Source organism: Coenobita brevimanus, chromosome 33 (genome assembly GCF_032717465.1).
Source record: "Coenobita brevimanus isolate Jiangsu-jjx chromosome 33, ASM3271746v2, whole genome shotgun sequence".
NCBI classification, from domain to species: Eukaryota; Metazoa; Arthropoda; class Malacostraca; order Decapoda; family Coenobitidae; genus Coenobita; species Coenobita brevimanus.
The window spans coordinates 36,413,201-36,557,379 of record NC_136986.1 but is presented as its reverse complement, the minus strand read 5'-3'; the positions used below and the strand labels follow the sequence as shown (position 1 = coordinate 36,557,379).

The window sequence follows — 144,179 nt, the reverse complement described above, 5'->3', positions numbered from 1 at the left end:
CTTACCCGATGTACTATAGGTATACCTTACGTGCCTCTAACCTTAGTGACAAGCAAAGTGACTTCTTTTTAATAAGAAAACATTTACTACACTTAGTGATAACCATAAAATCAAACCCACGTGTTTCCTACGTGTGAGGTAGATATAAATTGGATTAGAGGAAGGTTAGTGACCCATCATATACAAAAATATATATAGAAATATAATGAAGTTAAATAAATCGTCGAGACTTGTTTTTGGACTGACCAACAGTCAGTGAAAATGAACAGGGAAAAGGACATTCTGAGGATGGCGTCATACAGTGTCAAAAGTGCAACTGATGACGTGAAGGGAGATAGATTTTTGCAGCTGCCTGTGTATCCAGAAGTGGATATATATATATATATATATATATATATATATATATATATATATATATATATATATATATATATATATATATATATATATATATATATCAAGGAGAGCATCCTACTGTTACCTTGCGCGTCCTCTGGTGGTGGATAGGGGAACGCCTCATACATATGCTGGGTACAATCTTCGGTGACATGGACCATGGGATCCCCGTTAAATTGATAGGGCTCCACTGAATATACAAAATAGGATGGCACAAAAATTTCTTCTCACCGCATATTATGTGGCAGGGAGGTGATATTATTTGCCACAATCCCCCAACCAAACATAAATTCTACCGATAATGATTAACAGGCTTTCCTGTTGGATCATTGTCGATTAGAGGTCCCAGCCGCACTGCCATGTGCTTGCAGGAAGTGTGCCACAGAAAGTGAATAAGCACTGTCTAGGCAAATGTGAGACTGGGACATTAAACAAACTGATATCCATGAAAATCTACACGTACAGTGTCATACACCTCTCGAGAGATTACAAATTTGTTACCTTAATGACTGAATAGGAAAACAGTAGTTGGGATATTATAAGTATGAGCTGGTTTTACAGAAAAGATCGAAATTTAATTCAACTCCAGGACAGCAGAATGGAGCGGCTGGTGGTGTAGAACATCAAATTAACAAAAATCCAACAGAAAACATTACTAAGTTCAGTAGTGTGTGTGGCAGAATAGATGGATTGTAATTAGACTGCAAAAGATACACCCTGAAAGTAACACAAGTCTATGCACCCAATTTTCAAACCACAGATGATGACACAAAAATGTTTTATGACAATATGTCCCAGATTAAGTAAATAGAAAACACCAGATACATATACTCATGGGAGACTTCAAATGGCAAACCGAAAATTGGAGAAGCATGTTTGGGAAAGTTAGCAGTAGGAGAGACGAATGACAGAGGTGAAATGATGGTAAATTTTAGTGAAATGTATAACATGAAAAAAAAAATGAATACATCCTTTTACAAAAGAACAAGAAGAAAATGGATCTGGAGAAGCCCAAAATGGAGAAATAAAGAGTGAAATCGACTTTTTTATTATAAATTTAGAACAAAATGATCACAAATGTCACTGTTATCAGCAAAGTAAATACAGGAATTGACCACAGAATGGTGGGTTGGTCAGCCAGAATCAATTTTAGAAGTGAAAGAAAGAAACTGATTACAAATAACAAGATAATCCCAATAAACGTAAACGAAAACAAAGTTGCCTTTCATTTAGAAATAAACAACAGACTTCAGGCTATAAGTATGCTGAGCGTGACACTGATGAGCTAAATAACAGACTAAGGAAAGTGTTAAGGGAATCAGCGGAGTTAGTTGGGAAAGCTAATACAACCAAACACAACAAGTATTCAAAATGACCCTGATGTTCATGAAAGGAAGAAAGGGTAGGCGGGTTTCAAGAATACTCCCCAGTATCCCTGCTTGTCGTAAAAGGCGACTAAAAGGGTTGGCGGAGGGTTAGTGCCCCTCCCCGGAAAACAACTAACTAAAGAAACAAACAAGAAGCCTCGGACAAGGACTGACCAAACGTTGACGACCCAGGACCGGACAAAGGACTTGGTAATGTGTACATGGAATGTAAGAGAGCGAATGATGAGGTGAAAGAGAGAGATTGTCCAGGTGCTTGAGGGTGCGAAAGTGGATGTATGTGGAATAACTGAAACAAAATGGAGAGGAGAAAGTGTGAGAGAATGGGAGTATGGATGGGGGTATATGTGCAGGAGTAGATGAGAATGAGAGGGCAAAGGAAGGAGTGTGTATAGTTGTGAGTAAAAGATGGAAGAAGAGCATAAGACAGTATGGATCAGTTGGGTCAAGGATTGTGTGGGTAAAGTTGAAAGTTGGAATACAAATGTGGGGGATTGTGTGTGTGTATGCGCCAACGCAAGATCGTGCTAGAAGAGTGAGAGAAGAGTTCTGGACAAATGTGGAAGTGTGCATGGAAAAGTTTGGAAGGAATGAGAGAGTGTTTTTGATTGGTGATATGAATGGTAAAGTTGGTAATGTGAAGGTGGATGGAATAGTTGGTGAGTGGGGTGTGCCTGCTGAGATAGATGAGAATGGGAGTGCGTTAGTGGACATTTGTGCTGGGAGGGGGTTGGTGATAGCCAATACCCTCTTCAGGCATAAAATGATCCACAGGTATACATGGCGAGTGATGAGAAGGGTGGGTGGTGAACTGAGTGAAAGGAAGGCAATGATTGATTATGTGTGTCCCGATGAAAGGACGCGAAGATGTGTAAAGGATGCAAGAGTGTATAGAGGTTGGGGGAGTGGACTTTCTGACCACTACTTGGTGGTGGCCAGAATCAATGTCCAATTAGAATGGAGGAATAGAAGAAGGGAAAGACGAGAGGAAGGAGTAGTTGCAAGGAGAGTGGAAAGGTTACAAGAGGATGAGAAAAAGGCAGAGTATAAGAGAGAGAAGTGGAGGAACGATTGGGCAAATATGAACTGGAGCAGATGGGAGACATGGAAGGTGTGTGTAAGATATTTACAGAAGAAATATGTGCAGCATGTGATGTGGTGTGTGGAAGGAAGAGAAGACGGAGGGGGGGTGCAAGGAACAGCGTGGTGGACAGAAGAGGTGAAACAGGCTGTGGCACAAAAGAAGAAAGCATACAATGAATGGTTGAGAAATAGGGGCGTGGAAGAAGTTGAGAGGCGGAAGAGAGAGTTATATGTGGAAAGGAAGAGAGAGGTGAAGATATTAGTAAGAGAGAGTAAGAAGAGAGTGGATGAGGAATTTGGAAGGAATTTGAGTGTAAAGTGGAGGGACTGTAAGAAAATGTTCTGGAGAGAAGTGAAAAGAGTAAGACAGGGTGGAAATGAAGTTAGCAGGGGAGTGAAAGATAAAAATGGTAGATTACTAGTGGAGAAGGGAGAAAAAGTGAGCAGATGGAGAGAACACTTTAAGGAATTGTTGAACGTAGAGGATGGAAGTAATGCGAGTATAAGTGGCTGGGGGAATGGCTGGGAGAAGGAGGGAGGTGAGAAGACAGGAAGAAATTAGTAGGATAGAAGTTGTGGAAGCAATGAAGAAAGTTAAATCGGGGAAAGCCCCAGGAAATTGATGGAGTGTGTGGTGAAATGCTGAAGCATGGGGGAGAGATAGTAGTAGAATGGATGTGGAAGATGTGCAGATTGGCCTGGGAGGAAGGTAGAGTCCCGGAGGATTGGAAGTCAGGTATAATTATTCCCTTGTACAAAGGAAAAGGGGAAAAAGAAGTGTGTGGTAACCATAGGGGCATTTGTCTTCTTAGTATAATAGGAAAAGTGTATGGTAGGATACTTATAGACAGAGTAAGAGAAAGAACAGAGAAATTAGTTGGAGAAGAACGGAGAGGCTTTAGGAAGGGAAGAGGTTGTGTAGATCAGATATTCATTCTTAGATCTTTAGTGGAAAAGTTTCTAGAGAAGGGAAAGAAGTTGTATGCGGCTTTCATGGATTTGGAGAAAGCATATGACAGGGTGGATAGACAAGGATTGTGGAAAGTGTTAAGAATATATGGAGTAGATGGGAAGTTGTTGAATGCTGTGAAGAGTATGTACGATGGTGCGAAGGCTGCAGTGCGTGTGGATGGTGAACTAAGTGAATTTTTCTCTTTGAAAGTTGGTTTGAAACAGGATGTGTCATGTCTCCATGGTTGTTCAATCTGTACATGGATGGGGTAATAAAAGAGGTACAAGGTAGGGTAGTGGATGTTGGAGTGGCCCTGGTGAGAGAGGATAGTGTTTGGAAACTCCCTGTACTGTTGTTTGCAGATGATACTGTGTTGTTGAGTGAAGACGAAGGGGAGCTGCAAGGCTTGGTGGATGAGTTTGAGAGAGTGTGTAAGAAACGGAACCTAAAGGTGAATGTAGGGAAGAGTAAAGTGATGGTCTTTGAGAGAGGTGAAGTCAGTGAATGTACAGCGAGGTTGGATGGTGAGGAATTGGAAAATGTGAGTACGTTTAAGTATTTGGGTAGTGTGATGAGTAAGGATGGAGGTTTGGAGGGTGAAGTGCTTGAAAGGGTACAGCAGGGAAGAAAGGTTGCTGGTTCCTTGAAAGCAGTGATAGGAAACAGGGAAGTGAGCATGGAAGTAAAAAAGTTACTACATGACAGTATTGTGATACCAACTCTAACGTACGGAAGTGAAGCTTGGACATTGTTGGAAGGACACAAGTCAAGAGTGAGAGCAGTGGAAATGAGTTATTTAAGAGGAGCCTGTGGAGTCACGTGGAGAGACAGGCTGACGAATGAGGATATAAAGGAACGTTGTGGTGTGGATGTGGATGTGATAGGAAGCGTTGTGAGGAACACACTGTGGTGGTTTGGCCTTGTGGAGTGGATGGAGGGTGAAAGACTGACAAAGAGAGTGTATGTGAGTGTGGTGGAGGGTGGAAGAGGGAGGGGGAGACCGAGGATGAGATGGAGGGATGGGGTGGAGAGGTATATGAGAGAGGGGGGTGTGAGTTGGGAGCAGGGCAGTGAAATGGCGGGGGACAGGGCGACTTGGAGGCGATTTGTTTGTGGCCACCCCAAACGGGATTGAGGCGTCAGGCAATAGATAGATAGATAGAATTTAATAAGCATATTAATAAGCGACAAAGAAGAAAAACGAAAGAGAAACATGGATCAGATCAAAGAAACCATCAAAAAGTTTAAAGTCTGAGACAGGACCGAAGCAAAATGGCACTAGGAAAGCAACAAATTATATCACTGAAAAGCAAAAACGGTGACGTGATTCAATGCAGATAGAAGATGGTGAAGAGAGATGAAGAATTTTAAAAGAGTACTGTATGCACCAAAGACAATAGTATTGATAGTTAACTTTTCAGCTGACACAAGTGAAATATCAGATGTAATGCCAGATAAATAAGTTGTTCACTTAACAATATGAAAAAGGAAAGGTTCCAGGAGAAGATGGAATAACAGCAGATTTACTATCGGCTGCAGGAGCAGAATTTCAAAACAAGCTCATGCACTTCTTTACTCGATGTGTGGAGAAGATGCAAATTCCCAAACATGGCGTAATGCATTATTTATATTGCTTTACATGGAAGGCGACTCAAAAGATCTTAGTGATTATCGACCTATTATCTTATTATCTGTTATTTACAAACTCTTTACTAAAGTTCTTACGAACAGAACAACAACAAATTAGAAAGAAAACCAACTTCGTGAGCAGGCAATGATTCCGAAGCGGGTGTTCGACTAGTGATCAATGAATCAGCTAACTGAGAAAGTACAGAATATAATAAACCAGAGCTTTGGTTTTGTCGATTACGAAAAGAGTTTAGACTCAGTGGAGCAAACAGCAACTGTAAATTCGTTGTGGGAAGAAGGAGTAAACGAAAGGATTGAAACTACTCGAAAACATTTACAGAGAGGGTACTGCTACAGTGAGGCTACATAAAGACTCAAAAAAATCAAGACAGAAAGGCCTAGATCAGTGAGACACAATTTCACCAAAATTAATTACAGCATGTCTCGAACGTACTTTCAGAAAGCTAGAATGGGAGAACAAAGGAGTAAACATAGAAGGAGAAAACTTAAACAAATTAAGATTTGGAGATGACATTGTCCTAATATTAGACGCAACAGAGACATTGCAAGAAATGTTAAATTACCTTAGTAGAACAAGTCTCAGAGTGGGACTAAAGATGAACGAAAATAGAACTATTGTTTAACCCAAATGCACCAAAAAGTCTATCATCAAAATAAATAGAACTTCTTGAAGAAGTAAAAAGTACAATTCCTTGGACTAACGAAAGACCGTGAAAAACCATGCAAACGAAATAAAGGACACATTACAAGTGGATAGAAAACTCTCGGTAATCATGGACAGATCGTAAGAAGTAGCTTGCCAGCGTGCATGAAACGAAAAGTATATAAAGAGTGTTTAGTCCCAGCTATGGCGTAGGGTTGTGAGACCTGGAAATTGACAAAATCGTTGGAAAACCAAGTAATCCGTTCTCTGCAATGGAAAAGTCAGTGTTGGGAGTATATTTGAGAGACAGGAAGAGATCACTTGGGTGAGGGATAAAACTGAAGTCAAAAACACTGTACGAGTTTGTATATAAAAGAACAGCCAGAGGTGGGCAGGTCATGTAGCAAGAATAAGGGATAACCATTGGAGCAAGAGGTTGACTGACTGGACTCCAAGAGATTGCAAGCTTATCAGCTAAAAGCCAGGCAGGAGGTGGAGAGATGAGACAGAGAAGTTTGCAAGCAATCCTGGCAGAGATTGGCTCAGTCAAGGAATTCCTGGAGAAGGTTGGAGAAGTGGATGAGAATAAGAGGGCAAAGGTGGTGTATACATTAGCAACTCGGTAACACTTTGCCACACGGGCGCTGCAATTACGACTGTCTTCTTACAATGTTACGACCTGCAGGAAAGTAATTTTATCAAAATATGCAACACAGATAGTTATTTGGTCATTTTGGACTATAAGAAATTTAGAGAAAAAATCAGTAATATCTATTTGGGGGCATTTAAGAAAGCCTCCAGACAGCCAGCAGCCCCTGTTTACCGACTAAAGGCGTTGGTTATCGGCAGTCTCGCTCAAGGTACTTGTCGATGCATCAAGCATTCAAATCTATAGGAAACCTTACGATACAGCACATCCTAAACTATTCCAGCCTAGCTTATCCTAACTGAGAGGTTTCGCCTCCAAGACCCCCTTGCTTTAACCATCTACGACTGCCACTTAACCTAACCTAGTGAGCCCCAAAATACCCATCAGGCCAAATCCCAATCTGTCCTAACTTCCTAGACCTAATCTAATCTAATCTATCAAAACCTGACCTATTCTAACCTAACCTATCCCATCCTAACTCAACCTAACCTGTTCAGACTTAATCAACTGAAATAACCCAAACCAATCATATTGGTAGTAGAGAATCTGAAATGTAAAACTTGCGTTTGGAGAAGTTTTCAGCAGGTTTTGTTCCTGGTGGTAACTTCGTCGAGGTGACGGTTTGTGTGACATAAACAAGTCTACGTATTTCACAGGAAAAAAAAAAAATCGTTGTCTGTGGTAGCCCTACTCCGCAAAGCATAACAAGTAACCTGTGAAAGACCAGTTTCAATAGGAAATACCGAAGGGACGCGCCCGTGTGGCAAAAGTTTGAATGAGAAGGAAGGAGAGCATATGGGTATATGTATTAGCTGGATCAAGGATTGTATGGGTAAGAATATAAGTATGAATACCAGAGGTTGATATATGTACAAGTATATGCTCCGTCAGTAGACAGAACGGTTAGAGAGAAAGTGGTGTTTTGTGCCCGTAGATACTAAATTTTAAGGCTGGATGAACAGTGAGGCGTACCCTCTAAAGTGTATGGATATAGTAAAGTCCTGTTGGACGTTTTTTAGGCACAAGATAATCCACAGATATGTATTTCGAGTGATAAGGATGGAAAGAGAATGATTGGACAAATGGCAGTGAGTAGTTATATGTAAGTATATGATTGAATGAAAAGGATTGTGATTGACACTAGAGGGTATAGAGGCTGGCGTGTGAATCATCTCATCACTTCGTTTAATGGAATATAGTAGTTGTTAAATATGAGCATTACAGCTAGTCAGTTGAACCTGTACACATGATCTCTGCATTTTTCAGTTGTGCAGACTAAGCTGGCTACCTGTAATATTCTTATCTATCTTTTATTGGATTATAATAGTCGTAGATATAATGCAGTATGATAGTTGTAAAACAGATAAGAACATACACCGTAGTTTCAAGCATAGCAGAGGTGCAAAAGATGTGATGAGCAGGGGTAGCGGAGGACAGGAGGAAACAGTTGCTACAGAGAAAACATAAGGGTACAGGGAGAAGGAAAGAGGCGTTATACAAGGGAGAAGTGGAGGAGCGACTGGGAAGATATGGCGTAGAGCAGATCTAGGAGGTGGAAGTTATGTGGAAGGTATTCACAAAAGAAATTTGTGCAGTATGTGAGGTAGCGTGAGGGGTAAAGAGAAGACGCTGTTGGTCGGAAGAAATACTGTGGTGGAGAGAGGAGGTGAAACGAGCTGCGAGGAGACGATAGCAGATAGTGACAGGACGGGAAATAGAGGAATAGAGGATGTGCAGAGACGGAAAACAGTTGTATGCTGAGAGAAGGAGAGGTACGAAGACTGGTAAGAAAAACTAAGAAAAGAGGAATGAGGAATCTGAAAAAAAATCTGAGTGTAAACTAAGTAGAATGTAAGAAACCGTTTGGGATCGAGGTCACGAAAATAAGGTAGGGTGATTAAGAAGAAGCAGAGGAAAAACAAAAACTGCATATTTCCTGGTGGAGAAGAGAAAGTGAGCAGATGGAAAGAACATTTTAAGGTCTCGAGCTGTTGAATATAGAGAAAACGGCTAGTGCAAGAACAAATGGTTGGGGAATGGATGGGAGAAGTAAGACGACGATAACAGACAGAGATCAGTAGGACTGATAGTATTTAAGGTACTGAACAATGTCAACATGGTGAAAGCCCTAGGAATTTACGGAGTGTGTGAGGAAATGCTGAAAATCAGGAGAGACAGTAACTGAACTGATATGAATATTTCCTGATTGGCCTGCGTGGAAAATTGAGTTTCAAAGAATTGGAGGCCGGATATAGTTATGATGGTTCTCCTAAACCAGAGGTCCTCAGAGTGGTCAATATCGGCCCCCAAGGGTCGATGAGATTATCCAAGGGATCGATAAATGGCTGAGGCGTCAAAAGGAGGTCTAATTTGCTGGTGGTCGATAGCCGGTCGAAGAACGATGTAAAGTCGACTGAGTATCAGTCAGTCTACTGGGATCGAAAACTGAAATTTAATTAAAGTACATACAACATCATGCAATAAATTACGAACTCTTGCTACATGATTTACTTATAATTAGATTTCATCATATATTTTCTATTTGTTTTGTTGGAACAAAATATCTTGATTTATCTATCATCACTTGACATGACCACATCATTATAATGTCTTTTTCACGTGGATAGATTATTTAGATTTTCTTCCGTCAAATGCAATATTTTTACTAATACGATAAACATATTAAAAGTCTTTACTGTACACATGAGATCTTCACAACTCTTGTCCCGTCCACTTCCTGTATATCTGTCAGGCTTGGGTTCGAGTACATTTTTTCTGTACTCGAGTTCAAGTACGATTACATTACGGTACCACGAATCCAAGTACAAGTACAAGTACTCCGTTTTATAGCTGAACTCGAGTCCAAGTACGAGTATAGTTGTGCTGTACTCGAATCCAAGTACGAGTACATTTTACTGATTTAACCTCAGTTGCTTTCAGCAGTATATATATATATATATATATATATATATATATATATATATATATATATATATATATATATATATATACTGAATGCTATGTAGTACTGTGGAGACCTAGAGAGTGACCAGTCTCTCACCCCTACCCCCACCATACTTTTCACCACCCTGTCAGGGTCATAATCCTAATCTCATAATGACTTGTTCTAGGGCTCGGGCCCAAGCACATGCCACCACCTAAACATAAAATTATAGTACTTTCAGATGTCATTACAGTACATCGCGCACAGCACTGGAATTATAGTACATGTAAAAAGATAATTTTCGAACAATTTCTATCCCTGCGTCCTGACTTGGCCTGGTTTTGATTATCGCCTTCCCTCCCCCTCCATCAGGGTAACAGCGACCATAAAGGTCATAATGATTCCGGAGTTGAACTGAATGTTCGACTTTATTCACGAGGAGTTTGGGGCGAATCTCCCTTGATAGGCTTGGGTCGCTCTGCCTCTCAGTGACACAGCATGCTGTCCAGGCAGCTGTTTTTCACTCCTTACAATCAGTACCAAGGTGCTAACATATTAAAAGCAGCTTATCAGGAGTTAGTGGGCGTGGCTGTACACCACTTGACCTCAGTGACTCACCAACCCAGGCCACCTGGCCTCTCCAAGGACACACCATTGTTACCCACACTATTTTTATATATCATGGTTGTACTCGAAAGTACTCTTAAAATTGTCGAGTACTTTGAGTCCGAGTACAAGTACAAGTAGAAGTACTATGGAAATTTTAAACCCGAGTACAAGTACAAGTACAAGTACATTATATTGTGTACTTAAGTACAAGTACGAGTACGAGTCCATGTACTCGGACCCAAGCCTGATATCTGTACCCCGCCCCTAGTACCTCCCACCCTCCCTCATGTCTCTCATCTGCCCTGTCTCAGGAAGGATATAGGTTACACTATGATAGTCTCTATTCTCCTTTCACACTTTCCTGTAAAATGTCCACGCCAGTTTTTCTATACGGCGTGGTGTTCTTTCTGACTTTTTCCTGCCGGCTTCGGCTGGAGGGTTTGGAGGGCGGGGGAGAGCCTTCTTCTTTGCTATCCTTATCTCATTCTAGTAGTTCAGTTACTCTTCTAGGAGCTGCCTAGCATGGGCCAACCGGTCTACTGCAGTTATCCTCTCTTCTTATGTTCTTATGTTCTTATGTATGTAGCGCTCCTGTACACTTCCCGAACTAAGCTTACTCCCCCCACCACATACCAACCCAGACTCTGGACTCTGGAGAGCCAGTACGTTTCAGCACCCATAGCGATAGTAGTGGTGTCAATGAAGTCACTGCTGTGTCTTTACTAACAAAAATAATGGCACTTGCTGATACCTAGAGGAAGTGCCGACAGTATTCACAAGAATATTTGAAATTTGTATTTTGGTACCTACATAATTCATCTTATGGTCTGAACAATTTTAGTATATTGTTCCTGCTCATGCCATCAAATTTTCCCCTTCCAAGTGTCACAAGAGTCTGATAGTGATAATATTTATACTAATAACCCCTTACTGCACTGCGCAACTATAGTATTTTCTTCCATTTAACGCCAGACGATTATATTTATCTGAGCGAATCACAAGAGCCTGTAAGTATCGTCACAATTCTCGCCAGACGATTATAGATATCAAAGCGAGTTACAACAGCCTAAGAGTATTGGCACAGTTCTAATTGCTGCAATATCCTATCTTGTTCTGTCTACTGGAACAACATAAGTGAATTATCATTAGGCAAATGGAAAGTGGGGGAAGAATTAGCTTGTGACGAGAGAAAGTTTGACGGGGAAACTTTGTGAACTCTTGTTTGATGAGTTGAGAGAGAGAGAGAGAGAGAGAGAGAGAGTTTAAAGTTGCCTTCCTGCTAGAGATGTTATACTAGAGGTGGCCGGACCAAGGAAGCGAGTAATCCATTCGGTATGATGACACTGTTATGCTGTGACAAAACATAAAACCGATTTAAAAACTGTCCAGCCTTTTAATCTGATACTTGAGTGTCTGCTAGATTGTTACATTTATTGCTTAACTTTGCTTTCAAATTCTCTTGCACGGTATTCCAATGTGCTGTCTATATAAATCAGAACAAAATTACAGACACTGCCATGAAATAATGAAGAATATTCACTGACTTCGTGTTGAAAGTGTGGAGAAAAATAACCAATAGATGTCTGTATAAGGAGGCATTATTTCTGCCAGGACAGAAATAAAAAAAAATAAGGAAATGGTATTTATGGAATTGTTCGCACCCATATTTGACAAAAATTTGGGAGATCTTTGATTTGTATATTTTTTCTTTGATGCCACCAATAGCTTTTACACACTGTAGTATGAAATAGTAAATACATGAACAGAAATAGTAAATAAATAGATACTTTTTTTTCTCTCTCTCTCTCTTTTCTGACCTACTTCCTCAGAGAAGAACGAAACAATTGACAGTATTGCAAGAACCGCAAAAGGGTGTTTGTTTTGAACCAACAGATCGTTGTCAGGGACTTGTGATTTATAACATTTGCTTTCCACATAAGAGCGACAGGCCAACTAACAAGGCCACCTCATCGACTCCTATGGATTCCAGCAACAGTTTGCTGTCACTTGCACCCATAGTTACCCCTATTGTAGACCTTAGACCCTTCAATAGGTTCGTTACAGGGAAAGGCCCCTCTGCATTCTCCCTAGATGACAGTGTAGAGTACCTCCTGGGGAAGACGAAGAAAAAGACACCCAGAAGTTATTCTGAAACCGACACGACAGACACAAACACTGCCCACCGTGTAATTGGTGTATAACAGAACCAGGACCCTCGTGTGCCTCCTTATGCCATAACAAGTGCCATTCCCGAAGACACAAGCCCACTTCTTACAGAAGGCATAGTAGAAGATGATTCTACCTGGTCCTCTTGTCACATACACGAAAATCTCCCGCGCCACAGGCTCCTACCAAACCAGAGATGCTAAGGAGGCTGAGCGCTGCATGGTCTTGCCTTTGGCGGAAGCCCTCACAGCTGCCGTGCTCTTTTGTATGGAAGAGATGACTGAGTCCCAGGACATAAAGTGCTTGAGGGAGTGTATGTTCAAGTTAATGCACAGCTTATTCCATTGAAAAAAAAAAAAAAATTAGAGGAGTACAAGACATCGACAAAAGACTAACGTCAAGGGACCTGGGATTATTATTTCGAGAGTTACTGAGTGACAAGTTAAGACGGAGACACTGTGGTAGCCGGGCTGTGTCTGGGAATGTTAAAGCTATATATAACGTCCTCAGGTCTACGAGTATACACCCTGTTGTTATTGTTGTTATGCTACCCCATTCTGTCTGATCGAGCAGACTCATCAACCGCAGGCAAGCAACCGCCCGTACTGCCCCGATGTCCGCTTGTGGCTGACAACTCCTCCCCACAGCGAGGTTTGATTCCTGGGTGGACGCCGCATTTGCGTCTCGCCACCTAGTTCTCAGGGGCATCATTGTACGCTCCTACTTCACCCCGTTATGCGGCTATATAGTTAACACCCAACGATGTAAATGGCTTCCTGAGTTACAGGAAACCATAAGGTTTGCCACTCATTGTGGAGCCACCCGATGTGCAAAGAAGAGTAATACAAATTGACAGGAAGGATGGGATAAATAGGAAGAGAGGGGGCAATACACAGAAAATGAATGATTGACATGAAGGAAGAAGTAGGCAGCATTACATCAAGTGAGTGGATGATGGGCTCCCCACCTACCACCATAAACACCTCTGTACAGAGCTGTACTGAAGGACTGTAGAGCGATAGCCTCGTCTGCCTTCACTGTCATATGCTGGAATGGAGGCGCCCTCAGTGGCATTCCTGTGGCAGTGGAAAATGAGTGTGATAAGACACCGTCCATACCCACAACCACACTATTGTACTCTAGTGTAAAGTGAACCGACGCTTAGCCTGTACCTTGCCATGGCATTAAGTGTGGCACACAAGTAAGTTCTAAGCATATTATATATTACATCTAAGGCCAGGTTTGAGGGCTTTCACTGAGAAGAGACCTTTTGCTACACTTGTTTATAATGACACTTAAGCTAAACATTTAGAATTTTATAAACATATAAAGGCATTATATATAATTTAAGGTCACTTTCCCTGCTAATTTTTTCATCATTAATACTTGTTTATTTCTTCTAGTAACTACATTTTTCAAGTGATCTTCCTGGCGTATGTATTTAATTGTATTTTTATTTACTTCTGTGTTTTACTCACTTCGCTCATTCTTCTTCATTACAGCTATTTTTTTTATTTCTTTCGGCTCACCTCTATTTTCTTCAGCATGTCCTTAATTTACGTTGTCCTTCGAAACTTTCCCATCATCTCACATTTTCTTTTTTCCTCCTTTCATAGATTTCCTCCTTCTCTTCCCATCTCCCTAATCATCATAATTATCGTTAGCCCTACCAAAAGAGAAGGTGACGTAGGACCTGGAGCAATTATCATACATACGCCCTTAAATAATGAATGATCATATTCCTAAAGCTTGTTCTTCGTCTGCCTCCTCCTCTCTGAAGTACGCTACTCTCAAATACCCTTCTCCAAGTACTCACTCACTTTTTTCTGGTACTTTGATCTTTCTCTGTCTCTTCTTCTTAGCACATCACTCTCATACACTGCCCCTTAAATATTCCTACATCTCTTACCAGTATAATAATCTTGGTCGACATATTCTTTCATCTCCAGACACCTCACTCAAACACTCTGCTCCTTAACTACTTTCGCATTTTACTTATCAATTTCGTTCTTGTTCTGCCTCTTCTTTCTACCTCCCCTACATAGTCTTCTCTTTACACCCTCACCCATGTCCCTGGTCTGCGTCTTCGACTTCGTACCAACCGACATTTACGCACCATCCCCTTGTACTTCCTTTGTCCCTTTCTTTGGTTCTTGGCCTGGTTAACCTTTTACTTCCAATCATCCCACTCTTACACCCTTTTCTCATACACATCTTCACTTATACCTCCACCTCGTGCTCGGTCTGCCTCTCGTTCTCCTTACAGTCACTGCAATGTCCAACACGCTCCTTCCAATTCGTTTTTAGTTTACCCCTCCATCTCATTCCAAAGGTATACCACTTTTATTCCCCTCTCACCAGTGTTGTAATGGCAAAATTTTTCTAGACCATAAGCAGTGTGGTAGCGTACTCTTCCTCTCTAATTCCTAAATGAAAGGGGGCCTGCTTAACCAGGATTATTTATGTTGCAATGTGTAATCTTTTGTGAGTACTGTATCCGGTTATGTTAAGTCTAGAGATCTAGACTGGGTGTCTAGAGGGAGGAATGCGCAGCTTTTGTTCGCACATAAGCTATGTGGTCTACGGTGGTATGGTACTGCTGAATGACTCCGTGCGAGAGCTCATGTACCGAACGCAAACGCTCCCAGAACCCTTCCAGAAGTATAGCATATCATACAAGTCTGCAATTTGGCGTGGAGAAATTCTGTACGGTGCTGCCAGACGGATTACAGTTTACAACGTTTGAGAACATGCTGTTTCCTCCAATTAAGTGAATTGTGTGGAACAAGGAATACACAGTCTACCCCCTTATTACTTTGTAGCTGCATATACTCTAATAATTTTTCTTGATCATACGGCAAAAACGAGTGAATGCCGCATGGCCGCGTATACTTCCCATTGCAGCGCTGCCTCCTACGTAATTCCAGTCAATCTCGCTCACTTAATGAGCCTTGAAGTGGAAGCAATTGGACGTGAAAAGTGGATGATTTAATGACGAGAGAGATCAAGTGGGTCCTGGGGCTGATTATGGGATTTAGAATGCTAATGGAGAGAGAGAGAGAGAGAGAGAGAGAGAGAGAGAGAGAGAGAGAGAGAGAGAGAGAGAGAGAGAGAGAGAGAGAGAGAGAGAGAGAGAGAGAGAAGAGAGAGAGAGAGAAAACAGACAGGCAGACAGACAGAGACAGACACACAGAGAATGTACTTACACCTAATTTCACAACTTTTATAAAATCATATATTTCCTTTTAAATCTCTACACCACCTTAGGAACACTAAATTTGTTTTCTGCTTTTCATAAACCTGCACCAATAAATATTTTGTCGTTGTGGACTTTCCTGCTGTCCCTGGGGTGCGTAGTGGCCTCGACTGCATCAAGGGTTATCATAAGGTCAGGGTTGGCCAGGCCCCACTCCAGCGTGGCATGGCAGGTCACGTACTGTTCACCGGGACTGTGAAATCAAAAGGTTAGGAAACTTAATGGAAGAATTATATAGACATGTTGCTTATTTCAATAGACATTTTCAAATGTGGTTATATAGCTTCTGTTTGAACAATTCATCGCACTGTGAAGTCAAGACATAATTTTAAAAATATATCGTTAGTGATATTCATATGTTCTTACTAAGTAAAGCAATTGATGAAATATACCAGCAGGTAAGGTATGCATATGCAGGTGAGCTGTTCTCAGCAAATCTGACATCTAAAAACGAAATGAAGAGTACTGTAAAGCTCACTCTTTGGTGGCCACTAGGAATATGCTTCTCTTATATAGGTATAAGATGATATATACTGTACAGTACGTGTAATATCACTGTAATGTCCCATCTTTATTCTGATTAGCACAGAGAATTTTAAGTGAGAAGTCTTTGCTTAACTATTAAGGAAGTTAAAGGATCCTTCATCAAACCCATCTAAGTACCTAACCTACCTGTAAAATATCTTTAAGACAACGTATTTCACTAAGCATATTTCATGTACAGAGTGCACTTTGCTATATTTATGAAAAAAATGTCGATGTATTTACTCATCCTATCATTAATCAATCCTTAATCATGACAGTCTTTAGGAAAGTAGGAGTTCAGTGCCAGTCGCGGCCGTCCCTTCTTGCCCGGACTAACATGGCGGGCAGCGCCCAGGCCTGGCTTCACCGCTCTCTCAGTAACCGCGTGCTCACTTTCCCTCCACCCTATTAAACCTCAATGGCATCATCCTCTTCTACCTCCCTCCCCCGTCCCAATGACCTCATCCCTCTCCATTACCATCCTATGATCCGTAAATCCCACTATCGCTCCGTCCAGTTGTCCTTCACCCCGCCCCCTCCTCTCCTTCTGTCCTCTCGTCTAGCCCTCTGTCCTCTTCTCTTCTGTTCTGTGATATCCTGTCATGTCCTCTTTTCTTCCTTAAGCTCTCATTTCTTCTCCCCTTCTTTTACATCTACTTTCTCCTCTCCTCGTCTCCTATTTTTTTCACCTCTGCTATTCAGTTTCGTGGTGTCCTATCTTGTCTTCTCCTCTCCTCTCCTCTCTCCTTTTCTTTCCTATCGAATCCTATTCTCTCTTCTTTTATTTATCACGTTTTCTCTCCTCTCACATCTCACCTTTCCTCTCCTCTCCTCTTATTTTCTCCTTTTGTCTCATATCGTCTTCTGTTTAGTATCTTATTAACCTTTATCTCATTCCTATCTTACTTTAGAAAACGCGTCCGAACGTGACATGTAGTTATCTCTTTCTGTAGTAAGAAGTTTAGTCATCACCTCTCCATCATCGGCCAATCAACAATGCCTGTCAGCCATGGGTTTGATCCAGTCGCCTTACCCCACCACTGACCACCAATCCAGTTCGTCTTATCCAGTCCGGTTCATCATTTCACTCACTTTCGTCCTTAGGCTTCGGACTTTTTATAGATATCTCTGGCTTCAACTTTCTCATCACCACCACTGCCTTTCATACAATGCCTGTGCTTGTAGCGTGTAATTCCCCGCCTTGCTTCATCACCCACTACCATCTCAATCTATCCTGCACACTGCTCTTTGCTCAACACCCATATTTTTTTACCCAACAACCTCTGCATCACTCTCTATCAGCCAACCTGCACTGCTCATCTTCACATTGCAGTCTTCTCCGTTTATGCCCCAACATCCATCCCCATTCTAACCCTTCTTGTCAAATTCTCTTCGTCTTACCCAGTCCAGAACTGAAAGATTTGAACTGCCATATCTCGAAACCATTACACCAATAGAACGCATGAATACGATCTTAATTCTGTTGACAAGAAATGGCCTGAAAGACATGGATGGGATCTGGAAAGAAAAAAATCCAAAGCTATTGTGTTTTGAATGTCTTTGTATTGAGAGGAAAAATTACAGATATATGCCTTCGTACACATGACCTGAATTTACACTGACTGGCCTCCATAATCTAGATGTGCAAGTACCTGAAAAGACCTAATGTGACATAAGCTGAGTGAAATATGGCTTGACTGAGTTTCTAACCTGAACTTGACTAAAATGAACTTGAGTGATTAGAGTAACAGTTCAGTGAGCTGGGTGGATGTAAATGGATGCTTACTTACTTGCATGAAACTGAACCTGCCTGAGTGAAAGTAAATAAATGTAACCTGGTATAACTGAACCTGAACTTACTTGAATGGACCCGATTTTATTTTCCTGAACTCGAGTGAATGTGAAGGACCTGACTGGACCTGATTGGACCTGAGTGAATGCAAAGGGACCTGAATAGTCTTGAATTTACCTTGATGATCCGTAACTGACCTGGGTGACCTGAAGAGGCATAAATTAGTTTGACTTACTCTGACTGGAACTTAACTGACTCGGGATAGCCTAGGTAAATACCAGAGACTTGATAAACTTGCTGTGGTTTAAATTAACTGGATGACTGATTTGTTCCTTATTATGTTGTCTGTCAATTATTGTGGCTAACAGTTTTGAAAAAAAAAAAAAAAAAAAACGCTCATTTTACTCTTGTTTCCGTCACACAATTTTTTTTAGCGTTTGTGAGACCTTTCATAATAATGGAAGTAGAATCATTGTACTATAAGGTCAGTGTTCATTACCGTTTCAGTACGATTATTGTTTTATTATTCCTACGTTAAGTGTTGACTTAATGTTTAGGGAAGACACACTAAAGGGATCAGAAACAATCTTCATGAAATAAAATCCGCTAGCCTCGTCTTTATATTGGCGCTTTTATAGACTTTTTTTTTATTTATTATATATTTTTTTGCTACAGCCATACAAATATATTTTGCGTACGAATAGCCTTGTAGTGAATGGATTGACCTATTTAGCATGCACTTCATTTGGACATCCTCGTTCTTGAACAACTCTGCAACTTCCGGGCATCCTTTCTCCATATACAGCCCTGTTCTTGTTAATATAGGGGACTTTGTAGTACATACACACAACAACTTCTTTTGCTTGATGCACCTTGATACATACTTCATTGTACTGTATGCTCCTGATGTAAACTAGGTCGATATTATGGCAGGTCTAGTGCACTCCAGCTGACACTAAACGATTTTATTTAGCTGTGAGCGAGTCTTAAGAGTCTGGCGGTACTAACAGTGGTATTATTAACCCTCATAACACGGTTGTCTCTTGTCTCCCATTTTATTTCAGCTGAAACCAAGCGTTCTATTCAGCTGAGCATGAGCTGGAAAACGTGAATATCGTCTGCGATTTACATTTATAAACTATGTCTATAAACAAAGACATAAATACTGTACAAAAGAGTGTTAAGATGTAATAAAGATACTAAATCGCAAAGGAAGAGGAGCCACAAAGTCTCCTATGTCAAAGGGAACAATGCCTAATGTTTTTCTCATATATATTCCCCTACCAACTTGTCTGTCTTCCACGTTCTTGGTATATGGCTCCTTCCTCCAACACACTTGTTTCACGTCAGTTTCTTACGTCTTTCCATCCTTCCTTAAAGGCTTCGTCTCTCTTCCTTCTTTCCTGCTTTCAAAATGCCTTCCGCTTCTCTTACGTCCCGTCTTTCTATTTTCTTTCCTTTCTTCCTTCCTTTCCTCCTTCACTCCTTTCTAAGTTTTTGGCTTCTTTCATTAATCTTTCCTCTTCTGTCTTTCGTCCATCCTAATTTTTTTAAAAGCTTCTCCTTTCCCTATCCTGTTGTCTCCCTACCAAGAACGAGTATTTTCTCTCTCACCTCCATCTGTCTTTCTGTCAAGCTGTCTTCTTCCTTCTTTCCTTCATTCTTGCCAAACATGTATTTCACTCTTCCAACCTCCCTCCCTTCCTTTCATCCTTCGTTCGTTCTTTCCTCCTCTAAATGAAAGTCAGTCTGTCTCTTTCAGTCCATCATTCTATCTTTCAGTTTGTCTTTCAGTCCATCATTCTATCTGTCGATCTGTCTGTCTGTCTATCTATCTATCTATCTGTCTGTCTGCCTGGACGGATTTATCATTCCATCCTTCTATCGATCTATCTACCTTTGTATTTGTCAGTCAGTCTGGCTATCTTTGAATTTATCTATTTCTCTGTTTCGTTATTTCAGTCTACTGTCTGATGCAGCATCGTATAAGGAGTGACCTAAGTAAGATGAACCTCCAGGCGATGACATCCCTACTCATTAACGATCCGATATCCCACATTATACTGCCTTCTGCACATTCTCTCCTCTTTCCACCTTAACCTCGGCCTTCCTTACCTATGCAGTTCGTTCTTACAAATTTCTTTCCTCCCATAATCCTCTTCGTTCCCAATATTTTTTCGACGTTTGATCTTTCTCAATCTGTTTCAATATATTTCCAAGCTTTCTCGCCTTCCTGCCATACCCATACATCAATTCCCTTCAAGTATTCTATTTTTCGTTTCCTACTCCCTTTCATCCTCTCTTTTCTCTGCCGTTATTTCTTTTCTTTTCTTCTCTCAAAATTTCATCTCTTTCTGCTCGCCCCCAGTCCAAGCCTCGCTTCTTTCTTACGTTTCTTCTTTTTCGTCTTCTTTCTTCCATGTCTTCTTTACTTTCGTCCTTCTTTCTTATTTTCCAATTATTTAAAATATTTTTCTTCCCTCCTACCTTCTTGCTATCAAAACATTTTATATATATTGATTCTCTCTCTCTCTCTCTCTCTCTCTCTCTCTCTCTCTCTCTCTCTCTCTCTCTCTCTCTCTCTCACGCTGATATTTTTTCTTTCACTCCTCCTTTCCATAATTCACGTATTATTCCATTCTTCTTCTTTCCTTCCCTCAACCATTTCCTTCCTCCTTTCTTTCCAAACGTCTTTCCTATTCCTTACATTTCCTATACTAACAACTTCTCTACCTTCCTTCTTTCTCTCCTTTCTTCTCTTCTTCCTTCCTGCCTTCTCTCATTCTTTCATTCCTAACAATGGCTTTTCTTAATCATTTCCTCATTCTTCCCTCCAGATTTTTTTTCGTCTTTCTTCTTTCCCTCCGCCCTACCTGCCAAGCGTCTCTCTTCTTTCCTTCCTTCTTTCCTTGTCGTGCTCGTGGGTCTTGGTCGTCTGCATTCACTGGGGTTTATTACAGCTAAAAATGCCATAAACTGTGGTCTGAGGGCTATATGAGAGAGAGAGAGAGAGAGAGAGAGAGAGAGAGAGAGAGAGAGAGAGAGAGAGAGGAGAGAGAGAGAGAGAGAGAGAGAGAGAGAGAGAGAGAGAGAGAGAGAGAGACAGACAGACAGACAGACAGACAGACAGACAGACAACAGACAGACAGACAGACAGACAGACACAGACAGACAGAGACAGAGACAGAGACAGACAGACAGACAGTTAAAGAGAGAAGAGAATTGCCGTGTGTGTGTGTGTGTGTGTATGTGTGTGTGTGTGTTTGTGTGTGTGTGTGTGTGTTATCATATAACTGGCATTCAAGTGTCACGGCATTCAAGCATGATAAACAAAAGTCAAAACATTCGCCCACCAATGCGTATCGCCCCCCGTCACTAAAACGCTAGATCAGTAAACCTCTAGCAATCGGAGGCATATCATCACAGCTTATTCAATATCGAAAAAAAAGTCTTAGAATCCCCTTGTTTACTCCTAAGTTAATTATCATGTTAGCATTTATAAGTCTGCAGACAGGGGTATTATATATGTGAAAAGCTTTGAGTATAACAGGCCTTTGAAGAATTTATAATACCCACCCTTTACGTAGCCGTTCTATTCATTGAAGGTACGACAGAAATTAGTTAATAATAGCAAGCTAAAAGAAAAAGTTAGAGGTTATTATTTCTTGCAAAACCCTGTGGTAATCGGAGACATAACATCGAAGCTTCGCCAAAACTGTTAATGAACAAGCGATATATCCCAGCATACTGCCCAGAAAGTTTGGATATGATTTGCCTATTTGATTTTAAGATATTTTGGGAACACACACACACACACACACACACACACACACACACAATTACATTATTGCCTCACTAGGCTGACGATAATGACATTTAATTTTTACCTGAATTTAGTTCATTTTATATGTCTAAAAACAAACTAGTATCACCATCAGCAGCAGCACCACCAACTCCACCACCACCAGCAACAGCACTACATCACACCTAAAAAGTCATCTATGTACCAACTCCACTGCCATAACTACTACCACCTTCATCACTATTCCCAAAATAAGTACTATTATCATAACAAGTCCCATAACTAGTACCATTCATAATACTTTTATCACAGCATTATTAACATGAATACTATTACTGGTAGTAGTGCTGGTACTACCACTACAACAACACACACCATCCCTAAGAAAACCAAAACTGCTTCATTTACCATTATCACTACCCGCTCTGGGGATAGGGAGGTTTATCAAGAATACTCCCCCCGTATCCCTACTTGTCGTATGAGACAACTAAAAGGGTTGGCGGAGGGTTAGTGCCCCTGCCCGGAAAACAACTAACTAAAAAGACGAACAAGAAGCCTCGGACAAGGAATGACCAAAAGATCATGACCAAGGACCAGACAAAGGACATCGTACGGATCACAACATGGCATGAAAGGGGTGCGAATGATGAGGTGAAAGAGAGAAAGATGGTCCAGGTGCTTGAGAGTGCGAAAGTGGATGTATGTGGAGTAACTGAAGCTAAATGGAAGGTGAGAATGTGAGAGAATGGGAGTATGGATGGGGTATATGTGCAGGAGTAGGTGAGAATGAAAGGGCAAAAGAAGGAGTGTGTATTGTTGTGAGTAAAAGATGGAAGAAGAATATAAGAGCGCATGGATCAGTTGGGTCAAGGATTGTGTGGGTAAGATTGAAAGTTGGAATACATATGTGGGCGATTGTGTGCGTGTATGCACCAACACAAGATCGTGCAAGCAGAGTGAAAGAAGAGTTCTGGACAAATGTGGAAGTGTGCATGGAAAAGTTTGGAAAGAATGATAGAGTGTTTTTGATGGTGATATGAATGGTAAACTAGTGAATGTAAAGGTGGATGGAATAGTTGGTGAGTGGGGTGTGCCTGCTGAGATAGATGAGAATAGCAGTGTGTTAGTGGACAATTGTGCCTGGAGGGGGTTGGTGATAGCCAATACCCTCTTCAGGCACAAAATGATCCACAGGTATACATGGTGAGCGATGAGAAGGGTGGGTGGTGAACTGGATGAACGGAAGGCAATGATTGATTATGTGTGTGTGGATGAAAGGATGCGAAGATGTGTAATGGATGCAAGAGCTTATAGAGGTTGGGGGAGTGGACTTTCTGACCACTACTTGGTGGTGGCCAGAATCAAGATCCAAGTAAGATGGAGAAATAGAAGAAGGGAAGGACGGAAGAAGGAGTAGTTGCAAGGAGAGTAGAAAGGTTACAAGAGGATGAGAAAAAGGCAGAATATAAGAGAGAAGTGGAGGAACGATTGGGTAAATATGAATTGGAGCAGATGGGGGACATGGAAGGTGTGTGTAGGATATTTACAGAAGAAATATGTGCAGCATGTGATGTGGTGTGTGGGATGAAGAGATGACGGAGGAGGGTACAAGGGACAGTGTAGTGGAATGAAGAGGTGAGACAGGCTGTGGCACAAAAGAAGACAGCATATAGTGAGTGGATGAGAAGCAGTGGTGTGGAAGAAGTTGAGAGGCAGAAGAGAGAGTTAGATGTAGAAAGGAAGTGAGAGGTGAAAACATTATAAGAGAGAGTAAGAAGAGAGTGGATGAGGAATTTGGAAGGAATTTGGGTGTAAAGTGGAGAGACTGTAAGAAAATGTTCTGCAAAGAGGTGATGAGAGTAAGACAGGGTGGCAGTGAAGTTAGCAGGGGAGTGAAAAATAAAAATGGTAGATTACTATGGTGGTACCACTCTAAACTGGCGGTTTGGATGGGTGGCACGAACCTCTGTACAGTGTTGCCACGTTTTTCATACCTGCGATGCCTCTCTCTCTCTTTCTCTCTCTCTCTCTCTCTCTCTCTCTCTCTCTCTCTCTCCTGGGGGGAGATGTGCGTCACCCTGGGGAATTTTGTTTCTTTTATGAGTGACTGTTATAAACTTGTTCTTTCATTTATGTATTTTGTTTTAGTATATCTAATCATATTTAAAGAAAATTGTTTTACATATGGCACCAGATGACCTCGCTGTAGCGGCGCCATGCTTTGTTTTCATTCTATCATTCTCTCCCACCTGCCTTTCCTCCTTGGCCGGGTTAGACTGGGTCTGTGTGAGTGTTGCCGCTCATGAGGGTTTAATGCATTATTTTTTTTTACTAAGAAATTGGCATATTTTTACTTATATTCCTGCACATTATCTTATAATCATAATTGTGACATTATTACCCACCCAAGAAATAGGGTAAAAGCCAATAAGTGACTACATTTTTTTTTTTAGCAACACTCTAAAATATTTATGCCACGTTTCTGTATTGACGTATAAATATTTTATGCATAATAAGTTTACTGTTCTATCATATTATTATAATACACACATTAACCTTGTATTCATGTGTGTTTATCTTATTTGTGATGCCTTTTACGTATATAAGAGCCGTTTCACATCGCAGGTTTGGGAAACATAGCATCACTGTACCGCCAGTTTAGAGTGGTACCACCATAGTGGAGAAGGGAGAAAGAGTGAGCAGATGGAGAGAACACTTAAAGGAATTGTTGAACATAGAGGATGGAAGTAATGTGAGTCTAAGTGGCTGGAGAATGGCTGGGAGAAGGAGGGAGGTGAGAGGACAGGAAGAAAACAGTAGGATAGAAGTTGTGGAAGCAATGAAGAAAGCCAAATTGGGGAAAGCCCCAGGAATTGATGGAGTGTGTGGTGAAATGCTGAAGCATGGGGGAGAGGTAGTAGTAGAATGGATGTGGAAGATGTGCAGATTGGCCTGGGAGGAAGGTAGAGTCCCGGAGGATTAGAAGTCAGGTATAATTATTCCCTTGTACAAAGGAAAAAGGGAAAAAAAAGTATGTAGTAATCATAGGGGCATTTGTCTTCTTAGTGTAATAGGAAAAGTGTATGGTAGGATACTGATTGACAGAGTTAGGGAAAGAACAGAGGAATTAGTTCGAGAAGAACAGGGAGGCTTTAGGAAGGGAAGAGATTGTGTAGATCAGATATTCATTCTTAGATCTTTAGTGGAAAAGTTGCTAAAGAAGGGAAAGAAGTTGTATGCGGCTTTCATGGATTTGGAGAAAGCATATGAGAGGGTGGATAGACAAGGATTGTGGAAAGTATTAAGAATATATGGAGTAGATGGGAAGTTGTTGAATGCTGTGAAGAGTATGTATGAGGGTGTTAAGGCTGCAGTACACGTGGATGGTGAACTGAGTGAATTTTCTCCTTGAAGGTTGGGTTGAAACAAGGATGTGACATGTCTCCATGGTTGTTCAGTCTGTACATGGATGGGGTAATAAAAGAGGTACAAGGTAGGGTAGTGAATGTTGGAGTGGCCCTGGTGAGAAAAGGGTAGTGTTTGGAAACTCCCTGTGCTGGTGTTTGCAGATGATAATGTGTTGTTGAGCGAAGAGGAAGGGGAGCTGCAAAGCTTGGTGGATGAGTTTGGGAGAGTGTGTATGAAACGGAATCTAAAGGTGAATGTGGGGAAGAGTAAGGTGATGGTCTCTCAGAGAGGTGAAGTCAGTGAATGTACAGTGAGTTGTATGGTGAGGACTTGGAAAATGTGAGTACGTTTTAGTACTTGGGTAGTGTGATGAGTAAGGATGGAGGTTTGGAGGGTGAAGTGCTTGAAAGGGTACAGCAGGGAAGAAAGGTTGCTGGTTCCTTGAAAGCAGTGATAAGAAACAGGGAAGTGAGCATGGAAGTGAAAAAGTTACTACATGACAGTATTGTGGTACAAACTCTAACGTATGGAAGTGAAGCTTGGACGTTGTTGGAAGGACACAAGTCAAGAGTGAGAGCAGTGGAAATGAGTTATTTAAGAGGAGCTTGTGGAGTCACATGGAGAGACAGGCTGACAAATGAGGATATAAAGGAGAGTTTAGGTGTGGATGTGGATGTGATAGGAAGTGTTATGAGGAACACACTGAGGTAGTTTGGCCATGTGGAGAGGATGGAGGGTGAGAGACTGACTAGGAGAGTGTATATGAGTGAGGTGGAGGGAGGGAGAGGGAGGGGGAGGCCGAGGATGAGATGGAGGGATGGGGTGGAGAGGTATATGTGAGAGTGGGGTGTGAGTTGGGAGCAGGGCATTGAAATGGTGGGAGACAGGGCGACGTGGAGGCAATTTGTTTGTGGCCACCCCATACGGGATTGAGGCGTCTGGCAATAGATAGATAGATAGACAGATAGACTACCATAATTATCTGTATCATCATCTGCTACAATGTTACTATCTACCTGTTTATCTACAGCCAGATGCATTAATCCACGAGCTGTCCCCTCCTCAAAAAAAAAAAAAAAAAAAAAAGAAAGTCATTGTGTCCTTTATCATCATGTTGCTCTACCTCCAACCCACATCTCCTTGATTCACATTCCTCTCCAACACATCCCTCCACCTCAGCTTTGGCATTCCCCTCCTGTTCTTTGCTGCCGCCTCAAATATGAGAGGTACAAATGGATCATAATCAAAATTTTAAGATAATGGCTGAGTAAGTAGATAACTCCTTCTGTAGGACCAATGAGTAAGTTAGAAGAATATGGCTGGGTTGTAATTACACAGAGAGCATTATGAGTTGATACTTCATCCCTCTGATTATGATGGCTGGGAGGGGAAAATAAGCAGCTGATGTGGAATGACCAATGCTGTTTGGATTCAATGCTAGGGCTCCTTTCCTATGCCTGCGGGGTAAGTGTGCGGAGTCCTTTCAGGCTACGATGGACTTGGTGCAGTCCAAGCTCAAGACACCTCTACCCCCCCCACCCCAGGTGCGCATCCGCCTGCCCCCACCACCCTGCCTTTCCTAATCCCTACCCTGCCTCAACCCTCCCTGCGGCCAACTACTGCCTCACAGCAACCGCTCCCCCCAAGACAACATCCCAGGTGGAAGGGCATTCCCTCCCTCTCCCCCAGGAGGCCAAGCTCTCCCCTCTCCCCCCATCTCACTCCCCACTCCTCCCCTCCGAATCTTGCAGTACTGCTAGGTGCATGGAGCAAACTTCCCCACCTCATAGAGATGGCTCTCAGAAAGGATGTGCATGTCTTCCTCCTGTAAGAAATGTTTCTTCCCAAGGACTCCACTTCTAGGCTTGGAGGCTTCAGGGGTCACTTTCTTCCCCGAATCCAGGGTGCTACCAAGGGATGTGCCATCCATGTGAGGGAACACATCCCTCACAGGGAAATCATCCCCCCCATACACTGTGGTAAGGGAGTCGAAGTGCATGGCATTGTCCTGCAACTTGTGGGCTCCCCTCTCAACATCTTCAACCTGTATGGGAATCAAGAAAGCACGCTTGACTTGGATGAGATCTTGACTCTTGCCGCCGCTAAACTGACATTTGTGGGTGGCGACCTGAACGCCAACCATCCTATCCCCTCCTCACCCCACCCTGCCAACGAAGCTGGGCGGCACCTTGCTGTTGTCCTTGAGGATAAAGCCGGTGTGTTTGTACTAAATGATCTGTCAGAGCCGACTCACGTCAGTGGCAGCAGACTTGATCTCTCCTTCATTACCTCTACTTTTGCCAGGAAGGCTATGTGGTTCCTGTATTCGTTTCTCACCAGTGACCACTTTGGCTTGGTGACAGAATTAAAAATTGCTGCAATCCCCCCTCCTCCACCACCCCCTCCGTGCTGGAACTTACGTAAGGCATGCTGGTCAGAGTACGAGAGAGCATTGGAGGCCTTTTAGAACACAACACCCCTCCGCCACTCCTCGAGGATCATGCCAAGGCCATCACTCATGCCTTCAGGAGCGCCACTGCAGGCAGTATTCCCCTCTCCAAGCCCCCGACCTCCCTCGCCAGGGACCACTGATTATATGATGAGAGAGTGCAGGAGCTAAATTGTAGGTTCAACACAGCTCGCAGAGCCTTCAGGAGAGGACTTTCTGATACCACCAGGCAATACTTGGCTGCAGTGGTGCGACATGTTATGTAGGAAAAGTGACGCCTGAGGGACGAGGCCTGGATAGGGTGGTGCAGATCTCTTGATTCACACTCCTTCCTCAAGGAGATGTTGACAAAGATTAGACATGTCACCCACAATGTTCCACTGAAACCCCCCTCTCATCCTGACCCTGCAAATGAGGCAAACCGTCTTGCAGCTCAATTTGCCAACCGCACCTCCCCAGCCAACCTTCCCCAGCCCGACAAGGATGCGCAGGTGCGCCTTGAGGGCCCCAGAAGGGAATCCATAAACGCCACCTGCACACTCCCTGATGACACAGGCCACAGCTACACTATGGAAGAGATGGAGAGTTCCCTTCGTGGTAGGAAAGACATCGCCCCTGGCTCAGATGGGTTGACCTACTCTCTCCTTGCAAGATCAGGATAGAGGGGTAGATCTTCACTGCTTAACTTTATCAATCATTCGTGGGAGGAAGGACGCCTTCCCATATCTTGGAAGAGTGCCAAAATTCATCCCATTACCAGACCGCAAGACCCTTCAGCCATGCAGCCTATGTCCCTTCTCAGCTGTATTGCCAAAACCGCTGAGAGACTCATCCTACCCCGTGTCTCCTGGAAACTAGGCTCATCGCATCCACGACTTTTTCCCTACCTCCTAGGCAAGAGTGCCCCGCAGTGCCTTGCCTCATTTCTGGGAGAGCTGAGGAGTGGATGAGGAATGGCAGTCTTCCTTGATCTGGAGAAGGCCTTTGAGCTAGCCAACCCTGAAGTCGTCCTGGCAGCATTAGTTGAGAGAGGAGTTCATGGCAAACTCCTCTCCTGGATATGAGATTTCTTCATAGGCCATGCTGCCTGTGTCGGCTTTCAGGGTAGGCTCTCCCCTTCCTTCCCACACGTCAATGGCACACAACAAGGGAGTGTCCTCATTCCTCTCCTTTTTAACATGTTAACTGTGAGCTTACTGGCAATTGACTTCGGCCGGGGAATAACACTGCTCTGCTATGCTAACGATCTGGCTCTAGTGTTCTCCTGCAGGTCCTGCTACAAGCAGGCCCCAACTGCTCTAACCTGTCTCCACGGTCAATACTGAGAACTAGGTCTGAAAATCAACTACAAAAAGACCAAGGTCATGCCTTTTGGCCTCTGTCCTCCTGAACGCCCTTTTTATCTCGGAGGACATCAGCTCGACTTCGTTCGCAGACATCAATACCTGGGGATGTGGTCTGACAGTCAGTTGACCTTCACCACTCATGCACGTTACCTGCAGGAGCGTGCTGCTGCCAGTCTCTTAGCACTAAAAGCCCTCTCACGCCACAGTTTAGGTGCCTTGAGCTGTGTCCTCACTACCTTTTACACCCACGCCATGAGCTCTTTAGTTGACTACAGCGCCATGTGTCTTCTAGGATTCTCAGAGGCGCAATCAAGTTCCCTCAAAGTCCTGGAAAACTCTACGGTCTGAATCATACTAAGGGCTCCTCCATGGATGCAGCTCGAGAACCTCAGAGCTGAGAGTGGCTTTCCCTCTTTCCAGCATAGAATCTGGGGTCGATCGTCAGTAACCGCAGCTCAGATTTGCCGACTTAGTCCTCAACTTCTCATTGCCACTCTCCTCCGCACCATCCTTTCCCGACTTCCACATCCGCATCCCAGGAAGGTCTGGGCACTCTCCCTTACTTCCACCATAAGACAACTAGGGTTGGCTAAGGCCTTCCTAGAAGACCCTGACCGTCCCTAGCCCAGACTTTTCTCCTCCCCCACCCTGGAACCACCTGCCTTCAGATGCCTCACCCCTGCCAATGATTGCCCCACGCATCATTGACCACTCTCCTCCGTCAGGATGGCCTGGAGAGAATTTCATGCCTCCATAACCCTGGTTCAGCCACTTAATTCACTGATGGATCCGTCACACCCCTCGATTCTGGCTGTGGCAAACTCCATCATGCAGGAAGGGGGTGAAATTCTCCTCCCCTGGCTTCCTAGTCACGCTGGCATAGCGGGCAATGAACGAGCTGATCATGTTGCTCTGTTGCCACCACCCTACCGGACGTCAGCTTTCCCTTCCCAATCAGCCTATCATGCATGAAGTGCAAAGTCAAACAATTCACCCATGACATGACCAAAATTGACCACGAAAACCGAGTGGCTGAGAGTTTACTCTCAGCCATCTGGTTTGCCAGGGCTACGGCCCTCTCCAAATGGCCGCAATCACCCCTAATTCACTCTTAGTCCCCCTGTGCAGGCTCAGGCTGGGCTATCCCTGCCTTTCCCAGATCACGGGAACTGACCCCATCCCTTGCCAACACTGCCACCAATCTGATGAACATCCCCACTTACACTACCTTCTTGATTGTCCTGCCACCGCCTCATTTCGCTCCTCCCTTGGATCCAGCCTCATCAGTCATCCATCACGAGCATTCCTAGTTGTTGAAATAGTCCTCCTCACTCCCACATCTACTTTGCTTCAAGCCGTTTCCACCTACCCCCCTCCCCAAATAGCCCACTTCACGTATAATCACACGCCACTACTCTGATGGGCTTCACTTGCCCGTTTCCACTCTGACCTACAGGTGGATAAATCTATAACAACAACAACAACAGCCATCCACTTCTGTTGCCTTTCCTTATTGGCTGGAAACCGGCAGAAGTTTACCCCACTTGCACTTTTCTGCCATGTCATACAGCCGAAGGCACAACAGTGGAATATCATTGTGGAATCTGCAATTCTCTCTCTCTAGATGTCCGACAATTTGCTGTCCAGTATGGCGTCATAAACAAATGTCACATGACCCGTGACATCACGTGGGAAAGATCTATACTTCGGTATACCTGCCAACTATTTCATCCTGTTGTAAAGTGTTACGTGACTAATCCATAAAAGTAGGACCTTGTGTTTCAAGGACATCTGGCTGTTATCGTTAACACAGGTTATGTGTGGTTTGGGGCATCCATTAAATCATATTAACGTGGCAATTTAAGCCTTATTTTATAAACACATAAGGTTTATGTTCCTGCCATTATTGCATTAACCCTAGAATGCTTACGTCGGGTTAATTTCCCTGTTCGGCGATTTATTTATTTTCTATTTTGTTATGATAAGAGCTTTGGAGCTGTCCTTCCCTATACCTTCAATCCACCCTACCCCCTACCTACATAGGTAGTGGTGTGGTTTCATCTCGCATTTATCACCATGATATTTGGGTTTAAAGTGTTTTTTACCCGACAAAAGCATTTGTGTTACATTTTTTTTATTTTTGTGTTTTCCTTTTTTTTCAGGTGTATAATTAGTTTCTGATTAAATCAAAGAGACTAAAGGGTGAAAACAATCTAAAAGAGTCTAAACTGATAAAAAAGGTGTTTCACAGGTATAATGTGGATTAAGTGTTTTTTACCCGACAAAAGCATTTGCGTTACATTTTTTTTTATTTTTTTTTTTTCAGGTGTATAATTAGTGTATGATTATATCAAAGAGACTAAAGTGTACAGAGACTAAAATAGACTAAACTGAAAGAAAATGTTGAAAAAAAAAAAGATTATCCCGGCGAAAGCAGTACTGTGAGGATAATAACGTAAGCAATCTAGGGTTAACCAAACGACTCAGGGATCGGCTCTGACGAACCACAAACTCTACTTTAACGAATATATTCTGACCTTTTGTTACAACAGTGACATAATATCACTATGTACACGACTGAATGGGGGTTAATTGTATTCATAATGATATTGTGTCACTGTTGTGACAGGAGATCGAAATATTTTCGTTAAAGCAGAGTTTGTGGTTCATCAGAGCCGATCCCTGATTCGTTTGTATAATGCAATTATGACAGGAACATAAACCTTACGGTTTATAATATAGGGCTTAAATTGCCACAGTAATATGAATTAATGGATGCCCAATACCACACATAACCTGTGTTAACGATGAACAATCGTATGTTCTTGTAACACAATATCCAACTTGTAGTGCGTAAGTCACGTAACAGCTTGCAACAGGATGAAATAGTTGGCAGGCATAGCTAAGTATTGTATGTTATTGATTTGTTGGTGCTTAATACAGAGGTGTATGATAATATAATATGATTAATACCTGACTGATCATTTCATCATTATCTTTGTGTATGCTGGTTAACGAATGGCGGGAGTGGGTGACGAGAGGGTAAGGAAGGCGTTTGGTGGAGAAAGGAACCCAGAGAGAAGGGTGGTGGAGGTGACAGCGAGAATGGATGAGAAAAGACATGATATCTTTACACAGATATTTTTTCACTACACTATACTTATTTGTAACATTATATGACATCAGTGTATGGAAATTGGAAATTATACACAATACATTGTGGGTCTTCTTTAATTTTTGTACCTTTCTCATATGTTGTGGATAACAGTGCAGTTTTACACATTAAATATCTTTGTATACTTACCCCTACTGGTTCTGATTGTATAAGCAGTCATGACACATTGTAACATCACCAGCTTTGGCCGTTCTACATCTCTCCAGCAACGTTTACACTGGGGCTGGGGTAGGGACGGTGGGTGTAGGGTGTTCGATTGCCCGGTAGTCACTGGCCAGTGGCCACGACTCCAGCTGTCGGGTGTGGCGGGGGGGGGGAGGGGGAATTAGTGCTTTCGAGTGTACAGTGGAACAAAACCAGGTGTGAGGACGGAAAGTGTGTTGAGTGAAAGTTTTGGCGTAAATCTGGATTGAAGCAGGACTGGGTCGTCACCATGGATGTTTTGTGTGTATCCAGATGGAATAATGTAAATGGAAGTGCGAATACACTTGGAAAAAGTGGGGGAGAGGGAGTTCAGAACAGATGACGCAATTAATGGCAGGCGGTCTTACTTGTGCATACAGATGTTACAATGCTGACAGAATTTTCTTTTATGCATTCGACGCTGCACATAGCTGTTTACTCCATTCCCAAGCCCACCATTCCTTATTTTCATTGTGCACCAACGGTGGAACTACTTTGCACCTCCCTATGCCACAATTTAGATACTTCTATCCCAAAGCACTTCTTAAGTCTGGGAAAGTCCATGCATTACGATGTTCTACTAATAGCAAGGATATTTCCATTGCATGTTGGTGGGTTGTGGAAGAATACTGAAACTTTTACCATCACTTACCAGTATCACATCACAGTATCTCCCTCAGAAACAGTGGGATTCGGATTTGTATTAAAATTATAATATAATAATAATTGGTCCTGGAGATAAGAGCAAAGCAATGGTGCTTGAAAGGGCCACAGGTTTTAGCGTGTGACATAATAATACAGGAATGGAGAATTTGAAGGTGTTTGTGAATAACGATGGAAGAAGAGTAAACGATGTTGAAGTGGTGTAAGTTCAGAGGGAGAGCCTTCGATGTAAAGTACTTTAAAATTGCATGGTCTGTGACAAGATATTGTTAATGTGTCCAACTCAGGCCATAGACTTGATAGACAGTTCCCCAAAGCCCAGAAAGTCTCCTACGTACCGAACACCTTCGCGTGTCACCATTTTGGCGCTAATGTCCTCCATCCATATTAAATGAGTACAAGTGCTGTCTCATTTAAGACTGGTGCAGGAATATTTTCAGGGATAAATTAATGGCGTGTTGGTCAATCTTGTGGAAGATCAGGAAAGACTGTTACATCGAAATTCAAATCATCTGATGTCCCTGTTCTAGACTGAGACCGAATTTTTGTCCCGTCACATAGCAGATCACGCTGTCGTGGAAAATGTTGAGTGGATATGAACGTGCTGTGAAAAACTAAGACAACATTGAGAACATCTGACCATGTGTAGGGCACAGAGAGTGAGAGACTGACGAAGAGACCATGAGAGTGAGATGTATGAGAAAAAACTCAGAAGTAAAACAGGAACAAGACGAACTAAGAAGATTATGAGGGAGTGTGGCGTGTGTTAGCAGGTGGAAAAATTAATAAGAACGGGCTGAAGTACTCGTATCCGAAGATATGTATTACCAAGACCATTCCACACATAGGCAGAAGTCAAGCAATACATAGTGTATTTAGTGAGATGGATAGATATTGTAGGTAGATACAGACAGATAGATGGAGGGGTAGGTAAGTAGACAGCTAGACAGAAAATGATAATGACGATGAAAAAATAATAACCACAGTAATTAATGCAATGACGCCGATAATGTTGATAGCGGTAGAGGAAAATAATAATAATAATGACGATAACGAGGATGATGATGGCGTACTTCTCCAAGGCAGGCATCCTCTGGAATGTGTGTGTGTGTGTGTGTGTGTGTGTGTGTCAGACGGAAGGTTTATGCAGATGAAAGAGCAAGAGTCTGGCCCAGAGAACAAGGTCAGCGTCGCCAAATAACTCCTTTAGGGTGGCTCCACTCACGATTTGCATTTTTTTTTTTTTGGGGGGGAGGGGGGTGGCAGGTAAATATTGAGGAAAAGGAAGGAAAGAATGAAGATATAAAGGTAGCGAGCTGGAAAATGGAAGTGCTGAATACGTCGAGGGATTCTGAGGGATGGGAGGGAGTGGAAGAGGTAAACATGAACCTAAAGGGGCAAGAGAGAGTACACAGAGATAACAAGACTCTGGGAGGTAATATAAGGAGGCAAGGAGGGCAGAGATGGAGGAGAGAACTAGTGAGAGAAGCTGGGAGGGAGAAGAATTACATTCATTCATTCATTGCCAGACGCCATGTATCCCAGATGGGGTGGCCAATGGCTTAGAGTTAATTGTTTTACAGGGAGGGGCACTAATCCTCCACCAACCCCACTTGGCATGAAGCTGGGAGGGAGAAGAATTACGCATATGAAAATATCAAAAAGTGGCAAAGGGAAGGGAGAGAAGTAGTGATGGTGGAATGGAAAGAGACGAACGATTATATGGAGATGGAAAGCCAATTCTGTGAAGCAGTAAGAAGTACTCAATAGTTGCAGGACTAAATGGAACTTCAGCAATATCAAGTACAATATGGTGTTTCGCTTTGAAGAACCTTGCGTATGACAGTTCCTTGACAGCCAAAGCGAAGCAACATGGGGAACTTCGCTAGAGTGAGTCACCTCTGTATGAAAATCCTTAGGCGATTCTGACTGACCCTGCCACTCTCAGAGACGCTCCGATATCGCAGAACGAGGGCGGAGTAGGGATGGGAGACTATGGGAATGTGGGGGTGTGGAGGAGCGGGGTAGGGGAGGGGAGGGGGGTAAAAATGAAAAATAGGAAGACAGAGAGAATATATGGAGGCAGGATATGAAGAACTTGAAATATACTGTAAGGTCGGGGGAGGAAGAGACAAATAATTGAAGCAAGGTGGGAAAGGAAGGCAAGGGGATTGAAAAGGTAAGAAACAGGAAGGGCAGAAATCAAAGGGTTGAAAGTAAGGAGGGAAGGAAGAGACTGAGGGAAGGAAGGCCATGGAGGGAGGAGAGGGGAGATAAGGGAGGTAAAGAGCTATGTAGAAAAGAGGAAGGAGAGGAATGAAAACATGGAGGGTGCTGTGTGATGAATGTGATGGTCTTGAAAGAAAAATGGTAGGATGGGTATAGATGTAGGGAAAGAAATTGTACACAAACAGATATTTAAAAAAAAGGAAGGAGGATAACCAGGGAAGGTAAAGATGAAAGGAGGGGAAGGAAGGAAGGAAGGAGAGGAGTTACGGACGGGTGATTTGCAGTGTGACGAATATTGGTCTGTGATGGAGGGAAGAGGAGGAGTCAGGGAGAAAGAGATGGGAGGAAATGAAAGCAAGGAAAAATACAAAAGAAAGGTGGAAAAGAAAGAGGATTAGAATTTGAGGAAATGTAGGGAAACAGAAAGAAGGATGCCAACCAGGAGGATATAGTGGTTAGTTATCCTGTATAGTACACACAACGTGCAGGGAATGGGTAGGAACGGGAAGGTATACAGGAAAGAGAGGAAGAAAGTAGAAATGGGAAAAACAGAAGAAAGATAGAACAGGAAGTACCGGTATGGAATGAAAGGCAGAGAAGATGGTGTAGATGGAAAATAATACAAAGGGAGTATGACAAGAACTGGAATAGGGGAAAACATACGTAGATAAGAAAGAAAGAAGTGGAAGAAAAGAAGGGAAAGGGAGAGGACAGGAAAGAGGTGTATGGAGGGTAGAGGTGAAAAAGAGGAAGAAGAGTGAAGGGAAAAGAGAGTTTGGAGAGTAGAAATGACAGGAGAGAGAGAGAGAGAGAGAGAGAGAATGGAGGGAAAATATAAATGCGGGGAGAGGAGAGAGGTAAGAGAGAAAGAGCAGAAGGAGAAAGCTGAACGAGAAGCAAGGAGAGGATATTGGAGTGGGGAGACGCGGGGGGTAAAAAATATAGAATTGGAAGAAAAAGGGGGGGGGGGAAGGAAGGGAGTAGAGGGAAAAAAGAGGCAAGATATTGGAGAGAGAGAGAGGGGGGGGGGAGAAGAACGGAAAGGAAAGAAAGGGGAAGGGAACGAGGTAAACAGAAAACATATGGACCAACTTAGGGATAGTAGTGGAGCATGGTGGAGTGACAGAGTGTAGATGGGGAAGGGAAGGGAAGGGAGGGGAGGGGAGGAGAGAGAGAGCTAATGACGTTGAAGAAACTATTATAAAGTAATGGAATGGAGGGAAGGAGAGAGGAAGGAGGGTAGGAGACAGATAAAGGGAAATGGAAGAACAGGCAACAAGAAGATATGGATGTAAGAAGGTGTGGAAGGTGAGGTGTGTAGGAAGGATATAAACGGAGGAGTGGAAGGAAAGGAAGAGGAGGAGAGAGAAAGGAAAAAAGAGTAGGGGAAAGAAAGTAAAGGAAGTGATAGATAGAATGAAAGGAAAGAGCAGGAAAGAAGAATATATGGAGGTATGAAGGTGCAGGAAGTAGGGAGGGTAGAAGTAGAGAAACGTAAAGGAAGGAAGGGAGGCTGAGGGACAAGATATGGGGAAGTGTCCAATGTTTCTAATGACCTGAAGGCTGATGTGGTTGGGGGGAGGAAATGGGTTAGAGAATGGAAAGGAGGGGAGGGGAGAAGGAATGATACGGTGTGATGTCTTGCTAAACCATTTTAAGAAGTGGAAAGAGGAGAGTGACAGAAACCGGAGTAGAAATAAAGGAAACGTAGGAAAAGACTAAATATAATAACGGAATCGAGAGGCGACAGGTGCCTTGTGAATAATGTGAAAAAACTCAGTGTTGTGGAAGCAGGGATGGGAAAAGGTGGAAGAAACAAGGGTAGAGACACCAGAAATGAAGAGAGCAAAGAGAAGGTAGACCAGCGAGTGAAGGAAAAACAAAAGAAGTGAAGAAAGAGAAAATGAGGTTATGACAGGTTAAGAGGGAGAGAAGATAAGAGAGTGGAAATGGAGGGAATAAAGGGATATAAGGAGGTAATACAATTATTTTCTCAAGAGATTAGAAATGGAAGGCAAGAAGTGAAGAAATATAGAAAGGGAGAGAAACTGAAATAGACTGAACTGAAAGAAACTAGGGGAAAAGGGATTTAAAGAACGCACATGGATATTCTTAAAATGAGAGATGGAGAGGAGAAAGATAACATGTGAAATTCGGAGTAAGAGGGAAACTAAAGGTACAGGGGTAGAAATAAAGGGAAGAGGGAGAACTAAGGAGGGAACCATTAAAGGTCAGATAACATGGAGAGACATGAGGGAGAGAAGGAAGGAAGAAAATCCGAGAAAAAAGACAGATGAAAATATGGAAGAAAAAGGAGGAGCGGAGAAAATAGAAATGGTGAAAAAAAAAAAAAGAGACAGGAAAGGCTGAAGCAGTAGGAATGAAAGTTCAGGTGATGACGAACGTATATATATATTGTCACCCTCATAAAGAAACTGCCTAAGTCATTTTTCGGCGATTTCTGTTTTTTTGCCTAAATCAATCCTTCATCACGTGGCGCACCTATTGGTATAGCTGCCTTTGCCAGGTCTAGGGTGTGAGTGGTCTAAAATGCGCCTCAAGTTTCTGCCTAAGTCACTGAAAGTTAAGAAAGGGAGACTGGTTTTTCTCGATTTCCCGAAAAGTAGAGAAAATGACAGTTTATTTATGAGGGTGACGATATATATATATATATATATATATATATATATATATATATATATATATATATATATAAAGAGAGAGAGAGAGAGAAAGAAAGAGAGAGAGAGAGAGAGTGTGTGTGTGTGTGTGTATGTGTGTGTACAAAGTACAAAGGAGTACAGAGGAAAGCAAACAGCAACAGACCTTTTGGTCCTCTCGTAGGGAAGGTTATAACTAACAAAACTAACTTATCAGATAAATACAAGGAAAGAAGAGCAGGAAGGTTCCACCCCTGGCCACCAAACTTTCCAGCTGCAGCCGGCAGGAAATAGTGCGAAGGACCACCACGCACCATAGTAAACCTGTCGTGGGAATTTCATAGGAGGGAGGGAAATGAAAAATTATTCAACAGTGTCTACCTAAAAGTATGGATAACATTAAGTCACCAGTGCTCATCGATGTTGTTCTGCGATCGCATCTGCCAGGCTCTGAAAAGGAAGAAGAAAAAAAAACATACACAATAATGTGTTATTCAGGAGTCAACATACTTAGCTGGGAGTTAGATGACATATACTTATCCAAACGATTTTCAAAGGTTAGTACTGCATCACAGTTTACTACATTTGAGGGCAGTTTGTTCCATATATGTACAGTTCAGTTCTATCAAGGGAAAAATACTTAGCTTCATGTGACTAAAATCGTTTGCCAATAATTTTATGCCCATTACATCTAGTATAGTTTGAGCAAGCAGCTGTGAAGTATTAATCAATGGCCATATTATCGTGTCTTTTGAATATTTTTAATACTTGAATTAAACCTCCTTGTAACCTCCGTTTAGTTAAAGAGATTCTGGGCATCGCTCCTCGTATGGTTTAGTTCTCAGTCTAGGTATGATCTTTGTCACTCTTTGCTGTACTCTCTCAAGTTTCTCCATATCTATATCTACATTATAATGATCCGATTTCTGTTTGTTTGTTGGTTTGTTTGTTACCGTAACACAGCAAAACGGGGGCAACGTAGCACATTTTTTGTTAGAGCAAGGTACTGTTAAAATGCTTTAACTTGAAGAATAAAACAATTTCCAATCCAATCGGGTCACCGGTTCCCCAGTTATGACTCATTTCTGGCCTTTTGACATAGAGCAGAGGTCGCCAAAGGCAATAATTAAGCAAATACTACTAAAATTCCCATTCTGTTAACCTTTTCGTCCGTTTGTACCCTCAGATTAGACGAAACGGTGCATTACAGCGCAAGAAATTTAGAATCAACGTACCTAAAATGCGCCAACTTAAATAATGCGTTAGGAAACCGGGTGCAATCGGCCTCCGGTTATAAAAATGTTGTAAATTAACACACGTCCATATCGTATATGACACTAAATGCTGTGGTGCATTTCCGTGGAGTTTCATATCTGCAGAGAGAGAGAGAGAGAGAGAGAGAGAGAGAGAGAGAGAGAGTTTGTCTGCCTGTCTGTCTGTCCTCTATGGAAATCAAGGGGGATGCATATAGAACTCTTTCAACAACTCTGACTGGTGTCACTTCTCACAACGAATTTAAACGTTATAAACGTGTACAGTACATTACTTAAGCTAAAGTGGCTCCTCTGATGGCCAAGATTATAATTAATCAGAAATACCCAAGTAAACACGGTGGAAAGATGGTAGCCAATCACCGTAGAATTTTGTTACTTCTATAGCCATGTTATTTGCTGCAGCAGGGCTGATGGGTAGATGGAATGGTGGGATGGGTGGGCAGGGTTGGTGGGTGGTGGGAATATAGGTCCACGGTAGGAATAGGTCCATGGCGAATATAATCCTGGGGAAAAGGGTCCAAGGATAAAATGGGAACCTGAGGGTCTTCTCCCACAAGGAGTGGCCATCTAGGGTCATAGGTAATACACGATCATAGGGTTTTACCAAGGCAACGCTGGGTACCCCTTCTACTTTTTTTTCATCATACAGTGATCAGAAATGAATTCAATACTCCAAATATGGGCTTAATAAGGAATTATAGCCTGCAAAGCAAGGACGATTTTTTCAGATTTATATTCAAATGCTCTACCTATAATCCAGTCAGTTAACTGGGTTTTTAAACAACTTCTGTACATTGCATGCTTGGTTTCCAATTATTTGTTATTATAAGTCATAAGGCTTTTTCATGGTTTACCCCAACAAGTAGGACATAATTCACATTATAACTGGCCCTTACGTTTTTACTGCTTGTGTTTAGCATTATACATTTGTCAATACTGAAATCCATTTACCATGTTTGGGCCCAATTAAACAGTTAATCAAGATCTCTCTGGACTGCCTGCCCCTGCAGCGCTGTATCTGCCCTGTTAACAACTTTAGTATCATCTGCAAATTTTGAAATCTTACAAAATAATCCTTCATCAATATCATTAATTTATGTTAAAAAAAGAATAAGACCTAACTCTGAACCCTGTGGCACTCCAACTGTAATGTTTATCCAGTCTGATTGTTTTCCATTCATAACAGCTCTTTGCTTTCACCCTGTGAGCAAATTTTCGTTCCACCTGAGCACACTGCCACTGAAATCACATGCCTATAACTTCTGAAGGAGTCATTTGTGTGGAACTCTGCCAGAAGCCTTTAGAAAATTGAGGCAGACTACGTCAACAGATTTAGTCCCGCGTTCATGTTCAATGTATCGTTCAAAAAGTCCAACAGATTCGCGAGGCAAGAGCGATTATTCCGAGAACTATGTTACAAATCTTTGATGAGATTTTTTGTTTCTAAGTGTCTCACAAACTTGTATCTGATAATAGTTTCAAGCAAATTGCAAACCAGTATTCTGGCTGTGCTTTGTTACCCTTTTTGAATATCAGGGTTATGTTTGCAAGCTTCCATTCCTGTGACACCTTACTGCTCTTTAGTGTTAAGATAAAAAGTTCCGATAAAACTTTGATAACCCCTCAATACTCAAAGATATATTTTGTCCGGTCCCGATGTTTTATTCTACTTTAATTTGCTAATTACAGGTAGTACATTGCAATCACTAACTGTAATACAATTGATTATGTTGCCCTATACTATAAGAACTGGGGAAACTGCGGGAACCATATGTTTATTTTTTATTGCAAATACTGACGTGAAGAAAGTATTAAGAATGTTCACCAACTTAGTTTCATCATCACTGTGCTCTCTCTTATCTGTGATTGAGGGTCCGCTTGTTGCCGTTTTCTTTTTTCTTATATAACTGAAAAATTCTTTGATATTTGATATACTGATACTGCAATTATAAGCCTCAAGGTTTTTCTTACTGATTTATTTAATTATTTAGCTTTCCACTGAAGAGCATTATATTTGTTTTACTCGTTTTGACTCTGTGGTATTATAATTATTGTATGCAAGATTTTTTTTTGCTATCAGACAATGTGTAATATTGGAGTTCCACCATCTGGGTTTAGAATTTTGGGCAGGCCTTCTGTTGCACACTCCAATACATAACTTTGCTTTGTTGAGAGTTTCTGTTAAAAATTTTTATGCATTATTGATATCTAATGTTTCGACAGTGCGATAACATTCACGCACACCTACAACTGCCTTTAATTGGTTAAAATTAACCCTCTTATATTTGGCCACTTTCTAGCAATTAGTGTTGACATTGTCTTCACTGAATTTAATGTTGCATGTAACTATGCTATGATCACTTGTACTTAATTCTTCTCCCACAATAATGTTATGCACTAAATTTTCTGATGTGACTAAGACAAGATCTAGGATTTGAGGTCCACGTGTCAGGTAATTTACAAACTGATGCATTGAACTTTCCTGCAAGTTTGTGTATAGATCTAACCCTGTGTGCGAGGATAGGGCTTCTCCCCATTTCAGAATTGGTATTTTAAAATTACCAATATTACGGAGCTTTGCATTAAGAGATTTCGGCGATTTGACTGTAGATTTCATTGTCAACGTTGAGTTACTGACCAGGTGGACAATAAATTAATGCAAGTGTGATATTATGACAAGATTCATTTCTAAGCCGAATTAGTGTCAAAGAGTGAGTTTTATGCCAGGTACCCCTTTTTTGGATAAGGGCTATGGCGTTGCCCCTGGGTAGAGGACTTTGGTTTGGAGCGTGTAGCATTTTATGACCGGATGCCCTTCCTGATGTCTACCAATGACCCTTGGGTGGATTCGATCCTCCGACCCTTCGGTCAGAACGGAGCGCTCTAACCCACTGAGCCACGGTTGCTACCAATATTTTCAATACATGGCATGATAACTGCAGCTGGATGAAATCCTGATTTAATATATAACAACCCACTGCTCCCTGCTCTACTCTTCCCTTCACTACCGAAAATGTGATAGCCTGGTAAATTAAGCTCCGCTAGAAAATAGCTTTGCTCAGTATTTAGTCACAATTCTGTTATACCAATTACATCATAAGCTTCATTAAAGACAAGAGCATCTAAACCAGAAACTTTAAATAGGCATACAACAAATATTTACAAGACGAACTTCAATGTGTTTCCTTTCTGATGTGGGGAGCTTCCATTACCTATTGATTTATCAGATAGTCTGATATCTACGTTCGCCTCACGTGAAGACTGCCTTTTCTCCAGCTAAAGCGTACTGCATCACTAAGTAAACGACCGAGACGGGCAGAGAAGACGGCGTTCAAATATAGTCCATCATTCGCAAATAGCGTTTGCTGCTCGTAAAAGTGGTTCTATGTATCGATGAACTTCACGCAAGCAAAGTGATTTGACCTTTGTTATGTATACTGCCCACGCTACTGAAGATGACATTTGCTGCATCAGTCCTTGAGAGTATGCCTGAAATTTAAATGTTCTTAGTTTCCTCCTTGTATAGCCGGATCATCTTCCTGTATTTCTCCATCAGCTTCTCCGATTGGGTTTGCACAACATCATTAGTACCTGTATGAATATAAACAAGGCTGTCATTTTCTGCATTCTCAAAAACGTCATCCGCAGCCTCTGTTACGCCATCTTCTCCTGCACTGGGAATATAAAATCACTTTCGTTTAGAGCAGTGGTTCCCATCCTTTTTCTGATTGAGTACCACCTGGAGGTCCCATACAGTCGCCTCGTACCACCTGGTTCCAGAAAAACTCAAATCGATAAGATATCAATTTATTCATATGTAGAACACACAAATAAACTAAAAACAAAGTACACAATTTAATGCGAGGGTTGCATCTGTTTCTTCTCCACCAGCTGGTTGATGCGGGGCATAACTTTGCTCACAGCACATCGGAAATCATGCCCGGGCGCAGCAAGACGGTTCCGGCTCTTTGATTTAATGGTCATCATGGCTGAGAACCCCTGCTCTCACTCCCACGTAGAGTGGAAAATCAGTAGCTGGGGAACTGCATGACGAGCTAGTGTGGGGTATGAGGAGGCCATGCTTACCCAAAAGTTCATAGGAGAGCATTCCTTGTGCTTCATCTTTGCTGTCTCATCAGCCTGGATATTTATGACCTCCTCTTGTTCCCCGGTCCCGACAGGCAGATCGGCTGGATCAACGGAGAACGGATGGGTGATGTAGGCACAACATGTCACGTCCGGGAAGTAATACATCAACTCAGTCTTGAGCAGTGAGAGGTGATGGACGATTTCTTGGGAAAATTGATCATTGGGCTCGCTCTCAAGGGTAGTCAGGAGTTTGAACATTCTGTAGCGTTTCCTCTCCTCGTTCTTGATCCAGAGGTCCAACTTCCGGACAAATGCTCCTAGCTTCAAGATGAAATCTGAGACAGAGCAGTTGGGCCCTTGGAATGACAGGTTTAAGTGGTTGAGGGCCCCAAAAATGTCTGAAAGGTAGGCCAACCTTGAGATAAACTCCTCGTCCTCCAGATCTTTTTGAAAATCGTGTTTTTACTCCATGAAGAATACGAGGAGTTCATCCCTCAGTTCAAAGAGACGTCTCGTTGTATTCCCCCGGGAGAGCCAGCGAACCTCAGTGTGGTAGAGGAGACAGATGTGGTCGAAGCCGAAATCTTCACAGAGCAGTTTGAACAGCCGAGTATTCAGGGCGGATGTTTTGACGAAATTCACGATTTTGATAACGCGGTTGAAGCATGATAATAACTTCAGAGGGAGCACCTTAGCGCAAAGGGCGAATCTGTGTATGAAACAATGGACAGTGGTGGCGTTTGGTGACACAGCTTTCACATGGGCCTGAAACCCTGACTTTCGACCGAGCATAGACGGAGCCCCATCTGTCGTGCATCCGACTAACTTTCCCCAATCCAGTTCATTCTGCTTGAAGAAATTGTCCAAAATGTTGAAAATATCCTTTCCTTTTGTTGTACTGGACAGTTCTTGGCTCAGCAGTAGCTCAGTCTTCACAGTATTATTCTGTGTGAAGCAGACATAGACAAGTAGTTGACAGCATTTGGCGACGTCTGTCGATTCATTGAGTTGAATGGCAAACCCAAACTTTGAGGCTCTCACTCCCGCAATCACTTGGTCAGCAATGTCGCTTCACATTTCCTCGATATGGCGCTGTACAGTGTTGTTTGAGAGGGAAACACTCTCCAACTTCACCACCGCCTCCTCTCCAATCACGTGTTTGACCAAGATCTTTGCTGCTGGCGTGACAAGAGATTGTGCAATGGTATGCGCCTTCATGTTTTTGGCAGCGACTTCATAGGATGCTTTGACAATCCCTGCCCCTTTCTGGTACTTCTGGCCAGTCTTGTCCAGGCGCTGCCGCTTCACGTTCTCGCCAAGTCGCTGGAAGTAGGTCTGATCTCGGTCCTCCTTGTCCGCGTGGTTCGTCTCAAGATGACGTTTGAGCAGGCTGAGTTTCATGGACTCACTGGAAAGAGTCTTCATGCAGACCACACACTGTGGAAGAGATTCTCCTCCACGTTTGATTGCTATGAAACTATACTTTATGTATGTCGGGTCATACTTTCGCTTCGGCATGTTACCAAATCTTGTGGAAAAGAAAAAAAAATATGAAAAATAATTAATCAAGAAATAAATATAGAAATAGAAAAAATAAATAAAGATACAATATAACAACAAATGAAGGGAAATACAGACGAGGGCTTCTTGGTTACTTACTTTACTAAGTGATAAGACATACACGTTCACAGTATGGAGGCAGCGGGATAACTGCCAGCTCCAGACACCAGTGGACCGTTACGTGACGTTATAATAGTTGCCAAGTGCCGACAACTAACTATTGCATATGACCCCGAAAGTGCTCTCGTACCATCTGGAAGGCCCTTGCGTACCACTAGTGGTACGCGTACCACAGGTTGGGAACCACTGGTTTAGAGGGTGCCTGACACAAAATTCCGCCAACTGACCACGGATGATTGAGTCCTCCACAACCAGTGCTTCATGGGGCTCTTATTTTACTTCTCCAGTAATCTGAAATTTATTGTATGTAGTTACTGCAATGATGCTCCTTTTTCTCGGAAACCTTGCACCATTCCACACTGGCTGGAGCTCAGTCTGTATGGTGGATGGGGAAGTAAATACAGAGAGGAAAAGGAAGGAAATGAAGAGGAAAGTCAAGGAGGGAAGGAAGATGCACGATACAGGGTTGTGAAAAAGGAAGAGAGAGAGAGAGAGAGAGAGAGAGAGAGAGAGAATTACTTGGTAAAGAAGTAGCTCTAAAGAACTTACGGTCCATACTTAAAGGAACTATGAAGATGCCAGCTCTCCTAATGAAAGAAACATAAGGTTAAGACTGAAAGCTTCCTCCATTGACATTTCCCACTTACAGAGCAACCAAAGATAAGGAAGTGCATTTAACCACAGGGAAAATAGTCGGACTAAAAAATTTACATTAATGAAAGTAATATTCAGCCTATACCCCTGGGGGTAGGGGGGTTTGTCAAGAATACTCCCCCAGTATCCCTGCTTGTCGTAAAAGGCGACTAAAAGGGTTGGCGGAGGGTTAGTGCCCCTCCCCGGAAAACAACTAACTAAAAAAACAAACAATAAGCCTCGGACAAGGACTGACCAAACGTTGACGACCAAGGACCGGACAAAGGACATTGCAATTGGAAAGTGGAATGTAAGGGGAGCAAATGATGAGGTGAAAGAGAGAGAGATTGTCCAGGTGCTTGAGGATGCGAAAGTGGATGTATGTGGAATAACTGAAACAAAATGGGGAGGAGAAAATGTGAGAGAATGGGAGTATGGATGGGGTATATGTGCAGGAGTAGGTGAGAATGAGAGGGCAAAGGAAGGAGAATGTATAGTTGTGAGTAAAAGATGGAAGAGGAGCATAAGACAGTATGGATCAGTTGGATCAAGGATTGTGTGGGTAAAGTTGAAAGTTGGAATACAAATGTGGGCGATTGTGTGTGTGTATGCGCCAACGCAAGATCGTGCTAGAAGAGTGAGAGAAGAGTTCTGGACAAATGTAGAAGTGTGCATGGAAAAGTTTGGAAGGAATGATAGAGTGTTTTTGATTGGTGATATGAATGGTAAAGTTGGGAATGTGAAGGTGGATGGAATAGTTGGTGAGTGGGGTGTGCCTGCTGAGATAGATGAGAATGGGAGTGCGTTAGTGGACATTTGTGCTGGGAGGGTTGGTGATAGCCAATACCCTCTTCAGGCATAAAATGATCCACAGGTATACATGGCGAGTGATGAGAAGGGTGGGTGGTGAATTGAGTGAAAGGAAGGCAATGATTGATTATGTGTGTGTGGAGGAAAGGATGCGAAGATGTATATTGGATGCAAGAGTTTATAGAGGTTGGGGGAGTGGACTTTCTGACCACTACTTGGTGGTGGCCAGAGTTAAAGTTCAAGTAAGATGGAGGAATAGAAGAAGGGAAAGACGAGAGGAAGGAGTAGTTGCAAGGAGAGTGGAAAGGTTACAAGAGGATGAGAAAAAGGCAGAGTATAAGAGAGAAGTGGAGGAACGATTGGGCAAATATGAGTTGGAGCAGATGGGGGACGTGGAAGGTGTGTGTAGAATATTTACAGAAGAAATATGTGGAGCATGTGATGTGGTGTGTGGAAGGAAGAGAAGACGGAGGGGGGTGCAAGGAACAGCGTTGTGGACTGAAGAGGTGAAACGGGCTGTGGCACAAAAGAAGAAAGCATACAATGAATGGATGAGAAATAGGGGCGTGGAAGAAGTTGAGAGGCGGAAGAGAGAGTTATATGTAGAAAGAAAGAGAGAGGTGAAAAGATTAGTAAGAGAGAGTAAGAAGAGAGTGGATGAGGAATTTGGAAGGAATTTGAGTGTAAAGTGGAGGGACTGTAAGAAAATGTTCTGGAAAGAGGTGAAAAGAGTAAGACAGGGTGGAAGTGGAGTTAGCAGGGGAGTGAAAGATAAAAATGGTAGATTACTAGTGGAGAAGGGAGAAAAAGTGAGCAGATGGAGAGAACACTTTAAGGAATTGTTGAACGTGGAGGATGGAAGTAATGCGAGTATAAGTGGCTGGGGAATGGCTGGAAGAAGGAGGGAGGTGAGAAGACAGGAAGAAATCAGTAGGATAGAAGTTGTGGAAGCAATGAAGAAAGTTAAATCAGGGAAAGCCCCAGGAATTGATGGAGTGTGTGGTGAAATGCTGAAGCATGGGGGAGAGATAGTAGTAGAATGGATGTGGAAGATGTGCAGATTGGCCTGGGAGGAAGGTAGAGTCCCGGAGGATTTGAAGTCAGGTATAATTATTCCCTTGTACAAAGGAAAAGGGGAAAAAGAAGTGTGTGGTAATCATAGGGGCATTTGTCTTCTTAGTATAATAGGAAAAGTATATGGTAGGATACTTATTGACAGAGTTAGAGAAAGAACAGAGAAATTAGTTGGAGAAGAACAGGGAGGCTTTAGGAAGGGAAGAGGTTGTGTAGATCAGATATTCATTCTCAGATCTTTAGTGGAAAAGTTTCTAGAGAAGGGAAAGAAGTTGTATGCGGCTTTCATGGATTTGGAGAAAGCATATGACAGGGTGGATAGACTAGGATTGTGGAAAGTGTTAAGAATATATGGAATAGATGGGAAGTTGTTGAATGCTGTGAAGAGTATGTACGATGGTGCGAAGGCTGCAGTGCGTGTGGATGGTGAACTAAGTGAATTTTTCTCTTTGAAAGTTGGGTTGAAACAGGGATGTGTCATGTCTCCATGGTTGTTCAATCTGTACATGGATGGGGTAATAAAAGAGGTACAAGGTAGGGTAGTGGATGTTGGAGTGGCCCTGGTGAGAGAGGATAGTGTTTGGAAACTCCCTGTACTGTTGTTTGCAGATGATACCGTGTTGTTGAGTGAAGACGAAGGGGAGCTGCAAGGCTTGGTGGATGAGTTTGAGAGAGTGTGTAAGAAACGGAATCTAAAGGTGAATGTAGGGAAGAGTAAAGTGATGGTCTTTGAGAGAGGTGAAGTCAGTGAATGTACAGCGAGGTTGGATGGTGAGGAATTGGAAAATGTGAGTGCGTTTAAGTACTTGGGTAGTGTGATGAGTAAGGATGGAGGTTTGGAGGGTGAAGTGCTTGAAAGGGTACAGCAGGGAAGAAAGGTTGCTGGTTCTTTGAAAGCAGTGATAAGAAACAGGGAAGTGAGGATGGAAGTGAAAAAGTTACTACATGACAGTATTGTGATACCAACTCTAACGTACGGAAGTGAAGCTTGGACGTTGTTGGAAAGACACAAGTCAAGAGTGAGAGCCGTGGAAATGAGTTATTTAAGAGGAGCCTGTGGAGTCACATGGAGAGACAGGCTGACGAATGAGGATATAAAGGAGCTTTGTGGTGTTGATGTGGATGTGATAGGAAGCGTTATGAGGAACACACTGAGGTGGTTTGGCCATGTGGAGAGGATGGAGGGTCAAAGACTGACGAAGAGAGCGTATGTGAGTGAGGTGGAGGGGGAAAGAGGGATGGGGAGGCCGAGGATGAGATGGAGAGATGGGGTGGAGAGGTATATGAGAGAGGGGGGTGTGAGTTGGGAGCAGGGGAGTGAAATGGCGGGGGACAGGGCGACTTGGAGGCGATTTGTTTGTGGCCACCCCAAACGGGATTGAGGCGTCTGGCAATAGATAGATAGATAGATAGACCTACGTTAGGCCTAAAACGGAGTAGACTGTAGCACCAGCCAAGCAGGGTGGTACTCCCAAGGCGAATGGGAAGCTGATGACAGGGAGGGCTGGAGCTCTCGTTTCATCAACTCTCGGGACTTGCTCCTGACCATCCCACTTTGCTGAACTTTTCAGTGTTTCAGTAACACAGAGTAGGCCAGCCTGCTCTCCAATACAAGTTTCTCCGTCAACACCAAACTACGTAAACATTACACACTTCACTTCCTATTGAACATCTAAAAAAAACACAAATAATAAATAAATAAATGCCATCAACAAACCAAGCCTCGGAGTCCCAAAGGTGGGGGGGATGACCATCAAAACCCCACCACCTGCCCCTCTCCCGGTGACGACCCAGCAAAATGCCTGAAACACTGTCTGATTCACTTCTTCATTTCTGCAACATTCACGGGCTTTCCTATACCTTTCCCTCTGTTGAACACCACCTCTCCTCCTCTAAACCTCACCTTCTCTTCCTAACTGAGACTCAGCTGTCTGAAGCGACTGTCAGCAAACCCTCTCTGTATCCTCCTACTTTCTCTTCGCTCATTTCAAAGCCAAAGGTGGTTGTTGTGTATACTGTTTGTACGCAATGACATATCTTGTTCTCGTGTTCCTGAACTTGATTCTTCTGAAATTTCTACTCTCTGGCTTCGGCTTTCCTGTCATTCTGTGACTAAATATATCTGTGGTGTATACGTATCTCCTAATTCTACGAACTATGAACAATTCTTTGACTATCTTACTTCTAGGATGGAACACATCCTATCTATTTCTCCTTTCTCTGAAATCTCCATTCTAGGAGAATTCAATGTTCACCACCAACTTTGGCTCTCCTCTCCTTTCACTGATCCACCTGGTGAACAGGCCTTCATCTTTCTATCCTCAGTGGCCTAGAGTAGCTTTTTCTACAGTACCCTACATATATCCCTGACTGACTTGGAGATTTCCAACATACTTGACCTCTTACTTACAACCAATCCCTCTATGGTTAGCTCCTCCAATCACGGCCTTATCACCTTAACCTGTCCTATTGCTCAAGTAAGGCCTGTGGACCCTTTTAAGAAGGAACAGCTGTGACACTTTGGAGCTGCTGATTGGGAGGCCCTCAGACAGTACTTCTTTGATTTTCCCTGGAATCATTATTGCTTCCATGACCGAGAGCCAGAGTGTGTCCTGCATAATATAGAGGTTATTCTCTCAGGCAAGGAAGCATACATTGCTTTCTGTTATCCTGTGACTTATGCAAAAAAAAAACTTGGTTTTATCTGGCTTGTTCAAATGCTGTCCACAAAAAAGGAGAGGGCCTACAAAATGAACCATGGCCAACCCTGCCCTATATCTCATCTCATTTTTGTCTCTGCCCGGAATTTTGCTAAGTCTGTAGTTCGCTCTGCTAAAAATAATTTTATTTGTACTAAAAGCTCTGAAATCTCCAATTCAAATTCTTCCTGTTCTTTGCCAGAAACTCTTCCAATAGCTTTAGTTCATCATCCTTCCCTCCTCTTTTCTACTCTAATGGCTCTGTAACTGTTTCTTCTAATGATAAAGTAGAACTCTTTGCTCAGACTTTCTCTGATTCTACCTTAGATGATTCTGGTGCTGTTTCTCCATCATAACCCCCTCTGACTACCCTATGGGTGACATTAAATTGTCATCAGTTGATGTAATTTTTGTCATCACTGGCCTCAATACTAACAAAGCATATGGGCTTTATGGGGTCCCTCCTGTCCTCAAGAACTGTGCTTCTCTGCTTACACCCTGCCTAGATAAACTATTTCGCCTTCGGCAACTTGTACCTTTCCTTCTTGCTGGAAGTTTGCTCTCGTTCAGCCTGTCCCAAAGAAAAGTGACGATTCCCAGCCCTCTAGCTATCGCCCAGTTGCTTTAACATTCTGTATTTCAAAACTTTTTGAATCTATTCTTAACAAAAAAAAAATTAACCCTTCCTATCACAACCTTCCTTCCAGTCGTTAGTATGGGTTCCGCCAGGGAAATTCCACTGGCGATCTTCTCACCTACCTTTCAGACTCCTGGTCATCCTCCTTTCTGGACTTTGGTGAAAGCTTTGCCATGTACTTGACATCTCCAAGGCTTTCGATGGAGTGTGATATAAATCTTTAATTTTCAAGCTGGCTTCTTACGGTTTCTATCCTTCTGTCTGTGCCGTTATCTTTAGTTCCCTTTCTTGTAGTTCTGTAGTTGCTGTTGTAGACGGCCATCAGTCTTTTAGAGCCATCAGTAGTGGTGTGCCTCAGGGTTATGTCCTATCACCAACTCCCTTCACTCTATTGATCAACGACCTTCTAAACTGTACATCTAACCCTATCCTCTCATACGCTGATGACTTCACTCTTTACCTTTCCATTCGCTTCCTGTAGCGTCCATCTCAGCAGTTACTTCAACAAACAAGGGATGAGGCTAATGGACACCTAATGTCTGACGTGGCTTATGTATCTGATTGGGGGTAAAGTAATCTTGGTGTTTTTAATGCTTCAGAAATTCAGTTCTTACATCTTTCTGCCATCAAAATCTCCCACAGGAATATCCACAAATTTTTAACAATGTCCAACCAAATCCTGCATCATCTTGAAACACGTGGGCTTTCATTCTCTTGGAATTTATCTTGGAGAGATCATATTATCTCTCCATTAAAATCTACGTCCAAGCTATTGAGTGTGCTAAGCCAACTGCATGCTTTCTTTACCTCTAAAGAGCTATTGACATTATACATGGCTATTATTTGCCCTCGTGTAGAGATCAACTCTCATACGTGGGGAGAAGTTCTTCTCATCAAGGTGGAACCAAAGGCTTTTCGTCTCATTAATTCTCCCCCTCTTACTGGCATCCTTCAACCTTTGTCTCCTCTCCACGCTGTTGCATCTTTAGCTCTTTTCTATCGCTACTTCAGTGATCACTGCTCTTCCGAACTGTCTGCTTGCATCATTCCACCACTACGGCGGGCGCATAGCACCCATCTTCTAGGAACACACTGTCATCCCTTTCCTGTCCCATTCTCTATTGCAGAAGTTAACCATTTCTCCCACTCCTTCATTTATGCAACAGGTCAGTTCTGCAATTGTCTCCCTCTGTCAGCATTTCCCATTGCCTATGACCTCCAGTCTTTCAAATGCAGTGTGTCCAGGCATCTCGAAATGAACAGATCTTGAATTTGGCTCTCTGTTACCTTGTTTTTGTTTTTTCTTGGCAGGAACAATCTTGCTGGTTTCTGGCCTTTGGTTCCTTCTTCCTTGCATTAAAAAGGGGGAAGGCAGGGTACGCTAAGGAAAGGTAAGGCATGGCAGAGCTATACTTGCCTACCCTTTACTGCCCAAGTGGACGAATAATAATAATAATAATAATAATAATAATAATAATATTTATAATAATCATCATCATCATCATCATCATCATCATCATCCGGACCTCCTTTCCTACCCAAGGGCAGGGTGAAGAGTAGCAAAGTCCAGACAGCACAAACTTGCCCAATCCAAATAGGCCACACTTCCATTCACTCATCATTCAAGCTCCCGGAATCCTGGCTCTACCGGATACGCAAAAAAACATTCACCACATTCTGCAGCTTCACACAAACGTATCCGATTGAGTCAATCCGGACGCTGCCATGCTCACAAGGGGTGCCAAAATCCCTGATCATGCATTTCTCACAACATTCATCCAGCCAGCTCGATTTCTTGTCAGTTCCCTAGCCTCAGCGACTTCCAAACCTCTCTTCCTCACACACTCATCCACCATATCTCTCCACCTTCTCCTTGGCCTACCTCGCCTCCTCCCTCCTTCAAATCCGCTCAGGTATACCTTTTTCACCAGTCTATTGTTTTCCATTCTTTCCACATGACCATACCATCTCAGGGCATTCTCTTCGGTTCTGGTGTCCACCGACTTCCTCACTCCACACCTTTCACGAATCACATTATTTCGTATCCTATCCACCCTCTGTACTCCACATACTTTCCTCAGCAGTCCCATCTCCACTGCTCTTACTCTTGACTTTTCATTTTCATGCCACACCATAGTCTTACACCCATATATTAGAGTTGGCACTAACACTCCCTCATGCAAGCCTCGTGCAGCTGCAACACTCAAGCCTCTGTGTCTTATCAAGGCCTTCATTGCACCAGCTACTTTTCTTCCTTGTGTCACTCTACTTGCAACTTCTTTTGCACATTTTCCTCCCTTTTCTATCACTGTGCCCAAGTATTTGAACTCTCTCACCAATTCCAGTCTCTCTCCATTCACTGCAACATTATACTGGGAGTCACTTTCTCTCTCAGTAACCATCACTTTACTCTTTTCTACATTTACTCTCAAGGCACGACGCTCACAGACATCAGCAAAACTCTGCACTAGCCTACCAAGTTCTTGTCCGGTACTTGCAAGCAGTACTGCATCATCAGCATACAACAAATTTGAGATATTCCATCTATCACCATTCATTACCAACGCCATCCCTCTCTCCATTACTCGTGTTTTTACTTCTCTCATCACCCTATCCATATATATAAATATTGAACAGCCATGAGGACATCACACAACTTTGTCGCACACCCACACTGATCATGAACCATTCACTTAGATGCCCATTAACCCTTACACATGCTTCACTACCATCATAAAAACTCTTGACAGCACCTAGCAGCTTACCATCTACACCATACATGCGCAAAAATTTCCACAATCCCTCACTGTCTACTTTGTCGTATGCTTTTCCAGATCCATTAATGCCATAAACACCTAATGGTCCTTCTCACAATCCTTCTCTGCTATCTGTCTCACTGCAAATACTTGATCCACACATCCTCTGCCACTCTAAAGCCACCCTGCTCATCACTCACAAGGACTTCTGATATCTCTCTTACTATCTCTATAATAATTCTTCCAATACCTTCCCTACCATACTCAATAAACTTATGCCACGATAATTCTTGCACTCACTTCGCTCACCTTTATTTTTGTACAGGGGTACAATCACAGCCTTTTTCCACTCTGCCGGCACAGCTTCACTCATCCATGCCTTCTTACATATCTCCAACAAGCACTTCATTCCACTCTTTCCACTACACTTAAGCATCTCTGCATACACCTCATCAACCCCAGCTGCTTTCCCATTTTTCAGCCGCTTCACAGCGCTCCTCACCTGTGCGAGTGTCACGTCTCCTGGCACTGCATTCCTTCTCTGCACACCCCCAAAACCAATCATGCTTACAGCCACTCTGCTCTCTCTATTCCCATTCATCAGGCTTTCAAAATACTCTTTCCATCTGGTCCTTACTTCATCTCCATGGGTTAGTAACCTACCACCTGCATCCTTCACACTATCATATTTCTTCCCACTTTCACTTCTACATTTCCACACTTCTTTCCAGAATAACTTCCTATTTTCAGAGAGTTCGCATTCATTTTTCTTCCTAGGTCATCATTTACCTCCTTTGTTTTCTCTTCACTAGTCTCTTTACGTGATTCTTGCTCTCGATATACTCAGTTTTTATTTCAACTGAACCCCTATCCTGTAACCACTTTAGCAATTTCTTCCTCTTTTCCTCCACCGTTCTCTTAACCTCCTCATCCCACCATGCCGTACCCTTCTTTTTTGTTAATACTCTTGCCACACCACACACCTCTTTAGCATTCCTAACTTAGCAGTCCCTATATGCATTCCACAGGCTGTCCAGATCCCACTCATTCCAGTTCACTGATTCTAACTCGTCCTCTACTTTGGTCCAGTACTCATCTGCCACTTCTTTGATCCTCAGCTTCTCAACTTTCAGACATTCACCCTGACCGCTCCTCTCTCTCTTGATGCACCTCACTCCTCTCAGCTTGATCTTGCATACCACAAGCATATGATCTGACAGACCTCCACATCGTCCTCTTACAGCCCTCGTATCAGCAACCATTCCCATCATCGACCTCTCTACGAGCGCGTAATCAATCAGGCTTCTTTCAACACGATCCCCGTTTCCTCTATACCATGTATATTTATGTCCATCTTTGTTTTTGAAATACGAATTACAAATGCACAACCTCCTCTCCTGACACATATCCTTTAGTTGATTCCCATTATCATTTTCTCCTGGTACTCCATAACGACCCATTATGTCATCCTCTGGACCAGTGCCTACTCTTCCGTTCATATCCCCCATCACGATCATTTTATAGCTCCTGGGCATTTCTCCCACTACTTCACCCAGCTCATCCCAAAACCTGTCTTTCTCTCTTTCACTCCTGTCCTCACATGGTGCATACGCTACAATAACTGCCACTTTCACCTTCTCAAACTTGAACCTGACATACATACACCTCGAGCTGACACATTTGTGGTCTCTCATTCCACTCTGCCACACCTCATTGATCAACAAAGCAACTCTTTACTTACATCTTCCTCTCCCATTCATTCCCAGTCTTACACATTTCACACCCTCCCACTCCTAGACTTCGCAGCCTTTCATTTTCGTTTCACACAGTGCCATCACGACATATCTCGCACTCTTGGACACATTCACTACTTCCACCCTCTTGCTCTCCTCATTCACACCTCTCACATTCCACATGGCCACGCCAGTCTGCCCATTTGGTTGGGGCCCTGAGCAGGTATTGGGCCCTCCGAGGCTGTCTGAAACGACTGCCATGATTAAATGATTTTGGATAGGGGAATCTGGGGGACACTTAACCCTGCCAGAAACCTCGGTTATATGGTTACCACCCAGCGTAGTAAATGGTTTCCTGGGTACAGGAAACCATTTGGCTTGTCACTCAGTGTAGAGCTCATATGGCATCACTCTACATTAAGTGAGTGGATGATGGATAATCTCATTTGGCTTTTCTTTCAGTGAGCCATTTTTGTTTTTTTCACAGTTTTTTCGAAGACTTTGTTCTATGGCAGAGGACATCAGAAACTACATCATGCTAATGTACAAGTGGTAGTGCTTGATAAAGTAGAGAGTGACTTGGAATCTGATTAGGATCCAGATGATCCAGGTTCTCAGCCAGAAAGTCTTACAGAAGGTTGTGCTGAAGATGGTAGGTTTATGTCCGTGTATCCTTCTTGCAGCCGTAGAACCGGCAGAGAAACAAATGATTATTTATAGGTATCATAAATGAATGATTCTTCATGCATTGTTGTGTATTTTCATACTGCAGTACTGTTGTCACCATACACTTCTAATCTCAACTTTGTGTTTTTCCACAGACACCAAAGTTGATGCAATACTCTTCAGTGACACATCCACTCTTGATGAAGTAGCTGTGAATATTTCACGGTCCTTTGATGAGTGACTTTGTTGTGCTTCAAGTTGATGCTATTCAGATAGGGATGAAAGTACGTCTTAAGCGTCTTCAAGGACATCTTGGGCTGCATCAAGGAGGACTGTATCAGCATAGCTAAATGTTGACACTGATTATGCTACAACAATCCACGAATATCTTGGTCCTCAACTTTGTTTTACAGATAATTTGCATCAGTCAGTTGAATATGTACGTAGGTTCCTTGATAATGGCCTCCTAGATGTTATTGTGGCACAGACAGATCTTTGTTGTTCTGATCAATCCCAAACAACCTATGAACTTATATCGTAGTGCATTGGAACGGTGGCTAGGTTTATGCATTAATTTTTCCATTAGTAAGTTGCCTAATGTTAGGATGCATTGGTCTAGGGAGTTAAGTCCCCTTAGAGATGTTGTAGCCGATGTGATGAGCCGTAACTGCTGGGAAGAGATCAAGACCAAGCTTCATATGGTAGATAACACCAGACTTGATACAAACCCTGGCGGTAACACTGATAAGCTTTTCAAAGTGCGTTCAGTGGTGGATCACGTTGCTAAGTATCAACCAATTCCTGTGATACAAAATTTATTCATTAATGAACAAATGGTACCCTTCAAAGGGCACAGTTCTCTGAAGTATTATGTCCCAAGTAAGCCACACAAACGGAGCTATAAGTTGCTTGTATTAGCAGAGAGTGAGGATATGACTTAAGATTTTATGCCCTATACAGGAAAGATTGATCATGTAGATGATCCTGCATTACCAGACCTCAAGACAAGTTCTAACTGTGTACTACATTTATCCCAAGTAATTCCCTCACACTTTAACTATTTATTATTTTCTGATAATTGGTTTAACTCCTTGCCTTTGATAACATACCTTGTGAGCAGAGGTAGTTGGTGCTGTGGGACAGTACTTTTACTGTGCACTTACCTGGCATAAGGAAAGGGGTAGATGCAGAAAAAGAGCTAATGAAAAAGGGCAGGGGCTTATGTGCAGCAGTAAAAACAATATTTTCTGATGCTATGTCGAATGGTATGACAACAGAATTGTCAATCTGGTGTCAACATTTGACAGTTTCTAGGTATGACAGCAAGCTCTATCATAAGATTGAAGTTCAATGTCCAGACGTTATCAGCCGGTACAACAGCTCAATGGGAGGTGTTATTCGGCAGATTGTCTAATAGCTCTGTACAGAATAAACATAAGGTCAAAGAAAAATTACCATCGGCTGATATTCCACTATGGTAGATATGCTTATAGTGAACAGATGGCTCTTGTATAGAGGAGATGCAGGTAACCTTCGGTTGCCAAGATCAGAAGTCCCACCACTGGCGTCCTTATAACTCAAAGTTTCATTTCTGTTCATAAAAGAAGGAAAATCTTCAGACTCAAAAGAGGGGGGCCATCCCTTTCAGAGAGCAGAAGCAAGAATCCCAAAGTAGGAAAGCCAAGCAAACCCTGCCCGATAAACCCATTCGATGTGATCAGGTTGGTCACTGGCCTTCTGAGGGAGAAATAAGAAGGATGAGCAAAAGGCCAGGGTGCAGGGATACAACAAAAATCATGTGTATAAAGTGCAAAGTAAACTTATACCTCAATAAAAAGAGCAATTGTTCTGTCACTTTCCACATTTCTTAGGTGAAGTAGTCTACTACAGTATGTTACATTTACATAATTTTTGTAACAAATTTTTTGGTATTACACTAGCAATAATTATTCAAAACTTTTGGGTGTATGAAAATAAGAAAGACTGAGCTGAGTTTTTTTCACTGGTTTCGAAAAAGAATAGTTGTTCCTTTTTGTCAAGGAATAGTATATTTTATCTTGAAATATTTTGTAAGGAAGGCAGAGTTATGTTGAAAGTCCCATGTATGGGATGGTTTGGCTTATTTTAGTTACCTTATGAGATCAGCGGGCAGCTTACAAAAGAAGGAAATGTAAACAATAAAGTTGAGGACAAATTGAATAAAGTTTAATTTCGTTTTCCAATATTTATGCTGAACACCTGGGGGAAAAGAACATGGTGCGGCCAACCTCTCTCACGCCCAAATGGATAAATTAGTCCTCAAGTTGTATCTTTTATGTAAAAATGAAAATTACCTAAATACCCCAATAGTCACTCATATAGACATTTGTTGCCAAATACAAGTAGATATATTTTTTAAGCAACTCAGTAATGCGCCACGTGAGCATATTTGTAATTGTGGTGACAGAAATCGATTTCCTTTTACTTTTAGCAGTTTCTAAATAAAACATCACTTATTATCTCTTTCTACTACAGTGTCACTTATAATGTAGTGAAGTAACATAATTATGCTGAGATGCCGCATGATAGAAAATAATGGAACTCTTAACACCCAAGTAGTCATTTATTTACTTAGTTTCTACCACCAGTTAACAACATAGGATATTTTCTTTCTCTATCCTATAGCAAACCAGAAGAGTTTCGTACTGAGCGTCACATATCATTTGCTAGTGTGTAGCGCACTGCTATGTCACTTGCCATTGTCTCCAACAGGGTCTTTATACGTATTTACTTTATCTCGTGAAGCATTCGCGTGTGCTTTGTATGAAAAAGACAGTAGTGGGATGCGTGAAGTCAAGGCATAGCAGGGGAAGCCATGGAAGGGTAAGGAAACATAGAGCAAGGCAGGAAAAGGCAATGTAGTATAGGGAAAGGCAGGATAGAGTAAGGAAATCTAGGGTAGGGTAGGGAAAGGCAGGATAGAATAGGGATATGCAGTGCCGGGTAAGAAGACGCAGGGATGGATAGGGAAAGCCAAAGCATGACAGGGAAGGGGAGGGGAGGGTATGCTAGGGAAAAGAAGGGTGGGGTATGGTTGGGAAAGGTAATGTGAAGTAGGGAGATGCAGGGTAGACTAGTGAAAGACAGGGTAGGCTAGAGTAAAGCAGGGTAGGGTAGGGAATGGCAGGGTAGGATAGAGTAAGGCAGGGTAGGGTAGGGAAAGGCACGATAATGTGAGGAAATGCAGGATAGGCTAGGGAAAGGCGGACTATGGTACAGAAAGGCAGGGTAGAGTAGGGAGATGCAGGGTAGGGAAAGGGAGGGAAATGCAGGGTAGGGTAAGAAGAAAGAGGGTAGAGTAGGGAAAGAAAATGCATGGCAAGGAAAGGCAGGGTAAGGTTGGGGAAATCAAGGCAGGGTCCATAGTGGCAGGAGGATGTGATCCAATTATTGCAGTTTTCTCCTCACTGCTACCTCCCTTTTGGCAAATGTTGTCAGAGTTGTCACTAGAGGGTATGTGCCACCACTCAGGCAGCTAGGCTTGCTTCCTACCGTGTTAGGTGGTGGTGGAAGTGGGATGGGTGTTTGAGAGAGGCATGGCTCTATCCTTACCCTGTGAAGGACACTGACACTCTGACTGGCGCAATGCAATACCTTATGCAGCCCGGGAGGGATCCATGCGACCACTTCAGCGAGCGTAACAAGAGATAGGCATAGAAAATCTTGTAAAAAATTCAAAATTTCCCACCATCTTCCAGAAGGTCCATCACAGTTGCACACAACGACCTTCCAGAAGGTATATTGGATCTAAGGGTTAATTTGGAATCACACCACACTAACAGAGACTGAAAAAAAAAAAAATCACTATTTATTATATGCCATTTTAAGCAAATGCACTTTCAACTACTTAATGAATGAATGAATGTGTGTGTGTGTGTGTGTGTGTGTGTGTGTGTGTGTGTGTGTGTGTGTGTATGTGTGTGTATTGGGGATTTTAAATAACAGGGTTAAGGCTGGCTGACTTGCATTCATGATTGTCTTGCATTTTTTATCTAGTAGTTTTCTTCTTTTTTTTTAATGAGAGGAAGAAGGAACCAAAGGCCGTGGGCCCGCTATTGTTGTTCCTTCCAAGAAGAAAAACAAAATACAAGACAGAGCCAAATTCAAGATCCGATCATTTCGAGATGCCTGGACACACTGAGTTTGAAAGACTGGAGATCATAGGAAGCAGGAAATACAGACAAAGGGAGACAGTTCCAGAGTTCACCTGTCTCATAAATGAAGGACTGGGAGTAACGGTTAACTCTTGCATCAGAGAATTGGACAGAAAAGGGATGAGAGTTTGCTGCTAGACGGGTGCTACGCGCCCGTCGTAGGAGTGGAGGAATGCATGAAGACAGTTCCGAGGAGCAGTGACCATTGAAGTAGTGATAGAAAAAAGATAAAGATGTAACAGTGACGCAAAGAGACAAAGGTTGAAGGGAGTCAGTAAGACGAGGAAAGTTAATGGGACAAAAAGCCTTTGACTCCACCCTATTAAGAAGAGCTGTATATGGGGAGACTCCCCACACATGAGAGTTGTACTCCACACAGGGGCACTATAGAGTCAACAATTGTGCAGGGATAAAGAAGGAACGGAGTCGGCTTAGCACACCTAATCTCTTGGAAGCAGATTTTACAAGAGATGTAAAATGATCTTTTCAAGATAAGTCCTGAGTAAATGAAACCCCAAGCATGTTCAAGGATGATGCAGGATTAAGCTGAATATTATTAAACGTTAGTAGGTATACCTGTGGAAGATTTTGTCAGGTTGATAGGTGTAAGAACTGAGTCTTTGATGCATTAAAAACAACCGTATTATTTTTACCCCAGTCAGAGATACGAGCCAAGTCAGACATTAGGTGTGCCATAGACTCATCCCTTGTTTGTTGAAGTAACTCCTAAGATGGACGTTGCGGGAACCGAATGGAAGGTGAAGGGTGGAGTCATCAGCGTATAAGTGGATAGGGTTAGATGTACAGCTTTGAAGGTCATTGATAAATAAAAGGAAGAGAGTTGGTGATAGGACAGAGCCTTGAGGAACACCACTGTTGATAGATCTAGGAGAAGAACGATGGCCGTCTACAACAGCGGCTATAGAACGACCAGAAAGGAAGCTAGAGATGAAGACACAGATAGAAGGATGGAAACTTTAAGAGGGCAGTTTAGAAATTAAAGATTTATGCCAGACTCGATCGAAAGCCTTAGAGATGTCAAGTGCAATGGCAAAGCTTTCGCCAAAGTCCCGAATGGAGGAAGACCAGGAGTCTGAAAGGTAGGTGAGAAAATCGCCAGTGGAGCATCCCTGATGGAACCCATACTGACGATCAGAAAGAAGGTTGTGATAGGAAAGATACTTTAACATTTTTCTGTTAAGAATTAACTCGAAAACTTTTGAGATACAGGATGTTAAAGCAATTGGAGGACAGAGGGTTGGGAATGGTCACCCTTGTTTGGGACTTGCTGAATGAGAACAAACTTCCATCAAGAAGGAAAGATACAAGTTGATAGACAAACGCGAAAGAGTTTGCCTAGGCAGGGTGTAAGCACAGAAGCACAGTTATTGAGACAACAGGAGGGACTCCATCAGGCCCATATGCCTTATTAGTACTGAGGCCTGTGATGACAGAAAATACATCAGCTAAAGAAATTTAAATGTCAGCCATGAGGAAATCAGAGGGGGGAAGTGATGGAGGAACAGCACCGGAATCATCTAAGGTGAAATTGGAGGAGAAAGTCTGAGCAAAAAGGTCTGCTTTATCAGTAGAAGAAAATTAGCTACAGAGCCATCAGAGTAGAAAAGAGGAGGGAAGGATGATGAGATAAAATTGTTAGAAAGGTTTTTGGCAAGGTGCCAGAAGGAACAGGAAGAATTCGAGTTGGATAGTTGACAGCATTTAGTACGGATGAAATTATTTTTAGCAGAGCGAAGAACAGACTTAGCACGATTCCGGGCAGAAAAGTATAAAAGATGTGATTCAGGGGTGGGTTGGCTCTGGTATCATTTTCAGGCCCTCTCCTTGTTGCGGACAGCATTAGAACAAGCGTGATTAAACCAAGGTTTTCTTGCATTACTCAAAGGAAATGAGAAAGGAATGTATGCTTCCATGCCCGAGAGAATAACCTCCATAATGTGCAGGGCACACTCAGATGCTTCCCAGCCATGGAAACAAAAATCATTCCAGGGAAATTCAAAGAAGTACTGCCTGAGGGCCTCCCAATCTGCAGCTCCAAAATGCCACAGACGACGCTTCTTTGGAGGGTCCACAGGCCTTACTGGAGAGATAGGAAAGGTTAAGGTGATAAGGTTGTGATCGGAGGAGCCCAACAGAGAAAAAAGATTAACAGTGTAAGCAGATGGATTAGTTGTAAAGGTGAGGTCAAGTACGTTGGAGCTCTCTCCAAGGTGGTCAGGGATATGGGTAAGGTGCTGTACAAGCTGCTCTAGGTCATTAAGGATAGAAAAGGTGTAGGCTTGTTCACCAGGTGGATCAGTGAAAGAAGAGGAGAAGAGGAGAGCCAAAGGTGGTGAACATTGAAATCTCCTAGAATGGAGATTTCAGAGAAACGAGAAATGGATAGAATGTGTTCCTTCGTAGAAGTAAGATAAACAAAAGATGGAAATACCTAATACCTGGGTAAAAAAAAAAATAATAATAATGCTCAAATGCAGCTAATTTTACCATGGAATGTTCCATGTTGGAGCATGCAAATCCATGCTCAAATATACTGAACTGGGCCTACCATTCATTCAGTGCTCATGCATGTGTCACAGAAAGTTGATAGCATAAAATACAACCTTTAGTAATCCATCCAGAATGAAAGAAAAGCTTTCGGGAGCCGAAAGGTAATCGCCCTCCAGAATATGCTGTTGGTCAGTCCAAGATTTAGGCCATATTTTGATACCCTGAATGTTTCATGTGATAGCTCAAGCCGTTCATGAGATATAATGGCGTTAAATGCAGGCGATAAAAACTAGCTGACCTTTGACAGCCATTTTGGTGGCCTTGACTTTGACCCCAAGTGCCCATTTTCGAACTCGTCCAAGATTTTGGCCGTATCTTGATACCCTGAAGGTTTCATGTTGATAGCTCAAGCCGTTCATGAGATATAATGGGAACAGATACACACACACACACACACACACACACACACACACACACACACACACACACACACACAGAGGCAAGCAAAAACATCATCGTTCCGCCTTCTAAAGGCGGTCGATAATATGAATTAAACAAAGAAAACTAAGGAGTATAAACACAGGGTCAAGGATGGCTCTTGATTACTTCTTAGGGTATCGAAATAGGCATTCACATGGTATTACAGTAAGGTAAGTCTGCTTAATAGTCGTCAAAATATCAACTCAGTCAGATGACACAAATAAGGTTTGACCAAGGCATGCTACATTTTCGAATGTGGAATACTGAAACAGGTCAAAATATAAATAGGTGATTTACAATTATGAACAATTGAAAAAATTTCCTTGAAAACTGAGAAAGACAATTTTATATCATTCACTAGGGCTTTCCTATGGGCTAGTTCCACCTGAAATTATGTTGCATTCTGCAAGATTTATATTAAAGGCTTATATATGCCTGTGATAGGAAATATTTTGAATCAATCGTGTGAACACATGAAGCTAGCGTAGACCTACCCCAGACTTTCTAAATATTCTTTCAGGAGCAGCACATGGCCTAAAGAGTTATAATAATGCGTTACGTGACCCACCTATTTTTTATATAATCCCAGCCCCTCTTCACCTGTTGTGCTGTCTTCGGGTGGGCAGCGGGAAAAAGCAGTACTGAACTGCGCTGCAATTTGTTCCCAAGATGTTTTCTTTGAGAGACTGGCATTGCCCGTTTCTAAAACTAAAATATCTTTATTTTCCTTGGTTTTAGGTGTACTAAACACAGCTTTTGCTCATATAACAGTGGCATGACTTTGATGGTGATGATACCATTGTTTTAATTTGCAGTGTCTAGACAATTGTTCTTCACTTCCGAATGCTACACGTGCTTGTTGTAGACTGATGTTATTGTTTTGGAGGCACAGAGCTTCCACCAGAACTACCAACCCCGCTGCATGACAAGTATATAATCAAAAAAAACTTATGGGATTAAAATTTCACGTCATTAGTTCGGCATCCAAGAACTGGGGAAGAATCTCCGATTGACACGAAAGAAGCAGGGCTCCCTAACACATGTGAGCCACTAAGTCCTGGACTGGCAAACAAATCTGTGATCAGTTTCCTCTCGTAACGAAGAACTGTTTTCGCAGGAAGGGCGAGGAAAAGGATGTGCGGAATCTCCCCTTTGCTCTTGTCCCTACTGCAAAAACAAATCTTAGCTGCGAGAGGGAACTAATTTTAGGTTTCCTTGCGAATCTTGGTTCAGTATTGTATAAATAATATCAGGTAGTATCATCAGCATTCAGAATGAGAATTAATTGTATAAGCTTGGGTTATCAAATTTACCTAGGCTCTCTGTCGGTTTGGGAGGCTTTTCTAGCACCTCTTCCTATGATTCCATGTTTAACTGATTAGTTATGAATCCTATACATATCAATATGATAGCTATGTTTGGAAACGGGGGCCGCGTCACTGGGCTTGGAAGGTCATTGGTCACTGTCTCGTTGTCACCAAAATGAAGTGAGACGGTGTTCATGCCTCGTAATTAGATAAATAAACATACAAGAAATTGTCAGTGTGATAAATGTCGAGAGGAATAGGTAAAAACGGGCTGTAGTTTTCATTACGCAGTTGAAAGTAAAATTCTCTTCTAAACTTGATAAAACTTGGAGGATTTTGCATGAAGAGTCCTTCCATTTTTCCTACTTTTCCTGCCTACATGATTTTTCTCAAAACATTCTTCCATTGACTTCTTTGCGGTGAGTTAAACACCTTATTTGTACTCTAGAGATTTCCTTAGCTATGGACAAACCTCTTGTTGTGGAGGGGTTGATGGTTTTTATGCCTGCAGTTTGATGAGGCTACACTTGTCAGACCATGTGGATGACAAGATAAAAGGGAACACATGGCTATTGCTGCTGCAGTAGCAATCGGAACCTTGGTCGGAATCCTGTGCCTCACTTCCTTTTGTCGATGGCGTGTGTTGGGTAAGTGTGGCCGCGCCCCGAGAGTAAAGGTCTCGTCACGGTGAGGTCGGAATCAGACTTATTCTGCGTCTGTCTGTCACTGAGAAACAAAATGCTCTATTATTGGCCCAGTAACTTTCTTATTTTTACTTCCGACCTACACACTCGGACACATAGTGTCAGAATATGTTCAGTTCCGTCCTCAGTTTGACGGGGCAGTCAGTAAATAAGGTAGAAGAATAAGAATGTTTAGGATCAAATGCCTATTAACTGCACTAGGGCCATAAGGTAGATAGCCAGTGTATGTTGTCCTAATCTTCTTCTGGAAGACTTTGGTCAATAATCGATATTATGCCTGGGTTGTGAAATATGAGTAGGGATGAGGGGACCCCACCCCTTTTTTTTTTTTTTTCCACGAATCGGACCTGCAAGAATGTCTATATCGGTTCTTTTGTTTGCAAACTGGACATGTTAGCTCATGCACCACCGATGCCGAAAGGCGAAGTTCATTTACATCTGCACGAGGGAAGGCTTATCCCAGTGATAGTTAATAAATGCTTTACAAGTTTAGGTGTTCGAGCGTAAGAAGCGAAAATCCCAGCCAGTGAAATCCATCCAGTATCATGTCCTCCATTATATTTTATTATCCATTTTTTTTTTTTTTTTTTTTTTTTAGGTTAGGGCAGGCTTCTTATTTGGAAAGCAATAAAAATAATCTGATACATCGATTTTCCTTTTAGCAGTCTGTATGATGGCATGAGTTGAATATTCAGTTACTCACTAGAAACGTCAGTACAGATGCTAAGTAGCACACAGCCTAAAAACTTAAGCCATTACCATGTCACTGTGACGAGGTTGACCAAATTATTCCATAATGCCAACGTTCAACATCCATTAGCTACAAGATACCACTTTAAGAACACTTTTGATTGTTGTAATAGAAAAAAAATATCTTAAAGTCGCTTCACAGCCTTAGTACCAACTAAATTTCTAGATGTGAAAACGCTTAACAGGATTACATACAGAGAGAGAGAGAGAGAGAGAGAGAGAGAGGAGAACGTTTGAACAGGCAGCAAAGTAAATCCATTTGTGAAGATCCTAGGCTTCACCCAGCGTTATGAGCAACCCGCCTCTTGTGTAGCGAGAGTGGGAGCGGGTGGTCTTGGTTAATTTGTCCCCAAAAGAGGAGTAGACTATAGCACCAGTCGAACAGGGCAGTACTCCTGAGGTGGATGGCAAGCTGGTGATAGGGAGAGCTGGAGCTCCCGTTTCACCAGCCCTCAGGACTTGATCCTGACGATCTCCCTTTGCTGAACATTTTCGGTGCTTTCATTTACACAGAGTAAGCTAGCATACTCTCCCGCCCCGTCCCGACCACTTTCTCACCAATGGTACCCCCCAATCCCGACCATTTTTGGACCCAAATTTTTTTTGCTAAAACTTTCGTTTTTGGTCAGAAACAATGGTCAGTCACAAAGAAATTGTTCCCCGGGGTCCATAATTGCCCTAAACAGGTATGCCTTGGTCACACCTGGCACCGTGTTCTCTGTAGGCGGTCTGAGCCTCTAACGTTTTCTATGGTATTATAAGTCTGGGAAACCAATGAAAGTAAGTAGATATGCATTTATTACAAACATAAAAACATGTGATAAAAGAGTAAATTGGATTTTATACAAAAATAGAGCTGAAATAAGCATTGTACCATCGTGCGAAACGAGCAAAATCAGGCAGACTGGTCACGATGAATCGCTAACATTCGAAAATCATGATACATATCATTTTTTTTACTTATAGATAGATAGATAGTTTTTACGTATTCACAGGCCTTTCGATAACATTTAACGTAATGTTAGCACTTATTTACGTAGTGAGTGAACTCGCTGTGACTGTTGTTTCAACTCGTATTGTGTTTTTTCTACTTACAAAATACTTTCCTAATAATATTATACACTTTTCAACTTTATAGAACTGTTTTGAGATAATTTCAGGCCTTACGTAAATATTTAGCGTAATAATAGCACATAATAACACACACGGTGAAGTCGCTATGACTACTATTTCAACTTACAACCTATTTTTGTACTTATATAATAATTCTCCACTAACATTGCACATGTTTACACTTGATATAATTGATATCACATAATTTCAGACCTTACGATTCAACTGAGCATCATATTAGCGCGCACTTACACAGTGAGTGTTATCGCGATATCATTTGTTTCATCTTACACTAGTATTCAACTTATAAATTACCTTACTACTAACATTACAACAAATTCCACTTTATATAATTCCTATCACATACTTACTGACCAGAATGTTCTACTGAGCATAATATTTTCGCAGATTTACACAGTGGGTGTACTCGTGACATCAGTTATTACAACTTACACTACTTTTCAACTTATACATTACATTCATGCTAACATTACACCCGTTTCCACTTTATATTCTTGCTATCACATATTTACTGACCAGAGTGTTATACTGAGCGTCATATTTTCGCAGATTTATACAGTGGGTGTAGTTTTCATATCACTTTGTTCAACTCACACTATTTCTCAACTTATACATTACTTTCCTGCAAACATTACACCCGTTTCAAGTTTATATAAGACTTAGCACATACTGACTGGCCTTACCATTATACTGAGCGTCATATCACCGTCCCACACAGTTTCAATAGTGTAGGAAGTTATGATACTCTCTGAAACATGGCTGAAGGCACAACGCAACATTGGTGGTGGTGGGGGAGGTGGAGAGCGGCGCCTTTCATCACTCGCACTTCTCTTCCCTCTCCCTTTTCTTTTACCCTTTCCCTTCCCTTTCCTTCCTTTCCCCAGATATTGGGGCTGTGTGGAGGAAGTTTGGGAATATTGTATGGCGAAAGATGTGCTGGGGAGTGGCTCCACCTCCTCTCCCCTAGGCCTACGTGCACCACGTGCTCGTGCTGCCTCTTTCACACCACTTTCCCTTTCACCCCGCACTCCCACCACACCACTTTCGCCTTCCCCAGACAAAACACTAGGCCATACTTTATTTGCCTTCTCGCCCCACCTTCTGATCCTCAGGATGAGATTTTTTCCTTCCCCAACCACGAGGCAACATCACGTCCTAAGCTGCCGTCATCGTCATCGTCCTTGTCCTCATCAGAATCTCTCTCTAGGGGATGGAGAGAGGTCCATGCAGGTGTTTTGGGTGCAGGCTGGCCTTCCCTTGCCTTACGATACGTGACATACCGCTTTTTCCGGGGCGAAGGGACCTCCTCATCACTGCTTGTTATTTCCTCCTCAGGCTGCACATAATCTCGATCCACCACATCATCATCAAGTGGAGAATCACTATCTCCAGTGAAGGCATCCAGGGCGGATTGTATTTCGTCGTCTGAGAGACCTTTACGCGCCATGTCTGACCTGGGTCACTGCTAACAGGTGAGTGACCGAGACAAGGGCGAGCGCAGGTCACGCGGGGTCTGGGATGCTGCCCGCCTGGCAGCAGGTAGGGGAGGCTTGGGTACGTGGGCAAATCGAAAATCTCGCGCGAATTTTGAAAATTGTGGAAATTATGAACCTTGCAACTGCAGGACGTTGAAGTACGTCAACGGGATTGGCAGTGACATAACGTGAGGACGTGGAAGTACGTCGACGGGACGCCGCGGGTTAATACATCTACCTTCACCTGTCTACATTACACTACATGCACGTACAGTAAGATATCACACCTTCCATTCACACTCTTATTAGCAATGGCCGCTGCAGTATTACTTTCTAACGAGGTGGTACCTCGGATTGCCACCACGGGCAGGGTAGGGCTGGCGGCACAGGGTCGTCCTGGTCGCCATCAAGCAACTGTGCCGGTGTCACATAGAAATCTGACCCCATGGAAATCTGACCCCAGGGTCACTTATCTATTATAGAAAACTGTCCCACCCTATAGAAAATAGACCCCTTTTGTGAAATTTAGGTTAGGTTAGGTTAGGTTAAGTTAGGTTAGGTTGTTAGGTTAGGCTGTGGGTCACTTTTCCATAAGGGGGGTCAGAATTCTATAATAGAAAAGTGACCTGTGGGTCAGTTCTCCATGGGGGTAAATATTCTACATGACACCGGCAGCGACTAGTGCAATTTCCGGTTATGTTCGTCAGCCGAGAAGTGAAGGTGCTGCTTATCCTTCAACAACATCCATGGTCTTAGTACCAATTTAAAGTCAGTTCATTTTTTCCTACAGTCCGTATCCCCTCTGGCCCTATTCCTCACAGAACCACAAATCTCACCCTCAACTGAAATATCCCCATTTTGTTTTCCCAGTTACCATCTCTCCACAAACTTCCGTAACAAGGGCGGCACCTGTTGTTATATCAAATCCCAATATGCAGTTGACACTGTTTTCAACTTCACTTCATCCAGCTTTGATTACTCACTGTATATATAAACTAAACTGTCAAAATATTACCAAATATATCTGTGTAGTTTATTGCTCCCCCAATGCTTCTTCGGAACCCAGTGTATTTGATTCCATATCCATACAGTTGAGTAACCTTAATCTTGCCCTTAGCACGGAAATTACCATTCTGGGTGATTTTAACATACATAATGTTGAATGATTATTGCATTCTGCCAGGACTGACGATGCTGATCTAGAATGTGAGCTGTTTGCAGAATTGTTTAATCTCACGCAGCTGGTAAAGCAACCAACCAAAATACCAGATAATCCTGACCATAATGCCCATCTCTTGGATCTATTCCTGACAAATAATCTTGATCAATACAGGATAGAGGTACTGTCTCCATTTGAATCCTCTGACCACAATCTCATCAAAGCCTCATTACTTAATCCCCCCACACCTCCCCGTTCTGAACCTGTCAGGGTGACCCGATGGCACTTTGATAGGGCAAACTGAGATGGATTTAGAAATTATCTTGCTGACATTCCATGGCAGTCTTTCTTTTCTAGTGATGCCAATTCTACCCAGTCCCACATTTGTGACTTAATACTAGCTGGTATGGATTTATTCATACCAAGTCAACAGTTCACTAAAAGATCGAACTCTCCAAAATCGTTTGATAGCACCTGTGCCAGAGCAACAGCCCAAAAGTCATTAGCATATAACCCTTACTTAAAATAAAAAACATCTTAATCACTCTCTCAATTTAAAATTGCTACAAACCATGCAAAAGCTGTAACAGATCTCGCTAAATCAAACTTTCTCCAAAATCAAGCATCAAAACTACTTAACAACCCTAATGACAATAGAATATTCTGGTCAACTCTGAATTCTTTCAATAATAACTTTATCAAGTCATTATCAATTCCCCCACTAAAATTTTCAGGTGGCAACATTACAAATGACTTGCATGGGAGAGCGAATATCTTTGCCAGTACGTCTGCCAGAAAGTCCACCATAGAGGAAGCCAGTCAGAACGTCCCAGTACTAGAACTTGACTCTCCCGAAATTTTTCAACTGAAAATACAGACAAGATACTTCCATCCTAGACTGTTTACCTACCAACAAACTCCAGGTCCAGATGGAATTGCGCCAATTGTTTTGAAAAAGTGTTCCACAGAACTTGTCTCTGTTCTTGCTAATTTATTCAGACTATGCATACGTACTTCTTCATTCCCTAATTCTTGGAAAGAAGCCAATATCCACCCAATTCCAAAGAAAAGAAGTTCCCCTGACCCCTCTAATTACAGACCAGTAGCTGTCACATCTTCTCTTGGTAAGGTGTTTGAAACTTTAATTAATAAGCACATAGTCAAACATCTTGAATCCAACAACTTACTTAGTGATAGACAATATGGTTTTCACCACGAAAGATCCACCATTGACATACTCAATCTCCTGACTCATACAATACATCAATCAATCGACCTACATGGAGAAACTCATGCAGTAGCTCTTGATATTTCTACGGCTTTCGACAGAGTATGGCATCGTTCCCTTCTGTCTAAACTCCCTTGCAATGGACTAAAGTCTTTTGTTCCTTTGATTTCCTCATATCTCACTGACAAAAAAATAAGTGTAAAAGTTGATGATGTATATTCCAATTTTCACTCAATTAACACCGGCGTGCCGCAGGTATCAGTTCTGGCGTCAATCCTGTTCCTGGTTCATATTAATGATCTCTTATCTGTCACCCACAATCCCATCCATTCATATGCAGATGACTCAACACTTCTTAGGTCATTCACACTGAGACACCCATGTACAAAGTCTGATATCTCTAACTCTCAACTCAGTACAGCCACCTCCATAAATCAAGACTTATCTATGATCAGTGAATGGGGACAAAGCAACCTTGTCTCATTTAATGGTAGTAAAACTAAATATATACAGTACAATTTACTAATAGACAGGTATTGCCAGAATCGTATATTACCTTCAGTGCTACAAATATTCCCATCTCCAAAAGTATTGAAATTCTCGGTGTCTCACTTAACAATGCCTCAGCTGGACCTCTCATGTCAGATCACTTGCTAAAACTGCCTCAAAGAAACTTGGATTACTTTACTGAGTCCGTAACTTTTCACCAACGAGCAGTTAGCTATAATTCACAAGAGTCATGTGCGCTCTCAGCTTGAAAACTGCTCACCCTTGTGGAATGGATGTGGAGAGGTTGCATTAAAACAACTAGACAAAATTCAGAGCAAAGCTGTTAAAATTATTAATAACCCTGCTATTACTAATAAACTACCTCCCCTACAAGTAAGAAGGAATGTTGCTTCCCTTGAATTATTTTACAGATATTTTTATGGCAAGTGCTCAGACGCGATTGTGTCAATTGTGCCACGTCTCCATGCCTTCCCTCGTGCTACACTGGCGTCTGGTAGCGCTCGCGACTGGACTGTCACACTACCATATTACAGAACTTTTGCCTATCAGAATTCTTTCATTCCCCGAACTGCATCTCTCTGGAACTCGCTTCCCCAGAGTTGTTTCCCTCCAAATTTCAACCCACAACTGTTCAAGTCTAACTGTTACAGATATTTTATGAACAGAGGACACCAGTAATCTGGTGTATGGATTTTTTTTTTTTTTTTACTAATTTGTTTTTCCTTCCTCCGTTCTGTTATTAAAAAAAAAAAAAAATTTCCAGGATTTTGGCTATATCTTGATACCCTGAAGCTTTCATGTTGAATAGCTCAAGCCTTTCATGAGATATAATGGGAACAGATACTCATACACACACACACACACACACACACACACACACACACACACACACACACACACAGAGGCAAGCAAAAACATTATCGTTCCGCCTTCTAAAGGCAGTCGATAATAAGAATCAAACAAGGAAAACTAAGGAGTATAAATACAGAGTCAAGGATGGCTCTTGATTACTTCTTAGGGTATCGATATAGGCATTCACATGGTAATTCAGTAAGGTAAGTCTGCTTAATACTCAAAATATCAACTCAGTCAGATGACACAAATAAGATTTGACCAAGGCGTGCTACATTTACCACCAATAATCTAGTGTATGGATAAGTTTTTTTTATTCATTTGTTTTTCCTTCTTCTGTTCCGTTATTGAAAAAAATAATAATAATACATGTCAGTATGTGTGTGCTGCCCCTGAATATTTTTTTATGTATACGTATGTGACAACTAATGTACGTTGGGATAAGGACATTAGAGTGTACACACACACACACACACACACACACACACACACACACACACATACACACACACACACACACACACACACACACACACACACACATACACACACACACACACACACACACACACAAACACACACACACACACACACACACACACACACACACACACACACACACACACACAGTGCAAAAATGACCAAACATTTCAACCTAAACAGTTCACTTTTAATAATACCAGCTACTAAATTGCAGAGTTCAAGAAGTGCAGATTGGAAATAATATTTCCTTTTTTTTCAGCATTTTCGCAACAGTAACGAAAACCTAGAATAAAAGTTCAACATAAAATTCTTAGTGTAAGCAACAAAGAAAAATTTTGCGATATGAAGAATTTTAGGGATGAAGTGTGTGTGTGTGTGTGTTAGTGTGTCACTACTTGGGTATTACATGTCCACCGAATTCTTTTGGATTGGAGAATTCATATATTATCATGCACTAGCAAGAGCAAGAGTCTTTTTGACATGTGAACACCATATTTGCAGTTTAACTGAATCGACCAGACACTTGTGACAATCAAGAAACACTTTTAACAATTGTTTTTCTTTCTTCCTTTCTTTCCTCTTTTAAAGAGTAACGTATTATTTTTGTCTCATTTTGTTTCGTTTCATATGCGGGTCCCCTAAATTGGCATTTACGCATATGACTCTCACTTGCTTCTACTGCAATAGTGCTTTATTGCACCATGTCTCTCTAAACGCACGTCCTTTTTCACGCTTCTCTTTTATCACTGAACCAGAGCACTCAAAGTCATCCAACAGTTCAGGTCTTTCTCTACGGACCTTCACTTCACACTGTGAATTCCTTTTTCTCTCAACGACCATAGCCTTTCGCGCATCCAAAATTACTTTTAGTTTTTAGGTCGCCAGAATCGGGAAAAGCTAATGCAGTTTATTGCTCTCCCTCAGAGGAGAAGGCCTGGTCCTTCAGTACACCTGATATGAATTATTACAAATACAGACACAGGTATTTCTCTTCGCTGACTTAATCAGATTAATATCAAAAGATACATAAATGTGTCGCTGGATTGAAGAGGTTACTTGTTTTAATCCAATGATGGGATTTTCATTATATTCTTGCTATCACCAAGTACTTTTATTTAGCGTTAGTGAGGCCTTTCAAACTGTGAGGTTAGATTAGCCTTCATTTTCCCTTCACGACAAGACATCTTTCAAAAACTGAAAAAAAAAAAAATCGATTAATGGTACAGTACCAAAAATATAGATCAATAAAGTTGTTGTCGATTTTCCTCCTGTGCATTCAGAGAAAACATGGAAACTGCATATCCAACCCTATGATAAGAATGTCAGTTCCTTTGAAATCCAAATTCTCAGAGTCCACTATTTCTGAGCATTTTTATTTTTCGTAGGGGGCTTACCCCCCAAAATAAAGGAAATTTGGGCACACTCCCAAAATATTGCATTAAGGATGATAGTTCATTGTACAGATATCAAAGCTGTATCTGCCTGCCTTTCACTATTTCTGAGAATGTTAAATACGGTGAGGGGGATTGGTCCCCCTAAAAATCATTATTGCAAATCCGCATTTCATTGAAATTCACTGAGAACTTTTGGAGACATTTTGTGGAATTCTCCGGATTCGGATCCGGATCCGGATCCGCTCCCAACTTAAATGATTTTTTTTTTTCCTAGGCCCATGTCCCACACTTCCACAAAATTTCATCAAAATCCATTCATAGCTTTTTGAGTAATCTTGCTTACAAACAAACAAACCCGGGGTAAAACATAACCTCCTTGGAGGGGGTAATAACACTGAAGAAGAGATACTATTTGAAGTTAATCCAGGCCTGTTCATCAGCCTCAGTGTATGGTGATGAAATAGAAAATTATGATGTGGATGAAGCAATGAGCAAGCACGAACCTCAGTATATATTTGTGATGGTAGACTTCACTGCAAAGGTAGGTAACAAAATAGTTGTACAGACTGCAATACGAAATTTTTAGAATGAGTATGCAGAATGCGAGAGGTGAAGTGCTAGTGGAATTTTCTACACGAAACAGTTATTGTGAGAGATACACGTTCTTTCAGGAGACTATAATTATGGGAAGTAGAAATGAAAGGGACCAAATAGTGAAGTAAAATGAAAAAAGATTTCATCCTCATTGACAAATAATACATCAATGCATGAACGACCTAAGTGCACCAGGCAGAGCAAATGTAGGAAGTGACCACAGAATGGTGAGATGTGGAGTAATACTCGATCTCAGAAGAGAGAAGGAGAGGCTAATGTAAAGGAAACAGCCAAACATTGCAACAGAGAGGGAGAAGGCTGCAGAATTCAGCTTGTTAGTTGAGAATAGATACGCATAACTGATTTGTGAATTAAATACCTGCAGAGAACAAAAGAATGAAAACTTCACGAGAATAGTAAACGAAGTAGTTCTACAGTAGAAGCAAGAAGTAGAAAACGCAGAAGCGACAACAGGAAGATTTCAAAGATCACAAAAGACTTTAAAATAAAAGAACATAATTGCAAGGGCAAGGAGAGATCACACTGAAGCAATTGAACTAAAGAAAACTTTATAAAGGAAGAAAAACGAAGACATCTGAAACCATAACATTAACACAAATAGAGAAAGTTTAATGAGTGGATAAAGTCTAAAGGCAAATACAGTATGAGGAATATTGATAAGGAAATAGATGTCTGCTCTGAAAGATTACCAGAGAAGTAACAAACAACAGAAAGGAAATGGCCAAAATAACAGGAAGATTATTATATAGAACTTTACAGTAGGGATACCGTGATCGGAAATCTGTGCAGGATAGAGAAACAGTCGACACAGTCATACCATTGTCATATATAACGAAATAATGAAAGCTGTGAAAGCGGTGTAGAGGTTTGGCGGGAGGGTATGATGGTATCAGCGCTGGTTTTAATAAGGATGCCGACGATTTTGTATTAAACGAAGTAGCAAAGGTGTTTAAGAAAAATTTCGAAATTAAAGCTGCAGTCGTATCTTCGAAACATGCGTCTGTAATTATGCTTTTAAAAAGTGTAATTTCAAAGACCTACACGTAAAGAACTACCGTCCAATTAGTTTTCTCCTGTTGAGAACTTGTCCTATCTTAGATTGAAACCTACCAACAGAGCAAGCAAGACTTCAAAACAATTACTCAACAACAGACCACAGTTATTACTATTAGTCAAAAGATTATCTTCTTAAAAAGAACAATAGGTTAAAGTCAAGGTCATATGGTAAGGTCGACTTAAAAGTTTTTATCCGATTTAGACAGTGAGTGGGACCTGTGCTATGTCTGTCCCCCTTTATTAATACTGAAGATGACAAAACAAAATAAGTTTCAAAGCAAGCCTGAGGACAGTAAATCACCCATGGGAATGAGGGTGGGTTCATGGAATGTGGGAAGTTTGAGGGGAAGAGCGGGGGAAGTCGTTGAGGCATTCAGTAGGAGGTGGGTGGATGTGGCGTGTTTGCAGGAAATCCGGTACAGGGGTGGATCAGCCAGAAAGATTGTTGGGAAGGACTGTTGCTATAAGTTGTTTTGGCAGGGGAGGGACAGACGGATATGGAGGTGTTGGTGTGATGGTTGCGGAGAAATGGGTGGAATATGTTATGAATGTTTTGAGAGTAAGCGATAGGATATTGGTAGTGAAAATTCTGTTGGGTAGAAAGATAGCTGCGATTATATCGGCATATGCTCCACAGGCAGGACTGAATGAAGCAGAGAAAGATAGATTTTGGGATGATTTAATACGTGTTGTGGGTGGTATGCAGGATGATGAGATAGTGATTTTGGGAGGGGACTTAAATGGTCATGTAGGTGAAGCAGCACAAGGTTATGAAGGAGTGCATGGGGGATGTGCGTATAGTCTAAGAAATGCAGAAGGGGAAAGGATACTCGAGTTTGGGGAGGCAACGGACATGATTGTGTGCAACACATATTTTAGGAAAAGAGACAGTAGGTTAATTACGTATGAGTCTGGAGGAAATAGCAGTCAGATAGATTATTTTCTGGTTAGGAGGACCGATAGGAGGTTAGTGAGGGATGTTAAAGTTATAGGAAGCGAGGAGTGTGTGCAGCAGCACAAAATATTGATTTGTGATATGATGCTTAAAGAACAAGTGATGAAAAAGAGGACTTATGTACCTAGGAGGAAAATATGGAAGCTGAAAAACCAAGTAGTAAGGGATGCCTTCTATAGCGAGTTGAGGAGAGTGGTGGCTGAACAGGGAGCTGTATACAGAGGCGTTAATGAACAGTACAGAGCCATCAAGAACAATTTCTTGAGAGTTACTGATGTAACATGCGGCTGGACAAGAGGACCACCAAGACATAAAGTAACTTGGTGGTGGGATGAGGTGTAGAAGCTGCAGTTAAGGAGAAAAGAAGGCTTTTCCGGGAATGGAAGAAGGGTGGTAGCAAAGAGGAATATTTGGCTGCCAAGCGTAGGGCTAGAAGAGAGGTATACAGGGCAAAGTCTGAGTCACAGAGACTATTACTTGATAACCTAAATCATGGGGAAAGGAAAAATATATTTAGGGTGACAGGTCAAGTGAAGAGGGATAATCGGGATATTATAGGTGAGCAGTGTGTGAAGAATGATGAAGGAAGGGTAGTGGTGAACAGTGAAGATATTAAAAATGCATGGAGAGAGCATTATAACCGGTTGTTGAATGAGGAGTTTGAGTGGGACAGGGAAGGTTTGGAGCCAGCAGATCCAGTGTCTGGCCCTTGGCCTTTGATTGATACTGCTACTGTGAGTGAGGCAATAGGCAGGATGAGGGTGGGGAAGGCACCAGGTGTGTCTGGGTTGACTGCCGAAATGTTGAAGGCCTCAGGCGTTATAGAGGTGAATTTAGTCACTGACCTGATTAATAGGATCATTTATGAGTGTGTTGTCCCAGATGATTGGCTGAAGAGTGTAATTGTAAATGTGTATAAAGGGAAGGGTGATGCCCTGGAAAGAGGAAATTATAGAGGTATAAAGCTTTTAGATCAGATAATGAAGGTAATGCAGAGAGTTTTAGAAGGTATGATTAGAGAAAGAGTGAATATTGATGAGATGCAGTTTGGGTTTATGCCAGGTAGGGGGACCACTGATGCTATATTCATTGTTTGACAGCTTCAGGAAAAATATATTGGTAGGAGAAGGGATCTTTATTTTGTTTTTGTTGATTTGGAAAAGGCCTTTGACAGAGTTCCTAGAGAGGTGGTGAAGTGGGCAATGAGAAAGCTTGGCTTGGAGGAGTGGCTGGTTAGGGTGGTTATGGCTATGTATGTGGGTGCTCACACCCAGGTAAGAGTGAATGGAGATTTGAGTGATGAGTTTTCCGTGAATGTTGGTGTGCATCTGGGGTCAGTCTTGAGTCCCATGTTGTTTATCATGGTACTTGAAGCCCTTTCACGTGACTTTAGAAACGGACTCCCGTGGGAGTTGTTGTATGCTGATGATTTGATATTGATTGCAGAGAACAAAAAGGAGGCGGAGGAAAGGTTTAGGAAGTGGAGAGATGGTATGGGGCACAAGGGTTTAAGGGTAAATGCAAATAAAACAAAAGTGATGATATCTAGGGTTGGTGGCGGTACTGTCAAAGACGAGGGAGAGTGGCCATGTGCAGTTTGCCACAAGGGCGTGGGAAGTAATTCCATCTTGTGCGATGTGTGTGATAAATGGGTGCATAAGAGATGTAGTGGTATCAGAGGTAGACTGTGAGATAATGCTGATTTTATGTGTATGGCGTGTCGGGGTGAGCAGGTGGAGATTGTCAACCGTGAAAAGATTGAACTTACTGGTGAATCTCTTGAGTGTGTGGAAGAGTTTTGTTATTTGGGAGACATGTTGTGTGCTGGAGGTGGGGCTAGAGCTAGCTCTGTGGCTAGGGTGAGAAGTGGTTGGAAGAAGTTCAGGGAGCTCTTGCCTCTCCTGACATTGAGAGGACTCTCCCTACGTGTTAAGGGGTCTTTGTATGCAGCATGTGTTAGGAGTGTAATGCTGTATGGTAGTGAGACCTGAGCAGTGAAGGAGGAGGATATTCACTGGCTCAGACGTACAGAAATGACCATGATTAGGTGGATGTGCAGTGGGTCCCTGCGTCCAAGGCCTGAAGGGGCTGGATTTACAATGGAAGAGTTGAGAGGTAAGATGAGACTGGAGTGTATTGGTGTTGTGATGAGGAGAGGTAGATTGAGATGGTTTGGACATGTGGAGAGGATAGGGGATGATAATTGGGTGAGGAGGGTGAGAAGTGTTAATATTGGGGGTGGGGTTATGAGGGGTAGACCAAGAAAGACATGGCACGTGGTCATTAAGTGTGACCTCAGGGTTAACCCCTACACCGCGGGCTTGTTTACCAATGACTTGCGTGTGCCGCGGGGTTATTTGGGCTCCGACAGACTCTCAAAAATATTTGCCAAAAATCAGTTATTAGTCCTAGAATAATAAAATTACATATGCTTATGGCACATACCTTCAGCTTTCTCCTGGAATGATTGTTGAGCCTTTGTCAGTTACCGTAGGGCTTGTGGAGACCTCTGAAGTAGGGTAACGAAGTCTCCACTTTACACTTCCCGACAACCCGTAATATGATTACCACAGCCAGATACAAACACTATAAACACTATTCTACAATTTTCAAGTAGTTTGGGATCCATACTAAAAAAAAAAAAAACACTGTGAAAGCAATGGAAATTACGAGCGTGTCTGATCGTCACACTTGCGCTAGTTCGCTCTAGGCACTCTGTCATTTATTATTCATAAAACCCCTCACACTTTATATTTCTATTACTATATAACACTTATATATATCTACAGTCTTTATCCATAAGTTTCCTTTAGTAGTATTAGTTTATTGTCACTGTAGGGATTCAATTTCTTTCAGTAAAATACGTAGCATTCACTTTCTCGTCCTGTATACTAGCATTGAGAGTGAATGTCACTTTCATCTTCACTCTCATAACTCATAGCATTCAGACATGCTAGAGTGAAATTTTCATTTTCATTACTCCTAGGGTATATACTCGTATTCTTATAATACTACTCATTTACATTTCTATTTACGTTCTCTATTTTATTTACGTTATTTACATTTCTATTTTATTTACACTGTGTTATGCACTGTCACTTGAAGTAACTTATAAAACTATATTCCATTGTTCACGTATATTTACATTCATTACTTTCACTTGCTGTTTACACATTATTTACACATTATTTACAATTCCACTTGCACTGTTTTACTCAATAGAAAGATCGTAGTCACTCTTTTATCAATTGTCAGCCCTTTACCTCTTTCCACACGAGGTTTAGTAGGGGGTAAAGGTCACAGGACCCTTTGCATGGGGGTGAAAAAGTCCTTGAAGTCAGCAAGAAGAAACATACGTACCCCCACTTCGGAAGATGAGAGTAAACTGATAACGGAGGGCCGGGGTAGAGGCCTACATAGGGGATATTCAGTGCTACCAATGTTAGCTCTTGAAACAGCTATGTCTAGCACTCAAATGATTGGCAGGAAATCTAGACAATACATTATAAATTAGGTAGTTCCAGTTGAATGTAAATATCACTTAGGCTTCTCCCTTCCCTCCTTACATGTATATTTATTACGAAAATAGATTATATGGCATATTTCAAGGGGGAAAAAACAGCGAAAATTAACGAACGAGTGCACGTGAGGTGTTGTCAGGTGATAATTAGCCAATCCCAGGTGTATGGCACTCTCACTTACCTTATTTCTTTCTTGTATATATTATTTGGTATAAGAATAGGACATAGGGCTTATTTCAATGGATGAAATCAGTGAAAAATTCCAGGGAAGATTTACTTAGTGTAGCACGGCTGGGCAGGCGAGAGGATAGGGTAATGGAGGGGGGGTAGGGAGGGGAGTCAAGAACGAGGAGAAATGGCTAAATTGTCAACAATGGATGGGAGTAAAGATGAGATTAGGAGTGCTGACTAGTGTTGGACATTGGCAGTACTGATAGATGATACAAGCCCCCACTTGGAAGCCCGGGTGAATTCAAAATAACACAGAATCACAAAAGCGACGCCCCGCGGTATGATCCCTTGCTCCCAAGCGTCACGAAAGTGACGCCCCGCGGTTAAGGGGTTAAGGGACTGAACAGGAAGGCTGCAATGGATCGTGCAGCGTGGAGAGCCGCCATTAGGTGACCAAGGCCGACACATGCAAGCATGTTGGAGCCTTTAAAAAACGAAACGAAACGAGACGAAACTTTGTCAAAGGGTTCACGGTGAGGCTCGGATAAAGGGATTCAAGTTTGAGAATAATCAGTGAAATGCTAACCGCACAGAGGAAGGTCAAACGTAAAATTCACAGGGAAAGGTTAACTCAAGCAATTTCGAAAAGATTAAGATCCAACTTGGTGGATGGGCCAGGCTAGAATGAAAAAAATAAATCGATTTTTGAGAGCAATCGGCTGAAGGTCAAAGTCACAGGGCAAAGTTAAGATAATGCCGGTGCATGATGTCAGTTGTTGGGTCCGGGTATTGCACTTTTCTTTAATGCCAATGCTAAGTTCTCGTACTACTTTCATTGTGTGTGTGTGTGTGTGTGTGTGTGTGTGTGTGTGTGTGTGTGTGTGTGTGTGTGGTTTGAGTTTTGAGTCTGCCACTCTGCGACTCCAAACTACATTTGAACCATCGAACTCTGTCGAAGTCTTTGGCATTACATTTGACATCTCAAAGGCTTTCGATCAAGTCCAGCACAAACCTTTAACTTCCAAACTGCATTCTTACAGTGTTTATACCTCTCCGTGCCTTCATCTCTGGTTTTCTTTCTGGTCATTGTATTGCAGCTGTTGTACAGCCACCGCTCTTCCCCTACAGCTATCAATAGTGGTGTTCCTCAGGGTTTTGTCCTATCACCAATTCTCTTCCTTCTACTCATCGGTGACCTTCTAAGCTCTACATCTAACCCTATCTGCTTATACACTGATGGCTCCACCCTTCACCTTTTCATTTGCTCACCACACCATCCATCACAGCAGTTACTTCAATAAATGAGGAAAGAGGTATGCACACCTAATTTCTGATCTGGTTCATATCTCCGATCGGGGTCAAAGTAAATATGTTGTTTTTAATACATCAGAATTTCAGTTCTTACACCTTCCAACCCGACAAAATCTTCCACAGAAGTATCCGTTAATATTTACCAGTATCCAACCCAATCCTGCATCATCTCTCAACACACTTGGGGTTTAGTTCTCTCGGGATTTATGGACAGATCCTATTTCCTCTCTTGTAAAATTTCCTTCCAAGAAATTAAATTTGCTAGGCTGATTTCGTGCCTTTTTCACCCGTGTACAGCAGTTGACATTATACAGGGGTTTTATTTGTCAATGTGTCGAATACAACTCTCATGTGTGGGGAGACTCCCCACACACAGCTCTTCTCAATATGGTGGAGTCAAATATGTCTCGTCTCATTAACTATGTTCCTCTTTAACCTTTCTTAGCCGCACTGTTGCATCTTTACCTCTTTTCTTTTCTGTCGCTACTTCAGTGGTCACTGCTTATCTGAACTGTCTGTCTCCCTCCTCCAATACAGCGGCTACACAGCAACAAACTCTCACCCTTTTTCTATCGAACTCCAATTCAAGAGATAACCGATACTCCCACTCCTTCATTATATAATGGGTCAACTCTGTAATTGTCTTCCTCTGTCTGTTTCCTATTATCTATGTCATCTAGTCTTTTAAATACAATGTATCCATGAATCTCAAAATTAATGGATTATGATTTTTTTCTTTGGAAGGAACAGTCTTGAGGAACCTTCGCTTTTGTTTTTTCTTCCTCACATTCAAAAAAAGGCTTTTGTTTTCAGTTGGGTCTATCGTGGTGGCCTTTTGTAAACAAGTAAAATGTAGTTGGCCGTGGGATTGCGTTCCTGAGCTGAGACTGAAGAATGAACCCAGCAAACCTGCTGAATTGTGAAGGGCTGAATTGTGACTCAAAGTTATTTTTTTTTAATATATAATCCCTGAGGACAAGGTCAGGTAAATTCATTTAAGCTGCAGACCTTGCCACCTCAGTAGCTATAGAGCCGCTCTGAGGCTGTGTAGCTGAAAAGCAATAAAAACTTTGGTCGTACTTTATAGACTACGAGTAAACCCAAGTCCCTTCTGCCCGGTAGCTCCATTTTAGTCCTTTGAAGAACATAGTCCTAAGCGATACTTAGGTACATGAACGATAATATGAATGGGATGTGGGCTTCTGCTAAATATAGGAATTAGATGCTGGGCATTTCCTAAATAGAACAATGATATGAAGACCCCTCTCATCGTCGGTGCAACTCTTGAAATGTTGTATATTCCGTTAAACCCAAGCTATTTGATTCAGCGGAGAATGAAAATTAAAACTGGAACGTTTCTCTTGATGTCAGTAACTATTTTATAATCGGGACAACTTTCTAGTCCAGACAATGCCAGATGATTCATTCATATGAAAGAGTAACATGGACCTCAGAGTTTTAATTGCTTTTATCTCTGAAAGGAAAGAATTATAATAAGTATGTCCTTCCAGTTCTGAAGGGAGAGACAGGAATGAATTAATAGGATTACATTTGATATCAAATAAATCAAACGACATTTACTGTTGTTGGTTGACCCCGGAATGTCTGGCATGGCAAACTCGTCCACTACAGGTAAGTAACTGCTTCTCTGGAGCCGTCCTACAGGTACAATACAGTGTTTACACCTTGTCGGGGGCAGACACCCCAGTGAGGTAGACGGCGACTAGCCAGGGGTGAACCAAGGTCGTTCCCAGTGGCGAAGTGCAAGGAAATATGAGGTTTCTGGGTGGACACCACAGAGCTTCACGCCACCCAAGGTAAACAGCGTGATCATCACCTCACACCACCATGAGTCGCCAACATCCTTACCATGGACCGGTCACTTAATTTTTTTATTTAAGGCTAATTGGTTCCAGTAACTCTCTCTATGCATTAAGTGGAATAGAATGCTAGATCTATTTTAATTATGGTCGGAATAATGATGGCATCCTTAATACTGTCACGCTGAAAGAAATCTCTCATTGTATAATCTCGTCTGGTGCTACTTGAATGACAGAAGTCGTGACTGTGAGAGAGATAACAGAATGGGTAAATAGAAATTATGGTTAGCAACCCACATATGGAGCGAGAAATTACTGTCACTGAAGAAATAACACCCGTATAGTAGGTGTGGCAGTTTGTGATGAAACGACTAAAAACGATTGTCAGAGTGGGGACATTTGGAAGAAGTCTTTGTTCTGCAGCGGAATGGATGATGACGTGACGATGATGACGATGACAACGAAGATAATCATGATGACAGTGACGCTGACAACGACGATGACGGCAGTGATGATGATGATGATAGAGATGATTACACCTATAATTCCACAGCGGATAGCAAACACACAAATCTCACTGCTTTTATACAAACTATTGTTCATTCCCACAAAACCTTACCCATAACCGCACCAGCTTTTCACAACAATATCCTCAGTACTCTAATTTCAGCCAAACCAGTTGAAGTCCGCGAGGGTGATAGTGGTAGTTACGACATTTGTTGTTGCTATGCTTACCACTTATGCCGGTAACCAGTTGATAAAGTCTACAAAGGCACTGCTTTCAAAGAGTAATAAATCAGTGGGAAAAATATCTATATAATTATTGCCAGACGCCTAAATCCAGCAATGAGTGGCCATTGTCTAATTGCCTCCATGTCACCGTGTACTCCACCGTCTACTGCTCTTTCTCCAGCTCACACTCCGTCTGTCATACACCTCTCTACCACATCCCTCCATCTCATCCTCGGTCTTCCCCTCTTCATACCCATCCTTCACGTCACTCACTTAAAATGTCTTAGTCTCCCATTCTCCATCCTTTCCACATAGCCAGAGCATCTCAGAATAGTTTTCCTTGTGTTTTCTTGCATATCCATATCAAAGCCACAGCGAGCATTCACATCCTCATTTGCCTGTCTGTCTCTCCGTGAAGTCCACATGATCCTCTCAGATATATCATTCCCATTGCTCTCACTCTACGTCTGTTTATATATTGGAGAGAGAGAGAGAGAGAGAGAGAGAGAGAGAGAGAGAGAGAGAGAGAGATTATTGTTTTGCATTAGTGAAAAAATGTCGGAATGTATTATGTCTGCAAGTAATTAACGATCACACTGTCATTTAGAACAAGCATGTTTCATAAATAAACAGTCCTCTTGTTCTGAAGTGCGACAAGAGAACCACCCTTTTAAAGTTTTACGGTGTTCAGCTTACAATTACTTAGATATTCCACTTATCACATTCCTTTTTTTTATGTATGCAGGACAATAACAAGCTCCAGACTAAAAAAGTTTCCATTATATATGTTGAAATGGATAAAAAGAACGCTAATCTTGAACTAAATGGGGAATTAGCCTTCAAATTTTCCCTTATATTATTCTAATTATTTGTGGTAGGTGGTGGCTACCATCATCCACACACTTGATGTAGAGCTGCCTACTTCTTCTTAGCCTTTATCATTCTTTTTCTGTGTCTGCCCTCCTCTCTTCATATTTCTCCGATCTTTCCTGTCACTTCTTATTGCTTTTCCTTCCTTTACAGGTGGCTTTACATTGAGTGACAAGCCAAATGGTTTCCTGTAAGCCAAGAAACCATTTACTACGCTGGGTGGTAACCATATAACCAAACCATACGTGCTCCCTACGTGTCAACAAGTGGGTTGATGGAGGATTAGTGCCCCTCCCCATAAAACAAATAATTCAAAGTCAAATGGCCACCCCTTACGGGATTGTGGCGTCTGGCAATAGATAGATAGATTTTATCACCAGTGACCATGAAATCTTGCACAATATTGAAAGTGAATATATCAAATGCTAAAGAAAAAAAAGGCGATACAGGCTAGTGAACAAATGACTCAAGTCTCTGATATCAAAGACATAACCAAGACAGTGCTGGGCTTAATGCATGGAGGAAGCGTCCTGCACCAGCTCGTCCATAATTAATGTTTGTACGTATACAGATATATCCATTCACATAAGAATTCCATCCATCCATCATCCAGTCCTACGTTGCCCCATGAGAAGCGTAGGAGCCCGGGGCTAGACAAGTTGGTCCCGACATTTAAGATAAGATTGACCAGCCTCACTCATCCCTGAGTGGCATTACGTGAGCAATAAACCCCAACCACCCCTTGGATATTAACCTTCACCGGATCGATCAGATTGGGACGTCATGATTACCCACTAAACCACCAGGCGCCAAAATTTGGTTATATGGTTACCACCCAGCGTAGTAAATGGTTTCCTGCTGTACAGGAAACCATTTGGCTTGTCACCCAGTGTAGAGTTACCCACAGACAGAAGGAAGAGGAAAGATTGAAGGAAAGAAAGACATAAGAGGGAGTGTAAAGCCACCCGTAGGGAGAAGGACGAGGAAAGAATGAAGGAAAGAAAGACAGAAGAGGATGGAAGGAAAGAAGAATGGAGGATAGGAAAGGGCAAACACCCAAGAGCATCACTACATCGAGTGAGTGGATGGAGAGCGCCCCCACCTACCACTACATAAGAGTTACAGTACAATAATATAGGTGACAAGGAAACATACAGTTAATTACCTCCGCCAAGCAGGTTATGTTTCGGCCCACGTTGGTTTGTTTGTCTGTTAGCAGGATTACTCAAAAAGTTATGAACGGATTTTAATGAAATTTTGTGGAAGGGTGGGCCACAGGCCAAGGAAAAAAAATGATTACATTTTGGGGCGGATCCGGATCCGGATCTGGAGTATCCCGCACAATATCTCCAAAAGTTGTCAATGAATTTGCATGAAATTTTGCCGAATGGTGTGCCATCGACCAGAAGAATTGATTAAATTTGGGGGAAGATCCGGATTCGGATCCTATATCCATGGATCCGAATTCGGATCCGGATCCTTTTTAATGGCATTGACGGAGGTATGCGCTCTCTGAGTGCGTTCTAAGTACTAAATATGTCTCATGGCAACAAAATGCACAAACATTTTACCATTTCAATAAAATGACGTTTTTCATACCACGATAGTGCTACCTCTGAACGATTTTAACTTCAGAATTATACTTGGCGGTGAAGGGCATAATAAGGAAGGATATATGTTCCACCCAGTACATGTATTCCTTCACAAACTGAGCAAAATCGTCTCAAAACAGCATGGCAGAGGCGAAAAAATCGATAAAAAAGGGTTAAATGTGTAAATGCTCTCTTTAAATGCATCTTATACCCCAACAATATTTCCAGGGATGGTTTCAGAAAAATCGTTATATTTTCTGTAAGACTGCGTCATATCATCTTTTAACCAACAAAAACACAACACATGGTCAGCCCAAAACGCTCACCATTAGCTCTCGAATTGTAGGAAAGCTCCACCCGTTTTGAAAAGACTGGAACGTTAAACCAAAGGAAGAGGTAAAAATATTCCTGGAACTTCACACACACACACACACACACACACACACACACACGGAGAGAGAGAGAGAGAGAGAGAGTTGGGGAATGAAAGTGAGGGTGAGAACAAAGGTAGTGTGGCTGAACTTTTTACGCCATTTTCCTGCACGATATCACAGTGTCTGTAAAAACAAAAAACAAAAAAAGTTGGCAAGTTGCAGAAGCTTTCGATATCTACCATTTGCTTTTCCACCATTCCAAAATATCCTCTACATTTTGTACCATTTACTAATCCTCAGACGTCGTTTCTGCAGTGTGCATCTTACATATTCCTCAGAAATTAATTACTTTCAGATCAGCCAGAAAACATAACGAGAACTACTTTGAGACGATTTGGCTCTGTGGATAGGATGAAGAATGAGAGACTGACTAGGAGAAAGTATACCTCTAAAGGACGCTTTGTGAACGCGTGACGAGCGAGCGAGCCTGTGTACAGACGCCTGTTATCATAATTTCACCTTGGTGTAAACTTTCAGCATTTCTGGTGAGGGAGTTGAACAATAACAGAAGAATAACTTAGCAAAAATAATTACTTTCTCACGTTTTCTCTCTCCCTCGTCTTCTCTCTGGATGTGCATATAGCAAGGTGCCGTTGCATTTATCACATGCAATGTTCAGTTCGCTGGTCACGATGTGCTGTGTCGATGAAATGAGTCGGTAAACGCTTGGCTGTTGATCGAATAATAAAATCCAGAAATGGGGCATTTACCCTTGCTGATTTCACCCCCCAAACATAGAGAAAACGTTTACGTAATATTATGAGCGTAATATCCAATATTTAATTGTTAGATGTCATGCAAGAGAACATATTATTACCACAGGAAATCTTTTTTTAACGATTTCATAGTGGAGCATGTCAGTTGAAGCCCCCGGCACATTCCCTTGGAAAGCTGGGAGTTCAAGGGGTTTCTTTGGTCTCATGAGTAAATATATACCTAAAAAGAATATGTACTGAATGTATCAACTACCTGCTGAAAGAATCTCATCTCCATTTCAAATAATGGAAAAGTTATTAGCCCCTGAAAACCATCCTGGTTGGACCGTGTTGTGTCGGGCCGGGCCGGCTCACGTCTAGTCGCTCATTTCTCAGCTGAACATACTGTAGAGTAAACATCGTTTTGCTACGCTTGCTCGCTTCGCTCGCTGCTTTCGCCCGCTCGTAATGAGTGAGCTGAAAGGAAAGGGGAGAAGGAGACCAAGGATTAGATGGAAGGATGGCCTGGAGAGGTACGGTACATGAGAAGTTCAATGAATTGGAGAAAGGGGAGCCGGATGGCAGAGGACAACCCTCCACAGAAGTGTTTCGCTTTTAGCCATCCCTTACAGGATACAGCCGTGTGCTATGAGAGAGATAAATAGCTTGATCAGCCACCATTAACCTGTTGGCTGCGACAATCACTTAAGGGGTGCCATTCGAAGTCTGTGACACAACTCTTAAGAGCAAGATTTCTAGAAGGAACAGTGCCACACACAATTTATGGCATATTAGGCTATTTGTCACCTCTCATCCACCCCCTCCCACGCAGTTTGAGCCTGGAAATGAAGGAGCAGTACTTGCTTTGAACGAAATTCATATAATTCCTGACATATTTACAATGGTGTTATCACTGGATGAAGCTCAAACCTGTCCGAAAAAAAAAAAGTTTCAAGCATCTCTTTGTGTGTTTTAGCATTTGATATATTCTCTTTCAATACTGTGCAAGATTTCATGGTCACTGGTGTTAAAATAATTAAAATATTATAAAGGAAAATTTGAAGGCTAATTTCCCATTTAGTTCAACTTCAAGATTAGCGTTCTTTTTACCCATTTATATACAAACATAATTAATGGAAACTTTTTTAGTCTGGAGCTTGTTATTGTCCTGCATACCTAAAGAAAAAGAATGTGGTGAGTGGAATATGTATGTAATTGTAAGCTGAACATCGTAAAACTTTAAAGGGTGGTTCTCTTGTCGCACTTCAGAACAAGAGGACTTAATTTATGAAAACTACTTGTTCTAAATGACAGTGTGATCGTAAATTACTTAGAGACATAATACATTCCGACATTTTTTCACTAATGCAAAGCAATAATTTCTCTCTCTCTCTCTCTCCCTCTCTCTCTCTCTCTCTCTCTCTCTCTCTCTCTCTCCAATATATAAACAGACATAGAGTGAGAGCAATGGGAATGACATATCTGAGAGGATCATGTGGACTTCACGGAGAGACAGACAGGCAAATGAGGATGTGAATGCTCGGTGTGGCTTTGATATGGATATGCAAGAAAACACAAGGAAAAATATTCTGAGATGCTTTGGCTATGTGGAAAGGATGGAGAATGGGAGACTAAGACATTTTAAGTGAGTGACGTGAAGGATGGGTATGAAGAGGGGAAGACCGAGGATGAGATAGAGGGATGTGGTAGAGAGGTGCATGACAGACGGGGTGTGAGCTGGAGAAAGAGCAGTAGACGGTGGAGTACACGGTGACATGGAGGCAATCAGACGATGGCCACTCATTGCTGGATTCAGGCGTCTGGCAATAATTATATAGATATTTTTCCCACTGATTTATTACTCTTTGAAAGCAGTGCCTTGTAGACTTTATCAATTGGATACCGGCAAAAGTGGTAAACAAAACAACAACAAACATCGTAACTACCACTCGCGGAATTGAACTGGGGATATTGTTGTGAAAACCTGGTGTGGTTGTGGGTAAGGTTTTGTGGGAATGAACATTAGTTTATCTCAAAACAGTGAAATTTGTGTTTATTAACCGCTGTGGTATTTTAGGTGTAATCATCCTCACTGTCACCATCACTGCCGTCATCGTCGTTGTCAGCGTCATTGTCATCGTGATTATCTTTGTTGTCATCGTCATCATCGTCACGTCATCATCCATTCCGCTGCAGAACAAAGACTTCTCCCAAATGTCTCCACTCTGACAATCGTTTTTAGTCGTTTCATCACAAACTGCCACACCTACTATACGGGTGTTATTTCTTCAGCGACAGTAATTCTCTGTATATTTTTTTCTCGCTCCTTATCTGGGTTGCTAACCATAAGTTCTACTTAGCTATTCTGTTATCTCTCCCACAGTCACGACTTCCGTCATTCAGGTAGCACCAGACGAGATTATACAACTTAGAGATTTCTTTCAGCCTGAAAGTGCTACGGATGCCATCATTATTCCGACCATAATTAGAATACATCTAGCATTCTATTCCACTTAATGCATAGAGAGAGTTACAGGAACCAATTAGAGTTAAATGAAAAAATTAAGTGACCAGTCCATGGTAAGGATGTTGGTGACTCATGGTGGTGTGAGGTGATGATCACGCTGTTTACCTTGGGTGGAGTGAAGCTCTGTGGCGTCCACCCACAAACCTCATATTTCCTTGCACTTCGCCACTGGGAACGACCTTGGTTCACCCCTGGCTAGTCGCCGTCTACCTCACTGGGGTGTTTGCCCCCGACAAGGTGTAAACACTGTATTGTACCTGTAGGACGGCTCCAGAGAAGCAGTTACTTACCTGTAGTGGACGAGTTTGCCATGCCAGACATTCCGGGGTCAACCAACAACAGTAAATGTCGTTTGATTTATTTGATATCAAATGTAATCCTATTAATTCATTCCTGTCTCTCCCTTCAGAACTGGAAGGACATACTTATTATAATTCTTTCCTTTCAGAGATAAAAGCAATTAAAACTCTGAGGTCCCTGTTACTCTTTCATATGAATGAATCATCTGGCATTGTCTGGACTAGAAAGTTGTCCCGATTATAAAAAGTTTAATGGCATCAATAGAAACCCTCCAGCTTTAATTCTCAGTCTCCGCTGAATCAAATGGTTTGGGCTTAACGGAATATACGACATTTCGAGAGTTGCATCAACCATGAGAGGTTACATCTTCATACTAATATTCTAATTAGGAAATGTACAGCATCTGATTTCTATATTTAGCAAAAGCCCACATCCCATTCCTATACAATTATCGTTCAATCAGCAAACGCCGACCATCTCATTCATACCTAAGTATCGTTCATTCAGCAAACGCCGACCATCCCATTCGTATTGTTGTTTATATTGCATGTGGGTGTGTTCCATGAGATGTTGCATATCTCAGCGTGATTCATGAATGTGTTGGGGGGCTGAGGTGGGGGATGTTTTATAGATAGATAGATAGATAGATAGATAGATATGTATAATATATATATATATATATATATATATATATATATATATATATATATATATATATATATGTATGTGTGTGTGTGTGTGTGTGTGGGTGGGTGGGTGGGTGGGTTGGTGTGTGTGGGTGTGTGGGTGTGTGTGTGCTTATATTTATATATGTGTGCTAGAAATATTTGAGAATAATTGTTGTGTTTGTAAGGAGTTACTTCTGTACGTAGAAACAAGAATATATCACACACACACACACACACACACACACACACACACACATGTAGCATAAAAAAGGGCTAACGAATCCCAAGACTAAGTTTATCAGTTTCAGTCATGCAGAACCTTTATTACAATGGTCAGCCGGGTGTACAAGTTGGAAATAATTGCGTTTTCAAGATCTGTACACGAGAAATATAGACCTGTAATAAAAATGTATCATAGTATCCTCACAATCAGCAACAGTTACAGAAAATTGGTTATATGAATAGTGTCAGGGAAGAAGCATTTTTTTTTTTAATTCTCACCCGCTTTGGCTGTGGTAGGACTCCATATTATAATTGCAAATCATAATAAATAGATAGATAAATAGATAGATAGAGAGACAGATAAAAGCAGGGAGTCAGATGATGAGAAGGTATTGTGTCTGCAAGAATCGAGCAATACCAAACAATCGAACATAGGTGCAACTATTCCAATAAAATCTACAGTACATCATTTACGAGAATTAAATATCGATTTAAACTCCTTCTATAAATGAAATAACAATCAACCGTAACGCACATCATCACTATCATCGACCACAGCATTATAGGAAATTAATAGATTTTTTTTTCGGTAGGTTACGATGAAGGGACTTATGCTATGGATTCTCCTCTACATAGTAAGAGGATATGCGCACCTAGACCCCAAGCATATAGTACGACAAGGATGCCTCATAGCTCCAACGGCCACGACTACAATCGTTAAGGACGTCATGAGTACTGAAATAAGTCTAGATTACTTGTATGACTTACCTACTTATCTAGAAAGACTTGCGACGCCAATGCGAACTCTGGACTTCATGATAGGAAATTATGTTTCACAAGCACATAACACCAAGGAAGTGAATGAAATGGTGAAGTTAGCGAAATGGAAACTAGAACAGGCAAAGTCAACTATGCTCATCATGATCCAAGATCTCCCATCTTATGGAACGGAGGTACTGAGCGATAGGAACAACATCACACGTACTCGCCAAAAGCGCGGTTTGTTCGACCTGGGCGGCGCAGTTCTTGGGAACATCTTTGGATTGGCTACAGAGGATGACCTTAAAGAAATAAACAACAAATTTAATAAGATAGCTCAGGTACTAACATACCAAGATAAATTCATCACAGGACAGAACTCAGCAATGAAGACAATTGTGAAAAATCTGAAACAAGCAGAAAACGTAGCTCTCGAGAGTGTAGATAAAATAAATGAATTAGAGGGAAACGTTACTATTTTCCAGCACTTCTCCATCATCACAGAACATATTGACACGATTCTACTACAATTAGAGAACACTAGAGATCGTTTCAGGGCATTTATGCAAGGAATTTCGAATGCTGGTGATGGCAAGATCACAAATGACTTACTCCCAGTTCATGAGCTACGTCAGATAGTTAGTCAAGGCATACATAAACATAAATTGAAGCCGTTGTTCCGCAGTAGGGAATTTATGCAATATTACCCGTATTTAGAAGCAACACTAACACCAACATCAGTGGTAGTTCATGTACCATTCATCACTGAAGACCTGTTCACAGTATAGCAAATACACCCCTTCCCCTATAAAAATAACAACACTTTGGTCATCATCAACATCAACACAGACACCGAACTCATCATGGTCTCCAAGAGACGGGACACTGTCACTTTCGCAAGTGAGTCAACGATTGAACGAAAGTGCCGCACATCCTTACATGCTGTTCATCTTTGTCCTGCGTACATTTTCACGTTTCAGCCTACTGATACAGTCCCTTGTGAAATGGCTATCATCAGAAATGACAATATTCATCATCATTGCAACTTCACTTTTGCTCCAGATAAACTTGTACACCATCAACGCATTGGACACTCACAGTTTTTTTATTTCCCTCATAACACATCAGTTTACATAGTCGGTCCAGATATACCACCATCTCATACATCAGCATCAGGATTATACATAGCACCAGACTACTGTGCGGTATTTACACCAGCCATGTCTACTTTATCCACCATCAATCACTACGCCATTCTCAATCATACACACAAACATTTCCACCCACTGCCCGATATGAACTTAAACATGAGCACAAGTATTAAGCTGACTTCACCTAAGTTTGAAACTATGCAGCTGATCAATGAAACAATGAAGCCCTGGGAAGATTTGAGTTTGAGTATGTTCAACCCATATTATGTGTATAGCCCAGCACCTACTGTCTTTATAATCGTCTGCATTGTAGTTGCAGTACTGCTGTTCGCAATGCACAGAATGCATGCAAGAATTGCTAATTTGGAGTCATTATTTAGTGGGGGGAGAGTTAACATCACAGTTAACCACCCTGAATGAAGTGTATATATTTTATATATAGTATTAATTATATATATATAAAAAAAAAAATACAAAGAAGAATGACCCATATATGACAGACCAGTACCATTATCTTTAAATGAAATATTAATAACTCTTACCATAATCTTCTTTTTAAACTATTTTTTATTCTTGCATGTATGCATTTCACTATAATACCCCAAGTACATACTGTATTACAGTTAAATAATTTACTTTAATGCATTTATTCAAATATGTATACAACTTGTTTAAAATGTAATATTACTGAATAATCACTATTTACTATGAATAATATATGTATACAATATTCATACAATTATGTTACTTTTACAATATTATGTATTTCACTTAATTAGCTTATAAGTTCATTATAATGTGTATATAATGTGTATTAATATGTTAGGACTATTAACTGTCGATGGTACGCCATTTTCGCGCGGCCGAGCAGTGTGGTAGGACTCCATATTATAATAGCAAATCATAATAAATAGATAGATAAATAGATAAATAGAGAGACAGATAGAAGCAGGGAGTCAGATGATGAGAAGGTATTGTGTCTGCAAGACTCGAGCAATGCTAAACATGCTTACACACTCTTAACGCAAGGAATGCTTGATAGGCACATGACAGCGCCTAGTGACCATACACACACATACACACAGGCTGCTAGAACTTTCCATCCACGAGGAACACACGTGACACACCCCTGCTACACCAGAATTTAGGAAAGAGAGCGGCAGACGGAGGTTAGCCACAGAACAGGCAAGAGAGAAGGAGACAGGCCTCAGAGGAGACAGGTCACGGGGAGAAGGGCTTGGCAATTTGAGAGAGAGAGACAGATAGCGAGACAGGGAGGTAGCTACCCGGGACTTATACTTCGTTCCGTGTGAGAGACTTGTTAATATTTCCAAGACAAATAAAAATAGTCCCGTACTATTCTTTACCTCTCCTGTCACTACATGACAAATGGGAAGCTACTCCAAGATATAAAAACCGCTCGTCCATAAATCTAAAATATATATATAACTCAACCACAAAGGAACCTACACAGTCTTTTATGACACAAAGTCATTTATGACATGGCTACTTAATATTGTGCTTGTCCTTATGTCGCACACTCCTATCACATGGCTCCTACCACGCGAGAGGCGGTCTGAAATAGAGACTTCCTACGGACAATAAGATAGCCTGCGGTGCATTGGTGTTCACATCAAACTCACAATTGTACGGTTCTTGGACTAGTCAGGCTTGCAGACAAAGGCTGTGTTTACCCCTTTCCCTGTTCATTCAGCAGTTCTGGTGGACTAATGAAGGTTGTATTCTAGGGGAGGGTTGGAACTTAGCAGATATGGAATGTCTGTCTCAAGTGACCCTAGTGCAGTCCATTATTAGCATAAGCCTCCTCCTTCCACTAAAAAATCCATGTTCTAGTTCTCGTATCCAAAAGCAACAAATGGTAAGCAATATTATGCTGTTAACTCTTTCGCTTCAACACACCCATTTTGTGATGCATGAACCACGAGTCAAGGGCAGACATTGAAAGCCGGTGCTGGTAGTATGTCCTTTCTTATGCTTCCATATGTTTGCACCCTGTTGGTTTAGCTGATGACATACACAGACTTTGACACACACACAGTCAACATAGCTCAATGATTTTCAGGATTTACATTCTAAGTGGATTGGGAAGCTTATTTGGCGACTTAGTTCACTTATTATACCTTAACATTCTCTTGTTTGTTCCCTATGTCTTCTTGCATCAATAACATGCAAGCGGATATTTTTTTTTTTTTTTTTATGCGAGGAAGAAGGAACCAAAGGCCATGAGCCCGCAGTGAAATGTAATGAAGAAATCGTTAAGTAAAATGCAGTACAAACTCTCCAACGGCATTTAAAATATTGGCTTCACATTCATCTTTCTTTCTGCCGAGAGCCCTTCTCCATTCGTACCTCGCCAGCATGAGAAAAGGTTAATTCCGGCTATTATTTTGCCTCCAAGAAATAGGTCACTTCCTGCAGTGGCCCCAATATGAACTGATACAATTAGAGTTCTAGCCATTTCGATGCAGTTCGTTCACTAGTTTATTTTGATTAGGCTAATTATACATCTATTTTACTAGGGTGAATTATACATCTGTTTCATTATGGTTAATTATACATCTATTTTACTAAGGTTAATTGCACATCTATTTTACTAAAGTTAATTATACATCTTTATCACTAAGGTTAATTATACATCTATTATACAAAGGTTAATTATACATCTATTTCACTAAGGTTAATTATACATCTTTATCTCTAAGGTTAATTATACATCTATTTCACTAAGGATAATTATTATACATCTATTGTACTAAGGTTAATTATACATCTACTTCACTAAGGTCAATTATTCATCTATTTCTTTAACTACAATACACCTAATCATTAAATGTGAGAGGGGGGTGTGAGCTGGGAGCAGGGCAGTGAAATGGCGGGGGACAGAACGACGTGGAAGCGATTTGTTTGTGGCCACCACTAACGGGATCAAGGCGCCCGGCAATAGATAGATTATGCTGATGGCTAATTCTGCAATATGAGTTCCCTAAGACTGACGTATATTTACCAGTCAATAACAAATCATCCCCTGACGGCCCCACACAACGCTCCAGTTATTCGTGAGCCAATTTAATATTCAGCCCAAAGTCATGCTGAGCTAAAGTGACGAAGGAAAATGAAACTGAACGAATAAGGGAGCTTCGTCCTCGCTTGGTGCATTCCTCACCTCTTGCAGGGAAAACAGGGAGATATTGAGAACGTTGATTAAAAGGTAGCAAGTTGCCTATCCACCTGTCTATCTATTTATCTATTTGTATGTATTCTGCTTATCACTATCTATCTATCCATCCATCTGTCTATCTTTATATCTATCTATCTGTTCATCCATCCACCTATATATTTATCTATCTATCCGTTTATATATCTATCTGTCTCTGTTTTTCTGATATCTGGACGAAAAATACCTTCAACATCACTCAGCATTTTCTTCTCAAGCTGAAGTGGGACAGGCTATCTTGGTGAAATTATTAAAAACTGATTGTACTGTGCTTTTTCTCTTTCTTCTTATTTTTCTACATGTCTGTCTATCTGTCTGTCTATATCTGTCTCTCGCTCTATCTACCTATCTTTCTATATCTACCTGTCTATCTATCAGTCTCTCTGTTTATCTATATGTATGTATGTATTCATCTGTCTGTCTATCTACCTTTCTATCTAAATCTATCTACCCATCTATCTATATCTATCTACTTGCTTACCTAACTATCTATCTATTTATCTATATGTATGCATCAATCAATATACCTGTCTACAGTATCTATCTTTCTATCTAAATCTGTCTACCTATCTATCTCTCTCTCTGTATCATTCTAGCTACTTATCTATTTCTATCTATCTATCTATGTTTATCTATCTGTTTATCATTCTGTATATATACCTGTTAGGTCTATATCCATCTTTACATCTATCTTTATATCTATCTATCTCTCTGTCTACCTCTTTATCTATCTAGTCATCCGTCTGTCTATCGCTCAAGTGAAAGTATGTTCTATCTATCTATCTATTGCCAGACGCCTCAATCCCGTTTGGGGTGGCCACAAACAAATCGCCTCCAAGTCGCCCTGTCCCCTGCCATTTCACTAACGTGCTCCCAACTCACACCCCCCTCTCTCATATACCTCTCCACCCCATCCCTCCATCTTATCTTCGGCCTCCCCCTCCCTCTTCCCCCCTCCACCTCACTCACATACACTCTCTTCGTCAGTCTTTTACCCTCCATCCTCTCCACATGGCCAAACCACCTCAGTGTGTTCCTCATAACGCTCCCTATCACATCCACATCAACACCACAACGTTCCTTTATATCCTCATTCGTCAGCCTATCTCTCCATGTGACTCCACAGGCTCCTCTTAAATAACTCATTTCCACTGCTCTCACTCTTGACTTGTGTCCTTCCAACAACGTCCAAGCTTCACTTCCGTACGTTAGAGTTGGTATCACAATACTGTCATGTAGTAACTTTTTCACTTCCATGCTCACTTCCCTGTTTCTTATCACTGCTTTCAAAGAACCAGCAACCTTTCTTCCCTGCTGTACCCTTTCAAGCACTTCACCCTCCAAACCTCCATCCTTATCATCACACTACCCAAGTACTTAAACGTACTCACATTTTCCAATTCCTCACCATCCAACCTCGCTGTTCATTCACTGACTTCACCTCTCTCAAAGACCATCACTTTACTCTTCCCTACTGTCACGGGGTTTTTATAATATCACGGTAATTTTGAAATAAATGGTTAAATATTATTTAATTTGATAATAATATTCAATAATATTGAAGAGCAAAGACAATGATTGTCTTGCTACATCAAGCAACGATTACTTTACGCTGACTTGCTAAGATTCTCAAGAACGAGAATTTATAAACTTTCTCAACAGTACGCAGCAGAGACTAATTACTCACAATTGCTGAATTACTGTACTGTTAGCCTCTGGAGAAAGTTACATCACCCCTGACAATAAATAACTAATACTAATAATAATAACATCAGGTTCTTGCTGATGCTTAACTCCTATGGCACAACGGATTTTACGTTAATACAACAAGACTGGTCTAAGTACCAGTTATGAAAGCAAACGTTTATGCAAGCTAGAGCTATATGGAAAATAAGCTTAATTATGGAAAAATGAAACAAGATTTTTACTTTACATTAAGCTCGAGAAAGGAACTGTTAAATTTATTAATTACAAAAAATAAATTTAACGTTACATTTCAAATCAAATCAATGAGACGCACTCGCTCACTCACTCACGCAATAGCTAAATACTTACGCCTAGGGAAAAACACCTTAATTAAACTCTTATAACTAGAAAATACACAAAAGAAATACTATAGTCGATGAATGCTGCGTATCACCAGATGGGTGAGAAGACTGGACTAACTGTGAAGTGGAGTTTGGGTACTAGCTGACCTCTCACACTGCGGCACAGGTCCTTCCTCCGTCACATCAATCACAAGACTGACTAAGTCGTGGGAAAGCGGAGCACTCGGCCGCATTTTTTAACGGTCGAATGAGGAAGCAGAGGCGAACAATAAAAAACAATAGTATCGCTCAGTACAGCACTTAGTGACGTGCATTAAATCGGTCACTCTTTGAAAACGGTGACGAATTATTTGAAAAGTATACTCCGATAATGGAGGGAGAAACGGTTAGCTGAGCGATACACAGTGAGTTTTCCACTAATAGTTCGTGGTTTCTCACAAAAAGGAAATGTCGCGAATTGATTCGTGACATTACGCCCCTTGAAAATTAAATCTTTCTTCCTTCAGAAGAAAGATTTCAATATACATACATATACATCCTAACTCAGTCACACAAGATTCACACTGTGGTGTGTGTGCTATCCTGCTACAGGAGTATGTCGCAGTCGCCAGTGAGCGAAAAAACCTCGTATTTACGTTAATAGAAACAAGCTTGAGGGAAAAACTCCGTGACGACTGTGAAAATCCTGTACTCAGGTCAAACTGAGCGAAAGTTCGCTACATTTACATTAACAACTAATTGTTATGTGGCGTAGTGTGTGTAATACACGGTGTAGGTGTGACAGTTGTAGTGTAACTGTACCTACGTGTAAAATGACACAGTAATACAAATTTATAGTAAAATAATGATGACGAGGCAGAAGAGAAGGGGCGGCAGCATGCAACAGGAACGGCCAGCTGATCTGTACGGCAATGCTGCACCCACCAGCTACACCTGCGAAAGGAATTAAGGTGGAGCATCAAAACTGTTATTTCTGTCTCTCTCTCTCTCTCTCTGCCTAGCAATCAGTACTTGTCATTATTAACCAGGAAACGTAATTCTTGAATTCACAAATTGCTTAGAACCCTTATAGCTTACTGGTTAACGCTTCCATTATTAACCAGGAAACGTGCCAGTTCTTGAATTCACAAATTGCTTAGAACGGGCAGTTTACTGGTTAACCTAACATTATTAACCAGGAAACGTGCCAGTTCTTGAATTCACAAATTGCTTAGAACGGGCAGTTTACTGGTTAACCTAACTCTACACTTACGAGTAATACAGGAAGCTGAAAATCGCTACGCAATCTCGGGCAGGTCACGTTTTAACACCCACCGTGGGTGTGAACACTCATGTGGGTAATGTGCATTCTCCGGGAATCCTCAGAGAGGCCCACAGCTCGAGACATTCCACAAGGTAATTCATACACAGCCTCGGACTGTCTCTGCAAGGTTCTCAAACTTCCCCCTTAACTTATGGTATACATGTATGTACAAGCCCTGGATATACTGTGTCCTGTAGGGCCAACGAGTGAGACGTCTGGTCTACACTTTTAACTGGGAACCAGGCTGGTCCTTGGATTACTCAAATCGCTTAGGATGCCTATCTTACGGAACCCAATATACAACAGTTGCTAGTTAGTAAGCAGCTAGTAGGTTAGACATCAGGTCTACACCCACATTACCACTACCCTGTCTCTCAACTGACTCAGAGATTACAGGTGTGGTTCAAATGGCACAGGAAGGACATGTCCCTGATTAGTGGTGTTACTTTGACACACACTGCAGGAACGGACAAAACCATCTATGTCTCGTCCCATCCCTGGCCAGAAAAAGTCAGCTCGGATACGGCCCTGGGTCCTCCTTTTGCCCATGTGACCTCCTGAGGCTGAACAATGACCCCATTGTAACACTGCTAGGCGGTACTTGGCGGGAACGACAAACTGCAGTCGAACCTCGCCCTCGGGTGTTCGTGACTCACGGTAGAGCCGTCCTTGTTTACGAAGGAACTTGGCTCGACCTCCCCGTGAATACTCAATCACTCGACCCTCCTGTTTGTTCCGCACGGCAGCAAGTGTCGGGTCAGAATGCTGTTCCTGCACAACAAGTTGACTGCACATCAGATCTTGCGGCGATTCAATGATCACTGGGGTGACACAGTCTGGAGCCTCAGCCATGGCTCGTGTTACCGCAGCAGCCGAAGTCTGAGCAGCGTCATCGGAGCAACTATCCTTGACTCCATTAATATTTCCAATGATGAGTTCAAATAAAGGTTCTGGCATGACAACTGCAAGTGTCATACCAGTATAAAATGGAGATGCCACCTGGATACATGCCTCAGGGAACAATCTCACTGATCCATCAATAAGGCTTGCATGGATCTGTCGACCTGTATACTGCTCAGGCCGAACTAAACTCTGCTTGACAGAGCAACCTGAGGAACCATTGTCTCTCAGGACCTTCACAGGAATGCCTCCCACAAACCCTGGCTGTACAAGGAAGGTACTGTCACCTGTGGTGGGGCCTGTGGAGGAAGCAGCTAGCCACTCATGAGGCTGCTGAATTGATGTGGCAAACATTGTGCCTTGAGGGTTATATTGGGAAGATGGAACATTGGCCATCTGTGGAGGGGGGTTCACTGTCACTGTGGGACTAGTGAACTGTGGGGAAGTACCCACACTGGTAGGGACGTGACCACCGTGCTGCTGCTGAGGAATGAAGGCTGCATTCGCTTCCTGCCTCTTTTGAGCTGGTGGTGAAAAAGTTTGTCCCAAAGGTCGGTTGCGTGGCTGATACTGCTGTTGGTTAGGGCACTTGTTGTACCTCTTCCACTCATGTTTCTGAGTGTTCTGCCCCTGGTCCTTCCACTGCGGTTTTGGACCTTGGCCATTATTTTGAGAATGGCCTTGTTGCTGGGGTTCAGTCTGAGACGGCTTCCCAGACTTGGCAGTATCTTTTCTGCTCCAGGTATTTTGCTTACGAGCTTGATACCCGTATGCAGTAAAGAATGCGTCAGCCTTCTCTACCATTTGGCTGGCATCTTTCACCTGGCAGATCCTAAGCTGTGCTATGAGCTCAGCAGGCCACGACCTCTCCAGCTGTGTACGCAGCATAAGGTCAATTATCCCCTCACGCGTGGAAGGAGTTTCGTCTTTCTCCATCCACTCACCTAGGTAAGCAGTGAGACGGTCGAGGAACTGAACAGCTGTCTCCTTGTCTTGGAGACGAGCTCGCATGAACTGAGCTTTGGCGTCGTCTACTGTGAGACCATACGCCTTAATGAGTGCAGCTTTCATCACTTCATACGTGAGATTGTCTCCACGAACTCTGTGGAGAATATCGAGGGCAGGGCCCTCAAACAGGCTAAGAAACTGAAGCCGCTTAGCTGCATCATCGAGCTGGTAAAGCTGAGCCATGTCCTCAAATCGAGCTATGTATGGCTCGATTCGCTCGCCATCTTTGTATGGGGGAAGCTTGATGTGTGGGGTCGCCATAACATGTGCAGGGAGAGCGCTCGTGGAGCTTAAACCAACTGCACCAGATGTGTCTGAAGCCAAGGAATCTCGCTTGAGCTTCAGCACTTCAAGTTCATGTTCTCGTTCTTTGTCTCGTTGTTCACGCTCGTATTCGCGCTCTTTCTCACGCTGCTCTTGTTCATATGCACGCTCTCTTTCACGCTGTTCGCGCTGTTCTCGCTCGTGTACTAGCTCGTGTTCGCGCTGTTGTCGCTCTTTTTCTAACTCGAGCTCGCGTTGTTTTTGTTCGTGTTCACGCTGTTTTTCGCGTTCCTCACGCTGTTCTCGCTCGTATTCGCGCTGTTCTCGCTCGTACTCGCGCTGAATCCTACGCTCTTCACGAGCATCTTTCTCACGTTCTTGCTCGTAATTGAACCGTGAGAGAACGTAACTCTGTATTTTCTCTGGGTCTGTAAGACCAATATCTTTAGCTTCCTGTACATAAGCACTGGCTGCCATGATGCTAGCTCAATTTACTAAGTAACTAGCGACTCAGTACTGATTGCTGCTTCGCAAACGAATGCTAATAAACAAATAAAGGATACAGACACAAGCTAGTGGTGACCAGTCTTATCTAGTTAACTGGCAAAAATTAAATCAAAAATGCAAATGACTGGGAAGACTCAATAATAAACACAATGGGTACGCTGACTTCCCAGAAGCGAATAAAATCGTCTGGCGTTACCAAGAATAAACTAGAGTTAAGTACTCTATTGATTAATAAAGCAAAAACTCACTTGCTAAATTAACGGTAAACACCAGTAAACTTGTGTCTATAAACTTTAATGATAAATACCTAAATATGAATGAGTGAGCACTATCTCGTGAATAGCTTTAGAGCTAGGAGTTAATATCCTGGAATGAGGTCGCCAATTGTCACGGGGTTTTTATAATATCACGGTAATTTTGAAATAAATGGTTAAATATTATTTAATTTGATAATAATATTCAATAATATTGAAGAGCAAAGACAATGATTGTCTTGCTACATCAAGCAACGATTACTTTACGCTGACTTGCTAAGATTCTCAAGAACGAGAATTTATAAACTTTCTCAACAGTACGCAGCAGAGACTAATTACTCACAATTGCTGAATTACTGTACTGTTAGCCTCTGGAGAAAGTTACATCACCCCTGACAATAAATAACTAATACTAATAATAATAACATCAGGTTCTTGCTGATGCTTAACTCCTATGGCACAACGGATTTTACGTTAATACAACAAGACTGGTCTAAGTACCAGTTATGAAAGCAAACGTTTATGCAAGCTAGGAGCTATATGGAAAATAAGCTTAATTATGGAAAAATGAAACAAGATTTTTACTTTACATTAAGCTCGAGAAAGGAACTGTTAAATTTATTAATTACAAAAAAATAAATTTAACGTTACATTTCAAATCAAATCAATGAGACGCACTCGCTCACTCACTCACGCAATAGCTAAATACTTACGCCTAGGGAAAAACACCTTAATTAAACTCTTATAACTAGAAAATACACAAAAGAAATACTATAGTCGATGAATGCTGCGTATCACCAGATGGGTGAGAAGACTGGACTAACTGTGAAGTGGAGTTTGGGTACTAGCTGACCTCTCACACTGCGGCACAGGTCCTTCCTCCGTCACATCAATCACAAGACTGACTAAGTCGTGGGAAAGCGGAGCACTCGGCCGCATTTTTTTAACGGTCGAATGAGGAAGCAGAGGCGAACAATAAAAAAACAATAGTATCGCTCAGTACAGCACTTAGTGACGTGCATTAAATCGGTCACTCTTTGAAAACGGTGACGAATTATTTGAAAAGTATACTCCGATAATGGAGGGAGAAACGGTTAGCTGAGCGATACACAGTGAGTTTTCCACTAATAGTTCGTGGTTTCTCACAAAAAGGAAATGTCGCGAATTGATTCGTGACACCTACATTCACCTTCAGATTCCGTTTCCTACACACTCTCCCAAACTCATCCACCAAGCCTTGCAGCTCCCCTTCGTCTTCACTCAACAACACAGTATCATCTGCAAACAACAGTATAGGGAGTTTCCAAACACTATCCTCTCTCACCAGGGCCACTCCAACATCCACTACCCTACCTTGTACCTCTTTTATTACCCCATCCATGTACAGATTGAACAACCATGGAGACAAGACACATCCCTGTTTCAACCCAACTTTCAAAGAGAAAAATTCACTTAGTTCACCATCCACACGCACTGCAGCCTTCGCACCATCGTACATACTCTTCACAGCATTCAACAACTTCCCATCTACTCCATATATTCTTAACACTTTCCACAATCCTTGTCTATCCACCCTGTCATATGCTTTCTCCAAATCCATGAAAGCCGCATACAACGTCTTTCCCTTCTCTAGAAACTTTTCCACTAAAGATCTAAGAATGAATATCTGATCTACACAACCTCTTCCCTTCCTAAAGCCTCCCTGTTCTTCTCCAACTAATTTCTCTGTTCTTTCTCTAACTCTGTCAATAAGTATCCTACCATACACTTTTCCTATTATACTAAGAAGACAAATGCCCCTATGATTGCCACACACTTCTTTTTCCCCTTTTCCTTTGTACAAGGGAATAATTATACCTGACTTCCAATCCTCCGGGACTCTACCTTCCTCCCAGGCTAATCTGCACATCTTCCACATCCATTCTACTACTATCTCTTCCCCATGCTTCAGCATTTCACCACACACTCCATCAATTCCTGGGGCTTTCCCAGATTTAACTTTCTTCATTGCTTCCACAACTTCTATCCTACTGATTTCTTCCTGTCTTCTCACCTCTCTCCTTCTCCCAGCCATTCCCCAGCCATTTATACTCGCATTACTTCCATCCTCTACGTTCAACAATTCCTTAAAGTGTTCTCTCCATCTGCTCACTTTTTCTCCCTTCTCCACTAGTAATCTACCATTTTTATCTTTCACTCCCCTGCTAACTTCACTTCCACCCTGTCTTACTCTTTTCACCTCTTTCCAGAACATTTTCTTACAGTTCCTCCACTTTACACTCAAATTCCTACCAAATTCCTCATCCACTCTCTTCTTACTCTCTCTTACTAATCTTTTCACCTCTCTCTTTCTTTCTACATATAACTCTCTCTTCCGCCTCTCAACTTCTTCCACGCCCCTATTTCTCATCCATTCATTGTATGCTTTCTTCTTTTGTGCCACAGCCTGTTTCACCTCTTCAGTCCACCACTCTGTTCCTTGCACCCCCCTCCGTCTTCTCTTCCTTCCACACACCACATCACATGCTGCACATATTTCTTCTGTAAATATGCTACACACACCTTCCACGTCTCCCATCTGCTCCAATTCATATTTGCACAATCGTTCCTCCACTTCTCTCTTATACTCTGCCTTTTTCTCATCCTCTTGTAACCTTTCCACTCTCCTTGCAACTACTCCTTCCTCTCGCCTTTCCCTTCTTCTATTTCTCCATTCTAATTGGACCTTGATTCTGGCCACCACCAAGTAGTGGTCAGAAAGTCCACTCCCCCAACCTCTATAAGCTCTTGCATCCATTACAGATCTTCGCATCCTTTCATCCACACACACATAATCAATCATTGCCTTCCTTTCATTCAGTTCACTACCCACCCTTCTCATCACTCGCCATGTATACCTGTGGATCATTTTATGCCTGAAGAGGGTATTGGCTACCTCCAACCCCCTCCCAGCACAAATGTCCACTAACGCACTCCCATTCTCATCTATCTCAGCAGGCACACCCCACTCACCAACTATTCCATCCACCTTCGCATTCCCAACTTTACCATTCATATCACCAATCAAAAACACTCTCTCATTCCTTCCAAACTTTTCCATGCACACTTCTACATTTGTCCAGAACTCTTCTCTCACTCTTCTAGCACGATCTTGCGTTGGTGCATACACACACACAATCGCCCACATTTGTATTCCAACTTTCAACTTTACCCACACAATCCTTGACCAAACTGATCCATACTGTCTTATGCTCTTCTTCCATCTTTTACTCACAACTATACATACTCCTTCCTTCGCCCTCTCATTCTCACCTACTCCTGCACATATACCCCATCCATACTCCCATTCTCTCACACTTTCCCCTCTCCATTTTGTTTCAGTTATTCCACATACATCCACTTTCGCACCCTCAAGCACCTGGACAATCTCTCTCTCTTTCACCTCATCATTCGCTCCTCTTACATTCCATGTACTCATTACCAAGTCCTTTGTCCGGTCCTGGGTCGTCATGTTGCTGCATTGTATTGAGAATCTTTTATTTAAACAACATGCCTTATATGTTTTTCAATTTGTTCCCCCGTCTATCTATCTGTCTACCTTCCTATCTATTTATCTGTCCCGTCTGTCTATTCTGTATCTATCCACACATTCATCTTTCCATCTATCTGTCTGTCTGTCTATATGTCTATCTATTTATATATCAATCAAGTTGTAGCTAAAACAATAGATGTTGACGAGTCTTCACGGAAAGGTGGATGGCCATCAATCTGTGTTCTATAATTGAACACACATAATAAAAACTTGATTAGGCCGCCTACCTGTCTATTTATTCAAGTATTTTTTTATCTGCCTATTTGCTACTTAGCCTGGATTGAAGACAGTCAAATATCGAACAGATTTAAGTAAACCCTTGGTCCGCTATCTATCTGATTATATAACTATCTGTGTATCTATCTATCTGTCCATCTGTCTATCTGTCTGTCTGTCTGTCTGTCTATCTATCCTTCCATCTATCTGTCTACCTATCAATTTATCCACCATCAAGTCAGGGAAACAACACGTTGGTTTCAGAATGCTTAATTTTAAAAGTTTGTCATCTGTATATTTTTTCCAGACACCCAATCCCAGAGAGTGTCCAAGCGGTGTTACCAAACTGCCCGAAGCCTCTAATACCTTCCATAGCCACCTTTGAACCTTTAACCCTTCCATTAGAGTGAAGCGTTTTTACGTTTATCAGAAGTGTGTGTGTGTGTGTGTGTGTGTGTGTGTGTGTGTGTGTGTGTGTGTGTGTTTTGTATTCTCGCTCTATTTCTCTCCCTATTCCTGGCGTTGGTTGTGTTAGTGTACTTACCAAAGCTCGTTGCCACGGCCTAATGCAGGGGAGTCGAGTGGCCTTACCCACTTCCTACCCGCCAGTCACTGTGGGGTGAGAGGGAGGAGAGAGTGTGGATGTGTCGGTGGTTAGGCGAAGAGAAGGTGAGTTGTGAACTTGTGATAGTAAAGACTCTACATACAGGAGAATGGTACAAGAGAAAGCTAGGACTCGACATAGCTTCAGTTAGGGCAGGCTTGAATTATTAGTTACTAGTATTTATGTGCTATAGGTGTTGTAGCGAAGGTCTGATATATCTCCATTTAGCACAAGAATTATACACTTGGGAAACAACGGCCTCTTCCTAGATGGAGAAAGTATCAATAAGTAGCCCAACACGATATAAAGAAATGATGGAAGTTGGTTGTGGGGTGGACATCATCGCGTCCCTAGATGTTGACAGCCTCTTCAGCTATGCCTCTGTGGATTGAACATTGCACTTCATCCTCTTCCAGATATATAAAAATGGGGAGAGCTTCTACATGCCAGAAGCCGTCCTCCGTGCATCATCAGTGGCCACTTCATATATCCCGTGGGAAGATGTATTGCCAGATTGATGGTGTCGCTATGGGTAGCCCCTTTAGAGTCCTTTTTGCTAACATTTTATGGGTACAACTGAAGCCACTACCCCATCTAGTAAGCCGCCATCTATCTGCTGCCATTATGTGTTAATATTTTTATTAGCGTTAAGTACATCCAGAAGCTCTAAATTTTCATTCAGATCTCATCAACGACTCTGACGTAAGTTTCACACTTGAAAAGTCTGTCCAAGGTAGGCACTCTTTCTTGATGCCTTAGTCACCGTACACGATTCTGGTCTCACAACAATAGTCTACGGTAAATTCGCCAATAAAGGTTTATGTCTCTGTGGTAAAAGTGAAAACCCCCAGCTATGCCTACGCTCCACTATCAGTGTCTTCGCCCGCCGTGCCCTCACCCACTGTTCCTTGCGGAGTTGTGCTTTTTCAGGGAGACTCATTCAAGTTCTCATTAATAAAGGCCACCACAATAAGGATATAGAAGATGTAGTAAAACAGGCTGGGGATTACTGGGACGCTAGCTACACCGTCCCTTCCTTTAACAACGACAAATCACTCTGTATTAAAGAATCTGCAGTGCACGTCCAGGCACTACAAGGCTGGTGAGAGATTTAAGCAAGGGGTCATCCATAAGAACGTGAAATTCACAGATCACTTCCAAAGCAGGTCATTAATCACTTTCTACATGTTCTATAAACCTCCAAGATCTTACTTAAGGACCGCTCTGCCATGACAAAAACACTCGTGCAGAACGACCACGTCACCTATCAGCATACCTACACCAGTGACCACTGTGGATATATACCTACACTGGGATGACGAGAATGAAACTATCAAGGTGTTTCACCTGTCATCTGCAGGAAGGATCAATCAAGAACCACGGTAGAGCTAGTCACAACGCCTCACTCAAAAGCACCAAAATCCTTGACGGTAAAAATGACCCACTCCAACTGTTAGTTTTAAAAGTACTATACATTCCAGATTGAAACCAACAATCAGCTCATAGGTAGGTGAAATAAAAGTGCTACCCACATGTAAACACAATGAATATGGCCTTCCTCATTCCAGCAATGGTAAGCCCACTCAGCTCAACGAGCACAAAGGCGACCACTCATGTTGCCAGACATTATGAAATTAGGTTTCATACCCATCTGCCGTCACACGGGCCTGAAGAGATTCTAGAGTTGGAAGGAAACGTCACCATGGCCAACGTGCTGACAGTTTCTCAAAAATCTGCCTGAAAACCATGGCAGATTTGACCAGTGCACCGAAATCATCAAGTAAAAACTCTGCAATGCAGGCATATCAGTTACCTTTAACCACGTCTGCACACAACAGTATTTACCTGTCTTTTTACAGTGACCGCATGAGAAATCATAATCTATAATAAACACTGTTAACCAGTTCAGTACTGTGATGCCGATTTTCATATATTCCTGCCGATACCAGGCGATATTATTCAGTTCTTGGTATCCTGCCACAAGCGAAAGAGTCTATAAAGGCCATATTGGGCGCAAAGATTAAAAAAAAAAAAAAAAAAAAAAAACGCGGCTAAAGTTTTTTTACTTCACACTTCTATATCTACCTGACCTGTTGATGTATAAATTTCATTTTTAGCAGTTTTTGACTAGCTAATCCTACTTACGACCCGTGGCACTTTTTATTATGCACATTTATGGCATATTCTGAATGAAAGAAAAAATATATAAAACAGGACAAACAAACATTGCCTTCTTCGACATTTTCCCTGACTGGCCATAACGACGTTTATTTTCGGTGCATCAGAATCAGGTTTTTACTGAATTGCTTATCAAAGTCTTTACCCTGGGATGGTAAAACCCCAAAATTTTAATTCTAATTCGCCATGTGTCCACACTAATTGAAACTCAAACAATCGCCAGGCAGTAACAACTGTTGAGTCGCTGTTATGCGATTCTCATTCAGCGTGGGCAGAAATAATAAAGAAGTAAAAGTTCTGGGATTTCATCGCCGAATGGAGATACATTCTGCTACACTGCACTATAAATCTGATGTTATAGCACAGGAGACATACATGGTAATGGTCAGTCAGTAAATAAAGAAGTCGGAGATGACACTTTTTTGTGGGGGTGGGTGGGGGTAAGCTATGTATATTATTATTATTAATGCCATTATAAAAGTGCAGTTGCCACGGTCACGCAAAAAAATAAACCATGAATCGTCTGTGTCAATAAACAGATTTGCTATGGATGTTAATTAACGAATGCTTAAATAACTTCTTTCTCTATTTTCAGTGTCGGTGCTTCCCTATTTTCCTTTTAATATTGCTGGAGCCAGTGACTGTGATCAGAAAACTTGCAATTACGTCGTTATGAAAGTTAAACATCCTAACGACACCAATAGCTGCTGGCACGGAGTAGTGGAAATAATAGTTTACATATTGTGCATAACTTTCTTTTGTCCATCACAAAGTCTTCCATGTGCGTCAACGTAAATGCATGACGAGTTAGTTACCATGATTGTTGTCATAAAACATAAATTTGGTAACATACCTTAGCTTAGAGGCGATGCACTCGTGCTCGATGGGTGTCGGAGACGAAAAGTAGAAAATGCCTCCTGCACCATCCCAGAAGGTCCAGCCTCATCAATATCCTTCTCAGATCCTAGCTAACCTTTGCCAGACTTTCGACCCTACTTCCAGTGTAGCAAGGGCATCCAATCTGGAGTTCGTACTCAGATAAAGAATCAAAATAGCGATATCCATTGAAATGCGAGTTTGAGCCTGGTAGGCGTATAGATTCCTCGTTTATCTCAGGACCTCATATCTAACTACTTCGGTTCGAGAGGTTTCCCAACACACGAATAAGATAAAGGATTATAACAAAAAAAAAAGGCAATAGTAAAGAATATCCTACTCTCTCTCTCTCTCTCTCCCCGCCACACTGTTGTATCTTTATTTCTTTTCTTTCGCTACATTTATTGTTCACTGTTCTGCTGAACTGTCTGCTTGCATCCACCCTCTATTGCGGCTGGCGTGAAGCACCTGAATTGCAGCACACTCTAATCCATTTTCTGTCTAACTCTCTAGCGAAAGAGTTAACCGGTACATCCAGTCCTTCATATATGCCACAGGTCAAATCTGGGACTGTCATCCTCAGGCTGCATTTCCTTCCGCCTATAACCTCCAGTCTTTTAAACATAATATGTCCAGGCATTACGAACTGAACGGATCTTGAATTTGGTTCTCTCTTATATATTTCTTGGAGGAGCAATTACTGTTGGCTTCGAGCCTTTGACTCCTTCCTTTCATAAAAATTCCATTGATAAGAAATAAGTAATAATTAATAAAATCGGGGTGGGTAGGACGGGTGAGGATGGCGGTGGGTGGAGTTATAGGGCAGGATAAGCACTCCCTGTGTGTGAGGAGCGGTGGTGGCTGTGAGGGGAAGCTTCTTTGAAAATGTTTAATATCAGGGGTACAAAAAGGCCAGGTGGGTGGAGAGGGGTGGACGTGATGAACATGGATGGTGGGACTGGAGGGGGCAATACATCCTGAGTAGTTTTACGTTAGCCGGTATGAGTGGTGATGGCGTAATTTAAGACTTTCACCAAACAGCATCAGCAACAATAACAACAAAACAAATAAAGCTCGCGGCGCCTTTGTATACTTGGCATCCCATAACCCAAGTAAAAACACCCCATTTAAAACGATCTGACTTGTCCTGAATGTTGCAGCCCTAGCATGTGTTTAGTATGAAGGGTGGATATTAGAATCTCAGTGATGGCATGTGAAGGTGCATGATGTGTGTTAGGCGTAGGAAGGCTGTTAGATGTAAGGAAACAGACTCCAGGTGGCCAGAGTTGGATCCATAATAACACGTAGGCTACATCTTTGGTGCTGAACCGTGCCAGGTAAAATAATCCTGACACACGGTCGCTGGAAAAAGCAACTTGAAAATCCTCTTAATTGTACCTGACAGGCAGAGGAGAAATTGGGAAGCTTAAACACAGCAGCCTCGCATTCCCACTCTGTCGGCACAAAAATGTTGCCTCAGCTAAAATGTGTCCTGGCAACACATGTGCCTGTCTCTCTCTGTCCATTTATTACTTACCTTCGTTCTCTGTGAGGGATGGCTTGACGAAAGAACCTCCAGGCGTTTCTCTCCCCATTTGGTAACGGCCCCTTTCCACCACACACTTGTTCCCTCCTTATACAGTCGTACATTGTTTCTCCGTCTCCCTCACCTCCTATTCAGCTTCACTCTGCCTTTTTTCCCTCTGTTGGTACTAAAATGTTGCCCTAAGCTATATAGTAAGTCCAGGAAACGTAAAGGTCTGTTTCTCTGTCCATTTGTTAACTAATATCGCATCCTTTATGAGACGGTCGCAAGAAAAGGATCCCTTAAGTTTTCTGTCCCCACTCAGTAGCAACCCTTCTTCCCACGACACAGCTACATCTCCTGTCTCTCCACCCACCTCATTCTTGTGTTTCTCCACCTCCTCCCAACCACCTCACTCAACACACCACGCTCCTTTACATTCTCTCGCACTTAATCTCTTCACCTCCTTCTCACTCTCCTTCTCATTCTTCTCCAGCCGCCTCACTTTGGCATGCATTCACTGTGCAATAAAATTTTTCCTTCAGTCAAAGAGTGTCCAGCTCCAGTAATCGCAGGAGTCAGATTTTCTGTCCACTCATTGTCTGACCTAGTGTCATGTCTGAGGTGGCCTACAAGCATCTACAAAGCTACTGTGAGATATGGCGGCAGCAAACGTACGAACCTCGTCTACGAATCTACAGTGAATTCCTACAAAATACAGTCTACAAGCCTACGAGCCTACAAGCCTACAAGTCTGCGAGTCTACAGGCCTACGAGCCCACGAGTGTACAGTTGATTCTGCATTATCAAGATTGAAAACAAAAAAATACCTCTTACAACCAACAACTCACAACCAGCTCCTGACAGTATTCTCTCCGTCTACCCGATCATCACGCTGATTTAGAGGTGAAGAGGTCACACGACGCCTTGCCAGTAGTTTAACAAAATACTGATACAATCTTCCAATTTCTACGACGAACCAACGAACTACAACCATCTACGATCAACTACAAGTAACAACTCTACGAGTCGTCTGTATAATCTTCTACACGCACCTACAAGTAGCGGCAGTCTTCATCCCACAACGAGTAAATCACAAGAGAAAAGGACGGAGAATACATCGAGAAAGAAAAACAAAACAAACAAGCGAAGAGTGAGACACGACTCACAACTCACAACCACCAGACCTCACCCTCCTCTCTCTGCTACATCCACCCAACCTCCATCGCTGACTCAGGAGTGCAAGAAGGTTAAGATGACGAAGCAAATACGAAGTCCATATTCACAACTCATCTTACTCACTCATCTTCACTCAAGTTACTCATCGCTACTCATTCGCTCACCACAGCTACGAGTGTGGGAAGTCGACGTCATCATGCGTGCTTGCTGAAAAGACGCCAAGCCAATCAACTCACCACCTGCACCATCACTAACACCATTCCCATCACGGTAAAAATTAGTGAGTTACATAGTTACTTCATTTATACAATACACAGTAATAGACACAGTGATAAACAACACATTTTGCACAAACATGTAAAACGTGCTGTATATCTACAACTTACGTACACATACTTCAGTTATCTGCATAACTCAAACACTAAATAATCACCAACAATAAATATTCTACACTGTATATATTCATTCATTTAATATAGCATTTATTTACTACCAACGAGTGTTACCAATTTTACCTGCATAAAATACGTGTTTCATACATACAGGTATACATTATTACATCTACAAAGTAACAAAGAAAATATACCATCACAGCTGCTCAGTGAGCGATTAAAAGAACTGTATTAAGCATTTATTAATTAAAGCTACCTAGTGGAAACAGACAAGTTAAGTTACAAGGAAAACCAGGAAAAGAAAAAAAAAATGGCCAACACAAATGACGTTAGCAAGAATGAACATTTTCAACACAATCGTGAAGACAAAGATTTCCACACAATGCTGACACATATATTGCCCACGATAGGTGCAAGTGAACAACAAGTCAGTGTATATAGTTAATACTGTATATAGTGTACATATATATATATTTTTAATATAAAATAACAAAATATGGGGCTATATAATATCATTTTCAGTAATATCTATGCAATATAAACTAAACCTTAAAAAAGGGTCCCAAGGGAATTAGCCAGCAATTATGCAACCTCGAACAATACAAATGCCAAAATACCACATAAACTACAAACAAAAAAGGAAATTGTTATCTCCACAAGCTAGTGGCGTGGCACATCATATCATCGACCGCAGCATGACCGAATTCAATGTCAGGACTGCAACTATTACAATTATGTAACTACAAACGATATGCAACAATTATGTAACGACAAACGATTGCATTATATTACACTTGCTACAATTATGTAACGACAAACGATTGCATTATATTACACTTGCTACAATTATGTAACGACAAACGATATGTAACAGTTATGTAACTACAAACGATTGCATTATGTTACACTTGCTACAAATATGTAACTACAAACAATATGCAACAATTATGTAACGACAAACGATTGCATTATGTTACACTTGCTACAATTTTGTAATTACAAACAATATGTAACTATTATGTAACGACAAACGATTGCATTATGTTACACTTGCTACAATTATGTAACTACAAACAATACGTAACAGTTGCATTAACAAGATGTAACTTTTATGTAACTTTAACTACAATTATAAGCCCGACGCAGTTATGTAACAATTGCATTAACAAAATGTAACTACAATTATAAGGCAAACACAATATGCATTACCACAATATTATGTAACAATTCATAAAATGTTACAATTATGTATTACTACAATGTTACTACAATGTAACAATTACAATACAATTATGTAACAATTCACAATGTTACAATTATGTATTACCACTATGTTACTACAATATTATGTAAAATCATACAATTTTACCATAATTCTGTATTACCAGAATCATCATACAAGTTAGGTGAAATATTAGACATTACTAAAGGGATAACTCAATATGTAATGTAATAACCTAGCAGTATTACCATTTCACAATTATATGTGTATGTCTGTTATACATACACATCTTACAAAATGTCATACAACAACCATTGCATTTATTCAAATATGTATACAACTTGTTTAAAATGTTATATTACTAGACCATTGCAATTTACTATGAATATTATATCTATACAATATTGTAATCAATATTATGTACTAATAGATTAGCATATGTCCATGATGATTGCTGTCGGAGGACCTCCAGCGGCGTGACCGAGCAATGTTAGGACTCCATATTATAATTACAAATCATAATAGATAGATAGAGAGACAGACAGATAGAAGCAGCAAGTCAGGGGATGAGATAGATATTGTGTCTGTGAGAATCGAGCAATGCTAAACATGCTTACACACTCTAACTCAAGGAATGCTTGATAGGCACACGACAGCGCCTCGTGACCATGCACACACAAACACACATACTCACACACAGGCTTCTAGAAACTACACATCAGAATATTCCACGTGACACGACTCCTGCTAAAATAGGAATTTAGGAAGCAGAGCTCAGAAGGAGACAAGCTATAGAACCGACAGGTAGTAGGGAGAACGAGCCTAGCAACATGGGCGAGAGGGTGGAAGAGAGAGAGAGAGAGAGAGCGAGACAGGGAGGTTAGCTCGCGGGACTCTATACTTCACTCGTGTGTGAGAGACTTTGTTAATATTTCCAAGACAAATAAAAATAGTCCCATACTCATCTTTACCTCTCCTGTCATTGCATGACAAAAAGGGAATTAACATTATCTACTGACAAACTACTCACGTATAACAACCGCTCGTCCACGAGTCTAATATCTGTATAACTGATCAACAAAACCTCACTACAAGTTCTACAAAGTTATTGTAAGACATGATCGAAACTACAGGCTCTTTGTTCCTAACCAGTAACGATGTATCTTCCCACGGTACACTAACACTCTCATTCTAATTTTCAGTTTATCCCCAATTACATTACTTACTAATGTCATCAGTATGATGGCGTTTTCTTAGCAAACTAATTTTCCATGCTTTCGTTCGTGATTCCTGAAATACGTGGAACAAGGCATCTGTGGTCAGCAGAGTTGAAGAAAGCGGGCGTTGATGGTATGGTTATATATGGAAAGAATGAATATAAAAAGAGTGGTGAAAAGGGTATATGCGAGTGTGTTTGCCGAGAGGAGGTGTGTCAGGCCTTCATAAGTAAATGAATAGATAGGTACAGTAAGTAAGCTTGTGCGAAGTGAGATTTGGAAGTTGATAAGCATAGGGAGCTAATAAAGGATCGAGCTGGTTGGATGGAGCTGACAAGGGAACGAGTTGGTTGGATGGAGCTGACACGGGATCGGGCTGGTTGGATGAATTTTGAACGGAGCAGCTCATGACAAGGGTTTGATGCCTCATTTTCGACCTGATAATCATCAGAGTGTTTCTGTCTCATAGATTTTACGAATCACACATATTACGAAGACTTTGCCTGTGAGATTGAGCTAAAATTCCGGGGGCTTGAATCAGGAGAGAATGAGTGTATGGCCCATTTGTTTCGGCATAGTGTAGATTACTTCTCCATTTATCATGGCTTTTCGCTTCCCTTTTTTCCGTTCTTCACCTCACCCGACTTTAGTCTCACAAAGTCGGATGATCATGCTGATGATTACTACTACTACTACTACTACTACTACTACTATTACAATTATTATTATTATTATTATTATTATTATTATAATTATTTTATTATTATTATTATTATTATTATTATTATATTATTATCAGTCCACCTATTACATAGATGGAGACAATTGTTTTCGTTGGTATTATTATTATTCCAGCCTCAGAGTCTCGCAACGATTCCAGGAGAACCGGAAACTGTGCAACGAATTTGGAGGGCCCAGGTTATGTGTCCTGGCATGGGCCATTGATAACAGAAAAAAATCAAATCCTTTACGCACAGTGAAAGGGCATGTCAGAAAGAGTCATATCAGTATTATGTTGTCAATGAAATAAGTTGGTCATGTCGACTGGAGATTTCAATACGACCTGCACAAGGAATCTGAATGACACAGGTTATGTGTCCTGGCATGAGTCATTACTAGTAGAAAAAAAAACTAAACCTTCCCTCCCCCCGTGAGGTCAAGGGCATTGTAAGAAACAGTACCTGGAGACTAGTGACAGTTACAGAGTTCTAGTTATTATTATTATTATTGTTGTTGTTGTTGTTATTATTATTATTATTATAATTATTATTGTTATTATTATTACATGCAGCAGTAGCTACAGCAATTTCATCCTATCCTTTTCTTCTTTCATATATCGAAAATAATGAGAAACTGGAAAAGAATGTGGAAGGAAAAGTGGAATCATGAGGGAAATACCCAGACAAGCAGGCAGTTTATATGCATGTTTTCCAACCTTCCCTGTGTTTCACTTTTCCGCGTAAGCTCATCGCGGCATCAAGAGTTTTTTCTTCAGAGGAGTGTGTGCGTGCGCTGTGTGTGTGTGTGTGTGTGTGTGTGTGTGTGTGTGTGTGTGTGTGTATACAGGCTCATCTGAATGTCAACCTGAAGGGATGCAGGCTGAAGCTGCTGATCTGCAGTTGCTCTTCTTTCGGACGATAGGGAAAAAGGGCGTTTGTGGGCAGTTGATCTACAGTTATATCGGTGCCACTACATGAAGGCGTCCCTCTCCACCACAGAATTAAGGTGTTAGTCACAGATATTATACTCTGAGGAGTCAACACGACGGGGGATGAATTTACCACGTTTTCATGGTCGGATTTAGGGAGGACTGAAGGACCGAAGTATACATTGCCATCAAAAACAGAAAATGGGGCTCCTGGCCAGTTCGTCACTCGTTTTCTAGATTCCTCAGTACAAATGATTAAGATTAGAAAGTGTGAAAACGTATAGCCAATGCTGAACCTATAGAAAATTATGTGTATGGATGACACGCTTTGAGATTGGGCCTCGGAATCCCAGAACGAAAGTTGACTCAGGAGTGTGCATTTTGGTGGGTGATGGTGTTGTCAGTACTTCTCTCTTTAGTAAATTCGACGGTTCCATGATGTGATCAGGAGGATGACTAGGACTAAGCAAAAATTGATTATCTGTCTCAATGACATTTGTCTAGGTGAAAACCATTGCTTCTAAACCTTTTTCTTCAATGGGGTGTCATGTATTTCTGGTTGATGAGAGTCCAAAATATTAGTGTTAAGAAGACCCCAGAGTTGCATCAGTACTCTCACATGTGAACTCAGTGTTTTAATGTGAAAGGAGTAGAATTTTCATTATCAGGTAGATCATGTCCCGATGACCTGCATGATGAGTTGCAGGATGAATGGTTCTAACATGAATAATGTTAGGACAGGAGAAGAATCGCAGTCCAGGAGGCATGAATGTCTCCTCTTCAACCCTGGATGTCACTCTTGTCACCAGGTATTTAGGCTGTTGTCCGGACTGTAACAGCCTACGTCCCGTGAGGATGCCATGATTATCTCAAGGAAATATTGCCAGGGTGATTGCTGTGGTTCCCCAGTCCCTTGGTCATCGTCACAGCTACTCGACTCACTGAAAAAGGATGTGAATGATTAGCAGGTGAGGTGCTATGCTTAGAGTTGTATTGTCATAGACTCCTGCTACTCCCAGGTGTGGCGGTAGGAAACAGGTAAGGAAAGTGTAATGAGCTACCTGTCTTCTAGTCATGAAATGCAAGGGTAACATAAACTGAACGAGAACGTAGTAAAAAAAAAAAATGGTATTAAGAGCCATTAATGCATTTGTCTCATTTCTTAGGACCTGTTGTGAGTAAAAAAAAAAAAAAAAAAAAAGAGGTTCTTAGAATTTATGCCTGTTTATTTCATGAGAGTCATTGTTAGGATTTCACCTGATTGCGAATGTGGAGTTAAACTTTTCGGATTTTGTGAACGGCCTGTCAGGTTTCCCGAGCTGTTGAACTAGTTTCGTGTGTTCGGACATAGCTGTGACTGTCTGGTTACTACATTCCATCCTGGTTACTGTATGACTGAGGCCGTGCAGATGAGGAATGACCAGTAACAGACTGACCCAAAGCCGCATCATCACCTCACCTCCCTCTGTGATCTAGCTACCTTTTATGTGTAGTTGAGAGGAAGCTAACAGGATGGAAGAAGGGTGAGGGTTGCTGCCTCATGCAACTTGTTCCTTAATGCCAGTAAACCCTGTCATGTCTCCAGTCCTGACCACCACCAAGACCGAGTAATGAACAGTGCCAGTTGTTAAGACTATAAGACCAGAGGACAAAAGGTGCCTGGTGTAGTTGGCTGCGAGAGTTCTTCATGGGGACCTACTGACTATGGGTGTGGCGAAACCTTCTCTCGAGTGTGAAGAGGGGGGAGCTACCGATTACAAGCGTACCAGTGACGAATACGAAACTGTGGAGCTAATGATCTCAGAAGATATTATCTTGATTTTTTGTGTGCTCAGTTGATACGGCAGTTCTTTCAAAGGACTTCATCAGTTACTTTATAAGATTTTTAAAAAATCCTGTTCATTTTCTTATCCTTGGACTAGAGTCAGTGTGCAAGGCCATAAAATTATAAGGTCTTATTATATTGTACTTTCCCTGAGGAAACCTAAAGAGACTATTGCAGTCATAAAGACGGACAATCCCCCCCCCCCACACACACACATTTTTTGCCAAGTTCCAATCTTCTCCGGGAAGGAGACTTTCACTACTCGTATTAACATCAGTTCCCTAATGTTGTTGGATGAATAGGGAAAAGGGGAAACAATCTACGTCCACCAGTATTACCAGCTCGAGTATCGTGCTCTGATTCTTCCATGTGTGTTCGATATGCTAAGCAATGTATTGGGGGAGGCGGTGGCTCAATCGGTAAAGAGGTGGCTTGTAGTCCTAACGGACCAGGGCTCAAATCCCGCTGGGGCAGGGAACAGTTTAAGGATTTGAATTTCGTAAAAATCAGACTTTACTAATTCACCAAAAGACCCATCCACATGTCGTAAAAATACACCCGCTAACACCAATACACCAGTCCTGTATGAGACAGCCCTAGCACGTATTCAATATGGACGGTGGGTGTTAGCGCCGAAGTGGTGACATGTAGAGGTGTGCGGTACTTAGGAGAACTACTGGGCCTTGAGAGCAGACTGTGAAGCCTATGCCCAGAGTCGGACACATCTATCTCTATCTATATACCTAGGCTGCTTCCCCCAAGGAAAGGGAGGTAGCCGAGACAGGACGACACACTCCCCATTTACTCATCCATTCAAACACATTCATTCGCATCTTAGCCCCAAAGGGGAGAACGGACAGATCCTCACCGCACCACACCGCACAAGGGTCAACTGCGCAATGCAATCAGTGACATCCGCAGCAGGGCCCGACAGCAGAACTGGTTTACCCCTGCCACATCATAACAGACCCATCCCCTTACCCGCACCTGACCTGACTAGCTGATCAGACCAAATGCGGGAGAATATCCCCTAACTGCCCCTGTGATGTGTCCACCTGCACTCCTGATTTTTTTTCTCCACCAGCACACTTACCAACACACAATCCACTTTTATTTGCTTCACGTTAGATTTAAAATTGAAATACCTGTTCGAGAGGCGTAACAGTTTAGCCTTTAAGTTTCCTGGCCATTCTTTTCCTCCAACGTTTCATAGTTAGCGCGCTGCCTGGGTGGTGATGACCCCTGGCAGCCTCTCCTTCCCCGCATTCCGTTCCTTGTATTTTTTCTTTCTTATTTCCTTTGGGGTGTTTCATCTTTTGAATGTTATGTTATTTGTATTTGGTAGGTGGTGGCGACCATCATCCACTCAGTTCATGTAGTGCTGCCTACTTCTTCCTTAGCCTTTATCATTCTTTTTCTGTGCCTGCCCTCCTCTCTTCCTATTTCTCCCATCTTTCCTGTCACTTCTTATTGCTTTTCTTTCCTTTACAGGTGGCTTTACATTGAGTGACAAGCCTAACGGTTTCCTGTAAGCCAAGAAACCATTTACAACCCTGGGTGGTAACCATATAACCAAACCATGCGTGCTCCCTACGTGTCAGTAAGTGGGTTGGTGGAGGGTTAGTGCCCCTCCCCGTGAAACAACTAACTCAAAGTCAAATGGCCACCCTTACTGGTTTATGGCGTCTGGCAAAAGATAGATAGATAGACTTACAGAGATTTTCAGTTTGTAACTCTCCTTTTATAATCCTCTTATTTTTACTCCATTAACTGGATGACTTCTAAATTATTTTACTAGTGCTGTCTTAAGGGCATTATATTCTGTCTAGAAAAGATTAATCGAACTGGGTCGGGGGGGTTTAGGTATAGCGTACACTGACCTATTTAATGAGAAATGCCTGTCGTAAATTTAATACAATAGTTCAGGGTAAAAAGAATAAACTAAACGATTATGTAACTGATCTCAAGTCATTAAGAACTTTCCCTTCTTTTATTATTTTAAAAGTAAAACAAACCTGACTCCTGTCATTAAAAACTGTCCCTATACATTAATTATTTTTTCAAGCAACATAAACCTGTCTCCCGTGATGAAGAGCTGCCCTGTTTACAGTCTTGGTATTACCCATCTACACACCCCCAGGAGACTAGACCCCCCAGTGGGGCTAACCCACCTTTGGGAATCCGTTTAGCAGGAACTATCTCCCTAATATTGAGGAATAGATATTCAGGAACGTTACCCTGATTCAGGGGGTCTAACGCAAAACTGGAACTTAAGAACATAAGAAGAGAGAACCACTGCAGCAGGCCAACTGGCCCATGCTAGGCAGCTCCCAGAAGAGTAACCAAACCACCAGAACAAGACAAGGATAGTAAAGAAGAAGGCTCTTCCCTGCCCACCAAACTCTCCAGCCGAATCCGGCAGGATAAAGTGAAAAGGAACATCACACTCTATAGAAAAACTAGCTTGGAAAGTGAGGAAGGAGAAAAGACACTATTGTGGTGAAACATGAAAAGAAAAAAGACTGAATTAGTATCTTTTATTAGGAGATTTATTATATCCAACCCTTACTTGTCATATGTTTATCTAGCTCATGCTTAAAACTCTCAATGGAAGGGGCTGCAACTACAGCATTACGTAGCTTATTTCATTCGTCCATTACTCTGTTGCCAAACCAATTTCTGCCTATCTCAATTAAATCAGAAGTTATCAAGTTTAAAACCAATACTTTTAGTTCTATTCTATTTGCTCACTTCAGGTACCTTGTTAACATCCCCGTTATTTATTCCCTTCATCCACGAAAACACCCCAGTTAAGTCTTCATTTACTCTAAGCCTTTCTAATGAGTGCAACTTTTGTCTTTTCAGTCTGTCTTCATATGGAAGGTTCCATACATCATGTATCATATTTGTCATTCTTCTCTGTACATTTTCTAACGAACATAAATCCGTTCTATGGTATGTACACCTTAATTGTACGGCATAATCTAAATGAGGCCTTACTAATGCTAAAGTTGCAAGATTACTTCAGATGTCTTATTTCTCACGCTTTGCAAAATAAATCCTTGGACCGTAATTGCTTTATTTATTTCATTTATACACAGATGCCTTCGTTTGTCTTTACTGACGGTAATTCACAGATTTCTCTCGCATTCCGATTTATTAATTTCTTTATTACCTAAGCTATATCTAATATCTACGATGGTTTTGCCCAGATGAATTCCATTTGCCATTCTTTAGTCCATTTGAACAATATATCAAGGTATATTTTTAGGTCAACACGGTCGTCGGTAGATTTAATGATATATCTTATTTTTGTGTCATCAGCAAATATGCCAAAACTGCTAGTGATTCCTAAGTCTCGGTCATTCATACAGAATAATAATTAAGCGACCAAGTACTGATCCCTTTGGTACACCGATAGTTACTAATCCCTAATCCGACATAGTACCACATATTAGAACTCTCCTTTCATCCCTTCAGCCAGAATTCTGTCAATTTTAAGACATCATCGTCTATCCCATGTGCTCAAACCTTCCTAAGTAATCTGTTGCGTGGAACTCTATCGAAAACTATTAAAGTTCAGATAAATAACATCGTAAACCTTATCGCTCTCTACAGCCTTATAAACCTTCAAGAAAATTGAAAAGGTTGTGAGGCATGATCGTCCTTGCACAAGTCCATGTTGACTTTCATTTATGAGATAAAATCTTTCTAGGTGCTCTCCAGTTTTATTTGCTAAAACTGACTCTAGCATCTTACTAACAATTGAAGATAGACTTATCGGAGGATAATTCGACGACACTGATTTATCACCCATTTTAAAAATTGGTACTACGTTTGCTGTCTTCTACGTCTCTGGGACTTCTGAACTAAAGGAATTATTGATATCTATGTGAATGGCTGACATAATTCGTCCTTGGTTTCCTTTATAATTTTTTTTTTTTCAAATATATCGTCAGGACCTGGCGATCTGGGGGGCTTTAACTAATTAACTTCTTTCAATAATTCCTCCTTACTGATAATTATTTCACAAGGAATATCGTTCTCATTATCATAGTGAATAACTGTTGCTTGAGGGATCAGGCCTAAATTTTTCATGGTTACTACTGATATGAAATAAATATTTAGGAATGAGCACATTCTCTTTTTTTATTTCCTGTCACCGGTGATGTTACCTGAGTCTGTTTTAAGTGGTCCAATTCCATCAGTATTTTTCGTATCGTACACGTGATAAAAACCTTAGGAGAATTCGTTCGATTCTCAAGCAACCTTCATTTCATAACCTCACTTTGCTTTCCGTGTCTCTCTCTTTAAGTCCCTCTTCAGTATCGCGTACCGATTACGTATGTGTTCCTCACCTCTATATTACTCTTCTGTATATTCCTTTTCTTTGGTCTATAAGAAATTATAATCTGCTGTTGAACCATCTCGGGACTGAATTATTCGTTTTAAAAGTTTTTGAAGGGATATACCTGCTCTGGCCGCGAAATTTTTTTTCCTGCCCAGTTCCGTCACTTTGCACATATGGCAACGTTGCCCTGTGTTTAGTTTGGCAACGCCGCGCAGCAGTGAGCCATATCGGATGCCAGGTTTAGTATTCATCACAATTATGTTACTGATAAGTGTTCTCAACGAACAGTCATGTACCACCCCTAAGACGTACCGCATTTTCATTAAATCAACATATAACTAATTTTAGCAAAGTGTAGAGAGTATCTTCCTTGCATACTCACTTTTTATTGATGACCCTGCATGTTATTGTTTTATACTGTTTCAAGCTCTCTCTCTCTCTCTCTCTCAGCAGACGAGTGACGAAGTAAAGACAGTGGTATGGCCCCTTTTTATATTTATTTAAGCTAAGGCAGCGAAACTATATGACCTCTATGTCTCTATTATTCTTTCAATCCATGTAAAATATAGATAGTCAGGTATTATATTTATAGTCAAGCATAAAAAAAGGAAATAATTGTGATGAATACTAAACCTGGCATCCGATATGGCTCACTGCTGCGCGGCGTTGCCAAACTAAACACAGGGCAACGTTGCCATATGTGCAAAGTGACGGAACTGGGCAGGAAAAAAAATTTCGCGCCCTGGCCATTCTTTGTTATATGCATCGTATTTCTCACTAACGGAACGGATACCTGGTGCCTGTCCTGAATTAATCTCTGTGTCCTGAGTTACACCTCCACCTATATCCTTTCCCTCACGTATGACCTGAGCTTCCCCAGTGACCTGACTCTCCCTAAATTATCCAGTCTCCCCAGAGATTTCGGTTTTGATATAAGTTTTTAAATCCTTCAAAATCCCCTAGATGAAGATCAGGGACACTCAATCTGTTTTCAGAAGGCTACAACAGTCATTCCAAATGAATTTCAACTTAGTTTCTTCATGGTCACATTTTCCAAGTCGTCCGCCTAATGCCATGTCACTATTAATGCTTTCTTTATTAGATAAATGCAAATTTAGCATATTATTGCCTCTAGTGGGATCCCTGATACACTGATAAAGGAAATTATCCAACACCACATCTAGAAATTCCTCTGACCCTGCATCCCCTGTGAGATTCTGCCAATCTTTCCTGGGAATGTTGACGTCCAGCAAGATGATTACTGAGCGGGATTGTGTTGCTATCTTAATCTCCTCACAAAGGTTTTTCCTGTCTGCTCTGCGTAATTTTGGAGAGTTGTATGTAGCTCCTACGTCTAATTTCTCCTTGTTATTACTAATTTCAATCTAAACACTTTCAGTATCCCGAGTGATTTAAAAATTAATTTTATTGTAACAATATAGACTAAGAATCTTTTACATAAATTGCTACTTCCATCCCCCCCCCCCCCTTTTACTCTCATCCCTCCGGAACAGTCTCCTAGTTATGGAGAGACAGATGTCCGGGATGAGATTTCCTAAAATCCCGGTATAATTGGTCATCCAACCATATTGGCAAAGTCAGATCGAGTGCCACGAGAAATAACTCGGGGGCGTGGCACCTTCGTCATCCCCCTAACAAAGTAAAGTATTATTGTTTAACGTTAGGTTTGGCTTCAGTAGGTTAGGTATTGTCTGGCTTAATGTCAAAACACTGCTTTTCTGTTTTTTTTTTTTTTTTATTTATTTTTTTAAATCTGATTAGAGAACTGCTTCACCTGTTTGCGATCCAAGGCTCGACGTTGCCGAATCATTTCTTGCTGAATTCGTTCATACACTGCCAATATGACTGAATAACTTAGAGTACCTGAAGAAAAAAAAATTCCAGGATAGTTCACTCCTACATATATATATATATATATATATATATATATATATATATATATATATATATATATATACAGAGGAAGAAAACAAAAATGAATAAAAAAAATAATCCATACACTAGATTACTGGTGTCCTCTGTTCGTAAAATATCTGTAACAGTTTGACTTGAAAAGCTGTAGGTTGAAGTTTTGAGGGAAACAGCTCTGGGGAAGCGAGTTCCAATAAGATGCAGTTCGGGGAATGAAAGAATTCTGATAGGCAGAAGTTCTGCAATATGGCTGAGTGACATTCCAGTCATGAGCGCTACCAGATGCCCGTGTAGCACGAGGGAAGGCATGGAGAGGTGGCACCATGGACGCAACTTCATCTGAGCATTTGCCATAAAAGTATCTGTAAAATAATGCAAGGGAGGAAACATTCCTTCTTACTTGTAGTGGAGGTAGTTTATTTGTAATGGTAAAGTTGTTAATAATTCTAACAGTCTTGTTCTGAATTTTGTCTAGTTGTTTTAATGCAACCTCTCCACATCCATTCCACAAGGGTGAGCAATATTCAAGCTGAGAGTGAACATGACTCTAATAAATTATAGCTGACTGCTCGTCAGTGAAGAAGTTACGGACTCTGTACAGCAATCGAAGTTTCTTTAAGGCGGTTTTAGTAAGTGATCTAACATGAGAGGTCCAGCTGAGGGTATCGTTAAGTGAGACGCCGAGATTTTCAATACTTTTGGAGATGGGAATATCAGTAGTACTGAAGGTAATATACGAATCTGGCAATATCTGTTTCTTAGTAAATTGTATATATTTAGTTTTACCAGCATTAAAAGAGACAAGGTTGTTTTATCCCCATTCACTGATCGCAGATAGGTCTTGATTTATGGAGATGGCTGTACTGAGTTGAGAGGTAGAGATATTAGACTTTGTAAATGGGTGTCTGAGTGTGAATGAACTATGTAGTGTTGAGTCATCTGCATAGGAGTGGATGGGATTGTGGGTGACAGATAAGAGATCATTAATATGAACTAGGAACAGGGATGGGGCCAGAACTTATTCCTGTGGCACGCCGGCGTTAACTGAGTGGTAATTGGATTATACATCATCTAATTTTACTCTTATTTTCCTGTCACTAAGATATGAAGAAATCAAAGGAACAAAAGACGTTAGTCCATAGCAAGGGAGTTTGGACAGCAGGGAACGGTGCCATACTCTGTCGAAAGCTTTAGAAATATCAAGGGCTACAGCACGAGTTTCTCTATGTAGATCAATTGGTTGATGAATGGTATGAGTTAGGAGATTGAGGATCTTTCGTGGCGAAAACCATATTGTCTATCACTAATTAAGTTGTTGGATTCAAGATGCTTAACAGTGTGCTTATTAATTAAAGTTTCAAATACCTTACCAAGAGAAGATGTGACTGCTATTGGTGTGTAATCAGAGGGGTCAGAGGAACTTCTTTTCTTCGGAATTGGGTGGATATTGGCTACTTTCCATGAATTTGGGAATAAAGAAGTACGTATGCATAGTCTGAATAATTTAGCTAGAACAGAGGCAAGTTCAGGGGAACACTTTTTCAAAACAATTGGCGGAATTCCATCTGGGCCTGGAGCTTTATTGGTGGGTAAATTGTCTAGGATGGATTTTACGTATCTTGTCTGTATTTTAAGTGGAACATTTTCGGGAGAGTTAAGTTCTAGTACTGGGATGTACTGGCTGGCATTGTCTATGGTAGAATTTCTAGCAAATGTACTGGCAGAAATATCTCCTTTCGCACTTGGATCATTTGTAATGTTGCCACCTGAAGATTTCAGTGGGGGAATGGATGATGATTTGTTAAAGTTATTAGTCAATGAATTAAGAGTTGACCAGAATATTCTTTCGTCACTAGAGTTGTTAAGTAGTTTTGATGCTTGCTTTTGAAGAAAGTTAAATTTAGCTAGATTTATTACATCTTTTGCATGCTTTCTAGCAATTTTAAATTGAGCGTGATTCAGATGTTTTTTTTATTTTAAGTAGGAGTTATATGCTACTGACTTTTGGGCTGTTGCTCTGGCACAGTTGCCATCAAACCATTTTGGAGAGTTCGATCTTTTAGTGAACTGTTGACTTGGTATGAATAAATCCATACCAGCTAGTATTAAGTCGCAAATGTGGGACTGGGTAGAATTGGGATCACTAAAGAAGAAAGACTGCCATGGAATGTCAGCAAGATAATTTCTAAATCCATCCCAGTTTGCCCTATCAAAGTGCCATCAGGTCACCCTGACAGGTTCAGAACGGGGAGGTGTGGGGGGGCTAAGGTTTGGGGGGGCTAACTAATGAGGCTTTGAAGAGATTGTGGTCAGAGGATCCAAGTGGTGACAGTACCTCTATCCTGTATTGATCTGGATTATTTGTCAAGAATAAATCCAAGAGATGAGGATTATGGTCAGGATTATCAGGTATTCTGATTGGTTGCTTTACCAGCTGGGTGAAATTAAACGATTCTGCAAACAGTTCGCACTCTAGACCAGCGTCATCAGTCCTGGCAGAATGCAATAACCATTCAACATTATGTATGTTAAAATCACCCATAATGATAATTTCGGTGCTGAGGGCAAGGTTAAGGTTACTCAACTGTGTGGATATGGAGTCAAATACACTGGGTTCCGAAGAAGCATTGGGGGAGCGATAGACTAAACAGATATATTTGGTAATATTTTGACAATTTAATTTATACAATGAGTAATCAAAACTGGATGAAGTGAAGTTTAAAACAGTGTCAACTGCATACTGGGATTTGATATAACAACAGGTGCCGCCCTTGTTACGGAAGTTTGTGGAGAGATGGTAACCAGGAAAACAAAATGGGGATATATCAGTGGAGGGTGAGATTTGTGGTTCTGTGAGGAAAAGGGCCAGATTGGATATGGATTAAAGGAAAAAATGAACTGAATTTAAATTTGTGCTAAGGCTGCGTATGTTGGTGAAGAATAAGGCCGCACTTTCACTTCTCCGCTGACGAGCATCATTGGAAATTGCAAGAGTTACTGCCGGCACAGTCGCTTGATGGCGACCGGAAGGACCCTGCGCCACCAGCCCTACCCTGCCGGTGGTGGCAATCCGAGGTACCATCTCATTTGATAGTAACATTGCAGCGGCCATTGCTAAAGTGAGTGAATAGAAGGTGTGATATGTTATGCGCGTGTAGTGTGGTGTAGACAGATGAAGGTAGAGGTATTATGAGAGCATGCTGGCCTACTCTCTGTGTAAATGAATGCACTGAAAATGCTCAGCAAAGGGAAGTGGTCAGGATAAAGTCCTGAGGGCTGGTGAAACGGGAGCTCCAGCTCTCCCTATCACCAGCTTGCCATCCACCTCGGGAGTACTGCCCTGTTCGACTGGTGCTACAGTCAATTATGAAAAAAAATAACTGATTCTTTTATGGTTATCGACTCTAATGCCTACGGTCCTTGTCATTAAGCCATATAGATAGATAGATAGATAGATAGATAATTTTTACTTCTATATATTTTCTAATATTTTTTCTGAACATAAAAATATCCTAAAGTATCATCCTAACTCTGATAAACCTAACAAAATAATTGGTAACTTACGTTAATGCCTACAGACAAATAGCTAAACGTATCTAACTATTCATCTTGCTTATAATTATGGATAAAATACCTATACCAACAGAACACCATCGACTGCATATATGTAATGCCTTTCTACATTACACTCCTGCACTTATCACCTGCTGACTCAGTCGAGGCATAATTATGTATTAACTTACGGGACATCAATATAATATGAAAGAGAACCAGGAGAGTCGGGAACTATTTCATATTCGTCAACTGTCTGCCCTAATTAAGAAAACTTTCACAAGCAGATGTAAAGTACAAGGTGTTCCAAAGTCCTTTTCCGAGTTAATAAATATATACGGTATTGATAAAAACAAATAAGATGATTGTTCGTGTTTTCTGCATGATGTTTGAATTAGTCAAGTTTTTTTTTTTTTTTTTTCCAGATTGTGGTTTTGTGGTTGCTGATGTCGTCTAGTCAAGATAATTGCTGATGGCGTCGAGAAAAAGCACAATGCTTCATCTGGTTCGAATCCAAAACCTCTAACAATTCAGAGGAATTACCGGCAACAGTTCAACAAATATCCTCCATCTTAACCCAGCATAAGGGCATAGTTTAAAAAGTTTCTGGAGACTGGAAGTGTTTGCGAAGCACCTCGAAGTGGATGTCCAGGGACATCTGAAGAGACCATAGACGCTGTCCGTGAAGCCTTCCAATGCGGTCCAAGAAAATCCATTCGCCGTGCTTCAGCGGAACTCCATCTACCACAAACAACTGTGCACAGAGGACTCCTTTTCAAAAAAAACAAAAAAACAAAAAACAAACAAATGACTGCATACAAAATTCAGATAACACAGGCATTACAATAGAATTATCTACCTATGCGCTATCATACCTACAGAAGGTGATATTCATAGAGGAAGCCACTTATCATGTGTGTGGACGTGTGAACCGTCATAATGTACGAGTATGGGGATCAGAAAACCCACACATGTATGAGGAATACATTCGTGACAGCCCGAAACTTAACGTCTGGTGTGGCCTTTTGTCGGCCGTATCGTAGGCCCATTATTCTTGGCAGAACAAACTGTTACTGGAGGCGTGTATTCTGACATGATCGAGAATTATGTATCCTAGCACCCCAGTTGGAAGAACTACAACCAAATGTAATTTTCCAGCAAGATGGTGCTGTGTAACTGTGCGAGAATTTCTCAGTGACATTTTTCCTGGGAGGTGTATTGGCCGTGGTGGCCCAATCCCATGGCCTCCTTGCTCTCCGGATATAACCCCCTTAGACTTTTTTTTTAGGGGGTTACGTGAAGGATCTCGTTTACAACACACCTGTTGCAGACGCTGCATCTCTTCGTCACCGGATAACGAATGCGGTTAGATCAGTATCACCAGATATGCTGGTTAACACCTGCCGAGAAATGGTGTATCGGTTAGATGTGCTAAGAGCTACCAAAGGAGCACACGTCGAAGTTGTATGAGTGTCCAAAAATTACTTGATTACCTAAGAGACATACAGCAGAAAAACTAAAAAAAATTTATCTAATTTGTTTTTATCAATATATATTTATTATATCGGAATGAGACTTCTGGAACACCCTGTACAGTATTTACATATGTAAAAGAGGTGGAATACCTCGCCCCACTGATTACCAAAACAATTTATAACCCATGATTTATGTAACAACTTTGGATGGACACTTACAGGCTGGAAATTGCAATGCAATTTCAGGAAAGCCTTTGTTCTAAACACACACACACACACACACACACACACACACACACACATAGTGAGGGAGAATATAAGCCCGCCTTCCATCCGTCCAACATCCAGAGCTAACTCTCCTGGAAGTTACCTCCCCCACCGCACCCCACTTTTTTTCTATCAACCAATGGTCGAATGCTTATTTCTGATTTTAACATCATGGATTTTGGAGATTTCCATACAGAAGACCTAATCTGTTCTAATTATCAAAAAATTATAAATTCAACAAAGAAATCATTATCCTATACCAAAATATAATGAGGCCATTAACCCTTACACCAAGGCCATGTTTCCCAGTGTTTTGCGTGTCCCGTGGGGTTATTCGGGATCTGACAGACTCTCAAAAAATATTTGCCAAAAATCAGTTATTAGTCCTAGAATATTAAAATTATATATGCTTATGGCACATACCTTCAGCTTTCTCCTGGGATGTTTGTTGAGCCTTCGTCGATTACCGTAGGACTTGTGGAGACCTCTGAAGTTGGGTAATGAGGTCTCCACTTTACACCTCCCGACAACCCGTAATATGATTACCTATTTATCTATCTATCTATCTATAGCCCGACGCCCTAATCCCGCAAAGGGTGGCCGCAGACAAAACGCCTCCAAGTCGCTCTGTCACCCACCATTTGACTACCCTCCCCCCAACTCACCCCCCCCTCCCTCATATACCTCTCAACTCAATCCCTCCACCTCATCCTTGGTCTACCTCTCCCTCTCCCTCCTCCCACCTCACCCACATACACCCTCTTAGTCAGTCTTTCATTCTCCATTCTCTCCACATGTCCAAACCACCTCAGTGTATTTCTCCTAATCTTCTCAAACACATCCACATCCACCCCACAGCGTTCCTTCACTTCTTCATTCGTCAACCTGTCCCTCCACGTCACTCCACATGCTCCTCTCAAGTAACTCATTTCCACTGCTCTCACTCTTGACTTGTTCCCCTCTTGTAAGGTCCATGCCTCGCTTCCATACGTCAGGGTAGGGATCACAATACAATCATGCAGTGACTTCTCAACTTCCATACTCACCTCCCTATTTCTCATCACTGCTCTCAGTGTACCAACAACCTTCCTTCCCTGCTGTACCCTTCCACGCACTTCATCCCCCAAAGTTCCATCCTTACTCATCACACTACCCAAGTACTTGAATGCACTCACATTCTCCATATCCTCACCATCCAACCTCACTGCACACTCTGTGACTTCATTCCTCTCAAACACCATAACTTTACTTTTGTTTACATTAACTTTCAGATTCCTCCTCCTACACACTGTCCCAAATTCATTCACCAAACCTTGCAACTCCCATTCATCTTCACTCAACAGCACTGTATCATCAGCAAACAGCAACACCGGAAGCTTCCAAATCTCACCCTCATTCATTAGAGCCACCCCCACATCCACTGCCCTACCCTGCACCTCCTTTACGACCCCATCCATGTATATATTAAACAGCCATGGAGACATCACACAACCCTGTTTCAGTCCCACCTTGAGATCAAAGAACTCACTCAGCTCACCATCCATTCGCACCGTAGCCCTAGCTCCCTCGTACATACTCTTCACAGCACTCAACAATTTCCCCTCCACTCCATATATTCTTAATACCTTCCACATACCTTGCCTATCTATTCTGTCATAAGCTTTCTCCAAGTCCATGAAGGCAGCATACACTTTCCTTCCCTTCTCTAGATACTTCTCCACTATACATCTTAGAACAAATATCTGATCTACACACCCTTTTCCCTTCCTAAATCCCCCTTGTTCTTCTCCAACTAGCTCCTCTGTCATATGCCTAACCCTATCAATGAGTATTCTACCATATATTTTACCAGTCACACTAAGTAGGCAAATACCCCTATGGTTACCACATACTTCTCTCTCTCCTTTTCCTTTGTATAAAGGAACAATTATACCTGATATCCAGTCCTCTGGAACCCTTCCCTCTTCCCAAGCCAATCTACACAACTTCCATATCCACTCCACAACAATCTCACCCCCATACCTAAGCATTTCACCACACACTCCATCAATTCCTGGGGCCTTTCCCAACTTAATATTCTTCATCGCTTCCACGACCTCCGCCCTACTGATCTCTTCCTCCCTCCTCTCATCTCTTCTTCTCCCAGCCATTCCCCAACCACTTATACTCGCACTGTTCTCACTCTCCATATTCAACAAATCCTCAAAGTGCTCCTTCCATCTCTTCAGTTTCTCTCTCTTCACCAACAATCTATTATTCCTATCTTTCACTCCCCTACTATTTCCCCTTTCACACTGCCTTACTTTCTTTGATTACCACAGCCAGATATTAACACTATAAACACTACTCTATGATTATCAAGTAGTTTGGGATCCATACTCAAAAAAAAAAAAAACACTGTGAAAGCAATGAAAATTACGAGCGCGTATGACCTTCCCACTTGCGCTAGTTCGCTCTTGGTATTCTGTCATTTATTATTCATAAAACCCCTCACACTTTATATTTATATTACTATATAACACTTATATATATCTGAAGTCTTTATCCACAAGTTTCCTTCAGTAGTATTAGTTTATTGTCACTGAAGTCATTCAATTTTTCATTCAGTAAAATAGGTAGAGAGCCACGGAATTACTTTCACTGTTATAACATCAAGTATTTGTACTAATATTCTTATATTACTAATTACTTACATTACTATTTACATTTTCTATTGTATTTTCAATATTTACATTTCTATTTTACTTACACTATGTTATTCACTGTCACTTTCAGTAAGATAAAACTATAATACACTGTTCAATCATATGTACTGAACATCCATTGCTTTCACTTGCTATTTACACATTATTTGCACATTATTTACACATTATTTTCACATTACTTTCCTTTCCCACTTGCACTTTTAGAACTGCTTCTGGCTGTGGTAATCAAAGAAGCAGGTAACACAGAGGGGAACCTGGCACTCAGCGCACTGCCAAGAGGTGCATTTGTGCTCAGGTGTGCGTCTGGTGGTATGTGCACACACCTGGCACCTGCGGATCGCAGCCTTCCACTTGCCTGTGGCAGGCATTTGCACCAGTCTGTGCCGATCCATGTACGCCCTCTGCTCAAGTCTGTCGGGAAGTGTTACTGGATGGCGCCTTAGAGTTGCTTCTGTCACCCTACCATATCTTTCCAGCAGCTGCTGAACACAAGTTCTGGCGAACAACCTCAGGGAGAAGGACTTGGGTGGTTTGACCTTCATCTTGTACAGGATGAAGGCATTCAGCATCGTCATGTCTATGAGATGCAGAAAAACTTTCCTGTACCACCTAGTATTCTTCATGAGGCAGTCGATCTCACCAATCATCATGTCGGACTTATCCACCAGCCGCATGTTGATATTGTAGTCTAACACAGCATCAGGTTTCATCACAGGTTCGCCTGTCCTACGGTCGACCTTCCCACTGTCTGTCATTTCCCCCTTATGTACGGAGGTGAGCATGTGCACGACCCTCTTGTCATGCCACCGTATTGCCAGCATCTTCTGACTTGCGTAGGTGCATGTCTCTTCGCTGCGAGGTTCCTGCCCCTGGGAATTTAGGGAAGTGGGCACGATTACTCTTGACAGTGCCACAGGAGCCGATGCCGTGCTCTGAAAGGTATTTGGCAAGTTTTGGTGCTGTATAATAGTTGTCTGTATACAGCACATTATTCCCACCAAAATACTTTTCAAGGAGCACTTTCACTACACAGCCTGAGAAGCCAAGGGGGTGTGTTTTATCCAGATCGACAGTGCTGGCTGAATAAATGACGAAGTCAAGGATGTACCCTGTCTTACAGTCACACAGTACAAAGAACTTGATTCCAAAGCGATGGCATTTGCTTGGAATGTACTGCACAAACCTAAGATCTCCTCTGAACAAAACCAAGGATTCGTCAATGACAACCTTCTGAAAGGGGTGGAAGAATGACATAAACTTATCCTTCATTCTGCTCAGAATCTCCCGGATCTTCCAGAGTGGGTCGGTTTGGGAAGGTACATTGTTGTCAGCAAAGTGCAGGTTTCCCATGATGTTCCGGAAGCGATCTCTGGCCACGTACTTATTGAAGGTGGATGAGGGTAGTAAGGGGTCCATGGACCAGTATTCTTCCAACTCATGCTTCTTTGAGTGTGGCATAAGAAGCATGAGGGCGAAGAACACATACAGCTCCTGCACTCCCAGCATGGACCATTGTTGCATCTTGGCTGCACCTGTACCACTTGCAGCACGTTGTGATTCATACCTGTTGGTCTCATCACATATGTGCTGCATGACTTCGTCATCTAGGAAGGCCAAAAGGAAGTCCACACACTCAGCATCCTCGTCAAGAATGAAGGCAGGCTGTACTCCTGAGGAACTCTCATCAAAATCTAAATGTTCTGGGACAAAATCGGACCCTTCCGTCCATGCGAAGGCGTCCAGGATTCCCTGTCGTGGCGGTGTAGGGTGGGTAAGGGTGGTGGGTGGCTGTGAGGGAGATTTACCACGTTCAAGGTCACTCGCACTGACCCTGGGTTGCCATACAGCACTAGCAGTCCTTACTGTAGTAGCAACTCTACTTTTATGGGTCAGGGGTTTACCTCTTCCTCTACGGCCTGCCTTCACTGTTGATGCTGGTGGTGACTCCGATGACGAAGACTCCGGAGATAATTCAGCAGAAGAAGAGGAAGAAATGAGTGAAGTGGGTCTTGGGGAACGGGGAGGTGAATCAACTCGGGACTCATGGTGGGCTGGGTCATGCAGGGCCATTGTTCCGGGGCTAACATGCCGCCTTTTCAATCCCTTTCCAAATTCCTTCCCTTGCTGCACTAACGGCTCCTTTCCCTTGGAGCTAGGGATAACTTTGGACACTGAAGCACTCGTACTAGTACTTTCTGGCATGATTTCCTCACCCGGCTCATCACATGAATCCCCCAAAGGGTCAAAATCACTATCCATCATTACCATTGATAATTCCGCTAGTTCACGTTCCACTGCAGTCACTTTGTCCTTTCCTGCTTCCCTCACAAGTTTTTCTGGGTGTAGAGGTCACGGGGCCCTTGCAATGGGGGCGAAAGTGGCAGAAATGGCGGGGCGCGAGTGCGACATGTTTTGACCATAGCAGAGGACAAGGAACTAAATGCCGCGGCTTATCTGAGAAGGCAAGGGTTGACAGTGACAATGAGGATGACAGCTGCTAACTTACATGCTAATAAATTATTCGTAGGAAATCTCAGCAATACATAAAGAAATAGGTAGTTCCAGGTGAATGTAAATGTCACTTAGGCCTCTTCCTTCCTTTCTGATATATATTTTTATTACAGAAATAGATTACAAGGCATAATTCAAAGGGGAAATTACCATGGTAATGTAGTGAATGAATGCATGTGAGGTGTTGTCAGGTGATAATTAGCCAATTCCTGGTGTATACCACTATCACTTACCTTATTTTTTTTTTTGTATATATTATTTTGTATAAGTATAGGGCATAGGGCTTATTTCAATGGATAAAATCTGTGGAAAAATCCGGGGGCGATTTCCTTAGCGAAGCGCGGCCGGGGAGGTGAGAGGACAGGGTAATGGAAGGGAGGTAGGGAGGAGAGTCAGGAACAGGGGAAAATCGCTAAAATGTCAACAATGGATGGGAGTACAGATGAGATTTGGAGTTCTGACTAGTGTTGGACATTGGCAGTACTGATAGATGATACAAGCCACCACTTGAAAGCCCGGGATATTTCAAAATAACACAGAATCACAAAAGTGACGCCCTGCAGTATGATCCATTGCGTCCGAGCATCACGAAAGTGAGGCCCCGCGGTTATGGGGTTAAATAAATCTAATAAAAGAGTCACGAGGGGCTTACACTAATAGGAAAAATACTTCGACCAACAGAATACCATCGACAGCAAATTTATAATAGCTCTCTGTATTACATGCTTGCAATCATCACCTGCTGACTGCCAGGCATGGCATGCTGTTTATGGAACACAAATATATGGCAGAGAATCTCAGAAAGCAGGAACCATTCCATATACGTCGACTGTCCACCCAATTAAGGAAAAAATACACAAGTAGAGGTAAAATTTTACTTATATACTGTACAACTGGAGACGCATGAATCGATGCCATCCTCTCAACCATACATGCAGTTGGGTGTTCAACACTTCGTAAGACTGGGGCCAGCCTGGGTTCTCCACTTTGCTGCTGGTTCGAACATACTCCCTGTGTGTAGTTCTGATTCGAAGCATCTTGTGGTTATCGTATGCCGAGTATTGTAAGTTTGGAGGAACCTAATTAACAACCTCATAGTAATGCTAGTAACTTGAACTTTCTGCAGTGATAGAAAGTTAAGGGACATTTATTTAACTAGGCAGTCCACAACCCGGTTATATCAGTGTCACCAAGAGAAGTTGTCCATTTTCATCACCACAGGTGTCTATGGTGATAAAAATGTGAGTTGCTATATGCTTCTGAAATAATGACCTTGTTACCGGCAATGTGTGAAAATAAGGTATTGTGTAGAATGCTTAGGTATTCAATTAAATGTCAAGCATTTTTTGGCAAAGAATAATATAATAGAAAACAGAGGGTTAGACTGGGATAATGTAGGGTAAGCTTAAGTTAGGTTAGGCTAGGTTAGGTGAGGTTAGGTTAGGTTAGGATAATTTGAAAAAACGCTAAGTTAAGCGATTATCTAAATTAACCTAAATTAACCTAACCTTACTAACCTAACCTAATCTAGCCTAAACCTAACCTACATTATCCTAGACTAACTAACCGCCGTCTAAATTAACCTTACATAAATGAAATGACTGATTTCACAGTTTGCCTGTTACATTGAAATTTACACCAATATAATTTATTTACCCAGTCTGTGGATGATCACCGAATTTATAACACTATTTATCAAACAGAACTGTTTAGGTGGGGTTTGACTCATATTCATATCTGAGAAAGTGGTGAAGTGTTTTATAAAATAAGAGTTATGTTTGCCGGCAAAGGATTCATCTTTGGGCCATTTGGCTACTTACACCCTGAGCAACATCATAAAGCAGGGATTAGCAGAATGACATACTGACGCATGACAAGTTACTTGTGAATAATTGTTTTGTATAATGTATAAATTCATTTCACAGGCTGTAATACATTATTAATAATTATGTTCGAAAATTATATGATACCTGATGACAAATGGACAAATAATTACTTCATTGAAGACAAATTAAAAGGTACATATATTACAGGTAAAAGTGAGACAGTTGCTACGTACCATCATGGCCTGTTGTCTCCAAATACATGATAAGTATGGAAAGCTCCTATGCATATATCAAAATGATCTATACTAGTTGTACATTATTATAATGACAGTAAGGAGACGATGTTGTATTACTAGAAAAGCTCGGACGCAATTACTGTGAAAGTGGTTACAGCCACTGAAGTGTGTAGAAGATAACGAAGCATTATGAAAGCAGTCTTTTCCTGCACTCACGAAACAAGTTTTTTGGGCTGTCAAGTAATGTGTGCAGTTATTCATTCAGTTCCATAATAATAGACACGTATTTCATAACTTCTGACCAATCTTCGCCTAACAAGACACAAGAACTCTGGTTACAAAAGATATTTATTACATTTTGTTATAACATTGACATAATAATTTACTTTTCCTCAGTATTCCAGCTATATCTCAACTCTGACAGCACCCAGTGAAAAAGAGTGAAAGAAAAAGAAAAAGAAAAAACGATATTACATGTATAGCCTATCAAGCCACCCTGCGGGACAAGTGACAAGGCTTCAGGTCGGTGCTGAAACGAGGGCCCTTAGCGACCTGTTACTCGGCAATGCACTCACAAACATTTCTTTATTTTGGAAACATTTTAATAACGACGTTGAGGGCTGCTGATGATATTATGATCATATTTAAACAGTTTAACTTTTTTTTTCGTTATAGAAAGAAAAACTATATTATTTATATATCAGTGTTTTAGCCATTAAAGAAAAAAAAAAAGTACTGGTAAGAGGCTCCTTCGTGCGCTACCACTTATATGGTTGGGCAAGTACACTGCCTGGCTGTGCAAACTCCCCTCAATTCCTTCCCTATCCCCAGATGGCAGGTATGGTGCACTGCAGAGGGCATTTTCTGCCTGTATTCTAGTGGGTTAACATTCAAATGAACCTGAGGTTACTACTACTACTACTACTACTATTACTGTACTACTGTTACTACTACTACTACTGCTGCTGCTGCTGCTGCTACTACTACTACTACTACTAATAGCCAGAATATCATCATCATCATCATCATCATCTTGAGTCAGTCCATTGCAGGACAAAGGCCTCTTCCATGTTTTTCCACTCGGACCTATTATGTTTGCCTGTTCCATCCAGTCCCAGCAAGTCTCCAAATCTCATCTTGCCATCTCGTCTTCTGTCTCCCTCCTCCTCTCACTCGATCTCTAGCTTGCCATGTATTAGCCCTAGTTGTTCATCTGTTATCTGTTCTACGAAGGGCGGTACCTGCTCATATCCATTTATGCTTTTTCATTGAAGTGATTTTTTCCTCTACTCTCGTCTGATTTCCTATCTATGAAACCCCCTTTTATATCATCATGTGACCCCCAACATAATCCATTCCATTCCTCTCTGATTATTTCTATGTTTACATTTCAAAGATGTTGTTAGACTCCACGTTTCTGATCAGTAAGACAGAACAAGATGAATATAGTGATTATATAAACGTCTCTTTTGACATAATGGTAATTGTTTATCCTTCATGTACTTAGTTTGCCAAAAGCCCTCCATCATTCTCCTATCACTAACTTGATTTCACTGTCGTGGATTCGGTCTGCCTGAGCTGCCTGCTCTTGTTATGTGTATTCCTCGACACATTCTCGTTCTTCATCTCCCATTTTCATGGGAAAAGAAAAAAACATGTCTGTTAAATAAAATCTTTGTCTTTTTCATGTTCATTTTCAAGCCTACCTAAGACTATTTCTATCATTTCTTGTAAATCATCCCGTACTTCATCGAAAATGACTATGTCGTCTGCAAATCTTAAACTGTTCAATTGCTCACCATTTATGTTAAATGATTTATCATCCCAATCCAAATAAGTGAAAACGTCCTCTATGCAACATTTTTTTTAATTGGGATTTTTTTGTCGGTCCTCTTTAGGAGTTTGATGATGGCCTTGATGTCTTCAAATATCTTCTCGCATTGTAAAATAAATTTCTTCTGCACCTTGTCCTCAAATTGCTCTCATTACCGCGGTTGATTCAACTTCATAAAATGCTTTCTCCTAATCAATAAATGCCATGCACAAATGTTTCATATTTTCTGATGTTCTTTCATTCAGCAGATAAATCATTTGGACGTGGTATGTTGCCGAGTGACCACTTCGAAATCCTGCCTGTTCCCTTGGCTGGTTTACATCTAAGGTTGGCTTACTTCGATTTGTTAGGACTTTCGTGAAACTCTGTACCCAGCAGGGGGACGACTAATCAGATAGTATATTTTTAGGACTTTGAAGGCACTTTGAGTGTGTGTGTGTGTGTGTGTGAAGTAGAATAATAGACAATTTCCCAAGTTGTGGGTACAGCTCTGACTTCTAAACATTTTATTAACCCCTTGACCGCGGAGTGTCACTTTTGTGACACTCGGGCGCAATGGATCATACCGTGGGGCATCACTTTTTGATTCTGTGTTATTTTGAATTCTCCCGGGCTTACAAGTGGTGGCTTGTATCATCTATCAGTACTGCCAATGTCCAACAATAGTCAGCACTCCTAATGTCATCTGTACTCCTGTCCTTTGTTGACAATTTAGCCATTTTTCCCCGTTCTTGACTCCCCTCCCTACCTCACCTCCATTACCCTCTCCTCTCGCCTGCCCGGCCATGCTGTGCTAAGCAAATCTTCCCTGGAATTTTCCACTGATGTCATCCATTGAAATAAGCCCTATGCCCTATTCTTATACAAAATAATATATACGAAAAAGAAATAAGGTAAGTGATAGTGCCATACACCTGGAATTGGCTAATTATCACCTGACAACACCTCACGTGCACTTGTTCACTAATTTTCCCCAGTAATTTCCCCTTGAAATATGCTGCATAATCTATTCTCGTAATAAAAATATACATAAGAAAGGAAGGGAGAAGCCTAAGTGATATTTACATTCACCTGGAACTACCTATTTTTTTATGTATTGTCGAGATTTCCTACCAATCATTTCATAGCATATAAATTAGCAGCTGTCACCACACTGACATTGCCAACCCTTGCCTGCCCATATACGCCGCGTCATTCAGTTCCTTGTCATCCTCTGAGGTGAAACTATGTCGCACTCATGCCTCACCATTTTTGCTGCTTCTGCGCCCAATGCAAAGGGCCCTGTGACCTCTACCCCTAGAAAAACTCATGTGGGAAGCAGTAAAGGACTAACTGACTCAGCAGTGGAACGTGAACTGGCAGAATTATCTATGATAATGATGGATAGTGACTTTGATCCTTCGGGTGAATCGTGTGATGAGCCTGGGGAGGAAATATTGACAGAAACTCCAAGTACGAGTGCTTCAGTGTCCCAAGCTATCCCTAGCTCCAAGGGAAAGGAGCCCTCAGTGCAGCAAGGGAAGGAATTTGGGAAGGGAGTGAAAAGGCGGCGGGTTAGCCCCGGAACAATGGCCCTGCGTGACCCAGCCAGCCATGAGTCCCGAGGTGAATCACCTCCCTGCTCCCCCAGCCCGACTTCACTAATTTCTTCCTCATCTTCAGCAGAATTTTCTCCTGAGTCTTCGTTGTCGGAGTCTCCACCAGCACCTACAGTGAAGGCAGGCCGTAGGGGAAGAGGTAAATCCCTGACTCGTAAAAGTAGAGTAGCAAACTAGAGTAAGGGCTGCTAGTGCTACACGGTAACCTAGGATCAGTGAGAGTGACCTTGAAACAGCCCAGTCTGCCTCACAGCCACCCTCCACCCTCACCCACCCTACACCACCATCACTTTTTGATCCTGTGTGGACGGAAGGTTCCAATTTCGTCCCTGAACAACTCCATTTTGACGAGAGTTCCTCTGGGATACAGCCTGCCTTCACTCTTGACAAGGATGCTGAGTGTGTGGACTTCCTTTTGGCCTACCTTGATGACGAAGTCATGCAGCACATATGTGATGAGACAAGTACGAGTCACAACGTGCTGCAAGTGGTGCAGGTGCAGCGAAGATGCAACAGTGGACCGTGCTGGGAGTGTAGGAGCTGTATGTGTTCTTCGCCCTCATGCTTCTCATGCCACATTCAAAGGAGCATGAGTTGGAAGATTACTGGTCCATGGACCCCTTACTACCCTCACCCACCTTCAATAAGTACATGGCCAGAGATCGCTTCCGGAACATCATGGGAAACCTGCACTTCACCAAAAATGATGTACCTTCCCAGACTGACCCACTCTGGAAGATCCGGGAGATTCTGAGCAGAATGAAAGATAAGTTTATGTCATTCTTCCACCCATTTCAGAAGGTTGTCATAGACAAATCCTTGGTTTTGTTCAGAGGACGTCTTAGGTTCGTACAGTACATTCTAAGCAAATGCCATTGCTTTGGAATCAAGTTCTTTGTACTGTGCGACTGTAAGACGGGGTACATCCTTGACTTCATCATCTATTCAGCCAGCACTGTCGATCTGGACAGAACACACCCTCTTGGCTTCTCAGGCTGTGTAGTGAAAGTGCTGCTTGAAAGGTATTTTGGTGGGAATCATGTGCTGTATACTGACAACTACTATACAGCACCGAAACTTGCTAAATACCTTTCAGAGCATGGCATCAGCTCCTGCGGCACTGTGAAGAGCAATCGTGCCAACTTCCCCAAATTCCCCGAGGCAGGAAACATGCAGCGAGGAGACGTGCACCTACGCAAGTCTGAGAAGATGCTGGCAATACGGTGGCATGACAAGAGGGTCATGCACATGCTCACCACCGCACACAAGGGGGAACTGAAAGACAGTGGGAAGGTCGACTGTAGGACAGGCGAACCTGTGAGGAAACCTGATGCTGTAATCGACTATAATATCAACATGTGGCCGGTGGACAAGTCCGATATGATGATTGAAGAGATCGACTGCCTCAGGAAGAATACTAGGTGGTACAGGAAAGTTTTTCTGCATCTCATTGACATGACGATGCTGAACGCCTTCATCCTGTACAAGATGAAGGTAAAGCCACCCAAGTCCTTCTCCCTGAGGTTGTTCGCCAGGACTTGTATTCAGCACCTGCTTGAGAGATATGGCAGGGTGACAGCAGCAGCTCCAAGGCGCCATTCTGTTAGACTTCCTGACAGACTCGAGCAGAGGACGTACATGGATCAGCACAGACTGGTGCAAATGCCTGCCACAACGAAGAGGAAGGTTGCGATCCGCTGGTGCCAGGTGTGTGCACATACCACCAGACGCACACCTGAGCACAAATGCACCTCTTGGCAGCGCGCTGAGAGGCAGGTTCCCCTCTGCATTACCTGCTTCTTTGATTACCACAGCCTGAAGCAGTTCTAAAAGTGCAAGTGGAAAATGTAAATAATGTGTAAATAATGTGTAAAAAATGTGTAAATAGTAAGTGAAAGTATTGGATGTAAATATGATTGAACAGTGTAATATAGTTTTATAAGTTACTGCACGTTACAGTCCATAAAATAGTGTAAGTAAAATAGAAGTGTAAATATTGAAAATACAATAGAAAATGTAAATAGAAATGTAAATAATTAGTAATATAAGAATATGAGTACAAATACTTGAAGTTATGACGTGAAAGTGAAACCTTGGCTCTACGTATTTTACTGAAAGAGAAATTGAATGCCTACAGTGACAATAAACTACTATTACTGAAGGAAACTTATGGATAAATACTGCAGATATATATGTTATAAAGTAATAGTAATATAAAGTGTGAGTGTTTTTATGAATACTAAATGAGAGAATACCAGCACGAGCGCAAGTGGAAAGCTCGTACGCGCTCGTAAGTTTCATTGC

At 41.8% G+C, this 144,179-nt stretch overlaps 2 protein-coding genes across 2 annotated transcripts; both read right to left on the bottom strand.

Moving 5' to 3' along the window:
* Positions 1–43,244: 43,244 nt before the first annotated feature.
* Positions 43,245–44,173, bottom strand: LOC145395857 (zinc finger BED domain-containing protein 5-like). Its single transcript, XM_080269384.1, has 2 exons — positions 44,155–44,173; positions 43,245–43,684 (listed from the first exon to the last, which is right to left on the bottom strand). The coding sequence occupies exons 1-2, from the start codon at positions 44,171–44,173 to the stop codon at positions 43,245–43,247; spliced, it is 459 nt and encodes a 152-aa protein (XP_080125510.1).
* Positions 44,174–44,399: 226 nt separating this feature from the next.
* LOC145395856 (zinc finger BED domain-containing protein 5-like) lies at positions 44,400–44,753 on the bottom strand. Its single transcript, XM_080269383.1, has one exon. The coding sequence runs from the start codon at positions 44,751–44,753 to the stop codon at positions 44,400–44,402; it is 354 nt and encodes a 117-aa protein (XP_080125509.1).
* Between the last annotated feature and the right edge of the window lie 99,426 nt (positions 44,754–144,179).

Coding starts and splice junctions, on each gene's coding strand:
- LOC145395856 (XM_080269383.1), bottom strand. CDS start 44,753: ATGAAGACTCTTTCCAGTGAGTCCATGAAACTCAGCCTGCTCAAACGT.